The 118,369-nt window shown below is 42.7% G+C and overlaps 2 protein-coding genes across 7 annotated transcripts; one reads left to right on the forward strand and one right to left on the reverse strand.

Moving 5' to 3' along the window:
• Nucleotides 1–300: 300 nt before the first annotated feature.
• myo9aa (myosin IXAa) lies at nucleotides 301–112,219 on the reverse strand. Of its 3 annotated transcripts, none has more exons than XM_041966814.1 (43): nucleotides 111,917–112,219; nucleotides 85,413–86,384; nucleotides 51,761–51,855; nucleotides 51,605–51,667; nucleotides 49,967–50,066; nucleotides 47,803–47,853; nucleotides 45,022–45,119; nucleotides 44,570–44,696; nucleotides 43,522–43,611; nucleotides 39,393–39,509; nucleotides 38,484–38,618; nucleotides 32,322–32,443; nucleotides 30,810–30,951; nucleotides 29,798–29,993; nucleotides 28,346–28,465; nucleotides 26,818–26,893; nucleotides 21,751–21,891; nucleotides 21,252–21,291; nucleotides 21,026–21,148; nucleotides 19,136–19,216; nucleotides 18,829–18,939; nucleotides 14,864–14,986; nucleotides 13,714–13,863; nucleotides 12,863–13,170; nucleotides 10,659–12,419; nucleotides 9,792–9,891; nucleotides 9,358–9,573; nucleotides 8,356–8,453; nucleotides 8,089–8,219; nucleotides 7,429–7,649; nucleotides 7,118–7,234; nucleotides 6,818–7,006; nucleotides 5,651–5,701; nucleotides 5,367–5,478; nucleotides 4,932–4,993; nucleotides 4,491–4,683; nucleotides 4,256–4,384; nucleotides 4,022–4,127; nucleotides 3,786–3,917; nucleotides 3,406–3,529; nucleotides 2,306–2,514; nucleotides 2,013–2,155; nucleotides 301–1,910 (listed from the first exon to the last, which is right to left on the reverse strand). In XM_041966814.1, exons 2-43 carry the CDS (start codon nucleotides 86,295–86,297, stop codon nucleotides 1,420–1,422), a joined length of 8,079 nt encoding a protein of 2,692 aa, XP_041822748.1. In that variant the 5' UTR covers nucleotides 86,298–86,384; nucleotides 111,917–112,219; the 3' UTR covers nucleotides 301–1,419. The 3 variants fall into 3 exon arrangements, with proteins under 3 accessions (XP_041822748.1, XP_041822739.1, XP_041822755.1); XM_041966805.1 differs by having other exon boundaries at nucleotides 7,429–7,652; XM_041966821.1 differs by lacking the exon at nucleotides 47,803–47,853 and having other exon boundaries at nucleotides 7,429–7,652.
• Nucleotides 112,220–112,445: 226 nt separating this feature from the next.
• Nucleotides 112,446–116,134, forward strand: senp8 (SUMO peptidase family member, NEDD8 specific). 4 transcript variants are annotated; one of them, XM_041939032.1, is made up of 2 exons: nucleotides 112,446–112,720; nucleotides 113,911–116,134. In XM_041939032.1, the coding sequence occupies exon 2, from the start codon at nucleotides 113,936–113,938 to the stop codon at nucleotides 114,599–114,601; it is 666 nt and encodes a 221-aa protein (XP_041794966.1). In that variant the 5' UTR covers nucleotides 112,446–112,720; nucleotides 113,911–113,935; the 3' UTR covers nucleotides 114,602–116,134. The 4 variants fall into 4 exon arrangements, with proteins under 4 accessions (XP_041794966.1, XP_041794981.1, XP_041794974.1 ...); XM_041939047.1 differs by having other exon boundaries at nucleotides 112,446–112,677; XM_041939040.1 differs by having other exon boundaries at nucleotides 112,688–112,735.
• Nucleotides 116,135–118,369: the final 2,235 nt, after the last annotated feature.

The raw sequence follows: 118,369 nt of genomic DNA on the forward strand, positions 1-118,369 counted from the left end.
ATGTCACAGTGGGTAAAGCACAGGTGTAAATAGTAAAATGAACAATATTTTCATTCCGTTTATCTGCGTCAGTCTCAGGGTTTCCTGCTTTTGTGCATGCTGGCCTACTGGGACACGTGAATGAAAGTGAGCCATTGTTCATGTTATTTGTAACATCTGTGCTTTCATCATCACCTGCTGTATAAAAGGCCTTTCAAATGTGTCACCTACAGTATTTCAACACGGGCCCGAATAATCGACAATGTGGAGAAACACACATTCTCAAGAATAAAGACAAAAGACCGACTTTATGTTCTTGCTTGGTTGCTATTGAGCAAACACTTTGGAGACAGGAGGCGGGGATGGGTTTGAGACTCTGGGGGGTGGGGGGGGGAACAATAGATTTCAAGAATAGAATTGCATTTGTCCACTATACTGTACATATGAACTGTACTGTACATTACAATTGTTGTATGGCTGTTAAGCAGTGAATGCAGGGATTTTATACACATCCGACATTCGTTACAGAGCTGGGATCCCACTTGGCTGGAATACACTCCGGCTGAACTTGGTCCCTTTGATGGCGGTATTTCCCTTGTGAGGGGGAAAAAAAAAGCAGCACAAACTTAAAACACATGAAGTGGTTTTCTCTTTCTCACACATGCAGTCATGTATGAGCGCTCGGCACGTGCCCACACACACACACACACACACACAACACACACACATACATAAATCATTCACTGCCAAAATCCATACATCTCTGTCCAAGATACTCAAAAAAAAGAAAAGAAACAAAAAAAGATAAATATTTGACTTCAACTACCCAGCAGAGGCTGGTGTTCCGGCTTTGTACAGTATTTATACCTGTATATTATACGCTATAAAGAATTTCTGTGACATTAAAATTTATTAAATAAGGGAAAAATAAATTTGTAATAACAGAGCAACAACTGCTTACACTGATTGTTATGAACTGTAAACTCATAAAGCAGCTAATAATTGTGAGCTTGAAGTTCACTGTAACATCCGTGACGCCTGACGTTGCCTGATTCCTCTTATTTACTGTAGTACGCTGCTTCAGCTTTCCAGCTCTGTAACATTCCCTGATACTAAGTGGTCTTCCAACGTTCCCTTTTCTCTGTCCTCCTGCTCAGTGCGTCTTCTCTTGGCGCCGAGTGCTGCCGAGGCACTGTGAGAGCATGGGTGGCAGTTTAGTCCACAGAGGGGGAGTCCTTCCACTGATTTCTGTCCCTCTGCCAAAGCTTCCCCTCTTCTGGGGGTAGAAACACTGTACACGGCACTTGGGGACACTTCTTTGCAGACTTCAACAAAGAAAGGCTAAGCAAGAGTGCTTCGAGAAGTTGAGATCAGTCGCCATTGCGTTACCTCCCGTTGGGAAGGTAAATGCCTGCCAGGGAGCTGGAGGCCCGCTGTCCTTCATACCATGAATTCATTACTGCCATACAATACCAGCTGCTGCGGTATTTCTGGAGGGTCCCTGCTGTGGCCGTCGCTTTCTCTGGAGTGCCTCACGGTTGAATGCTTGGCCCCCTTCAGTTTGTGTTTGCCCCTCTCTGGATTGAAGGTGCCTCGGCTTGTAAACTGGGGCCTTTCGTCAAACCCTTCCTGATCTCCGGTGGGGCCACTGTCGATGCTGTCGGATCGGGAGGCTTGAGGCGCATTCACAGCCTGGGCCTGGGCCGGACCTGAGCCAGCAGTGGGAGACCTGGCGTGGAAACGAAAGCGACGGGTGGTGGCAGAGGAGGAGGACGTCGATGGGTGGAAGTGTGATGAGGAGGAGTAGCAGGAAACACTGGTGCAAGAGTCCACAGAGTCCAGAGACTCGGGCTGCCGGCGGAGAGCGCGGCGTCGGGGGCTTTTCCCGTCAGATCTCCGAGGCCAGGGGGAAGTCAACACTGGACCTCTTTCTGCAAGGGAAGGACAGAACATGTCAACCTCTCTTTTTTCATCATTTCTACACAAATACGTATAAAATTTTGTACATGAAAAGGTGAGTTAGAGTGAAATACCTGAGAAGTCAGAAATGGTTCCCTCAGAGTCCACATTGAGGTTTTCAGTGCTGTCAGCGGTACCGATAGAGGCCTCTGACTCCAGGGTCTCATCATCTGATGCCCGTGGCTCCAGAGTTAGCATCTCAAAAGTCAACTCCTCCCTGCAGAGGCAAACGTGACCCCGATTAACAAACACAGCCAGCACCAGTAACACATACAAACCGCTCATTTCTGTAAATTCAGTTCTTTTCGAGTCATTTACACATCGTGTAACATTCTCAGAACACTTTAAGCTCGTTGACGGTGTTTACTTCTCTTTCTGCAGGCTCTCGATTTGCTCTGTCAGCACCCTCTCTTCCTGCTGCATGGCCGCCTGCTGGTGCTCTGAGATTTCGCCGAGCGAGTCCGCCCCCTCGTCATCGCCGCTTTCTTCGATCACGGCGTCAGCCACTGATGCCAGCCGCGGACTGACTGGAGGCGAAGGCGTGTGGTAGCTCACTCGCTGTACGTGGCCTTTTCCCTAGAAGACAAATCGATGGCAGACGTTGTCTTCTCGCTAATGTGAATATGACGTTCGTGCTCCATAAAAAAGGCAGCATTTCACCACTTTTAGCAAGCAGCTACGCGCACAATGACACACAGACTTTACCTTTTTAGCTGCATTTGGCTGCTTAGAGCAAAAGTGAGAAGTGAAAAGAAGAGGAATCAGTAATGGCAGATTCATTAAGGTCAGTTTTAATGCACAGCATCACGCGTCTGTCAATTCTAGTTAGTCAAGGTAATCATGAGCTCTGCCCACAATTTATCCAGAGAAACATTTTACAGCTTCTAATTCTGGATGCTTTTATGAGCGCGAGTCTGAAAAATGTATGCCACATTACATGCTGAAAAATGTTCACTTTGTGTGTTCCATCCTTCACCTAACATAATGTAAATCTAATTAGAAGCAGTTGTATAATGTCCCTACTTTCAGCCACAAGACACGGTCGTAAAATAAAAGAAAAAACAGAAGCAGAGACTAAGTGGAGCGATGACTCATGCTTTGCGGGATGGAGAAGACGGATGTTAATATTTGAAGAGATGAGACTATGCAGTGATAGTGTTGGTACCACAACAACGTCACCACTGGATGATGGTTTGGGGATGCAGTCCATGGTGTGTGTATACATACCATCGTGCGCGCTATGCTCATAAATCTAACAGCTATTAGTACGGGTTTCTGGGTAAAGGAAAGGACAGGTTAGGGAGGATCCGGGGAGGAGAAAAACAGCTTAAAAAAGCAGGAAACCAGGGAAGGTGTAGCACTTTTAGGATGGCTCGGTCAGGCGGATTTAGCTGTGAGTCACTGTAACATCCTGATTCAACTGATAACAGCAGGATTTGTCACATTAGTCACATTATTTGAACTCACCATTGACCGTCGAATGAGGGTCAGTCTGCATTTGGCCTTATTCTCAGCAAACTCCAGGCTACTGATGTCCTTTAGTCGTACTTTGTACTTATTCATCTGTTCACAAATGATAAGCTCTACACACCTGCAGAGGGACGGCAAGAAAGAAGCACTTCAGAAGGACTGAAAACACTTAATGTCAGAGCCAAATAATCAGTTCAGATGGATGAGTAAAACATTTTTGACACAAGTTTCTTTGTACAGTTAATTAATGTCTAATTTCTCCTCCTGGTCATGCGTGCCCCTCATTTAAATGTCTTGTATGAGGGGCCTGCACCACACTTTGTGAACCACTGACGGAGGCAAAGGCGCTGAATTAAAGCGACAGACGCGATTCTTACGCTGTCGTCTTGCCGATGTCCTGGACACTCTGCAGCGGATCAATGGTGTCAGGACAGCGCAGGATACAGGGAGCAAAAACTATAGCCAAGGCGTTAGCTGACATGCGGTTTGTCTCCTCCTGCAAGGCGATCCTGGAAGCAAGAATTCAGCATTAGAACAGGTCTAGAACCAGGAAGGAGATAAAGCAGCTTCAAGCATTAATCCTAGTCTAAGATTACCATGAGAATTTTATTACCTGACAAGATGAAATATGAGGCGTTCCAGAGTGTTTAGGTGAGTTCTGCTTAGCTGGTCAATAACTGAATACGCCCCTCTGATCATTTCCTTTTTATCCTGCAAACCTGAGGAGGCATTTCCACATGACAAACCACCATTTACCGTTTATTTCACAGTCATAAATTGTTAAAGTGCGAATCTCCAGACTGAAGCACCTGAAAGCGGAGCAGGATATCTGACGTCGACCACTTACCCATGGCACGTATAAACTCCTCATACAGCTCAAATGTCATCAGAGGATTAGGCAGGTCTCTCAGCCACTGCTTGAAAACACTCGCGATAACATGGATGTTGTAGTCATCCAGATTCATGCTGTCCACATCTGTGTGGTCACAAGGAGAACGCGGACACTTACTAATCACTTCTAATCACTTCAAAAGCCAGCTAGCATCATTAACCTGCCAGCTAGAATATATAGCAAAAGCCACCTGTGTCGAGTCCCTGCTTGAGTTCTTTAATTTTGTTGGCGGAGCCTGATTTCCTGTAGATTCCTTCAGTGTAGAGGCCGTGCATCTCGATGTAGTTGATAAGCTTCTCCGCTACCAGGGGCACCGTCCTCTCGTCATGAGTCAGACGAGAAACCTCCACTCCGAACTGTCTGGAGGAAAGCTCCGGATCAAACTGTTCAAAGACACAAACGTAATGTATAAACACACAGACACGTCGTGCTTAAGCATGCAGACACATGCACGCAGCAATAAAGTGCAATATTTTAAAATTCTTGCAAAGCTTTTGATTGTTCCAAGAAGATATATTATCAGTAAGTACAGTCCATCACTGCTATGACACAAGCTACTGTACGCGAAACCACAGTAACACAATTAATGTCATGGGACATTATGGTGCGGTGCACAATATGGCCGACTCACCTTCTTACTGCATTTGGTGGTCGTCTTCTGGCAGCACTTTCTGTGGCAGGCGTAGCGGCACACTGGATAAACACAGCCGGAGAAATCAAACAGGTCATTTCCATGATCCACAGAAAGGCAGTGCCTCCTCATTATTATCAAAATTTGGGACAAAAAGACAAAAAATGTTAGCGCTTGAGAGACTGACGCGGCATTGGCTGGCATGCAGAAAACATCCTGCGCGAATAAAGGACAAACTGTGCGGAGAAATCTCTGCAGAGACGGAGCCGCAGAACCCATGAGTCCAGTTGAAGGCTGATCTGATTAGGGCTGAGGGAGGGTGGGGCTGAACACCAGACTGTGTGTGTGTACAATTAGATTTCCTTAGATCTGTGAGATTCAGGGCTTTTCTTGGTGTGCACAATCCCTGTTGTGACGCTCCGCATGCACACTCACGTTTGCACACGCAGGCTCGGTCCATCATCCAGATGAGCGACGAGCAGAATTCACAGTATGTGGGGATGCTGTACTGGGTGGACTTGAAGATGTGGCCGTTATGCTCCTCCACCTGCAGAGAGCAGCAGAGCAAAGGATCACTTCCAGTTCAGCCTTTCACATTTCTATGTATATTTTATATTCTTTTCTATTCTGCTCTCAGGTGTGTTTATATGTTGTTATTCCAGGGAGCAAAGGAAGGTGCAAAGGATTGTTATCAATGGTGAGACTGAGGAGAGACTTACAATGTCAGTGTCCTTTTTCCTCCGTTTCTTGCGTTCAGGTTTTGGAACCTGCTGCAATAAAATAAGATAAAACAGAACAACTGATATGTTTTTTGTGTTTCTTAGATATGTCACTGTATATGTAAGCATTATTAATACATATTAACATGAAGTGTAAACATAGATAAAACATCTAAACTCTCAGAAGCTAACAACTCAGGCGGCTGATGAACACCACAGTAAATGACATCTGAAGCTTGGGAAGACACTTCAGAAAAATCATTACACATGTCACTTTGTTATCTGATCCACAACAAGCAGTGCTGGAAGAAGCATTCAGGTCATTTACTCAAGTAAAAGTACTAATACCACAGTGTGAAAATACTCCACTGCAAGTCCTGCATTCAAAACCTTACTTCAGTAAAAGTTTTATGCAGCATTATAAGCAAAATGTACTTTAAGTGTGAGAAAGAAATACTCATTATGCAGTATAATGCTCCTTCTTCTTGTTTTACTATTAAATCTGAAGTTTCTGGATCCACATCACTGCTGCATTAATGTGCATGTTGCATTTTACTGATGCAGCTGTTTAAGGTTTAGCTCATTTTAACTACTTTATTAACAAGTTGGGCAATTTAATCCACAGGGATGCACCATGTTCTATAAAATCATCATATGTTTGTGGTGTCATTGTCATGTGAGAACCACAAATCTCATAAAGCTCAGAATGATGATATATTTAGGTAATCTAAGAGGCTTTTTCAATTGTTTATTTATCTTAAGAAGTAGAAGAATTTCTCAACCCATAAAGGAAAACTTCATCCTCAGTTTAACAGAAAAAATCTAGTTCAAAATAAGTAAATCGGGAGATTCCGGGTTTAAACTGAAGAAGAAGGAATAAAAAAATGAAAAATAGTTATCTGCAAAGTAACTAGTAACTAAAGCTGTCAGACCAATGTAGTGGAGTAAAATGTGCAATATTTCCCAATGAGGTGTCGTGGAGTAGAAGCTCCAAAAGTTGCATAAAATGAATAAAAAGTTAAGTACAAGTACCTTGAATTTGTAGTTAAGTACAGCGCTTGAGTAAATGTACTTTACGTTAATGCATTGAATTCACTCAGAGGAGCATTAAAATGTCTTTTAATGGTTCAGACATCAAACATCCATAACTGTGTCCCGTGTCCTCACCTTGCTGACTGTGCTGTCCAGAGGTTTGTACTCTGTCATGAACTCATCCAGGAAGACTTTAAAGGTGTTGACCCACACTGTGACGGGAGACTCCCTCCAGCCCCGCTGCTCCTGCCGCATGGTCTTCTCCAGGATGTGCTCAAACAGAGCGTACAGGTCTTTGTAGCGGATACTCTTACCGTCGTCCATCTGAGGAGGAAGACAGGGGGGTCACAGGAGGAGCGCGGCATCCATCGGTTCAAACTGCGACTTTATTTGCTGTTTTTCGATTTTGAATGATCATGTGTTGGGAGCACTTACCGCCAGCGCTGTGGAGTACGAGTTGAAGATGTTTAGACGGAATTCCTTCAAAGCCTTTTTAAAGACGACGTCCACCATGGTGTCCTTCTTACTGTCCTCTGTGTCCAAGTCGCTGATCTAAAATGTGACATATGTCATCACAGCATGAATATGGACGACCTGTAGCTCTAAAAAGATGACTCAACACTGCATTGTATTCATCTGTTTCTCTCCTTGTGAGGGATTTTAGATGTTAAAGTGCACCTGCAGGCCACCTAAGCAGCTTTACCCACATGCATCTACAGAATATGACAGCGAACGTTTGGCTGCACCTTCTTCATGAGGAAGTCGTTCATGCTCCTGTAGTCGTTGGTGCAGGTGAGGATCTGCAGCGCGTCGTTCTGCCACTGAGCGGGCTCCAGAGCCACGCTGCTGATCTTAACACTGCGCCTTCGCTTCACCTTGGGAGACGGCTCCTTGTTCTCCTTCAAGTCCCTGAACCCGCGATCCAACGTCAGATCAGGACTGCAGGGGGGCGACATGTTTTCCTGACCTGCTGTGAGGAAGAAAGCTCCAGTCAGCACCCAATGTCTCCCACAGCGCAATCACTGAACAGCAGCTAATATTTTCACATCTTTTTTTCCAAAAACTCTCAAACAACTGAATATTTCAGCTAATCTCCACAAACAGATATCTGCATGTGAATGAAGATAAACAAACCTAATAAAAACCTAAATCTGTGTTAGACAGTAGCTTTTGGGGTTCCACCTCTTGTGCTTTCCACATGCACTGTTTACCTGCATGACATCCAAAGGCTGCTCAAATGTGATTGGTCAGTACTGGTCTGACTACAAACAGAAACCAGAATGCTTCCAATCCCTAACTCTCTCTGCATTCACATATGGATATCTGTTTAAAGAGATCACCCAGTGTAATTTTTGGTTATATGAAAGTCCTTGAAATGGATGTATTTTGTGTTTTGGGTAACGCACCCTCTCCCAGCAACGGCCCAGTGTCTCCATAGTCTCCATCCATGGAATCAGCCCCACAGATCAGCTTTTCTCTGGATGTCTTCTTATCTCCATACTTGGTCTTGCCCCAGAAACGCATCTTCCCACGAACCCTTTTCCAAAGTGAAACAAAACTTCTTTGATTACTGATGAAAATGTGATCAAAATCTAAAGAGATTTCATTTCTAAGCGACAAATCTGTCATTGACAAAAAGACACAAAGAAAAAAAAAGTTCAGGTAAAACAAACCTTCCGTCTTGCGAGTTCTTGCGCAGTGAGTCCACTTTGCCCAAATCTCCTGACGACATGGCTTTGTGTATCTTCTTTTGCTCCTCAGAGCTCGCAGGCTGCAACAACATCAAGTTGGACTGCGTGTTAAAGACACGGCAAAAGCGAACGAGGCTTCTCTGTGATGCACAGTTCAAGTTCGCGCCAGCAGATGGCAGCATCACATCACTGGAGCTGCTACAGCCACAGTTTACATTTAGCAGAATAAATGCTATTTCTAGTGAGCATGACATTACAAAAGCAATAACACAACAAATGACACTACATTCTAAAACAAGGACCAAATCAGTTTTCTCAGGAAAGACCCGTAAAAGACAGCCAGAGTTTGTGAAGTGATGAAGAGTGACGTTCCTCATCCTTTCTCAAGGACTCCCTCCCTTCAAAGACCAGTGCTGCATGCTAAGAGCGGGAAAACAACCGGTGACATGCAAATGTTGTTAATTGACGAAAGAAAAGATAAAAGAGAGAAGACGCTTTCAAAGCTGTGAGAGAAAGAAAAGTAAAATTATGTTAGAAAAGCGACTACGTTAACTGCTTCAACATTTCAAAACTCGTCTTGCATACATCACGATGCACGTATGATTTTAGAGGGGCTGTCAAAGCAATAAAGTTTTGGATGAAAGGTTGTCCGACAGCCAACAGAACAGACATGAATATTTACCTCATGCATAAAATCACTTAATAAATGTTCTTCTATTGGAAGGAGAGTGTTTATGTTTTATTACAGAACACCATGTGAGAGCAGGTATTTCAAAATGGTTTTAAAATACCTGCCCTGAAGTACTTTTGAAATGTTTTCCACTCTTATAGAAAGTTTCTAGAAGTTTGTTGAAGCTCAGTTTGAGTCAGAGGTGGGTGAAACAGATCTCTGCTCTCTCTGCTCAGAGGGTTAGAGAGGTCAAAGAGAAGCCACGCTTTAAGAACGCAGAGAGGGCCACTGCTGGCTTGGATGGCGCCCGTTACCATGTCTGAGTCACTGAAACAGGACTCTCCTAAGCCCGCCTCTGTGGAGCTCTGTTTGGAGAGGGGTAGAGTGAAATGGCGGGGGCTGACGGGGCTGCCGCCATCATAGTCATCCTCGTCTGAATCGCCCCCAACGGAGGGGATGGGGGCGCGGGTGAGGAAGTTGGAGCGGGTCCGTGCCATTCTGGCTTTCTTTTTTTGGCCCGCTCTGCCAACCTGGAGTTTACCAGAAGTGATAACAGCATGTTTAAAAGGAGCCTTTGATAACATGTAGACGAGCTTCAGTGCATTTTGTTCTTCATGTAGGTGAGATGTGTGGTTTTTTTAGTGTAAGACTGCAAGATTCATTAATTCATCCACAACACAAAAAGGCACTCCTGCAAACACATGCTACGTGTCTATTTCCTACAGAGAAAAGGGGAGAGGTGACTTACATCCCGCCCTTTTGCTCCTTTAGAAGGTTTGGAGGCCGGTGAGGGTCCCTCTCTGGGAAGGGCTACAGGTGTTTCCTTAGGAACAGCCTCACTGTCAAACCTGATGGACAAAAAGAGGAAAAAATTAACACCTTATTAATAAATCCAAATAAATAATTCATTAAGAGGCAACCAAGAACCAGTGTGTGAAAATGCCATTAAATACACATTTAAAGCTGCTATGTGAAGAATGTATGTGGTTGTAGCATCTTTCTGATGAGGTTAATCTGATGGTCAAATCGGAGCTGTCTGCGTGTTACTTTAAGATCATGCATCTCTGCGTCCCAGCGTTGGATTCATATTGTGGGGTAGCATCTGTAGTGCCTTTGTGATACTGCCACCAGGGGGCACCAACGTCAGAAATGTGCAAATTCTTCACTTGTTACCAGGACTCGTTTTAGTTATTTATTTAATCTAAAGTGGAAAACTGATTTATTGACTCATTGACCGTAAATGTATTTTTATTATTCTTATTTATCCATTCATTTATTTGCTTGTTTACAGTTAAGATAATATAAAACTTGATTGATCTGAGGCTGGGAAAATTCAACTTGTTACAGTGGATAAAAAGGAGAGATAGAAAAAGAACAAATAGAATAAAAAGATAAAGAAGAGTATAAAAAATAATATTGCCTTATGAAGAATGGATCAGTTTCATAATGGAAAATGTTTTGAATAGCATGTGAGAGAGATAAGTAGAATAAAATACAGTGTTTTTGCACACGTTGCACAGATGTAATAGATATCACAGTCTTGCTGTGGGATTTGTATCGCATGTCAAAAAATAGAGCAAGCAAAAAAAGAGTGATGCATTAATTAAATACTCACTTTGCAAATGTCACTTTGTCCTTTGGAGAGAAGAAGATGTTGCCTGGCTTGTCCGTCATACTAACTGTGGTGACTTGGCTGCTTGGTGGCTTCTTGGCAGTCGTTCTCACTCTGGTTCCTCCTCCATCTTTGGACTCCAGTGTGAGTTTGGGTGCCCAGCCATCAGCAACAGGCCTGCGTCTTTCTCTGGGAGCAGAGGCGGGTGGAGGAGGCAGCTGGGGGTGTGGGGCGCGGCCGTGGAGGTCTACACGTGGGGACGAGTGCACCGATGGGGCAGTGGAGTCTGACCGCGTCCTGGCCTGAGGAGCTAGCCCTGCGGTTCTCTCGATCAGCAGGGAGCTGGGTCTGAGGGGCTTGCCGGCGGTTGGAGCTCCACCAACATCTTGTCCTCCCTGTCGACTCTGCTGTATCCTGTGCAGGGCTTCTCCTCTTTGCTTCTCGAACATGTCTCTCTCGTACTGAGCGAAGAAAAGTCGCTGCCGCTCCAGCACTTCTTTCTGTTGCCTGATCTGCTCCATCATCTCCTTTTCATTCTGCTGCTGCTGATTGCGCCGCCTCTCCTCTTTCTCCTCGTTCAGTCGCACCAGTTTCTCTATGATGGCCTGGTCAGCCTGAGGGACAGAGGTAGAAGCAGGGACGGGACCCGGAGGGACGGGAGCTGGGTCTGGTTTCTGTGGCGATGGTGTCAACTCCCCTGTCTGGGCTGCAGAATCTCGAACCTCCACAGGGGGACGGACGATATCGCTCAGCTCTTCGCTTAGCGGTGTTTCTTTCTGCATACTGATGACCACCACCACTGGTCGGCGTGCTGACTCTCGCCTTTCTTTGAGGGGCTTGGTAACGGCGGTGGCGGTTGTAGAGATGGCTGCCTCTGTGTTTTGCTGAGGCTCTTCTGCAGGACGATGCGAGATGACTGTGCTGCCCTCACTAGTAGGGACGTAAAAAGTCGGGAGGTAGTTCTCGATTTTGGGCGGATGTGCGGGGGCAGAGGGTGTTGCCGGATCCAGTTTGGCCTGGCTCTGGTCCCCTGGGTGGGCATCAAAAACCCCTGTCCTATGTGGTTCAACTGGCTTTGGGCTTGTTGAAACAGCCTCCACATTCGGCTCAGGTACTGGAGTTACTGGAGGAAGGGGGGAGCAGGGGGCCTCACTGTCTGCCTCCTCTTCTGCAGCCTTGGGTGGCTCCTCATCCATAGTGAGAAGCTCAAAGCTGCCTTTGGAGCTCTGGCTGTCAGGCGTCCCCTGGGGTGAGCGAAGAGGTGGGGTAGAAGGGGGCACCAGCTCCACAGACCAGCGCCGCTCCTCAGACGGGGACGAGGCCCCGCCGCTGGTCGCCCGGACCTTCAGGAGCTCCAGGCTGAACTTGGCCTGCTCCAGCTCTCTCATCCGCCGGCTCTCTCGCTTGGCCCGAGTGGTCTTCTGGCTGGGCTCATCTACAGTTCTGGACCTCTCTCGCACCACCACAGTGGATGTCTGGCTTGCTTCAGTTTGGGCTTTCGAGGGACTTTCTCTCGTCCTAGCATGATCTCTTCCGTCTCCTTCCTCCTTAACTGCACCCTCGTGGCCACTGAGGATTTGGAGGCTCCTTTCTCGTTGCTCGTAGGAACGATCCTCCCATGTGCTGAGGTCCAAGCCCATAATTCTCTCAGGCGGCTCCTCCTCTTCTTCCGGCGAGGGACTCACCTGGCCATTCTGCAGCTGAAGCAGCTTCTCCTGCTGCTCCTTCGTCTCCCTCAGTCTCTGTTCTCTCAGTATTTTGAAGCTGTCAATCAAGAAGGCATGTTACAGGTTAAACCGAACTACTTCCTCCTCAACTCAGACAATCAAGATACCTTTTAAACAGCTAAAGTTAACAAATTTTATCCACCTCAAGTATTCACCAAACTTCTAGTCTGATTTAGTTCTTGCTCTCTGCGGCTCAGCTGATTGTAGAGCCGCTTTGGGCTGGATTGCTTGCGTAATGGCATGCTCGGACCAAGCCTGGCCTATAAGCACACTGAACAATGGCCAAATACAGCAGGAGCAGTGTGCAAAGATTAATCTGGTTGTTCACCAGCTTTAGCAAAAACCATGCAGTCACCTACCCTCAGAAGCTATTTTCATACTTATTGCTCATATGTTTGCTTTTGTTAGAATAAACACATCTAGCAATAAAAAGAACAGAACCGGTGCAGCTGCTAACAGGTGTTTTACAGTATGGCTCACCTCTGCCTGGCGAGGTAGCCTCTGCTAAAAGCCTGTAGTTGCACCACGGCGGCAAACAGATGCAAGTAAGCTTCTCTGGCTCGATGACAGCGCCAGGCCGTCTGAATAACCAGAGCCGCCGTGCAGCGCCGGTAGAGCCATAACCTCCACGCCCTCTGCAGCACCAGAGCAGCCTCCCTCCACAGCCTGAACCTCTGACGCTCTCTGTAACCTCGCCAGTGCGTCTGCAGACACAGAGCTGCCCCCTCCTGGACAGTGGGGTCGTAATCCCCCTCTTCTTCGACGGATCGGTACGAACGCCACCATTTCTGTGAGGAGATGATTATTTTAATGACACTGTGATGGTTTGATTTTTTTCATATCCACTGAGTACAACAACTCCATTATAAGTATGAGCATCTTTACTCAAAGGCTAATTTAAATGTTCTGTTACAGGACTGAAAAATAAATCAAATTGTTGATCTGAACAGTATTTGAGGTGAATTTTATATCATTTCCACTTCAGGCACTTAAGATAAAATAAAACATTGAATAAATTTCGATCCTTTCATTTTAAATTTAACACTGGGCAGTATGCATGAAGTCAGTATCACTGTGTTATTAACAGTATCTTTCAGACACTGATTATATTGTAAATGTAAGCGAAGTCATAACATATGATGACTGATACGATGAACTGTTTTTCATTGTTATGCTTTACATCATAAACTTAAAAGAGAAACTAATTCACTAAGCCAATATGAAATAATGCTAAATGAACGCTCTCAGGAGCATCAAAACAAACTCTACAGAAAGTGATTTCAGTCACACAGCAGGAAAAGATGGAGATGAAGAAAAGCTCCGTGCCGTACCTGGATGCAGACCGCTGCGTCTCTCATCCTGACAAACTGCTTCCTCTCCAGCTGGGCTCTGAATCGCCGCTGCAGCGTGACGATGCGTCGGAGGACTTCCCCGTGGAGTAAGGCCTGCAGCCGCTGACGCTCGGCCTCCCGCAAGAACACCTGCGGGGGAGGGACCACGACGGAGTCAGCGCACTCGCTTAATGAAGAGCGGGGCTGTGTGGCCATGCACAACGAGATAAATCCCAGGCCGGATACACGGTCACAAGTATGTCAGGTATGATCCTCTAATTATATAGACAGCGTCCCACAGGCATGCAGCCCATCATGCCTCATTCATGCCGTGGACCAAATATGGGGCACTGTCTTCATTACATCCTCCTTTTTAGAGGGAGGGTGCTTTCAGGTAATAGGAGGTTATCCCCAAAGTGCTCCTTTCCCGTTGTCCATGACTCTATTTATAGTTTGTGTAATTCAACAGTTTAATAAACTAACCTGAGCAATTTAAAAACCCCAACTTATTTTCAGTAAACAAATGTAGAGTCTTGGATTGTCATTTTCCAGCAGATAATATAACATAAAGCACATAATAACACACAGAGTAATGAGCCTGAACCTTTTCTTTTCGCCAGTGTCACCAAACAGTGGCAAAACAGAAGAAAATCACTAAAGCACTGCTTTGCTTTCAATTTAACATCTGGAATATATGCTGTGACTTTATTTAACTTATCGAACCCTGATGTTCTCCTTAAATTGCGGCTGAAGGAGCTGTAAAAATATTCCTTTTAAACCACATATCTCATATTTTCAGCTTGTGCAACTTTCCTGAGGCTGCATCAAGCTCAGACTGCGCCAAATATTCAAAAAGATCAGTCTAAATATTCTAAAGATGATGTTAATCGATTTTTACACAATGAACCGTCACTCTGCATCGCAGTTTCGGTATTGATGGAAACTTTGGGACCATTAATAACATCTAAACAGAACTCAAAGCTCAACTGCGTAACATTCAAATGACCACATTGTTTTGTACAGTAGAGGCTCATTCAGATGGGGATAACGGGCCACATTGAAAACAGATGTCCCCCCACGTTTTACTGTATTTGTTTATCGGCTGATTTAAAGGAACTGCAGGGATGAAGACGGAGCGCGGGGTAAATACCATCGTCTTTCCAACTTGGTACCCGTCTGGTTGTAGATCTAGCTCGTCCAGACACTGCTGGATGCCCTCTCTGGTGGCGCTGGTGCATTCTGGGAGCAGCACGGAGAAGTGATGCACAAAATCCTGTGGACAGAACAAGAAAAGGTGCTAATGAGAAATAAGTTCATCTGTTCTGGATTTTATATTCATGTGCAAGTAGAGTTCAGTCCAGCTTTAGTTCCTGCTAAAGCCATCAGCTGTTCTAACACTGATTCCAGGACAGGATTAATTGAGGATGTATCCGCCGCGGCCTTGAATTTGCCTCCTGTATCATCTATTTAGCAGAGACAAGCCTTCAAGGCACATGTGGTTTCAGGTAAAAGTCCATGCTGTCCATATTTGCAGAGGTTCAAACATCACGGCATAAATATGCTGAACTCCCACTCTTCAAACTGAGGCCCATTGTCTGAATTCAATACACTGTGCACCCTGAGCTGTAGGGGGTGGATAGGGAAACAGATGCTGTGTTTATACAATTACAAGCATGGGGAGTGTTTCAGAGACCCGAGGACAATGGAGAGGCTCTGTTCTAAAGAGTCGGGAAACAGCAGAGTCCTCCAAAGTGACACCATGCCCAAGATATTTCTCATTAGTGCTGACCGCAGCACTAAATATGTTTGGAGGAATTTATGGTGAACGAGGACGTCTGATGCTAAAAACATCTGAGTGAGCTCATCGAAACAGCTACAGTCTTCTGACTCAGCTATCAGTTGTTAGTGGGAACTATTTTCCAGAGGTGGAAGAAGTAAAAGTAGGAATACAACAGTGTTAAAATAATCCATGACAAGTAAAAGGCCTGCATTCAGAAATACTCTGGTCTGTACATTATTGAACTGTTTCAGAATCGTGTTTTTCGAGGTGCAGCTAGTTTTAACTTCCTAGTTTTAGTCCAGTGGTTCCCATCCTAAAGGTCGGGCCCCTCCAAAGGGTCAAGAGAGAGATAAATCTGATGGATGGATGGATGGATGGATGGATGGATGGAGCAGCAGCAGCAGCAGTGAAATAAGTGAAAAAATGTGAAATAAGACTATAAGAAGAAAAAGCTCTGCTTGACAAATTCATATTCATTAGACACTAATTTCTGCATTTTGTGAAATAGTGAATAATTTGACCTTTCAGGGATGAAATGAAGCCAGCTTTAAGTTTATATGGCAAATATCTCTTTGGTGGAACTGCGAATAGTCATAGACGTCTGAAAAGTGACAGAAAGTCCCAACTGGACACTTGGTTTTTCTAAGATATCACAAACTGAAAAGGTTGGAAACCACTGGGGTAATTTTTAATAATCCTTTGTATTTTATAAGATTATCAGATGCTGTTTTATCTTAATCTTAAAATTAACTATTAACGAATAACCTGATGGTTTGTTACACAGAACCATCCGGGAGCTCGTCCATGGAAACTAATTGGAAAAGAGCAGCGGCTCTCAAAAAACACCACGCAGGTGATTGGATGAACCATGTGTTTATCACAAGCTGATTTAAACCAATCAGATCAATGAACCATATGATGTGCATTAGCAGGACTCTTGCTGAAACCGGTCGAGAGATGAGTGAAATGTCTTTCTTCTATAAAGAAAAGCCTTCAGTGTCGTTCTTTGCTCTTCTCATACTGAAGAAATACTCTCCGGTTCTGATATAACTGAAGCAGCATCCACACTAACCTCTTCAGGAGCCGCCATTGTTGCTTTCAAAAGAAAGACTGTACAAAAGTGCAGTACATGAGTAAAGTCGAGTTGAAGCATAGTGAAACCGTCCACGGCGACGTCTGTGGATTTATCCTGAGCAGCTGGGATTGCCACCGCTGTTAAACTGACTCATTTTTAAAGCTTTGAGTGCCAGAAATGATTGATTGACTGTATTTGCGAGGCAGCGGGAGTCTTAGCAGTGAAGATCTCAGACGCACAGTAAATACAGCTTAAACTACAAGCGCGGCTGCAGGAGACACACTGTGGTTTCATGGGAAAATAAGTCGTGATTTGGCGAAGTGACTTAATCTTTGGCTCAAACCCCGAAAAGACACGCCTGGCACCGACGAACATTCAAAACCACAGCCTGGAAACTAAAGTAAGACGAATCCAGAGTGGGAGTGAGCCACTCCCGAGCACTTTCTGCCCGAAGACTCACTTCCAATCAGCATAAAATATGATCTGCTTCATTAGTCACACAGCGTTTCTCACAGGGTTGACATCACCCCTATGAGAGCCAGTGAGACTCAGATGGCCGCCACCTCGCGGCCCACATGATTCCCTCCGGACACGACACGCACCGGATCCCGACTCAAACAACATCAGCCATCACTGGCACATTAAATCATGGAAACCTGGGTGGCGTTTGAGCTCTGGGATGCGAGCCGCGAGGCTGATCGTGCTTCGGTGTTCTGGCCTGCACATGTCTGCGTGGAGGGATGTTAACGTCATCTGCTGTCGAGCGCTTGTTTCCTGGATGACACGATACTTAGCATTTCGGGAAAAAACATCCAAATACATGGAGGATGAAGTGGGTCAATCGTAACTCTCAGGAGACCATCGTACTGTAGTTTAAAGGGGGTCTCCACCAATTTTACACATAAAGGCCAGTTCACACGTCATGTTAGTGCTGCTCTGTGAAGACTTGTGTGATGTGTTCTGCAGCTCTGGAGCAGCTTCGTCATGTCTGATCAATTATTGGCAGGCTGGGCTCAGTGAATGTTGTAAGATGAAAGCTGCGTTGCAAACTGAGGTTGTGGAGCCTAAAATGTGAGCGTTTACCAGACGTGGAGGAAGTCTAACAAAAAGGTGGTGTTGAGAGGTGGAGATTCCAGTGTTTCTGGAGCTCGATGCAGATGTCACTTCATCTTTCCTCCTGTGATTTTGCACCATTCTTTTAATAATTTTACATGATTCCTAAACTATGAGTCCAAAAAAGTTGAGACACGGTGTAAAACGTACATAAAAACAGAATCATCTGCAAAAAAACTGTTTTACAAAGTGTTCCTGAGTCCATGCAGTAACATCCTTTATCCAATCATGTGTTCTCAAAGTGTTGAACTCCCTCCATCCTCGCTTGTGAACAACTGATCCTTTCCAGGATGCTCCTTTCATACCCAATCATGATACTATCACCTGTTACCAATCAACCTGTTTACCTGTGGAATGATCCAAACAGGTGTTTTTTGGATCATTCCGAATCTTTCCCAGTCTTTTGTTGCTCCTGTCCCAACTTGTTTGAAACATGTTGCTGCATCACATTCAGAATAAGCAGATATTTACAAAAATCAATGACGTCACTGAGGTCAAACAGTAAGTACTTGTATTGTTTTCAATTGAGCAGATGTCAAAAAGGATTAGCGGGTTATCACATTCTGTTTTATTTCTGTTTTAAACAGCGTCCTGACTTTTTTTGGAATCTGGATTTTATAGTCAAAACACCAGTGGTGGAAAAAAGTAGTAAAAGTAGAAATAATACAATTTAAAAATCATAATTGTAATCAACAAGTTAAAGTCCTGCAGTTTCAATCTTACACAAGCACAGACGAATGATAGTAACATGTCAGCAGCATTGTAATGCTGAACCTGGTTAACAGGGAGCTGATGTTAATAATTTTACATCATTTTATGCATATCTTGAGCATCATTTTTACAAAGAGATCACATGTTTTGGATGTAATATCTTAATCTTAAAATCTATCTAATAACTACAGCTTTTAAATAAATGCAACGGAGTAAAAAGTTCCATATTTTGAAGTTTGCACTCAAGTAAAGTAATGTATCACAAAATTGTACTTAAGTGCAGTGCTTGAATAAATTAACATTCTGCAACTGACTAAGTGGCGAAAAGGCCAAAATTCTTGCGAAATAAACTTTACATGTGGGCTGTTTTTGTCCTATTCTATAAATAACAGTTAACAAGGTGTTTAAAGAGTGTGTAAGTGTGTGTGTGTGTTACCTTGAAACTGTACTTGATGTTGTAGCCCGACTGCCGGATGCGCACAGTCTCCAGCATGCCTGTGTAGCGCAGCTGCCTCAGCACCAGGTTATCATTAAACCTTAAGGGCAGCTGAGAGGAAGAACCAGGGGGGGAGAAAGGAGTCGAGGAGAATGACAGAAAAGGGAGAAGCGACAGGCGGCAGAGGGAAGAGGGGGAAATGATAAACAGCTTCAGAAAAGTTCAAACTTTAAAGGAAATGAAAAATGCTTTGAAAGCTAAACCGAACCAGCCAAAGTGGCCGCAGTCTGGAGGGAGCACACTGTACCTTCTCAGCGTTGGAACGGATGCACTTGACAAAATAAGGCTCAGACTGTCCCAGAGTCTCCATTAGCTTATTGAGAGAGGCCTGCAGAGGACAAAATTAACACAAAGCATGAATATAAAGGCACGTGTGGAGGCGCAGGCCGTCGTCAAAGTCAGGTGGTTCTGTCAGATGTGAGTAAAAGTCTTCAAGATTAAAGTCGCTGCCAGGGATCACAAATACTAACAATGTGTCTACGAAAACACGAAGAAGAGACCATGTGTGCAGAATTCCCATGTGTGATTACCGTGTGTGTGTGTAAACATACAGTATGCACATGTGTGTCAGCATGTGTGTGTGATAATTCAGCGGCGGGAGGAATTCAGTCTCCTCCTCCTCTATGGGAGATTAAAGCAATCACTGCAGCACAGGATGTGGGAAGTGAAGTCATCCACACACACTGGGGCCAGGGCTGCCCGCCAGAGGGGCCTCAGCACTCATCTCACAGTTCACTTTCAGAGAAATCAGGGCGAAAATATCACTTTCTGGTTGGCTTTCTTTCGTTTCAGCTGCGATTGAGAGATTGAGAGATTCTTCTGAGCGTGAATGGAAGCTGCCTCGTTTAGCTTGCATCTTTTAAAAGGAGAAGAAGCTACAACAAAGAGCAGCTCATCATTTCTCATTTCCTCTGTTTTCAATAGTTTTCTTGTTCCTACAGTTGAATGTTCAAGCTTCACTGTGCAGGATGATGCATGTGCAGAGTCTGACATTAAACGTCTGTTTTCACATTCATCTGCTGGAAGTTTCTTTGTGCTCGATGAAATCCAGTTTCAGAGAGGCGGGTCTAAGGCCTGCTGGCCCAAATCTGTTTTCTGGCATATCCAGATTGATTTTAGAAAGTCTGGACGGCAAAAAAGCGATGTGTCTCAGTCTTGGACGCGTATCAGATTTCAAAGTGTCTTCTGCAGAGTGATAGAAATGCATCAGTTTTTCATGCGTCAGCGTTGGGAAAGCCGCGCTATCAGCGTCCATAGTTACCGACACCAATGCTGTTAGCACAGCAACCCATGCAGATAGGTTGGTCATGTCTGAACACACCAATCCAATCTGATCTCTTGCAGAAAACAGTGTGGACAGACTGTCTTAAAGATCTGATTTGAGATACAATCTGATAAACCTGCAGTCTGAACAAAATCTAACCGTTTGGAAGCGAATCCTGGTTCAGTTTTCATCTTACTGGTGTGACGTGGAAACCCGAAGCCTCCAGTGCGAAAAAAAAATGAGAATGAACTTTTTTATTTGCTATTATCTGAATAATCGTAGATTCAGGACTTTTTTAATGAGGGAGAAGGAGTCGAAGTAATTTTAAGGATTTTAACAACATAATAGAGCTTTATTTTAACACACTGTTAGTCACAGCAGTGTTTTACATACATCTTAAAACATGTCTGGATGGGATCTATAAATGGTTGGAATAAGCTCATTTTTGGTTCTGGGAGAATTTCCTTTTCTGCAGGAATCACTCAGGTCACCTGTTTTCACGGTCTCATCCCCTCATGAGTGAACATCAGCGAGGAGAAGACAAACTTTCTACTTTCTCACCAAATCAAAAGTATTTTTTATGAGACATTTATTCAGCTTTTTCCTTAAATTCCCAGACACGACGTCATATGTTTTAAGACCTTTGGGTGGGTGTGTGAGCTACGTAATAGACTTCACACAGACGCTATGGGCAAATACAGGGAGAGACCGTGGACAGTAAAGGCCACGAGCAGGCAGAGGCACAGAGGGATGTTTCCACCCACAGACCCACCTTGTTTTTATCATATTCACAGCTGGAGGGAGATTCCTCTTTCCAGCTCGGGCTGATCGTGTTATTTTTAGGGTGGGAGTGAGTGTGTGTGTGTGTCTGACCTGGAACTGTGCGCTGATACTGGGTGGTTTCTTCTTCTTGTGGAGGTGAAGCAGCGACTTGGTGATGCGGTCGTGAAGCGCCAGGTTGCTGAGGTACTTCATTGACTTGACATTCAGTAAATGCTGCAGGGATGAAGTCAGAGTCAGGTGATAATGCTGATGATATAACACCCCATTAGAACCGACGCCTTCTGTTACGATCAACTAAAGGTGAACTGTGCTGTACCTTTGGAAGAACTGGCTTGGATTTGTAGTTTTTGTTCCTCCTGGTAACAAAAAAAAAAAATTTAAAATTAAAAGTTAGTCTATTTTGAGCATCATTGTCTGCTTTAACTCAACAAGTTAAATCAGTGTCAAGAAAAAAAAGGTCAACGAAGTGTTAAATTAATTCCAGAAATTCTTCCCGAGTGGGTCGTATCCCCGTCAGTAACTTTATTCATCCCTGTGGGGGAATGCTCTTTCACTTGTTGCCCTCCATGGGGAGGTCAGAGGTCAGGGTCGGCTGCAGAACAGCCCCCTCGGAGCTGGTGGGAATGCAGCGCTCACTGGAGGACGCTTCAGCAGGGCAGATGTTTGCTGACCCTGAGTTTGAACTCCAGTTTCTAGACCGCACCGTGGAATAAAATGATGCTGACAACAGTTTTATATCTAGCAATCGGAAAGAAAACCATTAAAAAGACACAGCAGTGTATCATCGCTCAGCGTGGATGCGCCTTGTTACTGACATGAGGATGTCGTGGGCTCTCTCCAGGAGTTTGCTGCTGGCAGAGTTGACAAAGATGCCGTCTTCTTCTGTGGTGGAGCTGCCGGAGGACAAGCGGCTCTGTCGACCCACGCGGCCGTTCCAGCCGAGGCCCGGAGAACCCCTTCAACAACACACACCCACACAAATAACACTCATTAATGAATGGAAATTAAACTTCATACAAAATGCTTACTGAACGTCATTGTTATAGATATATAGATTGATCTTTATATTATTATGATAGTAGTCCGGTACACATTTAGAAATGGAAAGCAATAAAAGGATAATATATTTTTTGTGAATGCATTTTAAAAGCTATGCAGAATTCAGAATTCAATTCAGTGAGAAATCTACTAATTCATTAAATTTAGTGCTCAAGATTCATTTATACGCAACCTGCAATCGGAGCATGATTACAAGAAACCCACAAACAGCATAGACATTAACAGGCCGAGTTAGTGAACATGACAACATCTTTAACACACAGACAAAGAGCCCAGAGGGTAATTAGTCTAAATTTAAAGCGCTAACATATGTTCACTTGTGATCGGTTTTATTGTTTTACGTTGAGCTTGAGGCTGCAACTACATGACAGTTTTTTGGTTTTTTTTTGGATGCAGTGATGAGATAACACTTAACAAAGATCTCTTGGGATTGTGAGAGTCCCTCAAATGACTGTTTGACAGTCTGGTCTCATCTGGGGATGCACCGGTCCCCTTTTTTTCAGTTCTAAACCTGAATTTGCACATCTGTTGATACTGAGTACCAATCTGATACCATAACTAATAAGATGTGAGCATCACTGTGTGGAAGAGACTGGGATTATTCTTTCACTACTTAACTTACTATTCAGTGTTTTGAGTTTTTTTTCCTTGCGAGTACATTGAATGCAATGTACTTGCAAAAAAAAGCAAATTCTGATTCTGATTCTTCAATAAATAATCGTGCACCAGCAACTTGGAAATTTTTTTTTAAATAAACCTTTTAAATGCAGCCACAAATTGGCCGGTAGTTTAAATCCCAGACTAAAGCAATACAACTGCATTAAATGACAAAAACATGCAAACAATAAATCACAATTAAGACACAAACTTGATAAATTAAATCACAATTTACACAAAGAGGATGAACAAGTAACTTATTAAAAACAAAACATTCGAAATAAGCAGGGATAAAGATTCTTTGTAAGCGTTTAGTGCAAAAAGTGTCACAGACATAATCATAATATTGAATTAAATAGATCGGCCCCACTGTCACAACACCAAAACCAGCTATTTAAGTCAATATCGTACAGATATCTGATATTAGCATCGGATCAGTGTTCAGTGTTGGCTAGATCTGCTGAAGCTTAGCTTTGGACAAGTGTAACCGACTGCATGTGTCATTTTAAATTTAAACACGGTGCCTTGGGTCATTTTCCCCTGACGGAATGTCACCAGCAGGGGCAGCAGTATCCATGTTTTCTCCTAGCAGCAGGCAGCGGACTTCGCCTCACACAGAATTTGACACAGTTTACTGAAGCCTCAAAGGGTTTAAACCTCAGGCCTGAAGGTGAAACCTCACCACCTGCCCAGAACACAAACAAAAACACGGGCGGTCAGGTCATGGTTAAAACCATTAACCATTCTGAACTATTTTAGCCTCAAGGAGAAGACAAGAGAGGAGGAAAAGCAAGAGTCAACTCTGAGTTTTTCTGTGGCAGCAATGTATCACTGATTCAGCTCTTCAGATCCACTGGAGCCCTTTATTTTGTTCCTGGTATCATCATCTGCAGGTTTACAAGAAGTTCTATCAGTTAACAAGCCACACTCTGTGACACACAGACTACAGTAGCAGTGCAGATGTTTCTGGCATCTCACACTGTGTTATTAGCAGGGGCTGAATCATTCCTAGAGAGAAAACGAGGTGGGACACGAGCCTGTGGAGAGATTTTTAATGGCTAATGAAAGTGAGAGTCAACACAGATACAGAACAACAGCTGAGAGGGCTGAGCTTTCTGTGCTGCAGATTTATGGGCCAGTCGTTTTAGTAGGCAGAGAAGTAAACAGAGCTTCAGTGTTGGCATTAAAATAAACCACATCCCTTCTCTGTGCTCCTTGGGTTCATCTTCTTCTCTGCATAAGAAGCAACAAGAACTTTTTTTTCACATTTAAAAGCGCTCTTGGAACAGTTTTCAGCCGTGTCAGCAGCAGGTCTCTGGCATGGTAATGTTAGTGCTCTACCACTTTGAACCAACTGAAATATCTTAATAACTACCGGATGGATTAACATGAAATCTGCACAGATGTTCATGGTCCCCAGAGGATCCATCCACTGACTTTTCATCTCGCTCCATCATCAGGTAAAATGTGTTTTATGGCCAAATACCTGCAGAATAAATTACACTCTCAACAGCCTCAGCTGTACTTTGTGTTTTTGTGCTAATTAGCAAACGTTAGCATGCTAACATCAGAGCTTTAAGTGTGTGTATGTGTGTACATTTTACAACCACGAGCCTTCACTTTAAAACAATGCTAGCATGATGCTGATGATGTCTGTCTGTATCAGTTCCACCCCGACATGCTCTACATGAATGTGAATTTGTGCATCCTCGTTAGACAGGCTGGTTCGGAAAACACCAGCTGCAGGGGCGTAGCACAAAATCCTGGACCCTGTACATGGGTCATCTTTATGGGACCCTCCGCAAATCCACAGCTATTCATTGTAGTATTCCTCATATCAGTGCGCCCTGTATACTCAGCCCCCTCACCCCCTTGTCAAACACCCCTGCCCCTAATGGTTGTTCAGTAATGTTCAGAAAGTCCACTGAAAGCGCTGCATTTTCAGTCTATTATGTGCTTAATGAACAAATGAATGAATTATCTTCATTAATATTGTGCTCTATACAGCAGAGCCATCTCTAAGACGCATTGCAACCACACACTGAAACAGGCAATGTTGTCAAAGTAACATGCCCAGGTGTCAATAAATAATAAATGAGGTCTAATGATTCTTAATTACAAAAGTTCTGATCAGTCAGGAATAGGCATGGTTTTAATTATCAATGGCTATATCCAGACCACGTGGGCTAAAACGTACAACAAGCCTATTTCTTCTCCATAATAATTCACTCTATGTTTGCAATCAGTAGGAAAAACTCATTAAAAGATGCATAATTAAGATTTATATAATGGAACAGCAGCATTGGAATGTGCCACCAGGCTTTTCTCTGGGGTGCATGCTTTAGCACACTTATGTTAGCATTTAGCTCAAAGCACATTGAAACCAAATGTCAAATTCCTTGTCTGAACATACTTGGCCAGTAAAGCTGATTCCGACTTGAAAGTAGTATTTTCTTTTAGGTCAAACCTCAAAATACTGTGAGGTGAAATTTAAAACACAAGGAAGCTGAAAATAGAAACCAGGTGCAAAAAACAGCAACAGCAGAGGTGTTGCTGGCCTCTCCACAAGTTTTTTCTGCATTAGAAACCACAGAGGATGCCTCTCTAACAAAGGCAGTCCACTATCCTTATCACAGTCTGGGGAACACAGTCCCAGAGGAGTAATACAGACTCATATGATTTGTACTACCAGCCTGCATTACATTACAATATTACAAATTACAGCGGAAGCCCCACAAAGCTCCGGTATGGAAGTGTAAATCAAAGTCTCTGGATTTACAGTTATTTCTGGGTTTATGGTCCCCCCTGTTGATTATCAGTCTCAATAAAAGGTGATAGTACAATATGCCTCTTGTCGTGTTCATCTCCACAGTCTCTCCATAAAGCACCGCACTGTCCGCTGCTCTGTCCGGCCGACAAGCACCCTGCAGGGGCTGAATATTTATCACTCCCCGGGCGCTCCTCTCCAATGCATAGCTCCGACTTTACATCACAGAGGAAGCAGCTGCACGGGGCTTAGTGCTCTCCTAGCATGCCGAAGACGAGTGTGCACGAGTGTGTGAGTGAGAGGAAGAGACAGAGAGGGAGGGCAGAGGTTGCAAATCACATTAAGGGGGAATTTTAACAGCCCCAGACTGAGCTCCTGTGTAACAAAAGCCGTCTTGTACGAGCCGCTCTGTGCTACCAGTCGTGGTCTTGAGCTGCTAATCTCACGGCCGGCAGCTAATTAGAGGGGGTGGTGGACCGGGGTCTCAGCGGGGTGGTGTGAGAGCAGCGCTCGGGGTCACATCACAGTCTTCACTCTTTATTTTAAAATCTGTCTCAATGCCAGCACGATGATCAAAATAAAAATATGACTGCCACATATATGTGTGTATATATACATACACACACACATACATGTAGCAGTCAATATTTCTTCATACTTCTTTAGTAGATTTGTACCCATGATTTGATTTTACACATTTGTTGTCCTATTATATCTTCATTGTTGTTTTTTGCAGTTCTGTACATATGCTTCAATTGACAATAAAGTTGACTTTGACTAAAATGCTGGAAAATAAGCAAGCAAACAAACAAAAGCTTTAGAGGAAGGTCTAACCATTACTGTTCAACTATTTAATATAAAGAAATATCATTAAAAAAACTAGTATGCTGTATTTTTGTCTCATATCATCTTGTTATAATCTAAAGAAGCCAAAAAATATATATAAACAAATATTAAGTCGAAAAATATATCAGTAAACAATCTATAATATAATGTTTATGAATATCAACATATTGTACTCAGCTTGGATCTGGAATTATCTGCATGTGAAGAAGTGGTGGAAAAAGATAATTTTCCTTCACTGTGCCACTACATAAATACGTTTATACATAAACAGGATGGAAAAAAAAAATTAAAGCACTACTACAGCAATAAATACTGCCTTTACGAAGCTTATAATGTTTAATTTCTCTTGGTGGTAATGGCTGAACTGTGTGTGATGTCTGAGCCTGCAGTTTGTGGAGTTTGTGTTTGTGTGGGACACGAGTACAAGTGCAAGTAATGATGTAACATTATTTTCCTAAAAAGTCCCCCAGCTTGACCTGATGAGTGATTGGAAGCAAAGACAAAGCTTAACACACACACACACACACACACGCACACACGCACACACTCTTACCGTGGTGACTTCTCATTGATGGTGTTGCTTCCCTGAAGGTCTGACAGCGGCGTTCGTGGACTCTTTCTGGTCACACCTGATCACGGACAGACAGGTTGGCGTCATGTGAGAGAACACAAAAACACACTCTCTCTCACACACACGCGCACACGCACACACTCACACAAAACAGACATAAAGACAAACAAATCCTTCAAACCCTTCCCAAGCAAAAAACACACTTCTGACCCCATGTGACACTCCGGTGTTATTGCAGTGAGTGATATGTGCCCTTTTATTAGAAATATTATCTACTGCAGATGATTTAATAATGAAACAAAGATCTGTGAGGTTAAAAGTGAGTTTTCCTTGTTAGTCTCGAATTCAGGAAGATAAGGCTCAAGAGCTATTCAGGATTTATTTAAAATACCAATATCTAAAAGACATTTTGTCTCATAATTAATTACCTAATGGAGTGAGACAGCAGCCATTTGAGTCAAACTAAAGAGTGTTTAAACTCTGAGCAGAAGGGGTTTAATTAAGCCAACTTTGTTACACTACTACAGTGTGACGGCTGGGTTTTTGGTAGTGATGAGCCTCCAGACTCTTCACACTGAAGCCGAACCTACGGCCAATCACGGTGACGAGAAATCAGCGGACTCTACAGTGCGTGTTAGCCGACTTAGAAAGCAAACTGAGAGAGCATTTTCTCAGGTGGCTTAACAGTGTACCGTTTTCAGTTTCATCACTCTGTACAACATTTTCACTCTCATCTGGAGCTGCAGGGTGGCACAAAACAAAAAGACACAAACACATCAGAGCGTCATGAAATGTGACCTTTGAGTGGAGTGCGTGAGGTCGGCTGTGTGTCCTCCACCACGTGTGAAGCTGCCTGTGAGCAAGTTAGTGGAAATTTGTGTCATATACCCCCTCGGTACCTTCTACCACCATCACCTGCCTATGTGGTGTTAGCGACATTGATTACAGATGTGTGCTGTGCTCGACAAGCAAATACACCCACTGCCCAACAGACAGGACTGGACACGAAAACGGAGCTGTGTGATATTGCTGACAAAAAAAAAAAAGAGAGAAAGTGATGGACACCTGCAGGTGTTACTGTGTTGTTTCCCCAGACCAAAGTTAGCTGATAGAGCAATACAACCATGCATTCCCCTGCTAGCCTGTTGCTAGCAAAGTGTTAGCGACAGGATGGCTGAAGCATACAACGTGCAAGACGAGACGAAGAACAAATGCATGCAGGTGCGTAAGAGAGGGTGAAGAGGGAGGCAGAGGGAGCGGAGACCAACAAGCATCTAGTCTAATGATAGAGAATGAGCTGTAAATCAAATCACAAAGCAGAAAATAAAAACTTTGTGACTCTACGTCTCGAAGTTTAGACATTCTTATGATTTTTGATCTCTTTTTGGCTTGACTTTGGCTGCAGTGCAGTGCAGTAAAGTTGGTGATGTTGGTCAGCCTCGTCCCTACAGCTTCCCCAAGTCAACATCAAAGTAGGAGTAGTTGTTAATTGTTGTATTGGCAGCCTTACTGTACTTCTCCTCCTTGCATCTCTGCAGGATCTCTAAGCTTCTCTGATGCACAGGGTGCTGCAGAAAGCTAAAACTATCCACACTTTTCAAAACTGCACAGGGAGCAGCGTCATCATGCCCTTGGAGAAGCAAAACAAAAGAAAAAAAAATACAGAGAAGAGAGAAAAAAAATACACAAGGAAAGAGAAGGGGGGGAAAGAGAGAGAAAGAAATGACAGATTAGACAGCGAAGAAGAGGAGATCAAGAGATGCAGTCGTCTACTGGAGAGATACCTGTGCAAGACTTCTGGACAGAAGATGACTGACATTCAAAACTGCAGTTGGTGGCAGCAGTAGGATGTTTGTCATTGTTGTTCTGTGTGTAGGTGTTCGATCCCCCAAAGGCACTTCCATGCAATGTCTTCCACAAGCTTTTCTGCAACCTGATTCTACAGACTTTGTCCTCTCAGACACGGTGAGGGTGTTTAAAGGTAAATTAACTTACATCGAGCCCATAATCATGTGCAAAACAATAAAAAACGTCACTATATGTTAGAAACAGAACTGCCAATTTGCAGAAATGTTTTAGAAGGCATGTAAAAAGTTCCCTTGGGTGATGCTGATATCTTTAGAGTTCAGTCGGAAGGATTTCTAAAAGATATCTAAGGATAAGCAAAGGACACAAAATCTATTTTCACATAACACCGTCTAATGTAAAACCTAATGTGTCAGAAGGATGGAGAGGGTGCAGAGCCAGAGTCTGATTCATACGATGGCAGTGCTGGAGGAGCATCTGATGGCAACATCTACTGCATATCAAGTAGAGCTAGAGTAAGATCTAAAGGAGAAGAAGGCATTCGTAGAAAGCCACAGCTGAGAGAGACAATGAGCAGAAGCTACTGTGAATACATGGCAGCACTACTCGCACTACGCACACATACTACAGAACAGTGACTGCTGAGACGCAATATAAAGCCAACTGTAATGAACGTAGAGGACACAATCAGAACTGCGTGGCATGTGAGCATACAGTACTGTGCATGGCAGGAACACTGCAGCCAATAGACTCAAGCTTCAAAAGCACAACAAGAGCAGACGACTAATCAAATAAACTTTATTCTCTTCTCTACATGTAGTAGTTTGCAAGTTTCTAGCTGTGCTAAAAAGTACCTAATGCTCACATGGCAGTCAGTAAAGTAATTTCCCTCTTTGAGGATTGTTTTGGTGCCGTTTTGACACATCCTGAGCTTCAAATAAACTACAGACGGCACAGACTTTCATCATTTATTCAACATAATCGATCCCTAAACATCGTGCAGCTGCAAAACGCCGTAAATTCGTAATATAGGTGCAAATTAAACATCAGTAGCTGCCTTGATTTAAATGAGCATAGATATTTGTTGATATAAAAGCTCAGGTAAGATTTCCCTGTCATAGAGATTCATAGAGTTTCCATTAGTGTGAGCGCTCACCGGTCTTCTTCTGCGTGTGTCTCTTCCCAGCCTCTCTGAAGGCCACCAGGGCCCTGAAGTAGGCTCGGAGGACCGCCCAGCGGAACGTGGCCGACGGGTCGATGCCCATCAGCCCGCAGATGAAGGCGTTCTTGCTGCTCTTCAGCAAAGCCACGATGTCCGGGCGCATGTGGTCGGTGTTCTTCTCCCTGAAGTCCTGCATGTGCGACACAAGGTGGTCTTATTTTCTTATTTTGTTGGCTTCTGCCGCAGCAGTTACTATTCTTCCTGGGGGATGTTCACATAAAACATTAATGCATTCGTGAGAGCAAGGCAAGACAATTAAAGCAAACATGAACAAACAAGCGACTGCTAATAAAAAATACAGCTACACGTAAGCACACAACGATCTGTAAAATTCATGAAACTGAATTTTGGTTTAGTCTAAGTTTAGTGGCAAGTTATTGTCATTTCACACACTGAGTGGGATAGATACGTGTACACCTAAAAATATAAACTCTATCTCAATTTTGCTTCCTAGTTTGCCAAAGCTTCTTCCAATCCAAGCAGGATTTTTCCTGGTTATGTTTTCCTCAAAGTCTCCTGGTGGCTTTGAACAGAGCCGTTTCTGGCTAAACAAAGAAAAAGGTCCATCTCTGCAGGGATCTTTTCCATAATGCCATCAGACACAAAATAACAATCTGAGCCTGTCAGTGGCAAAAACACTTGTAGTGGACACGCTCCGACAGGCGCATGTGCACACAGGGATTACGTTGCAGACATTGCAGCTGTTTCGCGGCTGCTGGCTGATGGAATATAATGAACCAGTTTCAAAACTTTTTTGTACCTATTAGTCATTTCAACTCCAAAATATATAAAAATAGGGTCTGGGGTTTAAAAAAATGGAATTACCCTTTACTTTACAGTTGAGAAAAGTGTGAGAAAAACTTGTTCTCTTCCACAACAAAAGCTCAAAGTTGAGCTTGGCTGCACTCTCTCTTCCCTTTCTGTCTAATCAATGACTCGCGCTGACCTTGACGCCGTACTTGACCTTCCCAGCATAGTGTCGGATAATGAAGGCGGGCTCCATGACAGCAGGGAACTCGATGTAGCTGTTCCCCTCATGCTGCCGCTTGAACTTATCCAACAAAGTCTGGTTGGTGGCTTGGGGGAAACTGAAATTAAAGGACAGAAGAGTTTGATTTGAAGAACAATAAAAACACACTATTGGTGCGCTTGTTTAACGCTGTCTTCTCGAACACTGCAGCATAAATCAAACTGAAAATGTTGACAGATTCCTGATCGAATGATCCACGAAGAACATAACGACTTTGAGACTTTTTCCATCACGACATCAGTTACTACAACAGTGCTGGAAACGTGGCACGTTAACACGATCCGATCTGTAACCAGTTCTGACATTTTATTCTCTGACGTCACAGGCTGAGGATTATCATTTAAAGCTGATCTCGGCTCTGATATCCCCTTAGTCCTTTAATACGAAGAGCCAGCAATTCTGCAGAAAATCAACAGCTTACAGGAAGAGAAGAGGGGAAGAATGAGACACCAGGGGCTTTGGAACGGGGTGAAACCTGAGCTATGAAAACAACACAGCCAAAGACTCTGTACTTTCCAGCTCTTCCATGTGGGAGGAATTTGATTCAGAGTCCAAATTGAGAAGAGGGGGAAATAAAGGAGGAAATATACTGTTAGGAAAAGATAGTCACAGTATAGTCATGAATGTGAAAGGATTAAATTTACTCTGCAGTTAAGAGGGGAACTTCTTCTTACACTGAATTTGATCACATTTTAAAGACTTTATTAGCAGAAGTACATGAACATTTGCACGCTTTCCCATGTAGCTGTGCAGTTGTTAATATGTTATTAAAGCATTTCTTCAGGTAGGATGGAGACCACATGTGCCTTCTAAAAGGAGTGCTGGATAAAAGCATGAAAGATGAGTTTCTGTGAAGCCCCATGCCAAGCGGATCTGTGGTGGGAGTTCTCCTTTGACTGAAAGTTCATGAAATGTTCACGTTGTTCGTTCCAGCAGCTTTATTACTGCAAAAAAAGAGCAGTGACAAACAATGATTTATTCGCTTGTAGAAATTAAGTTTAAAGCTCTGGTTTCGCCTCCTGTTGGTAGAATGTGTGCATAATTCCCTGTAAATTCCAATAATCACTCAAATGCAGTTTGTTGTAACAGACCGCGAAAGCCTCTTTCATTGATTTTTGGCCACTAGGGGGCATAAGAAGTCCAAAACAAGCTGACAGACATTCTGAGATTCTGTCATTTCAGGAAGTTAGGGCCATATTAGCACTGATTTCGAGAGGTGTTTCAGGCCACCTGAGAAATGACAGTCACATATGCATTGGCCGTCTATCTCTGCCTTTAGATGCTGGATATTCACCCTTCTTTACCAGCTTTTGAAACAAAGAGCTGAAAGGGGCTAAAAGGTCAAAGGTCCCCTGCTGGAGTCAAACCAGGGAAATCACAGTTATGTGTCTTAACCGTCAGGACGCCTTCCGGTTTTAAAAGACTCACTTGCACTCTTCGTCCAGTAGGTGGAACAGCGCTGTGGGCTTCTTGCTGATCAGGTTAATGCAGCCTGTGTTGTCGATGTAGTCGATGTTGTGCCAGCTGATGCCCTCTGCTCTGTATTCCTCCTGCGGGGACACAAACAGGGAGGTCAGTGCCACCTTCAGACACTCAGCTTCCAAGCATTGTAATCTGACGTAGGAACTGTAGACTTCTTCTTTGGCTGCATCTCAGCTGTTGCAATGAAGCAAGTATGCCAGCTCTTTCTGTAATCTCTCTGTACGCCAGAAGACGTACACAGCACGAGGTATCAAAGACAAAATGAATGAATACAAATATGAATACTCAAAGCGTCATGACAACAGGTGTGTGTGGCTGCGGCTGCTGTTTTAAATACTTCAATCAAAGCGCCATAAAACACTCTTCAGATCCTGCCCGGCCTCTCGGCGGTTTAATAATGAGAGAAGCATTCAGAGCATCCATCTGTGTTCCTCCTCACACATGTTATTTTCCTGTGTTGCTGGGAAAGAGATTTAACCAATAAAGGCCTTAATCCAGTGGAGGTTTAATTAAAAAAAAAAAACACTTGAAAGTCAGACAAAAAGTTTTGCTGTCTTGTGTGTTTTTTCCTGTTTGGAAAAACAGGTTGACGAAAGAAATAACAGGTGACTTATTCTTTGATTTGATATGCAGGTTAAGTGTCGTCTGTGTGATCCTGTGAAGTTTTTGTTTAATGTCTGGCTGCAAAACCAAATTTCCTCCAGGATAATAACAAAGTTAAAGCTACAGAACACATCTGTCATTTCATCCTTTCACAATGTAAACCTCTCGACACACGATCGTTATCTTTGACTGAGTAAAAGCTTTTCGCTGGTGGCTTTTAATAAGACTTGAGTCACACTGTAGCTGGAAACTAGAAAACAGACACCTGTGCAATATAATCCAACACAACAGCACTGGAATAAACATTATTATATTCAATTTGTGTGTCAGAAGGGTGCTGACTCAGCTCTTTGGTAATCACTAAGCTGCGGTTTGTGGGTTGTGTTGTGTTGTATTGGGCTGTAGTACACTGCACAGGATACTGTGTCCACCCCCTCTACATGCCTTTAAATTATCCTCCAATAACTGCTGTGACTCACTCTTATTTTGACTCGACCAACAAGGAAAGAAACAATATCGTGTCTCCAAAATGTGCAGAATCAGCTTCTACACAACTTCTCCACAGACTGTTTTCATATTACTTTACAGTTTGTGTTTATGGTGTTTTGTAATTTAAGAAGAACCCAGATTTCTAACTGAAGGAAAAACAGAACTATTACTGTAAAACATTCTGTTTCCTGTTTCAAGTAAAAGTCCATTTAAATCTTTTGTAAGTAAAAGTATGCAAGTATAAGCTTCAAAATATCCTTAGAGAGGCCACGTTTGGGGTATTTTGTGTATGTCAAACATCTGCAGTGCTGCAAGGCCCAAAGTCTACACCAAAGAGACAGAAAACTGCTCCTCAACTGCCTGAAACGCCTTGTCAGAAGTCTGTATCACTATATAACACAGCACCAGCTCCAGCTCGGTGACCATCCTCCGCCCAGGTGACCGTCCCACCCACCTCGCTCTCTGCTGTTGTTATATGAAAACGTGAAAGGTAACTTTAGGAGTACAGCGACCAGTTGCTCTGTTGTCGGCTGCAGGAACACAAGTCTTCCTCTGCTCCCACCATCTGAGCGTGGATTAACTTTATTTTTGATGGAAATGTGACAGAAATCTCCCACGAGGGAGGGAGGCTTTAAGGAGGACTGGAGCTAAAACGGGCAGAGAGAAAAGCAGTGGAGCAGTGGCCAGTATGAGAAAAATAATAATAATGATGTGAACCTACTCCAGTAGAGAAGTAAAGGTAGTCATTATGCAGAATGGACAATTTCAGCATAATTTATAATATCTCTGGATTATGATTAGTGATGCATTAATGTGTAAGCTTCATCGATGTTGCAGCTGTTAAAAGTGGAGCCAGTTTTAATTGCCTTATATACTGCCGGGTAGTTTAATGCATAACAATACGCCATAATTTATTATCTGATTAACATTTTAATGCATAATCTACGTCTGCAAAGTAACTAGCAACTAATGTTGACAAATAAATTGCAGTGAAGTAAAAAGTACAATACTGGCTTCCAGAATGTAGCGAAGTAGAAGCATAAAATGGAAAAAATCAAGTATTGGTGGAACTAAGTACAATTACTCAAGCGCTGTATAAGTCTAATTTTGTGGTACTTTAACACTTGAGTTTTTCCATTTTACGCTACATTATATTTTTACTCCACTACATCGCAGAGCTCCGGCTCTACTTCAACCAGCTGTAACATTAAAGTACTTTTTACATGTTTGTGCATCAATAATAATGGTAACCTTGACAAGTGAATGCTTTTACTTCTGATACTTCGAATGCATTTTGCTTACAGTACATAACGCTGTTGTAATTTCACTTTTTAAATTACAATCCTGCAGTTTTTACCTGGAATTGAGAATTTCTAGAGTAGTTCTGCTCTTTTTACTTGATTTGAATACTTCACGAGACCAACATGTCGAATTAGTGTCGTATTAATATAAAGGGTGCACGTCTGAAAGGGGCTGTATTCACATGAGCATCATAAATTATTCAGTGAAACAGAGAACTGAGGTCTAATAAGTGACTAACGTGTGCGTTGTGCCTGTTTGTCATGTAGAGAGGGATTTATATTCTGTGTAGCTGGTATCGACGAGCAAAGACGTGGTTAAATTTACCATCACTTGTTAGTTACCACTAGCGTCCTCCTTCCTTACATTTTCTAACATGGAAAACTTCCTTCTCACCGTCACGCTGACAGATTTTAAAGTTGGATAATAGCTGTTTAACCATCTCAGATGAGCCAAATTCAGTCTGAAGTCAAACTGACATTTACTCTATCGTCATTACACTGCAGCATCATAATATAAATATCCTTTACAGTGTTACAGCAGCAAAAGGGAAAGTGTAATGTAAAAAAAGATGATAAATAATAAAACAACAAATCATACTGACATTCTCTTTTTCCATCTCATATCTTTCAACACTGTGATTACTGGCAGGGAGGTTGTTTGAAAAGGTTGGAAAATAGAGTAAAAGAAGAAAATAAGTACTATTCCCCCTTTTAAATGACCATCAATGTGCTGCTAACCGCTCCAACAGAGTGACTCACTGGTCGACAGATGAATGGAAATATACTGTAACTGTAGACGAGGGTGTGAAGCTGGCTTCAGCGGAAATATGAAGCATGCCAGCACTTGGTCAAACTATCCTGGTTGAATCATTTTCAGAGGCTTTCAGGCTGCCTCAGCGGTGAACATCGATTTTTCCACACACAACCGATGCTTTACTGCACCTCGGCCATTATGAACCCTAACCGCTCCAGTTTCCTCTGATCGAGTCCATGGTGCAGCTTTAATCATCTGTTATCATATCAAAGCTGAGTTTCAAGAACAAGCTGAGAACTCAACAAAAAAAAGACTGGTTAAAAAAAAAAAAAAAACATGGTTTAAAAACTGTAGTGGCAGTTTGATCCATGGAAAACATTAGCGATCAATGCATAACACATTTACTGATCATTTCACAGCCTGTTGACATGCAGAGGAAGCGGATGTTGTGGAAGTCAATACATTTTGAACCAAAGTGTCAGGGCTGGATAGAGATGTGGCTGCAAAGCTGACAACGCCGATGACAAAATGTATAAACGGGTACAGCGTGAGGACTGAGGTACAGTCAAGCCAAAGGTTCAGCTGACTGTCACGAGTGCGACTTTTGCCCTTTGCAGCTTGCAGTGACTTTAGCTTGATCGGACAGCTGAATGTGTATATGATGTGCGTCCTGCATGCAAGCAGCGGTTTACCCATCAGGAAGTGGATGGACATCAGCTCTGCACTTATCTGATCGAATGGTTCTTTGCTGCAGGGTTTCAACCTTCTGACAAAGCAATCAATTACAAAACATCTGCACTCACACACACGCTGTGTATGGGTGCAGAATTTAAAATAAGACTTACAAAGCAATTAAATGCTATAGAAGACAAATACATGTTAGTGCCATCAATTGTCAAATTTCAAAGAAACTTAATTAGAAATGTGCATGTGCAGCCACTTTGTCACACCATCAGTTTTTCCTGATCTCATTCTACAGCGTTCATAACAGTTATTTTCTTTTCCAGAGAAAATCCAGTAATTCTGTCCTCTAGACCCCCTAAAGACCTGTGAAAACTCTTGACGTCCCCCCTTCCTCCTCTGGGTTTGAATACATCTTTCAATTTTGTGAAGGCAGCACAACTAGGGTGTGAAATTGCTTGTTAATAAAAGGAAGAAACGGGTAATGGATGACATCAAGACAAAATCTGGAGGTCCATGGAAATCCAATAGGACCTCCAGGAAAATGGTGACGCATGAAATTAAAAAACATACGAGCAATCTCATCACAAAATACTACAAGTACAACACAACACAGAGAAAAAACAGGCTGCCTTTAAAGAAAAGAACACTTTGGCAGCTGTTTTGCTCGAGGCTGCATCTATTATGACCTGGATTAGTGCAGCGACCAGTAGCACAGGAAGTACTGTAAAAAGTAAATACTGGAAGCTGAAGTCTCCAAGTGAGTGAGAAAACTGCAAAGAAGTAAGATATCACTTTATTATAATACTCAGCATACCTAAAAATCAACCATGAAGCACTTCAACGCGCAGTATGTCGTTTCTGCCACTAGGGGTCTCCTATTCAAAATAATAACAAAAGATGTAGTTTGAGTTGTGAAGTAGTGTGGGATCATGGGAGTTGTTGTCTTCATTGTAAACCGACCTCCAGTGAAGATGAAAATCCATCTGATGTGACTCCGATAGAAATGTTCGCAGGCACGGTGATGCTTTAAAGTTTTATTTACGTTCCGTTTAGTCACATTCGCCAGCGAATCACTGATGTATCATCTGGTGTTTTATGTGTTTCTCTGGAAGTTGTAGCAAACAAATGGGGTAAAGTGGGTATGACGCCAAATGCAACCCGCCATTACTTTGAATAAAGTATAACACAGATCTATAAAAAGGTGTTTTTAGACATTTTAATGCTGAAATTCTACCTTTAAAGATATTGAAAATTTAAGTTTTTGAATGGTCTGATCCCAAACATGTATTTAAGTATAACTGCTTACAAGCAAGAAAGAAAGGGAAAAGATTTATCAGTTTGGAGGTAAAGGAAGTGCTGACTGACTGCATGCTTAAAGCTTTGAACATTCTACATTCATAGATATTTTTTAAACTATACAGAAGCATCTGTGGACAAAGATTGTGTAAATGGCATGTTCACGTTTGTTCCACGGCAGAGGTTGCATTAAAACATGCAAGCTTGACATCTTGTTTGCTTTATGCAGCTTTAAGACTGTAATTCTGGGGCCATTACTTAAACCCATCAGATCAACTGAAGAACAAATGTGACAAGTCGTTAATCTACAGCACAATAATTCTGTATTTTACTTACCTTTACCTGCAAAACAAAGAACTCTTTGAAGACTCCCCTCATGACATAAACCTACAATATACAGTAAGTCTTGACATATTTACGACACAGGGATAAGACCGGATTTGTGAACAAATGCCTTTGCACAAAACAGGAGCGAGCGAGGCCGCGGCCCTTCATGTCTCGGTGTAATTCAAGAACTGAATGAAAGCCCCTCAAACATGTCGAGGCAGGCGGCTGATTCAGTCGATCCCAAAGTAAACACAATGTTTAACTTACAGGCAGATCATGACTTTCAAAAGCCCTTTGAAGTTAATCAGCTCACTTAAGAGAACATGCATCCTCAGCCGGGGTGGCCACAGGCGTTGAGTCATACAGCGGTCAGCTTCACCACTAACCCCGTGGCTTAATGTGACGGAGAACTGCTCCATTGTTTCAGTGTCATTGCAATGTATGTGCACTGCGTGGCGTGATAAGAATGAGGCGTTTCCTTGGAAATGGTCACAGCCAAAGAACTTAAGTGGGTAAATCTACAATGTGTTAAACAGCAGCTGCAGTGTTACAGTAGCTCAGAAGTTCAGCTCCTGGTGAAAAACCTTTAACAGGAGGCCACTTCCTCAGAGCTGTCAACCTTCTGACAAAAAAACTATTAAAGAGACGTCTTACCTGTTCGAGCTTGAAGATGTGCTGGTTGAAGTAGTGCTGGAGACGTTCGTTGGCGAAGTTGATGCAGAACTGTTCGAAGCTGTTGTTCTCGTAATCCTCAAAACCAAAAATGTCGAGCACTCCAATGGACAAGATCTGACAAACGAACACAACATGCAGAATATGTAGCTTTCATTCTAAAATGTTGCTTATCAATCATGGTTTTGGTTCCTGAAACTGAACATCTTTACTTAAAAACCTCAGAAACTGAACCACCTGAAGGTTGACTGCAGGTGTTTTTGGACTGTACAACATTTTTCATCTAAGAACAGTTTTATTGTGTCTGCACTCCAACAACTGAGTTGAGTTCTTATAACAGCGTTTTGAGGGACTTCTTTCGCTCTTACCTAGCAACAGAGCATCCTTAGGTTGCCTAAGTGGGTGGTGATTGGCCCAGATTAAAGTGTATGTTGATTGGTTGCACACATGAACCAATGCAGCAACGGCTCCTAATAATTTTAAAGTCATGCGCATCATTAGTCGTATAAGCAGCAGCTCCTAGCAATAGGCTTAAAAAATGGAACGAACCATGGACAAATGTCCATCAAATTGCTGTTGTCATATGTGGCACAGGAGTGACGTTGCTATGCCGACCACCGGCAGGCTTACGTCACTTCAGGGTTCCTATTGATGGTGTGAAAGCAAACAGAAAAAAGCCTTTGAAGGTGTGTATCCTCCAGTGGTCAGTTCCTCAAAGGGAGTAAAGGTGATGGTGCAGCCAGGACTAAAGTGACAGTTAATATTTTGAGTTTTTCTCTGCTTGAATCTCTCAGACTGCAACTCATCTCTTGAGCTTACGTCTAATTTATGCAGTTTAAGTCTAGGGTAGCACACACGATTGTAACAGTCGATGTGTGTGTGTCGTCCTACCTTAGTGGTCTCAACCAGGTCCTTGACGTTGAGCAGAGCGTGGTTGATCCTGAAGACAATCCAGTCAAACAGAGCACTGTACAGGGACTTGGCCATGGAGTCTCGCACCGTACCAGCCTGGAGGGGGACACATTCAGGGTCTCTTCAGTGCTACTCCCACTGGTAATATCTCAGTTCACAACAAATGATTGATTAAGAAGAGAAGTACGAGGGATATAACATTTTCCAAGCACAGTATTACAGGAGAGACACTAAATTTTCATAAAATGTCATTTTACTATATATGTTTTATTTATTTGTATCTAATTTCTATTTGAATTTGTCTCCTTATCATCTAACTGTATTTTTGTAGAGTTTTTGTAAGTTTTTGTAAAGTGATACCATAAAAGAATAGTTGGACATTTCTAGAAAGACACTTATTTGCTTTCTTGCAGAGACTTAGATGAGAAGATTGATACCACTCTCATATCTGTATGCGAAATATAAAGCCACAGCCAGCAGCCAATTAGCTTAGCTTAGCACAAAAACTGGAAGCAGGTAGAGATAGCTAGCATGGGTCTATCTGAGGGTAACAAAATCTGCCTAGCTGAGGCTCACTAATTAACATATCACGTTTCATTTGTTTAATCCATAAAAAAACTGACGTGTAACAGGTCGTTTTATGGAGGGTTATGTAACTAAGAAATAATGTGACACATAACCCTCCATAAACAAATGAGATACAACGTGTTAGTGAGCTTTACAGCTGCTGGAGGGTGTGACTTTTGCAGAGAGCCAGGCTAGCTGCTTCCCCTTGCTTCCAGTCTTTATCCAAAGCTAAGCTAACTGGCTCTATATTTACTGTACAGATGTGAGAGTGGTGTGGCTCTTCTCATCTATCTCTCAGCAAGAAAGCAACTAAGCATAAATCCCCAGAAGTCCAAATATTCCATGAAGTTTCTGATGCTTATTTGTGCAGAGCCAGAGGTTTGAGTCCAGCAGTTTAGGTGCCAGCTGTTGTTTGATACAACTCCAGACATCATTCCTTCATCCCCCGCTGAAGCTCATCGTTCCGCACATCTGTATTAAACATTAGAGCCTGGCCTTGTAACACTGCACTTTTGTATAAACCCAGCATTAAAAAAAACAGACAACACTCGCCCAGTTTGAGAAAAGTTACTTCAAAAGGTCTCAAGTTGTGCAGACAGTTATTTTTCTCCTTTATAACCAAACAGTTCTAGTTCGGCCTGAGTGTAAATCATGTCATCCCTGTACTGTCAGGAGCAACCGCACTCAGAGCTCTTAAAGGAAAATGCATTATGTGTTATCTTAAAAGGTAAAAATCAGATAAACAGGACAAACTAGGCGACGCTCGAGCACTGACATTCTTCACTGAAGCCTTGGCACAGAAAGTAACATTACAGACACGCTGGCAAACTGCACTGAGTCACAGCAGGACGTCCCTGAGCCGCTATTAAAGTCATTAACCACCCTAACACTCATCAGGTTGACTCATGAGATCTGGCAGTCCGATCCCAGTATGGCACACACTGCATCATCTACCAGGTCGTGATGTATTTTAGGCATGAGAGATGATATTCAGATGAAGTTATCTTCTTATGCCGCGTTAGTCAGAATCAGATCCATGAACTGCCCTTTGTGCTGGATCCACATTGGGCGTTTTTTCATAAACACAGAGATTATCTGACAAATCTTCCTTGTCAAATTATTGAGGAATACTTTCTAATTCCTGTATCCGCTGGAAAGATTTGACCTTGCTGCAGCAAAGGTGAACCTTGGTCTTCAGAAACAAAATAAACCATAAAGTGACCACTCAAACTTAAAATTCCTTAGTTTCTAAATAATTAACCAGGATATTTTTAGCAGCCTCAGACCAAATATGCCTTCCTTGAATCAGGACAGATATTATTTTGCACTCCATACATAGTGCGGCCTAATGACCCATAAGCTTTTCATTATTTAGAGGAAGTCGGACTTAAAACATTCGGAGCCTCATTACTTTGACCAAATGGGGAAAACTCATTACCCAAACGCTCAGATTTCTTTGAGGTTTTCACGTGTATGATTTCAGTTAACAGGCGATGAGATTGTTGTGACTGTTAGAGCAATATTTACACAGAGACCACCCAGTGCACTACCAAAACAATCACTGTTTGTTCATATGAAAATGCCTCCTTAATATCTAACGGGCCATTATGAGGGCTGTTTAAGGGAATGTGTGCAACAAGCCACCATCTTCTGAGAGAGTTTGTGGTAAAACGCTGCAGATACAGATTCCCTGAGTGAATATTGTGAGCAATTTGTATTGGAAAAACAAGAACATCATTGAACGCAGCTCACTGTATGTGTGCAAGCAAATGTTTAACACTTGACATCACTAAAATATGAAATAATAGTGCACCTCGGCAAGTTTAGAAGTTAACAGAGTCTGTGTGCAAGACAGCATGATTCAAACTGACGAGCATGTTACATCCGTGTTGTTCCCTCTTCTCTTTTCAGATGGCTCTCATCTACAGACCGAGACACGTGTTTGTTTTCAGAGGAGGGGTCCCAATGAAAACCGTGGAGGGACTTGAAATGCCTTCCGTTCCCTCCGAACACACTGAAGGACTCCACGCATGTGTGTTTCTAAGAGTGTGTTCATGTGTGTCCACAGACTGAAAGCTGCAGGGACACAGAGAGCGGGAGGGAGATCTGGAGCCGGTGCAGCCTGTCCTGAAAACATGGTTGGGTCAGACTGAAGAGACGAGCTGGAAAAATGCCTTTAGTAGCACGACTGAGTATGATAATTAATCTAAGCTTTAAAAAAGTCAATCATACAAACTACAGTATGCTGTATGCACCAAAACCATTTAACGTTTAACCCTCAGCATCATTCAGCGTAGCACTGTTTGCATCCCTGCTTCTGTGGCTACTGTTCTGTGTGTTTGTGCAGGGCAGAAAACTGTGACGTTCAAATGCCACTGCGAATTCTGAGCTCTGCTTGGAGCTGCTTCACAATTAGTTCATTTCGGTTGTACAGCAACAAATTGGTTGAACACAATACAGCATTTATTTGCCCTCTGGATGCGATGGCGCGTGAACATAAAATAGGGAACGATCACTTTGGAAAGCTGGAAACGCAGCAGCACTACTGACAGCGGTAGGATTTAGGAGCAAATCCATAAGAGCGCAGACAGCAAATACAGAATTCTGTGATCTCCTGTTTCTAAAGCATCGACCGAGACATGTTAGAATATGGATGGCGAGGAGGGAAAGTTGTGGAGAAGATTTTCAACAAGGTCTCACAACCAATTATACGGCATAACGCTGTATGTTGGCCCACTTACAGAAAGGTTGCGGCCTTGAGAAGTGAGTAAATTTAGTTTGGCCAACAAACTTGTGCAGGAGACCGGAGCAGGACATTGATTTTTACGCACAACTTCTTTAACTATTTCTATGACCGTGGACTTAAAGCATAATGCAGTATTGCCTGGTCTACTTCTACCTGAGAGCAGACTTGTTTTTCACCTGTAAGGACTTTAACAAACGGGCACTTTTCTGTATTTACCGTAGATTGTATGAAAGATGGACTCTCTGATGCTACCCACAGGTTTCTGAAGAGCCACTGTGAAGCTGAGTGACAGTGGCTCTGGCTGCCAGCATCTTGGCAGTGGCTGACTTCACTAAACTTCCGATCAATTAAAAAATGGGCAAAGAGGAGCAGCGTGGGTGGAGCTGAGGATGAAATGAAGCCTGTTCGATGAAAACCTAGCAGCTAGCTGTCACTCCAAGCGGGCATGTCCATAATGATGCATAACTTTGGAGAGCTCTATGGAGAGCAAAACAGTTCTATGTACCAGGCTGTAAACATGTGTATATCTGCAGTAAAGGTGGCTATTCCAACATGGAGGTCTATGGGGATGGACTTGCTTTTGGAGCCTCAAGTGGCCATTTGAGAAACTGCGGTTTTTGTCACTTCAGCATTGGCTTCATTTCTCAGCCCCGGAGGATGCTGCTTGGTATTCACACACACACACACACACACACACACACACACACACACACACACACACACACACACACACACACATATATATATAAATACACACATATATATATAAACAGCACAACAGGAGCACAGTCTCACCTCGGCAAGTTTGTAAGGAACAATCAGCTTCTCTCCAACAGTCACCGTCTTCCGTGTCGTCAGAGCTTCAAACAGCATCTCTTCTTTGACCTGGTCATGGCAGTGAGAGAGAAAGTGTTGTGAGTGAAGCCTCCACTGAAAAGATGACAAACACATCTTTCAATGATGTGTACTGTGACTGGAGAGTTTTGTTCAAAAGAAATCTGACACTTTCCACTCCAGTCATCTCTGACAGAGTTTTAGTGCTTTAGAGTGACAGCCTGGAATTAGCGCTTTTAAAAATCTACAGATCTACAGTTTTCTCCTTATCAGTGTCACTGAGCCACAAACATCCTGGCAGGGGCGAAAACTATGAGAGTCCAGTACCTAACTGGCCAATGATCTAGAAACAATAATTAGGTTATACACTACTGAAACCACATTACTAAGATAATATCCAACTGTCACTTAAAATGTAAATATTAGGCCCCATTTGTATTCATTAACTACTTCAGGCTCCTTTGGCTGGAGAGTAGCATCCATTGTATGTCCCCAACCTTTCCAGCCTCACTCAACAAAGATAACACAGTATGTGATGTTAATGGTAGACACTGAAATGACGCAGAAGCAGCCTGTTGAAGAACACATGAAAATGACTGACTGGGTGACTAACTGGAAGACAGACAGATAGATCCCAGTGTAAAAATAAGTGCTGGAGTTCGTTTATGCAACAAATGGAAAAGTGTCTGTGTGCATAGTTTCGAGTGGATAACTGAAAATCTAAATAGAGGAGAAGCATTTTATCCAAACCAAACCTTTACATAAAGTGCTAATATTGAAAAGATTGGGGACTATACCTTTTTTTAGGCAATGCTATTTACACCCAAACCAGGATTGTTTCTTAAATGGATCAGCTTCGTTGCTGAAACTGACCAAAAACTACAACTAAAAACTCATCCAATTCTGTGTTTGACCCATTCATCGACCACGACCTCCAATCTGTGTGGACTTGTGAGAGCAGGTGCATCGTGTCACACTTTTTAATCTGAACAAACAGTAGCTGCAGTACCTCCAGCAGTTCTGAGACGACAGGCAGCACCTCCGGGTTACAGATGTCGATCGAGTCGTCCCTGTAGGTTTTCCTCTTGTAGCGGATGTTGCCCAGGTGAAGGATGGCCGACAGCAGGGAGAAGATCCTTGACAGCAATTCAGGAAACGTTTAAGAGACGTCAAACTGGAAAATACTGTGGAACTGTAGCCGCAGTTACTCTCCGTCTGTGGAAACCTTTTATTTTTGATTTTATGAGTACAGACTGAATGAAATAATGATAAAATTGAAATTCACATTATGGTTCTCGTGGCGATGATGACTTGAACATGTGGTGACCGGCAAGGCTGAGGTGAAGGAGACTTTTATTGGTACTGTGTCTTGTGACCCCAAATCTGTCACCGGGGGACCATTTCAGTTAAAGCCATCATATCTTATCACACGCTCACTGCGGTCGTGTGCGCGTCACTCACTGTTTGCGCGTGGCAGGAAGAAAGCCCACCATCTCCATGGCCAGCTGAAGTCTCTCAAAGTCATGCTTCAGGTCTTCTCCTTCCACTGTGAAGCAGTCCTGCAAAAAAAAATAAAAGCAGCAACCGGATGTTATCAGGCCAGCAGCAGCTGTTACGACACACCGGCCTGGAAGCCAAAAGAGCAACTGACGAGCCACTATGTCAAGTCTCTACGAAGGTTTTAGATGGACATACTAAAGACTGTTGACATACAGAGCTCCCAAATGTTTTTAGTGTTTACAGAGTGTCCAGCAAAGATGCCTAAAATAGTTTTTGAGTTTACTTTGCAGCTGAAACAAAGAACAGCCGAGTGGCCCGAAAGCAGACGAAATGAGTGACTCATACTAAAATAAGCTATCATTAAGAAGCTTGGCGGCCAAGCGGAACAGCAACACTCGAGTCTGATGTGCAGAGCGTATCGTGAACAGCAGCATGTGCAGCTTCTGCTCATGTAGTGGAAAAACCGGCCTGGCTTCCCCCTTTGAACCGATCCACAGAAATTTGGCAAGGTGGTTAAAAAGGGCCGAGAAGAGCGGCAATTCATAGGTTTTCCTGTGTTTGAGTGATGGACGACAAGCTAAACTAGCAGAGAGGAGGCACAGGAGGAGCTTGTTTCGATGCAATAACACTGATGTGTGCAGACAGGCGCTTAAATGCACAAATTCACATGAGCAAGTGCACATTTTTTTACACAGTACATAAAATACATGTGCAGTTCATACTGACAACACAAAGAGACTAGGATCATTACAAAAAAAACAACACAAATCATTAAAATCCTGTATTAAATAACAGAAATATTATTCAGCAACCGCATGCACATTAGAAAGAGCACACTTGTGGATAAATCTGGATCTGGATTAGTTGTTTATGACAAGTGGAAGAGCCTTTCCCAGACTGTGAGCACATACTTTGATGTAACTACATAACTGCACAGTCTTTTTCACTACATGCACCCTCCGTAATGTGAGGTCTGCTTTCTGCTTTATGGGCTCATTCCACTATGGCTGCCATAATTATCACATACCAAGGCCTCAGAAAGACAAACACTCAAAACATGAGACTCACACTTATACCAGCGTGCCTCCTTCTTGCCTCCCTTCGCTCTCTGCTCTCATGGCAGAAACTCACGCTGACCTATTAGTGACTCTGGTGTTGCATTTCCATGGCAGGGAAATATACATTTATTCTTAAAAAAAAGTTGCTCTAGCTTTCAATTTCTTTCCAGAGAAAACAATCTGTCAGCACAGTAAAAAGGTGTTTGAAGAGTCCAGATGTTGTAAATGAAACATAAAAACATTTAAAAAATCATCATAATTATTAAAATACATCAGTTTGGAATAATATTTCCTTTGCCTACATGTAATAACATAGTTGTTTTTCTTGCTGTGCTTAGAAAAAACGAAAAACTGTCAAATCTATTCTTCCGAATATAGCCCATTGCTGCAGGGCGAATAAGTCACTGCATATTTACAGCATTTTCTATTCACTAACATTAACATAAACTACACTGAGCATCTCAAAGTATTATCAGCATTCAAAATACAGTTAACTTACTAAGACAGAAAGAGTGGAAGAAGTATAACTCAAGCTGTTACATACACGTGTTAACAAACAGAAACCTTAAAGCCCACCACAAAAAAATACACAAATCACAGAGAGGAGAAGACTTTTTTGATCACTGACTATGAACAGTACCTCCCACACACCTGTCTACAAGACACTGAAGGTGTGCATGAGCTTTTCCAATCAATCATTCAATCACAGCATTTCTGCTGCAGACAGACGAGCACGATCTGAATGAGATGCAGTGATTGAGCAGCGAGGGTGTGTCTTTTGGCAAATAGCTTGTGGCAACCCAGAAGTATAAGCATGTAAATATACTGCAGCTCAGCCACTAAGTAGTGAGTGAACAATGGGGCACTCACACGTCTTGTGGCTGCGATCCATTATGTACTATTCAGGAGTGGTGATTCCAGAAAGAAGCCTAGCTCGCTCCTTAGCTTATGGTTGTAACGAGTCAGTTATCCTACTCTGTGTTGTGTCCCTAATCTACGCACTAACACTTGCGTCTGCACATTCGCACATGTTGCACCTCCTGAAGTTATTCAGTCGTTTGATTGCTGCCAAGTGTCTATCTTAATTTGATCTTAATGTGTAGTCTTTAGTCTGCAGCATTGTCAGCGTCTTTGCCAAACGTCATTCAGTAAATTTAATATAAATTATACAGAAAGTCTGGCAACAAATTCCTATATTTACTGATGGCTTTCCAGGTCTTTGAGACATACTAAGCTACCGTAATAGAGTGCAGGAGTCACGCCTTCTACTGTGGTTTGTCTGGAACTTAGTGAGGACCTCGTCTTCTGCATGGAGGATTTAAAGAAAACTGCGCTGTCAATGATCAAAAAAGTCACACAGGTTACAGCAACACAGGCAGCTACAGTGGCCAGGATATGACTAGACATACCAACATAACTCAGAGAAGCAGCACACAACAGGGAAAAGCAAAAACAAACAAAGCTAAAATAAACACCCGACCCAAACCGAACCAGGAAATATCCAAAAGCAACGAAATGAGTAGAGGAGGAGGAGGAGGAGGGCAGGGAGGAGGTGGGCAACAGTACAGGGAAGGCTTGGCTTGAGCTGCAAGTGCTCAGGTGACTGAAAATCTACTTGTTGACGTTTCTCCAACACGTACAGACACACGGACAGTACAGACACAGCTGCGGCACAGATACTGACCGGTTCACTCTCACAGTAACTGTCCCAGTGCAGTTGGTGGGTTGACTTCATCTGGAAATGTTAAGGCAGAGTTCACAGGGGGGCGAGGTTACGGTTAGACAGCGGCATTCCAATGACAACACATACTGTACACTCAAACATGTACGCAGATTTATGTGCAGCTAACAGCGACGGAAGGACGTGCTGTTAAGACGCAAGCAGGGGCTGAACTCTGCAGCTCTGTTCATCACATACAACACATTTAAAGGCAAATACGCTGACGACAGAGATGCATGCATACAAAAAGCATTCACGGGCTCGAAACAATAACCACGCGTCATGATGGGACACATCAAGTCCGTAAAGCAGCGTCAGAGGGCGGAACGAGAGCTGCACATTTGTAACACACATGCACATTAAAGATTCAGAATGAATGATGGGCTTAACATTACAGCTGACCATTTTTAAAGCATACCAGGAGTTTTTATGATGGATTTCCTACATTCCAGGAAGTCACGGATGTCCGTTCGTGAACGTGTGAAGCCAACTTGCAGACTCTTTAAAGTTGAGATATGAAATCTATCACAGTCTGCATCGTCTGTTTTCTGTTAAAGTAACAACTGCATTGCACGGTGTTCCAGTTTGTGAGCTGGAACTGTTTTAAAAATCTTCTGCTGCTCTGAAAATCTGAAAACTTTGCAATAAATGACGAGATTCACGTGATCCTTTTTATCCCAGCAAGACTCAGTCAGGATGTCCTTAAATGCAACACCACTTATAAGACTCTTGTTTACAAGAGATGATACTGATGTAACTATGGTGGTTTAATTTATTAAGGAAACTATAATTGATAGATTTCAAATTTCAAGCATCTGAAGAAGGTATCAAGTCTCTGCAAAATCATTTTAAGTCAGAATTTAGATGAACTAATCAGGAAATCAACATAAAAACTTCTGGCTTGCTTTGGACACTGGCCAGTTAAATGCACATTTGTGGTTAATGGGTCAATCAAAAGATGCAAAAGCACAGGTGTGGTCCTCAAAGCAAAATGCGGACTAAGTCGTGGCTAAAGACCAAGGCATGAAAGTGAAAGTCTGTAAAAAAAAAAAAAAAAAAAAGACAAAAAAACATCCACAACTGCAACATGTTTACGTAGCTTGTAAACAATATAGTGTGATGTGAAATAGCGTGGTTGTGAAATCCATGCAAGAGCTCAAGCTGGTGCAAGAATGTGAATTTTCTATGTCGATCCCACAGAATAGGCCGAAAGAGAACGAGGAAGAGACAGAGTGCAGGGTGAAAGAGCGTGTATATGTATTTATGCATGCATGTGTGTTTGTGTGTTTGCATGTGCACATCAGTGGCTGAGAGGAATGGAAGGAATTCCCTGCTCGCTTCTGCGTGGGCGTAAAGATTTTGGAGGAGGCGAGCGTGTCCCTGGTCTTGGCGTGACTGTCAAAGCTCACAGGAAGAGACCCCACATGTTTTACACAACATCCACATTCCATACGTGTAATGAGTGCATGTTTGTGTTTAATGTGGCTTTCCTTCGTGGCTACGAGGGACCTGTTTTCATTGTGGGCAACACAAGCAACACAGACAAGTGACAAACGCCGTTTTTGTCTTTAACTGCGTCTCTGCGTGTGTTTGTCGTCGGTGGTGTGAGGATGTGTGAGTGCATGTGTCGAAGGTAAATGAAGACCAAAGTGTACGTGAAACCCACACACATGCAGCTACACCCACAAAACACACGTGAAAACACAATCAAATGAACATAAACACACACAGATGTTTGAAATAAAACCGTCTCAGAGAGAGATCAGACAGTGACAGGTCATACGTGTGTGTGTCTGTGTGTGTGTGTCTGTGACAGAGACAGACTACACAGCAGGTGTTGAAAGCCACCCACAGTGGAATGTGCTTCCTTTGTGTCCTGATTTCTCTCTCTTCACTGTTTAGAGAGACAGAAACAACTGTACGTGGTTGGCTGGCAGATCACCACAACACAGACACACACAAACATACACAAATACAAACAGGCCTATATGAAACTATAGCAAACAGGTCAGAACGCATAACATAAAACTCAACAATTACATAAAAACACATGCAGAAAACCAGGGTGGGACAAAACCTGGCAAATAAACTACTTAAAATGAACAGTGTCTGACTGCAAAGGTCCCACCTGACTGAGGTAATGGTACTCTTCAGGCTTCTTGAGGTGAAAGGCTTTCCTCTCTTCTTCACTCGCTCCTGCCAGCAGGTAGTAAAACACATGGTAGTTCCTAAAAAAGGAGAAGAAGAACAAAAAAAAACACGCTTATGGTTAGTTAAATTCAAACTGATAACAAATGCTAGTTTTATTGCTGACTTTTTTGTGTGTTTTATATGAGAATAACATGCAATTATAGAACTAAAGTATTTCCTGGTTGATATCGTTAGGTCATGGCTAGCAAAAGTATGAAGAAATTATAAAAGTGTTAAAAAAAGGCCTAAAAGTTTTTATCCACATAACACAAAACAAAATTACAAAAGGAGAAAACCTTACTATTTTAACTAACTATAATGATGAGGTTAGCTAAATAAAAAGAGTTTACCCACTGTACAAAGGTAATTTTTTAGCATGCCTTCTGTAAACAGCATGTTAGCTTACTAATGTTAGCAGGAAGCTCACAGCTAGTGAACCAACATGCTAAAATAGTAGTTACACAGTAGTTAATGTTAGAATAAAATATTTAGGCTACCTTACTTTACCAAGCTAAATATTAAAATGTTAGTTAGCAACAGCTCAACATTAATATGTGTACAGTTAGCTTGGCGGCCTGCTAACATTGATAATACAATATTTAGCATGTCATCGTGTAAACAGTAAGCTTAGTAATATGCTGTTGCTAAATATGTCATTTAACAACAGCAGGATGTTAATACCGTTATTGTTAGCTTTGCAGCCTGCTAACATTTAGCATAATGTTCAGCATGTTATCGTGTAAACAGTTAGCTTAGTGATATGCTTACAATGATCATATTCAGGTAACAAACAAATGTTTAGTAAGTTAGAATGACAGCAGTGTACTGTTAGCATGTTAATTTCAACTAGAAAACACAAAATGGAAATTTAGTCATTTGTAGCCCCTCAAAAGTTGATGCTTAATGAAACATCAGATTAGTGTGAATGTCTCGTCGACCACCGACAGTCCAATACTCATTAGACCAATATGCTGTACTGAGTCCGTAGAGCCACAGACACTTACTCAAGAGGCTAAAACAAAAGCAAAAACTTGAAAAGAAAAACCCATGACAGCTCATGTATCTCACTTTGTGTGTCCATGTGTTTGTATGCACGCATGCACTCTTCTCTGACAGCACTGAGCTGCAGCTGAGAGGTTAGAGGTCAAAGTGTGCAGCAGCTGTACGACCAAGGTCCTCTTGGACCTCTTTTATGGGCCTGGAGTCAGCAATTCATCTCAATAAGAGGTGGCTGACGCAGGGGGCCCACGGTCGGCCCCCGTGGTGAGGTTAACCCTCGTCACCCCATACAGCCAGTCCAGCACATTACTGTCAGCACCACTTTAGAGCTCAGCTCATTTCATGAACCACACTTCGGGCACTCAAACATGCTTTCTGAGCAGCAGTGTGATAATCTTAATAAGAAGTTTTTGAGCATGGTGCATGTCAGAAATCTGGAGGGCAGCATCTGACAATTTTTTAGTATACATTAACCATTACTCATAAATGCAGTGGTCACTTCCTGCTTAACAAAGAGACATACTTTTATTTTGCATTTCTAAGACGATGATTATGATCTGCTTTTCTGAAAGCTCACCGCTCATTGTGCTCCTGATAGACCAGCCTGGACTTCTCCAGGAGGTATTTCTCCACATATGCTCTGAAAAAAAGCACAATAAAATAGTTAGCTTCAAATCATTAACTTTTTAGGACAATAAAAAAAAAAAAAAACATTTGTCTCTGGTTACTTTACCCTCTCACAGTGCCACTCTCCTGGTAATTCACTTGTATGAATTTGCCAAAGCGACTCGAGTTGTTATTGTGGGCTGTCTTCGCGTTCCCAAATGCCTGAAGGGGAAAGAGAGGAAGATGTGGTAAGATGAAAACAAATACACACTGGGAAAAACAAACAGTCCACATATTACATATCGTTCACACAGGTTAAGGCCAGACGTTTGGGGTCAAGTTCTGAGTCAATTTAAGGTGTGGATTATTTGTTTGTGGGTCAAGCACACAGAGACTTTGGCCTAGTGCCAAACATTGTCTTGAAACACTGTCAGCCTGGATGGCGCGGAGCAAGCTTTTCCTCTTACATAGTTTCGAACAGCGTCAGTCCGAGACAGATTAATAACATGGTTTTAAGATCTATTTAAGTCAGAGGCAGACAAATTGCCAGAATGAGGATGAAGGGTTTGGGGCCAGCAGGCCCGATGGAAAAAAGCTCCTCAGTGAGTAATGGGATCCATGTGGCCGTGTGGAACATGTGTAGTGGTTAGGCTTTAATAAGACGGTCCAGTACTTCCCCTCACAGCTCTGTTTATGTTGTATGGCTGCCTGGAGGGGAAGTCGTTTTTTGCCCTATATAAACCCTGCAGTTATTTGTAGCTCTGCCACAAGTAAACAAATTCCTCACTGAATCACTTAGAGCTGCCCCAAGCCCTACGTCTGTGGAATGGGAGTACACCCCTCCCTGACCCCACCCTTCACCAACGCCACTTACCAACATGCGAGCGTGCTAGGAGAGAGCTAATGCCAAGCTAATAGCAAAATTATAGGGCTTTGTACTAAAACTAATGCACAAATTTGCAGATAAACCTGCAAAGAGTGAAGGAGTTTATCCATCGATGAAATTTTACTTGAATTTCCGGGTGGGCCATGATTGGTTAGTAACGTTGCTGCAATGCAACACAGAATTAAAAATAAGGTTGTCTTTTCCAGCCACAAACAACAAGTCAAAGCTTTGCAAGGCAAAGCGGTAAGCCAGAAGTGTTTTCAAATGAGTCAATGGCAGCTGAGTCAGGGTCTATAATTCGCTTCAGTTGCAAATACATGTAGGGTAACGTGCAAGGCACATAGGCTAAGTTCTCTGCAAAAGTTAGAAGAACTATAGGTTTATGACGCAGCCCTACAGGCAAATAAATCAGGACAAATGTTCAGTAAAAATCAACTGCATGTAAACCGAAACTCTGTCAATCAAACCAGCACTCCGTTCCTCAAAAGCACAGAAAGGCTTCGATGATCTCTGCCTGATTGTGAGTCTATTGACAAACATCATCCAGGACCAGGGGAACCCAGGACACTTCAGCCTGTCTACTACTGGCAGGGCCTGGCTCAAACAACTGGATCACAGCAATAAACCCTTCATTTATGACTCACCAGGCTGAACAAATCATTAAAATGGGCAGAGGCTGTGGAAAAACATATTCAACTGTGCAGTCTGGACAAAGAAAGAGCACACAAGGTCAAACTGAGGAACAGCAATGATATCACTTCACATCCAGAAATGTGGGGTTTAAAATGTGATGCCTGATGCATTCGATATTCCCAGAGGAGCTGGTATTCTGCTCAGCACTCCATCTGTTTCTGAACTGGCTAACCTGCCTGGTTGAGGAGCTACAGGTCAGACGAGGACAGACTACCATCAGTCAGCGTCCATAAGTGGCAAGAACTTCCTGAGCGGACAGCCAGTAAAAACCAAGCACTAAAGCGCTCATAACAACGGCCTGCTCGCAGACAGGGTGAGGAACTCGGGTCAGACAAGTCAGATACTGGACCTTCCAGTGTTTTGTTATTGAATGGCTTGACATTCAACATTTAGTGTTGGGCCAGCAGGAAGCAGGATGTGGAACAACTAAAATACTGAGAGCTGATTTATGTTCAGGAGTTGTGCATTCGTCCACCTGGTCTGTGTAAAAAAGATGCATAGTTAAAAGAAGACGTTTTTACAGCCAGCAGTTTGTGTTCTTTCTAAACTTGGCTGGTTCCGTATCAGTGAGGCCAGAAGAAACACAAATCTCACCACAGCAGGGACGATATGTTATAACTGACGCCTGAGGGTGTGGAGTTTCTTACATGTAAGATAAAATAAAATAAAAAATAAAGTAAAACAATACACAGATTTTCACCCAAAGTGACCCCAAATAGACCTCAAAGTGAAAAGTTATGATTTCAAACTTGTAAAAATTATTTTACTGCACTCCTGCTCTTCTCGCCTCCACAAACAACCCACAACAATGCAAATTTGTTCTTGCCGCTTCTCCTATGGGAGTTGTCGAATGTTATTCTGGGAAATCTCTGTCACTAACTTAAGCTCAAGCAGAGAGGGCAGGTCGAGGTAAAGTGAGGAGACGGAAACACTAAATTCTAACAGATCTCTAGCAGAGTGGAGTATCTGAGGGCGGAACTTTTCCCCTTCCAGTGGTCGCAAAGACTCAAAGGGACACCAGGGCCAAAACTGTTTGTACAGACATGATTCACACCACTTCAGTTACTCTAGCAGGTCAACAACATTTTTCTTGGCTTCAGACTGCAGACTGAGCCAAAGGCAGACCACTGGCAGACTTGAGACGGTGCCAGTGGGCTCTGGGTGTAATGTGTCTGTCCACAGGCTCGGTCAAAGCCGTCCAGAGGAGCTCAGACAGAGAGGATGCCCCAAGGCCGATGCAATGTTTTCATGAGTAAAGCGCTCTGTCCATTCCTGTATCAACAACTTTTCAGTTGCGTTGAATAATGTGGTCACTTTGAGAAAACCTTTTAATTGGATGTCTTTCAGTTGTGGCTTTCAAGATGAATCACATTCGTTTTGTGGGATATTTTCTTTTTTATGGCTAAAGATGCACTGATTCCATTTCTGCTCTCCTGGTCCTCACTCTGATACCTTCACTCACGTTATTGACCAATCCCAATTAGGATCAGGCACTTTCTTTCCAATTTAGAATATGTTACTCTGGTGGCTCCCACTGGTTTTTACCTGGTGTACCCCAACTGTCCTGCCAGGTGAGCTCCAGTAAAACTTGATCAACACCACCCGTTATGTCCAAAGTAGGTGCAGCTGCTGGTGTTTTTCACCATTCTTTATTACCATTAATAAATAATATTCTAAATCATATCCTCAGCGTTACTTAACATAAAAACACAAGACTTGCAGAGATAATGTAACATCGCATAGGTTTATATGCTATGGCCACCAGTTTTAATATTATTATTATTATTATTATTATTATTATTATTATTATTATTAATAATAATAATAATAATAATAATAATAATAATAATAATAATACACTTTATTAATATAGCACATAATATCCATAACGTGTTTAATAAAGAAAGAAAAATAAAATAAAATATTTGAATTTTTTGTAACTGAAATTGAATATTTTAACTTTGTTCCTAAGGAATCATGCTTGTCTCAGCAGTTTTGCATGCCGGCCGACTCAAAATACTGCAGTATCCATGAGCCTCGGCTGCCACTGCCACTGACGCATTGAATATAAAACACTCTGTCAATGCAGCTGGGAACAAAACATGACATAGTCTCTGCAAAACTGACCCTAGAACTGAAAGCAGAGTTGATTTAAAACTGCAGATTCTGTCATGTGTAGCTTCCACCTGTTGGTGGCGCTGGTGGAACCTGAAGCTTGTGGATTGCTTCCCCCCTGAAGTTTTTATGTACACGGGCTTTCACCTTTTCACCAAAGAGCCGGATTTCTTCTAACACACTCATTCATCTTTTGCACTGATGATTCAACCAGGAGGGTTTCATGAGTTTCAGGTTGGGCTGAACAATTCATTGTATATCCAGCTCGCTGGAGCTGCAATGTTTTGTCTCTGGGATTATCTAAAAGTGGATGTTGTTAAATACTGTTTTTCATTGCAGTCATCCTGGAATTGTTGGTTTGGTCTCTTTTTTTTCACGGTTTGGTCAAGTTTGCATTTGTACCACAAACCATTCAACCATTCAGCCATTACTTTTAACTTTGCCTACTTTGACGTCTCTGTTCACTGACTTACTTATTTTCACACATTATCAAACGCAGAACTTGATGCTCAGGTGTTACAAGTGACTCCGTTTGGCAGGAGGTGGTTTCCTGTGCAGCTGACCTATTACAGTATACCCTTGTTCTTCGCGGGGGTTACGTTCCAAAAAGAACCCGTGATAGGCAAAGTGAAGTAGAAACCTTTATTATTTTTTTTTTACAATTATTGTACAATTAAATACTCTATTATACATTGAAAAGAAAGAACAAACCATTTTACTGGCTCAAGCATTTGTTTCACAAATAAAAGTACTTTAGAAAAGTTTTTTTTTAAACAAATAACTTCTGTACTGTGCTGTCAAATAATAATTTTAATCATCGATGTGAACAGAAGGCTTCAAATTGCGGAGATTAGCACCGCCCACCGCGACCCGACTAATTGGATTAAACGGGAGAAAATTAAAAATGATTATGAAAAAATACAAAGTACAGTCGGACAAATAGTGACTCAGGTGTATTTCACTGCTCTTCAGACTGAGCCGCTGCATCCTGACTCCGCTCTGCAGTGTTTTCTTCTTTTGAAGCCCGCGGTGCAGGTGTGATGGTTCGGGAGAAGAACATAGTGATAGGCAAAACTCGAAATTACAAGAGAATTTGCACGTACGTAAAAAAAACGTAAATTTTGGCAAGCTGTTTTACGTACGTGTACATATTAAACTGCAACGTTATTGACGCACAGGTAGAGAAGAAGCGGAGTGACTTTTTAGCCAATCAGAATGCAGAACACAATGCACGATGCAAATCCGTGAAGTAGCGAAACCGTAAAAAGTAAACCGCGTTATAGCGAAGGATCACTGTATAGCGTATTGCGTAATTGTGATAATATACCAAAATCAGCCCCCCACCTATTTTTAATACTATTTAATGTGTTTTCAAACTGCTCCACAATCTTTAGACTAACAATTGTAGAAAGCTGATAAATGTGTGAAAACATAGAATAAGAAGATGTAGTTCATTGGGAGCTGATCCATTGAACAGGGCTAACTACATCTAACTCTTAATATAGAAGATCAGTAAATCCACCACCAGTTTGCCATTATATAAATGTTTGCATTGGGGTGTAATATGATGTGCAGAGATCTCTAACTTCTTCTAGGAAATCAATTAGACTTCCAGCGCTGCTTTACACAAAGGCAATCAGCTCAGATTCTATTAATGCTCCTGTCTGTAGTGAGGTAATTAGGTCTCTGTCTGCCTCTGCATGATCTGACTCATGCAGTGTGGAGCAGAGACACATGGCCGTTAATCAGAGGAGGATGACTTCATCAGTAGTATCTTGGGGGAGAGGAGAGGAGAGTGAAAACAGGAAAACAGGCTGTTGTCCTGTTGTCGAGTCTGCAGAGAGTTGGGAGTGTTTCGTACGGGGGGGTCACACTCAGAAAGTGCAAACAAAAGCCTGCTTGATTTGACTCACAAAGGGATTATCTTTAAGTGAGTCATTAATAGCTTCGAGGTTGCAAATGAATTTCCATGCTGGCTTGTGTTTGGAGGTCATGTGACACCACGGTCCCAAACTCCACAGAGAAACGCTTTGTCTGAATTTCAAAGTTACTTAAGGGAAATGAGCCATGAGATAAAAACAGCATTCTTCTAGCTCACTGACTGCAAACCGATTTAGGAAAGTGTCACCAAATTTTTAGCATTCCTCCTCTGACAGTAGCTCCGAAGCATCTGAGTGACCACCGACAGAGGCATTGCTCATTTAACCTTTGTAGATTCATATCCTTTCCCGAGCGCGTTACCAGACCCACTCATCCACCACGGCATGCGGACAGGATGTCAACAGCAGAGTGAAAGGGCGGGTGACTCGGCCCGACGTGCATCATGGTTATATGTCACAGCGTGTGTGGGCAGATAGCAGTCTCCAGAGGCTGATTCGTAACCATGATCCTTGTAATCTCACACCTAAGGTCATGCTGGCCAGAATGGACTGTGGTCAGTGTGGTTGTTTAATCGGGGGGGGGGCTTCTGCTGTCATGGCTCCCAGCTAAGTGAAAGCACAGTGGGATCTGGGCTCTGGCAGTGGCTGCTTCTGTCAAAACAATGCCTAAAAAATGTGTTTGATGTAGGAAGTGGACAGGTGTAACTGTCAGCGGACAACATTTACTTTTCTCCTCCATTCAATAGCAGCAACAAACATATGGACGCTTTTTTTTTTTTCAGCCCTCTGAGACTGCACTTCAGCACAGTCTGGACCAAAGTGGCGGACTAATCAAATGATGTTACTACCCACAGAGACAAGTTTCTAGCAAGGCTAAAACTACATTAAACAACTACTTCTATCTTGATGATAACAAATCTAGTGATCAATATTTTTACTTACTCGATGCAGAATATTTCCTTTCCCATACTAGATCACGTCTAATATGTTTGTTCTGATTAGCTGCAGTGAGACCCGTTAAGGTTTTTGGACCTCTGGAGTGAACTGAAGTGAACTGTTTTGCTAAACTTCTGCTGGTCATCACTGGCTTTTACAGCCATTCTTTGTTTAATGATGGTGATTCAGATCATGTATGTATTGACAATTGTTGATTAATCAATTTGTGAGGTAAAGTTGATGTCCAGCTCCAAAACAAAATGTCCAAGTATTAATTTACAGTAATTTAACAGACTTTAAGAGACAAAGCAGCACTATGCATTGACAAGCTGTGGCATAAACGTTCTCCACATTAGAAATGTCTTCATCTTAATAATAAGGATTTAAATCGTTCCAAATCTGCAAACTTATTAAATTAAAATGGGTAAAAATAGCACAGTGTCCGTGCAACACACTGTGAACCATCAAGCAACAGGAAAATGTGATTCACACTGCACTAGATGCTACTGTCAGAAAACCTGTCTATCTCAGTAGCTCAACATCACTCTGCCTCAAACACCCCCGGGAGCAGATCTGATGGTCCACTGAAATGAGCAATATAGACGTCAAACAGCCTCAGGCACGAAGCATCAGGCTCGAATGCACTGCCATAAACCTCAGTGTTTGTTTGTTTGGGGATTTTGACAACTGTTGTGTCCAAGAGACTTGTGGTCACGTGCATTTACACTCCATCTTTCTGTGTCTGTAAGAACAAGCAGCTGCTGTATTTGAATCAAACGTGATATATCTCACACTGCAGCCTGAAGGGAAAAACACCAACACGCTAAAACGTATGGAATCAGTGTAACCTGATATCTGTGCATCGTCTCACTGAGACGGACTGGTTGCATCTTTGCTTTTTACTTTATGGATAAAACAGTTTGAACGCATCACTTTTAGAATAAGATTACAGTCGTTACTTGATGTAAACCACGCAGTGAGGAGAAAATGTCACTGACCTGCCGTATTCCACAAAACTGCTTCGACTGGATCATTTCACATTTTAACAATTTATTGAAGAAAACATCAAGTCATAACATTATTTCATTAAAACTTTAATGCAGTGATCATGAACTGGCAGCCTGTGGGCTTCACTCAGTCCGCCAAAGCTTCCCATCTCGCTCGCAGAATATGAATGATTTCGGAAAATGTGCTAATGTTGCTCACTGAGGAAAGAGGACCAGTACATCCTGAGAGTAATCGCTGATTAGCTTGCCAACCCCTGGCAATGAGCCAAAAAGTCCAGAATTCATAGTTCACCTGTTCTACAGAATCAGATTACTCTCTAACTCCATCCTCTTTACTCCGTGGACCCACCATCAGGCTCCCAGGCTGGTCAATCCCTGGAGCCGACAGCAGCACACTGGTCGGACTGCAGAGGAAACTGAGTCGTTGAAGAATCACAAAGTTTGTCTATTAGACACAAGAGGTGTCACTTGGGTTTATTTTTCTTGGCCAACTGTTGTAGTGAGTCACAAACTGAGTATTTCTGTTTGCTTCCTGGGAGTTTTTAGCTGAGATCAGGATTCATTCATTGGTGGTTGAACTGTGGGTTTTGTACTGAGCACTGACTGCCTCCTTGGCTGAGCATTTTAGACTGTAGGTATCATCATGAATTTGTCCATGTTTTTTTGGAGTCTGATTGCACTGACAAAAAAAACAAAAACAAAAAAACATTGATTTTGTAAGACAACATTTAAGAACAATAAGCTAATTGAGTGACCACTGAAGAGGCATTGCTCATTTATCCTTTGTAGATTCATTACCAGACCTACTCATCCACCACAGCATGCAGACAGGATGTCAACAGCAGAGTGAAAGGCAAAACAACAATGAGCTAATTAGACCTAATTTTTGCTTTTATTTGAAAGCCTGGCCCCCACAGTGTCTACTCAGAAAGTTCTGGCCCTTGGACAAACAGTTGAAGGCCCCTACTTGAATAAATAAATTGTAATTACAAAATAATATATAATGATAATTTTGTTCTAACCAGAAATGCTTCTTGTACTAATTAATGATTTGGATTATTTGGAATTTAATTATTTTGTTAAGTATAATAATGAGAAAACATGTCATAATAACATGTAAAATATCTTGCTATAACATGAAAGGACATCATTAAATCAAGGCAGATTTTGATTCCTTATAGTGTTCCTGCTAAGCTAAGCTAACCGGCTGCTGGCTGAAGCCGTTTATTTAACACATAAATAACATGACATATAGGAGTGGTACCAATCTTCTCATCCAACTGTCAAAAGCAAGCAGCTTTCCCTTAAAAAAGTCTGGGAATCACCAGACGGTGGCTGACGAATGTGTGACAGAGAGAAAGAAAATAAAAGGAGAACAATGAGAAAGCAGTGGCCTTGTGATCAGTGCTACAACCGGCTGAAGTATTCGGCTCATTCAGAAAGCCCTCCTGAGTTAGTCAGAAGGAAGTGAACATTAGTCACAGGGATGGAGATGAAAGCCCGGCGTAATAGAAAAATAATCAGGGATCTCCAGGACTCCTCAGCTATCAGAGACATCTCTCATACAACCATAAACCTCTCTGAATTACAGAAGATGAGTGGGAAAAAGCCACATTCCTGACTTACAAAGCCCCCTCAGACAGGAGCAAATCACAAACTTTCAAAAACCTTGAAATTAGTGAATTCATTTCCTATGCTATTCCATGAATTGTGCATGAATCCTGGAAGAAGAGAGTTCTCTTATCCTGAGGCTGTGCAAGAAGTTCTCCGTCACTGGACTGTGTTTGAAAAGTGAGATAGCCAGGAAATTGTCAGGATCGAGCAATGACAACAAACCATCTACTGTAGGATATGCATATCTGAACGAACCTGCTTCCCATGCTTACTGACAATGATCTGACAGGTACAGACAGTCTTAAAACAAGATAATCTCATCCTAAATTAAAGAGTTGACATTCTGAAACTGTGGGCAGCGGCGTAACGTTGAGGAGCAGAGACAGTTCTGTGTTTTCAAAATGTCAGGAACACAGAAGAAAGCACTTTGCAGGAACACAGACAGAAGCTTTGTTTGTTGTAAGAGTTAAGCGATGGGTTTAGCAAAGAATTCACAAGCCCAGGGGTAGGAAAACGTTCTCAACCCAGACTGAAACACAGTGACTCTGGAACTGACCCGAACACGAGAGTTAAACTGGCCCCATCACAGTGAAACACATTAAAGTTAGACGACTATCCCATCGTCACTGTGCTTTACACAAACTGGGCCAAATGGCACACGAAGGTCTGGACTGAAGGACTGGACTGAAGGACTGGAGTCAGACCTGATCCTGGGGAAAGCTTGAAAAAATGCTTCTGAACTGCCAAAATGACTGAAGTAATGGCAGAACTTTACTTGTTTTCTTCAGTAGTGAGTCAGCACAGTAAGATGCCCAGTCATTCTTTATGTGCAATAAAGGTGTGTGTGTGTGTGTGTGTGTGTGTGTGTGTGTGTGTGTGTGTGTGTCCACCTTCCTCTGGCTGCCCCCTCTTGCTTTATTTGCTTTGTATCTGATTTCACTCTCACACATCACGGACAGCAGCAGACGAACAAACACGAACGCCAGCAAACGTTAGCAGTAATGGCATCGTTATATTGGCAGCCACAACTTGCAACAGCTAAACATAATAAGACAACCCAAATAATTTGACTCCTTTTTCAAACATATTGATGCATCCACACATCGATTAATGCAAATTTAATCTAGCTAAAGGTGATAATTATTTTTTAAACTGCCCTGATTGGTTTTAGCACTCATTAATACTGATATGACATCATGTTGAAACTAAGCATGTTTCTACTGCTCCTTCACTGTCAGATATGTTAACACTACAAGCTGAGGCATATTTATATGTATAACAGATTTCATAAACAAGGTTTCACACATACAGACTGTATTAAGAGTCAGGAACAAACCCAACATTAAGCAACAGGGTTTTAAACACGCTTTTGAGAGTACAGATAATTTAATACATTTTTATACAAGACTAGGTGGCTAATCATTGCTGAACTGAATCATAGTTTCCAAAATCTAATTGAAAAAGACCAAATGTCCTTGAAGGCAGTGATTCACACTCACTGTTGCTGTAGAAGTTTCATTTCTTTAACTTTCAGTTTTGCATTCTCGCAAAGCATTATGGGTGCATTTTACTGTAAACAATAAGGCAACACCATGTCAGCACGCTGTTTGAGACTGTCATGATATGATAGCAGATGAAATCGTATCAATAATGACCCTTAAACGAATGATAACAGAAGGTTTCTGTGGCTGAACAAACATAATTTCACAAAATATTATGTCGTACTTTTTAATTAATAACGCTAATATGGTAGAATTAGATTTTTAAATAACAATAATATGATATAATTCAATATTTTCTCTTATTGTCACTAATACCGTAGATTAGAAAATGCACGTGTATGTTAACCGTCAATGCTCAAACCACAGTACACAGCTGCAGCACTCAACAGGAGCCAATAAGAGCAACTAGCTCTGGTGAAGAAGTCACAATAACAGTGATTCATTAAAGAGAAATTAACATATTCAAGACTCCTATTGCTGCTTCTCGCTTGAACTCAGTGGATTATTCATCTGCAGCTGGTGTGCAGAGATATGAGGCTCAACTGAAGGTTAGTCCTTTGTTTTTAAGTTCCCAGCGGCACTGAATTCCCCCTCTGCCAGCACACACACACACACACACACACACACACACACACACACACACACACACACACACACCTACTCATGTACAATGGATATGTGTGAGAAAATCAAAAGTCGTGTATGCTCTGTAAAACTGAGCTAAAATTAGAGATGTTGATGACGAGGCTCAGCAGTACGTGTGGCCACAAGCAGGGAGGTGACACCTCAATACTAGTGGAAACTGAAATGGGAAATTAAGACTCCCACTGGGCCTCTCTCCCAGTCCCAGGAGCTCTGGATCCCAAGGAACCACACTCAGGAAATAAACATTAATACATACAAGTTTGTGTTTCCGCCCAGTGCAGATTAATTAAAAGAGATGGATTAAAAAGCTGCTGCTTCACTGTACTGTCAGGAGTTTCTATTATTTTGTCCAACCAATTTATATCACTGAGGGTAGACAAAATAACAGAGACACTGTGTGATGTAATGTATTACAGTTCAACAGCTCCAAAATGACCATATCAGCACTTCTCTATGACAGTTTCCTTCATGGAGGGAGGATTTACTGTTTATCTCTGTGTGCCTAATAAACTGGCAGCTGTATATCGCCTGTACAAGCAGTGCCCATAGGCCCATAAATAACCCTGTTCCAACTGGAGCTTTGCTGCGATCTTGTCCATAAACCAACCACCTCAAGTCAAATCAATACCCAAAATCAAATCAATTAAAAATGTTGCTAATCGAGTTTTATCCCAAATTACATGACAATCACCAAACTACAACCCCTCCACCCCAACAGAATTCACTCCACTGAATTTAAAAAGACGAGGAGTTTTAGCTCACTTTGACTCGCTTTCATCCGAACTCCCTCCACGATGGGCTTTTTGCTAGTTTGTCTGCTTTCAAATGCTTCCTCCCACATTTCAATTGAAGTTCTAACATTCATTTCCATTTTATTCTGACATCCAAACTGCTGTTTTCTATTGATTTTTGATGTAAAACAGCTGATTTGTGTGGAAAGAGGAAAGTGGAAGTGGAAAAAGATAAGAGTCAGTTCAGGTGCAGGTGAGACGGCTTTTACCTGCACCTTGTCTGGGAAACATCATCCAGCTGAAGCGCAGATCACAAAGGATCGACTATTTTGGGCCATTAGAGTGAAAAAAATGTAAAATCATAACATTATGAAGGCAGGTTTTTCTTTCTGCATTCCTCCACAGAGAAGTTAAACCACATTCTTCCGCAGTGTGACTAGAAGACTGAGCTTACTGTCCTTTGCAGCGTGGGGTGACTATTTGTAGCAGAGGCCCCTTTTCCTTTTTCGTGAAGCACAGCTGCCTTTCAGGATTTATTTCAAACATTGTCAAGATGCCTTTGACGCAATGTCATTTCTCACACTGGCACACAGTGTCTGCTCTGTTCTTCAGTCGTTCGCCTCATTATTCCTGCTCTTTCTGCCATGTGAGAGCTTCAAAGCGAAAACCTTTCCTCAGCTGAACTTCTGACCCAGCGTTGCATAAGAGAGCTCGGTTTATAAAGTGCGACAAAGGGGTTAATGTGGTCCAAGGACGCAAGAGCCGCAGGAAACGGTCGTCTCGGACCTGGAAGAAGCACAAAGTGCGGGCGGGACAAACGGGACTGGGGAGCTTCTTGTCTCTGCACCAACTTCACGGGGACATTCGGGGGGGTAAACAATAGAGCAGTGTTTCCTCTGGGTAATGAGAGGAGATAAATGAGGGGCACAGAGGGGGATGAAAAATGACAGAGGGAGAAATCAAGGTATAATATGTGTGTGCATTGTGATATGTGCTTAGTTAACATGAAACATCATTTTAAAGTGAAGAAACAGTTTCAAAAGAAAATCAATGAGGAAGCATATTGAGCACTGATTTTATCTTTAAAAATAAATAAAATATTAGTAACAGCAGGAGCTTGTGCAGCTTTTTTGACTCCACACATCACCTGTACTTTGATTATATGAGTAGGCTCCAGCTGTGGAGCCAGACAGGAAGTCAGACACAGGAACGGTGTAGAGAATACAGTAAATTTTCAAAATAAAACACCCTGCACAGACTCACGATCGTACATCAACAATAAACGCAACTAAACAGAAGAAACCATTAACTACGAAGCCGACTCACCCAAAAGGAGCACAAATATGAAGGAAAAATGCCCAAATCACCTAAATCTGAGCACGCCTATATGTCATACATGCATATATTTCCATAATAACGGATCAACTCTGGTTGGCAGCATAATTTAACTTCTTCTTCTGTGTGTTAATGTTTCACCATCATTCACAGCATGTTAAGTCCTCCAGTATCAGTAAACGGTTTGATGCAGTTCTTCAGCATCAATAAAACATGACCACAAAGCTCATCTCCATCGGTTTGTTTCCATACAAACTCACAGTGAGATTAAAAATAACTCCTCCTCATATTCAGTGATAACCACAGTAAATGTCCAGTCTTTTCAGGACCTGAAGGGTTAATAAGACTCAGACTGACGGCTCAGTGTTGACCAGATATGTGACTGAGTGCGGACAAAATGTCCTCACAGTGAGTCCTCATTAGACCAGCTCTCAGCAGTTTTTGGGTTTGACTGAAACAGTAGGAGGAGCTGCTGTCCGATAGTCATTCCTTCCACTCGGCCCACAGGCTCCGCTCAGAGCCGTGAGTCACCCCACCAACATATCGATGAACAAGACCCGATTGTTGAGCCGAAGATCAGGCCGAGCTCTGCACCCACGACAATCATGAGCCGTGTAAACAGCCTCGGGGGCGCTGAGACACCGGCAGAAGGAAGTGTTGGAATGGTACGCTAAATTTGTGCGTTTCACACGTATCATGTCAACGTTACTACAGTTAGTAAGTAGTTTGTCATCAGGAGGAGGGGGTGGTGGTCCGCTGACGTGATCGTGTTTGTGGAAACAAAATCGGGTATCTGTAAGGACACGCTGGGACATTTTCCTTCAGTGTTTGTGTCGACAAAACTGGGTATTTTAAGCCAAAACAAACTGCAACATGAAAATAAAACATAAAGACACTTAAAGGTAAAGAAATGTGAAGTTTCAACCGATCTGTGGTTTGCAGAAATGTTCGATACCAACATTTATTCTTGTTCTTTATTCAATCATCAATCAAAAGTTTACTGGTTGCAGCTCCTTTCGTCTTTTACAACAGCAAACTGAATATTTTGTGTTTTCCACCTGACAAGACATTTGATGATGTCATGCTGTCGACTATTTCAATGCTTGGACTGTTGGTTACCTGAAGATTTTATAGACAGCACAATATTACATTATATATAACCTGAGAAAAATAGTCATTAGGATTGCATTTGCATTTCAAAAGACGTTAAGTAGACTAGTAACTTAACTTGCAGACCTTGGGAGATAATATGATAAGACAACACATGAATCACAGCATACCCGCAACTGAACCTGATCCTGAAAACGTTTTTCTGACAAATGCTTTCAGTGTTTTCACCAACTGCACGAGTCAGCTGTCAGTAGTTAGCTGAGGTTTCTGCACCCGGACCCTCTCCAGCTGGCATCAATGAAACCCACGCAAACACTAAACCAGAAGCTAACCTGAGCTGCCACATGGGGACTGAGAGACTGAGACCGGGCCGACTGGGCCACCAGGACAGCTTCACTCATATTGATCTGACCACACACACACACACACACACACACACACACACAGAGACACACACACACACACACAGAGAGAGTCTGAGCCCTCAGGTTGGGTGTCTGCCAGGACAATGCAGCACTGCAGACATGGGTGTGGCCTCACCCTCACCAAAAGGCCTCTTCATCAAATCCTCGAAATGTGATGCTGATGTAAAGAAACTGAAGAATTAGCGCACGTTACCTGGTAATATTCACATATTTAGTCATATTACCTGCTTCATAACAAGGTCCAGCTACTTCATAAATCCAGTTAGAAACACAAGTGTTAAAACTGTCCTGCCAGTGGTCATAGAGGCATCTGAAGGAAGCAGCTGTCTTCAACACAACACACACGGCTCGTATGAGAAGAGCATGTTTGAGAAGCTTAAACTGAATAATTCTTCGCATTTATGCTCCAAAAATAACAAAAGCAATAATCAAAATTATTGCAGCTTTAATTTTCTGTCAGCCAATTGGTTCAGTTCTGCAGAATGCAGCCATTTGCAAACAAACTGTGTTAACAGTTTTACAAAGTGTTCCTGAGTCCAAAGTGTTGAACTTCGCTCCATCCTCGCTTGTGAACGACTGAGCCTTTCCAGGATGCTCCTTTCATACCCAATCATGATACTATCACCTGTTATCAACCTGTTTACCTGTGGAATGATCCAAACAGGTGTTTTTGGAGCGTTCAGTCTTTAGTTGCTCCTGTACCAACATGCTTGAAACATGTTGCTGCATTAAATTCAGAATAAGCAGATATTTACAAAAATCAATGAAGCTGAGGAGGTCAAACATTAAATATACTGTCCTTGTACTGTTTTTAATTGAGTAGATGTCAAAAAGAATTAGTACATTCTGATTTATTTATGTTTTACACAGCGTTTAAACTTTCTTGGAGTCAGTGTTAAAAACAAGGGAGGGGAGCTTTTTCTTGTCAGTTTTGAGCAACATTGTGACTGTCTGGTATTAAAAGAGATTTTACTGGCTAGCGCCGACATTTACAGGCCTCCGCGCTCTGATGATGTAATAGCTTCCACAGCAAAATCCCTTCACATGCCACCCTCTCACACCCATGGCCTCATCACTTAAAATGTTTATTTTAATGGCTGGATGGGGATCATGTCAGGTTCAGGTCTGGCTTTGGACTTAAAGTACATCAGAGAGAGTCAGTCACACTCTAGTGCTTTTCATTGGTCACCATGTTTGATTTCTGGATGAAATGCAAACATTTAGATCCTAATGTACACAAAAGAGGCATTTTTCACTGACTCCAGCTCTGCTGTTCAGCTACAGGACCAGGAGTTTCATCTCTCGTCAACGTAGCCACAATATAATGCTTTTTAATGCAATAACACCACTAATTACAGCCTCCAAAAGAGCACTAGCTGTTAAATCAACAACTCTCTGACAGCAACAACTAAAAAAAAAAAAGAAGAAAAAAGTCAACATGTGCAACAACTTTCTAACCTCACGAACCATTCAAGTGAATTATTAACGAAAAAAGTGAAATGTTTTACAGTTTCCAGCTTCTCAAATGAGAGTTATTGCTGCTTTTATCTGTTTCGTATGACTGTAAATTGAACATCTTTGGACTTTGGACCAAACAAGCAATTTAAACACATCAGCTTAGGGCACTTTTTACTATCTTCTGACATTTAACAGAGGCAACAAACAGTGAACAAATTCCAATAAAAGGTAAAATAACTTAAACTTAAAGTACTGAAGCAAAGTTGTCGGAGTAGTGTAGGAAAATATACTTAAATATCAAAAGAAGGACTTGTTCTGCCTTTCAAAATGTGATTATTATTGATCTTTTGTAAACTCATTTCCAGAGTAACTATTACCTACAGCTGGGGAGTAACTGGTGCTTGATTCTTAAGCGCTAATGCTTCAGAGCTGCACCGAACTACACTTCACTACATGCACACAGGAAATTGTCAGCATCGGCACAGATGTGGTGGCATTCCAGTCAGCGCCGAGCTTTGATGATGACGGAGGAGTGAGTGACTGGAGTCAATTTGCCTCCCTGTATAGGATGTGTTTGACAAGCGCTAAGTAAATGTGCTCAGCCATTAGGAAAACAGGCCTATCTTTGAGAGCAAACACTAATCCCACTCACTCCAGAAGCCTGTGTCAATATGCAATTTCTCAGTGCCAGCAAGTTGCTTGGATAACCTGCAGCAGCTTCAGATGTCCCTCCTCTTCCCTTCAGACAGCTGGGAGCTTTTCAACACTAAAACACAGTGCTCCTTTACTTCAATAAATGTATGAGACTACTACTCCATACTCCACTATACTCCATTGCAAGTCCTTCATTAAAAGTACTGAAGTATCATCAGCTAGAAGTGGAGTTTTATATATTCATACATAGTTAGAAGTTTGCTCCAGTGGTCAGGCCCCTCCAAATAAGGGTCATAAAATAAATCAGAAGGGTTGTGAGATGATTAATGGGGGCTGAAAGGAGAAAAAAATAAATACTGGTACACTAATTCATATTCATTGATGGACTGTTTTCTAATGTTTGCCTTTTTTCTGAAATAGCGGACGACTATTAACTGTAACTCCAGCTGTCAGATTCATGCAGTCGATTAAAAACACTGTTTTCCACTAAAATATGGTGGAGCGGAAGTATAAAGGAGCAAGAAATGGAAATATTCAAGTAAAGTGCAAGTACCTCAAAACTGTACATGTAAAAGACTAAAAAGAGTCAACATACTTAGTTACTTTGCACCACAGCACAGCTGAATGTAAAAATATAGAGATGAACATAGGCTAAAGTTGACAACCAAAGAAGTTCATTATCCTGTTTCCAAAACAGGAAGTGAAATGCACAGCTGCACGCAGACACAGCGCTGACTGCAGGGATGACAGGTTGAACAAAGATAACTCAGGAATTGTAGGTTAAAAAGCAAAATCATCTGCATATGAAACTTCCTACACTTTGGACCGCACACTCACATACTGCTGTGCTTCGTGCTCTCGTCTGGAGTCCATAGATCCACCCTGTAATCCCTCATGGGTGGATCCATAGAGTGGTGACAGATTTCTGGGCTAGCAGACAAACATTAGTCCAATTCTTTGCATTCTGACTGTGTGCATGTGAATATGTGCATGAGTGCATTTACAGCAGCTCAATACGGCACAAAGGCTGAGTGTAAGGTACCGTAAGCCAGAACGCCTGAGTTGAGACCAAGAAGCCATAAACAAATCACTCAGTATATTGATAGATTTAATCACTTCCTACATGCAACATTGCTGCTTTAGCTGTAATTCCATCCACAGAGAAAATGTGTTAAAGTTCCTCTCGGCGCTGAAAAAAAACAGCCCAGACATCAGCAGAAAGAGAGGAAATGCAGGAGGCGCAGAAAGAAGCTTCCCAAATCTGGCACCATGCAGTCAGAAGGAATGTTATAGTGAGGGGGAGCGAGGGGAGGGCGGACGATGTCCCGGAAAACATGGAGTCGCGTCAAAATTCACAGCGTTCGTAAACCAAATTGAATAGAATTTTTCCCACTGTTTCTGCTACTTGTGATAAATGTAAGATGGCTGATGGGACTCTAGGACATCTTTTTTGGTCTTGTCCAAGTCTCAGGACTTTCTTGGATAACATCTTTTACTTGTACAGTGACATATACAATAGACAATTACTTCCTGAAAGCCTGCTTGGGATACTAGGTCACTCCAATCACTCTATAAAATGACATGGTCTCCTGTTTATACCTTGAGGAGCTCAGATACACTCTCTCTGATATGCACTTTAAGTTTCTCAAGATCTGGAGACCATTTATTGAACACATCAAGAAGGAAAAATGTCTTCAGTGTAATTGATTGTAATAAATTGCAATTTGCCCTGCTGTTTCCCTATTTTCCTCTGTTTTTTAATTTTAATCCTGTTGTCTTTCTTTGCCCGGTCTTATGACCTTTGGCTGGTGTTGTGGACCTTACAGTTTGCTCTACTGTGTTACATGGACTCTGTTTGGTTATATTAATATGCTTTGCCCTGCCCTGGCATATGGACTATCTCTGGCCTTCAATCTATCCACGGACAGTTTTTCTTTCGTTATGGACTGACATGAGCACATATTCTTTCTCTGTTTGGCAGTATGTTTTCTCACACCAACAGGTGTCTTGTTGTTTTTGTTGTTGTTGTTTTTGTTGTGTTCTGTATGTTTTTTTGTCATCTAAATGTAAAATCCTAAATAAAATTCTTAAAAAAAAAAAAAATTCACAGCGTTCGGACTGAGGGAAAGTCAGGAAAGAGCGAGAACTGGAAAAGTGTTGTGACCGACAACAACGGAGACATCTGTGGCAATCATTCTTCCTCTCAGAGCGCAGGAGCTGCAGCAACAAGCCAATTAATCAATTAGCTCAAATTCAAGCATGTTTCTTGTTTGGCTGCGATCTCCACTGACACACTGATGCACTGTGTTTGGAAACAGGAAAGTGATTATTCTGGCGTGCTTCATCAACACCCCACCAGACTACAAACCGTCAGTCGCTCTCAAACACTACTTACAGTTTGTGATCACTTTGATTAATGTTTATTAATTAGAGGCATCACAACTGTGACATCACGTCCATTTTCGGGGGGTGCACATGGGGCACTGTTGCAGGACAGAAGTGCGAGATTATTTATTCTCCGTTGATCTGCTGATTATTTTCTCCATTAATCGATTAATCATTTGGTTCATGTCAGAAAATAATGAAAAATGCCCATGAAACTTTCCCCAAGTCTAAAGTTGAAGACTTTTGTACAAGCAACCCAAACATATTCAACTTACTGCCACATTATAGAAAGAGAAGCAGCAAATCGTCACAACTAACAGTTTTTTGGGTCAGTGATTGTCTTTTTTAAGCAAAAATACCATTCAATTATAGAAGTAGGTGCAGATTAATTTTGACTAATTGATCACTCAACTAATTGTTTCAGCTCTTTAAAGCAAGTGAGGCAGTGACATGCCCTCTGTTTTCTGACATTTTACAAACTAAATGATGAAGATTAAAAAGAACTTAATTATAGCTCGAATCAGAGACGAAACACAGAAAGCTACGAGGTAAAAAGACAGAAATCACAGCTGCTCGCATGAACTCTGTCAGAGAAATGGCTGCAGGCATTGCACTGCGGGACAGAGAGGATTACTCAGCCACACAAATATAAACCTCACTCTCTTCAAGAGTTTAAAAGCTCCACAGTCTCCTCACACTAGCATTGCAAAGCTGTTGCTAATTGCTATCACAGATCAGTCACTGCTGGGCCGGACCTCAGCTCGCCCCTGTCTCATGTTAACACAGAGCTGAATGCACACACGACTGCAGCACAAGAGGAAAAAGACGAACAGTTTCTGCAGGAGGAAACTCTTGAACAGACTTGGCACATGTAAATGCATATTTATGATCATGCTGCCCAAGCAGAAGATATCTTGAGGATAATCTACTCTCTGAAAGGTTACAGCAGGTTATCAAGTCAAAAATCGCGAGCACACTCGACAGGCGACAGAATGAGGTCCTGCAGCATTCCTAATCTGGAATCTTCTATATGATTCTACTGCAGATTAAAACACATCCATGCCAGTTCTAAACTGAGTTTCTTTGAGGTTGCCTGCTACCATTAACTTATCCTGATAGGTGTGTGATTAACTTGATGTCAAGTATCACACCATCTGCTAACTTTGTGTCATTAAATCTGAGCCATTTACTCGAGCTGTTGGCACTGTTTGGAGTTTGGCTGCTTTGAAATCATTCATTTATTTATCTGCTCATCAAAGAATACCAGAGAAGACAAAACTCCCCCTGAGAGGCTAAAGGAGGACACACATCTTGGATGATTAAAGCTGCAGTCGCCTCGCTCGGGGTTGTGTTTCATTGAATCACAACTTCGACCTGCTATCACTGATTTTTAACCGAGCACAACAACGACATATCACCACCTTTTGAGCTGAAATTGTAAACAGTTGCCACAGAGTTACACGTCCAGCAGCTACACATTATCATTATTACTTGAAGTCGTGTTTCGGCCCATGAAGCAAATCTTCACTCTCTTTTAGCTCTGTTTTGGTCTCTACCATCTTCTGACGGGAATATCTGGCTTTTTAGCCTTTAAATGCTCCACTATGTTCACCAGCTGATCTCGAACTGTGTCTGTCTGCAGAGCGATGAACCGAAACGGCACATTTACCAACCGGACAGCTAAAACATGAGATAATGCAATTAGCTCCAAATCCAAGTGTTTTATTGGCCTTTATTGACATTTAGTTATTAAAAATAGCCAAAAAATATCACCAAACCTGAAAGTGCATCGTTAATTTTTTATTGCTACTTTCTTTAATTTCATTTTCCATCCTATTTTGTTGTTAAATGGGTCATTTTGTCCTTCTGTGCTGCATAAACATCCCCACATATTTGCATAATAAACACCTTTAAAGAACTGCACTTGCATTGCCACTCATCATACTGTTTCCAGTGTAAAGGCTTATAGCTTTGGCAAAAATAGCACAGAAGGCTCTCTTTTGTTATAACCCATACTGTGCGTGCACCCAGTGAGGTATATAAGCTCCAGTTAACCTTTAACTTCAGCTGACGGATGCATCTCTATGTGTGTGTGTGTGTGTGTGTGTGTGTGTGTGTGTGTGTGTGTGTGTGTGTGTGTTGCACACAGCAGAATGTGTACGGTGACCTCTCTGTCATTAGCCAACACCCAGGTCATTTTAGCAAAGCTCTGTCCCGAACCCATGTCGGAGCAAAGTCGGAACAGGTGGTCCTATCAGCAACACGCCCATATGTAGGCCACATGTCAAGCATTAGCTGGCCGGCGCTAGGCTAACGCTGCTACGCTGAGGCGAGACAATGCAGGCAGGTGAGAGGGGAGTGACTTAGCACAATCAATACACTAAAGCTGAGCCACGTGGTCGGGGCAGAAACGAGGTCAATCCAATTAGTTAGATCTGAGAGACACAAACATCAGGACCCTGTCCAATCCCGTGCTGATCCTGGAATAGCCGTCCTCCTCAGGTCCTCTGTCTTACATGACACACAGATGTGTTAAACTGAAATCAGACACATACATGCATTTTTACCAGCTGAGTTTTCTAATTATTTTCTCAGCATTATTTAGACGGTGACAGGTGGAGAGAGCGAGGGGATGACACGCAGCAAAGGGCCCGGGCTGGAATCAAACCCAGGTCCTCGCTCCACCAGGTGAGCCACCGGAGCTCTTTAAAAGGTCAAAAAACATAAATTGTAAATGTTATATTGCATGTTATATACTGGCTGGAATTAAGTGGTTGATTATCTAATCCAAAAAGCTGGGCTTGACTGAGTTCATTGTTTGACCCCAGTTACTTCAACGTTGAGCTAAGTAAGCCGTTAGCTAACGACCTCGCTGCACCCGTCACAGACTCGGACCCTGTGGTGTTTTCTTGTACACAAACAGCCACGTTTACATTCTGTCCGTGTATCCTTGAGGATTAACAAACATGCAGAACGCACTTCCTTCCTAATAAAACAGCAGCAAAACACATTTTTGGAATACTTTGAAACCTGCTGCCATTACAGCAGCTGGAAGTCTTCTTCTGTGTCGTGCTTCACCGCCTGCAACTTACAATCAGTGAAAAGGTGTGAAGCCAAGTGACTTTCATGCAACTGCCATACAATACATACATGCTGCAGTCTGCAGGGACGTGTGTCGCCTCACCTAATGCTTGTGCACGTATACTCGTGTACATGCTAGAGGAGCACCAGATGGGGACCCAGTCAACTAAATGTTGATCCTAAATGCATGCATGGTGAATACACAACGTACCTTTAAGGAAAACCACGTTAATGCAAAGAGTTAATGCGTCATGACTGATCTGCCTGGCTGCATGTGGAGGTAGTAAAATTATTTTAATACATTACATTTGCCAAATTTATAAAAAGGGGACCAATCATTAAGAATTTGTCGCAGACAGCATTTCATGAAGTTTATAGAGGGCCCCTCACTCAACAACGCAAAAAAGTCAGATTTTTTTAAGGAAGTCTGGAGTTGATTTGCCGTCACCTCAAATTACTCAGGCACAGGTTTTGCGCTTGAGGACAGAGAGCTGATCTCAATGAGGACAACAAGGACGCATTAAAATCAGGGGTGAACAGAAAGACAAGTCAGATCATTTATTATCTGGATAATGTTTCTGGATACAGATCCCATTGATGTTGTGCAGGCACTGCACTGGACTTCTGGCCAAATGTAAATATCAGACCTGGACCGATATGTTTGCGTATCATAACCTTAAAATGTGCTCTGCTTGGTGTCAAACCTGCCACGTCATTCATGTCTCCATGTCCTATAAATGCAAGACCTCCAAGAAAATAACAAGGTTATTAAGCAAGTTAAGCAAGCAAGTTAATTTCCCAAAAGAGCCTGAAAAAGTGTGGCATTATTTTGGATTATTAAAAGAAAAAAAAGTGTGAAACATCAAAGGGAAATGCCGCTGTATGCAGAACATAATCCCGTCATGCTCCTTTAACAGTTTAAGCCCGAGGTCAGTGTTTATTTGGCAGAAGCAGTGATGTCTGCAGGGCGGCGGCCGTGAAGAGCTGTATGACAGAGGAGAACCACATCTCCACATTTACTGAACGCACCGCAACGCCTCTTCAGAGCCATTGTTCTGAACAGTTAATGAGTCATTCACTACCACAGGCAACTTTCACCGAGCACAACGGTTTATTCTTAGCGTGACACTGTGACACTTATCTTCTTGCTGGGATGGGCCAGCGCAGATACACAAACCACTGCTGCAGTTATGGGCCAGCGGAGGAAGAGAGGGATAAAGGAAGATGATAAAGGCTCCTGATTGTTCATTTCCTGCACTGATAACGTATCAGAGAACAAAAGTCAAATCTTATCTTTGCTGAAACTTCCAAGTCCATTCCGACATGAGCCAGAGGAGAAGACCACCTGCCGTTCAGAGAAAACTTGATCTGACTACAAATCCAAGACGAACGACAGACAAAACACACAGAGCGGGATGCACGAGGGATGATCTTTCCCTCGTGCTTTCTGCTCCCTTCCAGATGTGCAAGCTCTTCGCACTAAGTTTTATTACGCCACATCTGGCCAATACGGGCTGCACGGGATGACCACAAACCACACACACACACACACACACACACACACACCACATGAGAACCTCGCAGCACAGAGGTCACCTTATACAAGTCAAGTGAGGAGTGGAGGGCGTGCTGTCAGCGTTTATGTAACAGACTTTATTGATACTCAAACTCATCAGGGTGGAAAATGTGCTGGGGAACAAGGCTGTGAGATCTGAACGAGGGCAGGAGGAGACTGAGCGTCCACAAAGGCCTGAACATCCGCTCCTACACAAAACCAGAGGAGAGTTTCTAAGGAAGGAGGAGAGGGCAGAGGTAACATCTGGCCAGCTGCAGGTGGACACAGCAACAGAAGGGAGGACAGAGCCTGTTTATATCTGTGTGTGTGTGTTTGTCCTCTAAAGCTGGGCATACACTGTACGAGTTCCTCCTGTACGAGTGAATCTTCTGCGATGGAAAGCCAAGGTTCACGATTTATGCGCTCACACTGGACGGTCCGATCGTCAAGCCACGACCTGAGTGCTCACACTGCGCGGCCCGTCAGACCCTGTTCCCATTCTAGCTATCAATTGTCAACAAAGATTTGTTAAAAAGCCCCTTGTTTGAGTCAGAGGCGATTGAGTCTGAAGTTTGTTTGGTGGCATGCTATCAAGGCACAAACAGGCTGCCTTGATAATCAGTGCGATTCTGTGTATCAAACAGGCACGTATGCTGCTGCCACAGCTCGACCAGCCTGGGCTCCAGATTTTGTGACCACACGACGCGTCGGGCTGCATGCATAGACTGTACTAACACTGGGCAGAGCTTTCATTCAGCAGGAGCGACTCCTGAAGTTTCAAATCCTCACCAGTCCATTATGATGTTCATTTTATAAATCATGGTCCCATTAACAGACAATAAAGGAAGGGACGCTTTAGGGCGTGGCTACCTTGTGATTGACAGGTCACTGCCACTGCGTGTCCTCGGATTCTCACTGAAATCCTCCCCGGCTCCACCCTCTCGTCACTTCTGGCGACAAAAAACCAAGATGGTGACAAACTCAAGGCTTGAGTTTACAGTACAGTAGCTGACAAACCAATGGATGGCATCACGGTGGGTTTGCACTTGGCTGCAACTAACGATTATTTTCATAATCAATAAATCAGCCAGTTATTATTTCAATTAAAACAAAACTGCCATATTTTAATTTCTTGCTTTGTGCAAACATGAGTCCAAATCCATAATTCACTTTATTGTCACAGATGACAAAGAAAATCAACGCTGGAAATTTGGCATTTTTGCTTAACTTAAACAATCCATTATATAAATGGTTTAATATTTGTTTCCTGTTTCAGCTCGACATGACTGATTCTAAACTCGTGACACTTTTCCACTGTGGACCTCGGCTTTAACGTCACACTGAATAAAGCCTTTTCTGTCCACCTCGCCTCCATCTGACACTCTGGTGCAGGTGTGGTCAGGGCAGTAGGGCAGCTGGTGGAGTCTGACAGCAAGTGCTGACTGTGTGTGTGTGTGTGTGTGTGTGTGTGTTGCTGACGAGGCACCTGCAAACTCCGGCGTACCCCAGCACAAATAAGAAGCCTGTGCAGAGACACAAACCGGCACATTGTCGGGCTGCCGCTGATTATCCGCTGCTGACGACTGACCGGCCGGCTCAGACGCGTGAGGCTGCGGATGCTGTCAGAAATGTTGCTTTATTGGTCACGAAAATCCGCTGATACATGCATCTGCTCGGATGCCGGGCCGCAAAAGATTATTATTCTCATTATCGGTTATTTTGTTCAATTATCATTTAGTGTCTTAACGTCTGACAAAAGAGTCCACACACAAAATATTCAGTTTACAGATGAAAACAGCACATCCTCTCACGTGAGAAGCTGGAAGCAGAGAATGTCTGATATTCTTTCACCAAACAAAATGAGCGATTAATCAGTTATCAAAGTATTTTTTTTATTTCTGCTAATCGACTAATCAATTTCCTCTCTACACAGATGCAGCGTGGCCGTGACAGTTTAGCTCCCCTTTCCTTTTCCTCAACTAAATTCTGGCAGCGTCTAAAATACAGTGCACAAGTTATGACTGTAGTCTGCAAGTTAAAATAACTTCTATCACCACTTTAACTGCAGGGTAGGAAAGAACCGACTGGAGGAAAGTTTAATTAAAGTCCCACACAACGCAAACTACACTCGGCTCGGAGGTCAAACGCCACCAAATCTCTCTGTGACCTCTGACCTCAAGCTGTGGCAGCCAGAGCGAGAAGCTGTATCAACACCACCCTCTGCTTGATAGTTGACAAAGCCTGAACAGTATGTACTCCTCTTTCCCAGCCAGTGGTACCAGCCTTCGTGTATACAGTTTCGCAGAAAAAATAGGAGCCTGGCACCCGGTCGGAGAGATAAACAAACAGTGAAAAGCAACAGCTGGAGTCTTCATCCTTCAGCTCAGCGAAATGCTGAGGAAGAAGCGCTGTAAAGAGCACAAGTCGCTGCTCGGATTTGACAGTAATCCACTGAAGCTGTGGGAATTTATATGAATTCTGAAATTATTTATCAGGTTTTATCAATTCAATTTCATTCAAACCTCAGAAGAAAACTGGTCAGCATCTGTTTTGATCATTTATGGTTTATTTATTCCTTTTTCAAGCAAAAATATCAAAAAATATTTGATGCTTTTAGGTTCTAAAAAATGCTTTTTTTTGGTCTTTTCTTCCAGTAAATTGAATATCTTTGGGTTTTAGACTGTCGGTCGAACAAATGATAAACATAAGAGCACCTTGAGCTCCAGGAAATCATCCCTTTTCACAGTTTTCAACAGCAGATTTATGCTTGTTTTATGAGCAGTGGGGCCACCGGCTTCCACTTTGCTACTAAAACCACTTTTACTATATTCTGAAGAAGCTAAACAAATATTCCCACATTCACTTTAATATCTATAATATTGACAAATAACAATAAATTGAAGACTGAAGACATTATGCAGGCGACAGAGAGCAGTGGAAGGACATCCAGATGAGGTGAGGGGCATAAATCATCAAGCAGTTCAGGTCATCTATTGCTCTTTATTATGTCTTAACCTAGAGCACACGACCATAAACATATGGCTTGTTATTATGTATTATGCAATTAATCCTCAGGCCATGATGAGGAGGGTAGTACCTCAAAAACTAGTGTAACTCTGCTCTTCAGCTACACCACGAACCACAAGTTGCAACACAAATAATTCTGTGGTTAACTGCTTGAGTTTGAGGCTTACACGTTACTCAACCGGGGAATGCAGCCTATAGGCCGAGCCCATTGTGTAAGCATTCACACTGGCCGGTATCACACTCTTTACCCTGGTTTCACCTCAATAAAACACACAGCACTGTAACTTTACACCCAGCTGAAAGGACGCTGCACATGAACGGCGCTCAATCATTCCCCGTCTCTCTCATCTCGACTTTTTTCCGCCGCAGCCTGAGGAAAACAACACTTTCAGGGCACAGTAAATCTCACTCGACCCCGCCCAGTTGGGGGAGATCCCGTAATACACACTAATCCCACTCAGTATTAGTGGGGGCTCCGGGGAGACGTATTAAATGTGCAAGGGTGTGCGTGTGTGCGTGCGTTTCTGCGTGTATTGAGGTAGCAGTGGATGAGATGCGGAGAGGTGAAACTGCTGACCTGGGTTGACTCACACTGTTTCTGTTGGCCGGGAACACGCAGGAGCACAACAGGAGCTCCGGCGCTCAGCGGGCCAACGAGCTCTGCGGGTCCTTTACATGCACAAAACATGAAACTGAACAAAATTAACCCAACTAGCAGCTGAGACTGAGCGTGAAGGGACAGAATAACAACTGTTTTAGAGATCATGTGTGAAAAAGACAATGGTCTCTAGTAAAGAGCTGCTTTGCTCAGAGCTTGTGATGTCCGACTTTGTGTAAAGAATGCTGCAAAAAAAATCTTTAGTGTGTTAAGGGGGGGTTCATAGTGAATTATAAAGCACTCATACATACTCACACAAGATGCTTTGAGATGCACTATATCAAGTCATGAAACATTATGAAGAATTAGAGATGTGCTTTAAAATGAATCAAAACTTCAAGTGTCTCATGGGTGGGCTTGACAAACTAGAAAGTGACTGATACCTTATGTCTACCTGTACTCACCTGTGTACACCTCAGCAATCAACGGCAGTAAGAGCATACTCAGTATGCTATAACAGTCCATGCATAAGTTAACATTACATCTCTCTGTATTTCCCAGTAGACTGGAGGCTTTAAAACTGGTGTCTGCTGCAACTTTTCTCTCGCACAGTAACCCGTAAGCGCGTCAACTGTGATTGTGCAGTTACTCTCACTGCCAGTAGGGGGAGACAAACAGCAGCAGGTTTAAGCTCCATTTTGGTCTCCACCAACTGGTGAGAAACTATCTGGGTGTTTAGCAGCTGGATGTTTTTCTTTCTTCACCCAGCTCTGCCCGTCTGCTGTTTGATGCTGGGCAGTTGGCGTACAGATGGGCTTCATCAGAGCTTTTTAATTAGAAACAGATGCCTAAAGGGGGATGATGAGAACTTCTGACAGTAAAGTATACAGTAAATCTGAAAGTTACACAAGCAAAATAATGAGCTAAAAGATGCCAAAAAGTTCCACAGAGCTGAAGAGTTGTGTGTAAATTTAGTTGATTCTTGATAAATTAATTGTTTGGATTAAAAAAAATGTGATTTCCCAGAGCCCACAGTGAAGTCTTCAGATGTCTGACCACCCGTCGAAAACTCAAAAAATATTCAGTTTACTCAGGTATGACAAGAGGAAGAGCAAATCTAAATACAGCAGCAATTAAGTGGTTAAAATGAATGAAATTTGGTATTGATTAACTTAATTCACTGACTAATCAACTACTCTGTTCAGCTTTCATTTTATGTGATTTCAGTATTATGAGTGATTTTGCATTAAGTGGAGAGGTTTTTTTCGATGCGTGCGATGATTGAGGGCATTGAAGTCTGTGTTTACATGTCTCTGTGCAGGACTGTTAATTTATGTGTGTGCATATGAAAGCTGGTGTTTGCACATCGTTTGATGGCAGCAGCAGCACTTAGCAGCTCAGTGCCCCGAAACACCCCACGAACACACACCCCCCATTAGCTGTGCTCCTGCGCTAATGCCCTGTGACACCACTCCCTGCTCATGGAAAGCAGATCCCGATGATGTGCTGTCAGAGTGAGCAGGGTGAGGTAACCCCATACTCTCCCTCTTGACCCAGGGGACAACAGAAGACAGCTGAGCTCATATTAAACTGTCACTTTGCTCGCAAGTAAAAACAAATGCCCGTGTTTCCTGTGAGCGCTCTTTATTTTCATCAGCGTCTAAAACAACTTCGAACCAGAACCAGTTTCTTCTTTGAATAGCGATGCATTACTGCCATGTATTGGTACCATAAAATGACATGAACCCAAGTTTGTTTATTCCATAAAGACATCCATATTAAATTATTTTCTATATACATTTATGGTCAATTTTGGCTTTTTTTGACCGTGGCAAGGTTGAAGTATGTGGAGAGAGTAAGAGACACAACACAACACAAGGTCATGTTAACCATTAGGCTACCAGCACGCCCCATCCTGTTGTCTTTTAAGCACATCTTGCAATACCATACCTACTGAGGACATTCATTCCCCGACTGCGCTTTCAATCATTCCTAAATGTCAGGTGGACATCTGCAAACCCAAAGTCTCGACAGGCGGACATCTGGATTCAAAGCCTGGGTGGAGGTTAGCGCTACATGATGACTGGCCAGTGCAAGAAAAGTGCAAATAAGTAAATAGAGCACACCAAGGATCTCCAAACTATCCAGGATACATTTTTCATCTATTAGTCTTTAATCATACAGTTTTTCTTTGTAGATATGCCACGAAGAGCCCAAAAAAAACAGAGAAATTACGTGGGCGATCTTGCAAAGATAAGACACAAACCTATCATTACTGCTGAGCGCTGCTGAACAAACGGAGACCAAGCAGAGAAACATACAGCAAATGGGCTTTAATAACAATCCAGCACTAACAGCAATCCTTCATAGCTGTCTGTCATCTATTGCAGTGCAGGTAACGTCTACTGCTGCCGTGTTTTCCTTGTCAGTGCGCATGTTGATGCAGCAGGTTGCTTTAAAATGAAAAGCAGAGACGTGAAGTAGTAAAGTTTCGGTCACATACTGTCCTTGCATTCATGCGACTGCGTCAAACTTCCTACATACCAGATTCCATGTTCGACCGAGGACAAAAGAAAATAAAGTCTCCCGAAACTATTTCAAAAAGTAAATACCAGTGTGTGAACACGAAGTGGCAGGAATTGATGGCGCAATGTCATTTTCAGTCATATCTGCCACAAGAAGGTGAAGAAGTCAGGAATGACAGACAGCTGATAAGAGCTAAACCAACACCAGCTGAAGCATTTGTCATATTTCATGTATGCTTGTATTCATCTTCATTCAGGGTCAACTGAAGTCCAAAGGTGTTGAAGGTAAGATAAGTGCATTCTCCTTCAAACCCCAAAACTGAATAACATCTCATTAAATTTAGAATAATGACCATGTTCAACCAAAACGCTGTAACTTCCTACGTTAATCTAACAACATGCTGTTATGGTTTATGCTTTCATCACCTTAAAGCTGAGTTTTATTAATTGAAGCACTTGAGCGACGGGGCTTATCAGGATCTTAATGCAAAGCTGCAGCTGCTGGCTGGTGTCCAAAGAGTCCAAAACCTCTTGTAAGCGATATCCTCTATCAAGAGTTTAAAAAAACTCCCTCTCTCCACACGCTTCAGGCCTCGGGTGAGTTCGCCCTGCGACCGGCAGTCAGCAGATCTGCCTGCTTTGCTTTGCTATTGTTTAACGTGAGGATGTGAATCTGTCCTGGAAGTGAATTAAAAACCCAAGTCGCTAAAGATGCCAGCAGTAAAATATATTACACTGTTGAAAATACGCTCCTAAAACCTTTGACAGATGTTTATTTTTGTGTTATAGTTAAGCAGAATGTTGTATTATCCCAGTGTTTTTTTATGCTTACATAATAATTCAATAAAATAACAAACCTGTCAAACCAAAACTAAGTGCTGAATTATATCAAGTCTAATATTAGCTTTCTGGCTATTTGGTTTTTAGAATAAGCCCTCTTTAATGTTTTTTTAAGAAGCAGGCAATTTGGGGCCCACTGTCATGATGGGATACTGGATCATGTTTGATTGTCACTGTGTGTGTGAAAATAAAACTTGATTCCACGGCGCACAACACAAAGAAAACAGCATTTACGAACACTGTATGTATAGTTGATGTAGGATGATCCTTCAGGTCTTATTTGTATCTTCACTCTTTTCTTTGAAGTGTTACTCCACTGTTTTAGCACTGCACTCCTACGCTTACATGGTGCCACAATTACCCACAATGCAACACCACTGCTGACAGTTTGGATTCCAGTCTGTTATGCTAGTAGCGGCTAATGTAGCCTCAAGCAGACATGACGTCTGGTAAGATCTCTTCTTTGATACTCACACCCAACCAACATCGACTCAAGTGACATCAATTGAGGCAAATTATCAGACTCTGCCCAGCGCCCTCTACAGACTGTAAAAAAGAAGTGCTGCCCGAGACCTGTAAACACATTCTAATGTATAAAATTCTCATTTAAGCCAACTGAAGCACAGCTCTTGAAACCAACACTGTTAGAGGTCAAGGTTAAATTCAAATCTCTTTTCATTAAGATGGGAGAACATTAACTCCTGCACAGGTCAATGCTTTTGACTGTCACCATGACATTGAACTTGCTCCTTGCTCCTGTGATGAGATATAACTACACACAAACGAAGAAGGAGATGAATAAACATAAAAGAAATCCAAAGAATATGTCGTAAAATGAAATATCGTTCCTGCGGTGCTGCTTCGTCTACTTTCCTGAATGACGGGCTATGAGGAAATGAAGATGAAGTATTCCTGTGAGATAATGCTGGCTGCTGTTCCTCCCCTCCTCTCATCTATCTCTCTCTGCAGTAGCTCCACTCTTGGCATCAATCACCAGCGGGCAGATACGCAATCTTACTGTGCAAACAATTAAAGGCTGCTCCTCTGCACTCAAAACTACTCACTCGTGTTGCTGCGTTGAGGATTAACCCAATATGCTTACTCATTAACCCCGGAGACACACGGATGAATGGGATTCCTGAGAACTGTGTCCGCTAAACCGAAGGCAATAAACCGGCGTGTAGAGCTTCTTGCCGGCTACCTTTTGAACTTTGCTTCTGAGCTGCCATTTTCAACTTGACATTGGTGCTAAGAACACTGGCAGAGTCAACATTTGTTACGTGGGGAGGAATCGAAATAAGCGAATTAGCATTTGGATGGTAATGAATAATTTAGAGGGCAGAGTGGCCATCAGCTTAAGGTACCATCAATTACTTGGCTGGTGGATAATGAACACATTTGTACAGTCACGGCGGAGGAACGCAGATGAAGAAATACCAGAAAAATGTATGCATTTCTGAGAGCTCTGCCCTGTTCTTTGTAAGTGAATAAAGTGTAAACAGCTAGTGACGTGACAGCGAGCGATACAACCCCTTATAAAACACAACAACCCTCTTGACAATAAGCGACCAGTATTGCCTTCCTGACTGGCAGCATTGTGCACACTGTAACAGGGTGTTATGCACCCTTCAGGAATCCAGTTGATGTTGAGGACAAATGAGAAAACAATGTGCGGTTGTGAACTTGAAGACTCTCGACTGGTGTGCATTAAACTGACAGGTCCCTGAAGAAGAAAAAGAATATGAGTGGAATGTCTTGAGTGATATGAAAACAACCAGTTTCCTTCACAACCTCTGGCTGGGCCTCTGCAAGGCCTACCTTGAGACAATCTTTCCATTGTGCGGGAAAAAAATGGCCGTCATCACAAAAACAAGAATCTACAACCACTGATAGGCCGCTGACTGCGTGCAGATAGAGAGCTTCTCTGTGTGCTGCATAATCCCCACACAGCTGGACTGAAAGTGCAGTAAACCTCTGTATGGGGGCAGACACAACTCAGGGCCAACCATAGAGCAGTTGTGACTAAGCACTGTTGTGTAACTACATTAAAAGCTGAGCAGAAGCTCATTCACAGCAAGTTGTCTTTAGTATTGTAGCAGGAATCAACACATACAGAACACTGCAGAAAACATGAATCCAGGATGAAAAACAGCACATCGAACACACCAGCATTGGTGTAACCCGAACATCTACCAGTGTCATATGTTTTTTCTTCTGTGGCCAATTCAACTAACAAACAACGGAAACCAGGCAGCATTATTAGCAAGAGCTGTCAGTTTTCTGGGGCAAATCCAAGTCACGTCTCGATTCAAGAATGAGGGAACCTCTGTGTCACAGCCAACTTGAAACTCAAAGCCTGAACAGACAACTGAGATGGGATCTGGACTGACGAGATCTGGAGCAGACTGGTTTTATATAATGAGAGCTTTTAAATAAGGTTTTCATGCAAGTTTTGACACAAAGTTTGTCATCTGATGAAGTCAAGCCCCAAGTCCTTTAGGACAAAGTCGCAACTCTGAATATGCAAAGTGCTTTCAAGCAATGTAGACATAAAAGACCTGTCTGACGCCATCTTATATCTTTTTTATTGTTCCAGGATCCGACTGAGTCAGAACTTGAGACCCATGTTTTTTTATTTAAAGTCTCAAGTCAACTAACTCTCACAGCAGTCAAGTCTCAAGTCGTCATTTTTGTAACTCAAGGCCAAGTCTCTGCGGCACAGCTTCACTATCAGCAGAGCATTTGTACTGAAACCCAGAATGCCAACGTTTGCTTACCTCTAGTACTGGCCCTGCCCCCAAGATGATCTGCTCCACTCCGCTGGCAAAGCCCTTCTGGCTGAGAGCCGTCAGGTGGTGAATGAGAAAGTTTGTGCTTTGCGTCTTCCCAGAGCCGCTCTCCCCAGATATAACAATGCACTGATTACTCTCTCTCTGCAGCATGGCGTGGTAAGCCACATCCGCTACGGCGTAAATATGTGGCTCCAAATCTCCCAGTGTATGATTATCATACATCTTCACATACTTGGGGTTGTAGATGGGCAGGAACTTGAAGGGGTTAATGACGATGAGGATGCTCCCAACGTAAGTGTAGATCTTTTCCTGGCGGAAGCGCGAGCGCAGATTGTCCAGCAGCGAGCGCTCGTTGAGCTCCGGCAGGTGGCATAGATCTGCATGGTCGCCCTGAGAATCGGGCTGTGGTAGCAGTCCACGTTCCACCATGCGCCTGCGCTCCTCTGTGACCTGCAGCCACATCTGGAGGCTGCCGCCATAGTGGATCGAGCCATCCAGGTTCTTCTGCCTTAGGAGGAAGCGGTAATCCTCGCCGCCAGACAGCGGGCGATGCTCCAGCGCCACACGGGGCCACAGCATCATCCTCTGCACGGGACAGTCGCAGGGGTTCAGAATCCATTCTTCCCCGCCAAACTCCTTCACCTCAGCCAGAACATAACACTTGGTGCGGTCCAGCTGCAGACGTTCAATGACACGTTCGATGGCCTCAGCGGCTGTGGTGGTCTTGCGGGCACTGATCGGGCAGTAGATGGTGCCCTCGGCCAGGGCGCCTGGGTAGATGCGCACGGTGAACTCTGAGTTCTCGAAGCGCTGCCGGCGGCCCAGGGTGCCCACGCCACCGATGCCACCAACGCCATCACGAGCACTCATGGCGGAGCAGGAGTTCCCATTAGCAGCAGCCCGGCACTGGCACGTCCTTCACTGGGCTGGAGAGGCCACCGATTCAAGACATTACCACTGCAGAACAGGAAGACACAGAATGATCAATACCCTGCAGACTTAAAAGTGGTCAAACATTAAAAATATCACTTGTTTCAGTAACATCCCACACAAAATAGATTACATATCAAATAAGATGAGGAGCAGAGCAGTAGCAAGAATGACACTGTATATCTAAGATCTGAAGCTGCAATAAAAGCAGACTTACTACCAACTATTCAATTAATCTGAAAGCAGGCCACAGCCCTCTGCAATCTGTCAGATTACGAAATTTGTCAGATTATGACACAAAGACTTCATGTGCTATTATGCAATCGACTCAAGCGCCAAACTATTTTGCTGGAGCCCGACATGCATACTCATAAAGGATAAAGGGTAAGTCATCAGGATCTACAGGATTACCATTAACACACATACACACTCCCGAGCACACACACAAACTCTCGCCAACACCAAGGCCGGCAGCTGCCATCCTCTGTGGCTGAATACACAATCAAGTCCATTCACAAGTTCCTCTTTAATACACAACAGAGGGACATCATGGGGTGAGCAGAGGCCAAAGAGGAAGAAAGAGGGGTTTGATGACTGAGCTGTGCTCTCTTTTCTATCATCAGGATTTAAACAGTTCTGCAGCACAAACACTTGATCTGGAGCCCATAGATGAAGTCTGCGTTGCGATAGCTGATGTGTTTGCCCCTTTTCTGTCTAACCCAGATTACATTACAGTCTCGTGTATCATCAGCCTGAAAGGTTCAGCGCATTCCAGGAGTCATTACGTGACGTGCTGTAATTTGTCTTTATGTTGTACCAACTTTCCTTCAGCAGCTTCAAGATGCTGATTTTCAAAGCAGAGGAATGGGCTTCAACTTGTTGCTATCGGCTGTGGCTTTTTCATGCAGGTAGAGAAAGGAATGGCGTCCCGTGTCTCTAAGTTGCACCTATTAAATCAAAGAGTAACATGTGGCTGCATTGTATTCTGGTCTATAAAGAACTAAAACTTGTGCAGAAATTAGTAGTTCTGGCTCTACTAAAACTGATTTTTTCCACTTATGACTGCTGAGCAGCTGTACCACACTGTGAGTATCTACAGAAGCATTAGATCACTGACTCTGCGGTTATCAATAACTGGAGGACATCCTGTAATCAATATTAAGGCTGCAACTAATGATTATGTCCATTGTTGATTAATCTGGCAATTATGTTCTAGATTTATCAATTTTGTCCATAAAATGTCAGAAAACAGTGAAAATTGCTTGTTATAATTTCCCACAGCCAAAGCTAGTGTCTTCTTATGTTTTGTTTACTATCATGTATGACAAAGAATAGCAAACAGGACAAGAACAGCCTGCGATGGGACTGCTGAGACAATCATTGGTGCCAACCTGCCCTCCAGTCAGGACTGACACCCCTTCAGACTGAGGAGACGGGCAGGAAGCATCACTGCAGACCCCTCACATCCTGGACACAACCTGTTCCAACGTCTCCCCTCTGGTAGGCGCTACAGATCACTGAACGCCAAAACAACCAGACACGAAACTAGTTTCTTCCCACAAACCTTCACCCTGATGAACAGTTAGCAGTCATACACTGTCGCTAACTCTCTGACACCAAAGCATCCACTGACTGGACATTATAATCCATTAATGCACAGATTTTAACATGTACAGTCATCACTTACTGCTACTGCCAACATAAATACCTGCACATTGTAAATTTCATTGTATATATTGTTTATGGCCTCATCATTCTTTGTGTATTATTTTAGATTTTTGCACAACTTAACTTATTGTACGGTCTTTTGTTTTTTTGTCATTGAGTGCAATGTTTAAACCAGAGTCAAGTTCCTTGTATGTGCACACACACATGGCCAACAAAGCCGATTCTGATTCTGATCCAATTCTGATTCTTTATAGGATGAAATGCTCACATTAGAGGAGCTGGAACCAGCAAATGTTGATCGGATGAACCACCTGTCAATCGCCGGCTAATATCAATCAATCAGATCAACGAACCACATAATGTAGCAGAGGGTGAAACTATTGCCGAGGTCAGTCGAGAGAAGAGCGGAAACATCTTTTCCGTCTTCTTTCAATGAAGAAATACTCTCCAGTTCGGATATAACTGATTAGTTCACTCCTAAGGATTTTCATTTTTGTTTTCAAACAAACAGTAGCTCCTCTCGCTGCTGACACACAGAAATCACGGCAGTAGCTGCCAGTAGTTCATAATAGGATGCCAATTGGTCTGAATAACTGTGTTTGGTAACAAATAACAGCTACCTTGCAAGGTAACATCTGGACAGGTGTAAATGAAAGGAAACACAAAAACCCAAATCCAAATGACATCATAAATAGGTGATGTTGCTACATGATTTGTGAAGTGTTTTAGGTAGACTTCACCTGTCTTATCTGTCCTAGCTACATCCTTTTTCTGTTAATGAAACACAGGCTGCTAAATCTAAAGTCCTTTACTGTCTAGATTTGACTAGAAGTTTGATGTGCAATGCAGCGTAACTCAAATGCATCCCTTTGTCTTTACAGACATCACTCTAATTTAAACTTACCTTCAATATCAGAGAGCGCAAAGCGAACCTACTTTCAAACCTCATGAGCAGCAGCAGGGGAAAAAAGTGAAAACAGGAAATGGATCAGGGACACATTAGGTTGGTGCGCTGCATGGATCACAAAGGACTCCAGCAGGGAAATGATACAATGCTGCACTCCTGGTCACTTCCTGTCGCCCCATATCCAAGCTCTCATGCCATGTGTCGCCTCAGCAACTTATGAGCCACACTAACACATGCACACAGGACCTTTCCCCTCTCCAAACACAACACACCCACATGAGACAGAAACACAAGCGCACACACGCACACACATCACCTTTTAAACTGCACACAAAGAATCCAATCTAGCTGCATCAGGATACACACATCAGCAATGGCAGATATTAACTGCCTGTGATGAATGTTTGATGAATGTTTGTGTTTCTCTGCTTGAGTGACTGCACTCTGTGTCTGTGTGTGTGTGTGTGTGTTGAGCACTGAGTTAGGGCCCGGCGCCTGGAACAGATGGTCAGCTCGCTGCTTAAAGGATAGGGAGGGGGGGATTTAGGGTTGTGGCAGTGCAGGACAGCACAGGCTGCTTCCCTGTTTACCATCACATGAGAACAACCAACTCATGGACATGTTCTCCAGGAAAACCTTACCAATCACAGAATATCTCAGAGAACAAGCATCTCCAATGCTGCTTTGCCCCTGAGGGATTTACAGACAACTGCATTAACACACTGGGACGAAGGTGACAGGAGGGGAACGTAGACGGAGATGGACTGGATCAAATGTTAACAATCAATTATCACTTTAATGAATTTATCATCAAAACAAAAATCAACATGAAGCATTTGAAAGACAAACTAACACAGGAAATCTCTTGAACAATGAAGTAAATTGAAGAAATGATACTGTAATTAACTGCTGTTATGATTGACAGACAAAAGCTAAAAGATTAAACATAATTACACACAAATTACAGGCTTTTTTTTTGAAACACATAAAAGCATCCAGGGCACTAAAGCAACAAGTGCTGTGACCCACAAATTACAAAGAGACCCGATTATCTGGTCTATCTCAGGTCTTCAGAGAGAAAAACAAACCAGCCTGACTGCCTTTTAATTTATACTTAATGATAAAGGTTTGGCGAGCTTTGCAAGGGGCGATATAACAAGGAAGAAACGGTAGAAGAAGCAGCAGCCAGAGTGAACTGGTTAGACGAGCTGTTTCTTGTTAATTTCAAATCAGGAAATACATGAGAAATTCAGATAAATACACGATGCATGCATAATAATGCACAGGTGATGGTCTTTGTGCTAGAAACTGCATTGCAAGCTCAACATCTCATCAAGCAATACCCTTAGAAAACCCCTAACAAGCTCTAATCAGGGGTCTGGATCATGCAGTTACCCCAACAGCCGACATGAGTCCGTCCACTGAAACCACGCCCACGAATTGAGCTGTCGTCCAAGGGCAGCACAAGAAATGTTTCAGTGACTGCGATGCTCGTGTCCAAGGATAAAATATCTTTTCAGATAAATCACAAACCAAGAATCCTGACCATAGTCAATGTTGGAGAAAATGCGGTAACATTTTCATATTTTCTGGGAATGTCCTGTGATAAGCTCTGTTCTGGGCAGATGTGGTGACAGAAATCAATATATCAATAACTGGCCTAAAGATTACCTTTAGTTTTAGCACCATATACCTAGGTAACATGCCAGCAGGCCTGGAAAAACATGACCAATATTTGCTGCAAATATTACTGGTGAGTTGTAAAAAATCTATAACCAGGAAATGGCTGAGTATAGAGCCCCCAACAGTAGCTGAATGGATTGAAATAGTTAAAGAAATTCACACTATGGAAAAAATTACCCTCTCTCTAAGATGTGCTGTTCGAAAATATGAGAAATGTTGGAAGAAATGGAAGCAGTATGGAAGTTTTATAGACTCTGTTCCACTTATAATGAACCTTGTTTAATATCACTTTTATTATATTGTGGTTGTAACTTGAGTTGGTAACCTGAAACCATTTATCTTATTTTTGTTTATTTTTTTTTTACCTTTTACAATTTATCACATGTGGTGCCTGAATGTCAAATTTATTCATCCTACTCCTGATGACCCTGTCTGTTGTCTGTTGTGCTATAGGAAGGGACAATGATCATAACGGCATCCCTCACATGGTGCAGCGGAGACTTGCTCGAATTAGCAAACGTACAGCCGCCGTCCTCAGAGCGAAAACACTTGAAAACGAAAAGACAGAAAGCCAGAGAAGAGAAGAAGAAAACGTGTTGATGGAGATAAGCTCGAGGTTTGTGCAGCAGGAGCTGACAAAGCAGGCCGAGCACAGCCGGAGGAAACCTGCAGCGGCCTCTTCTCGTCTCCTCGAACAACTGAACCAGAAAAAGATCCGGTTACATCACCTGAATGGCCAGAGATTAGGAATCTCAGTCAAGTAATCTGACCTGGAATCTGTTTGAGGGGACTTTTCCCAAGCTGTGACAGATCGGGACAGACCGATCAGAATATGTAAAAGAAACAATGTATGCGTTCTTGCGTTGAGCGAGTTAAACGTGGGTCAGATGCTATCGGAGTTCATCAAAGTCAAGAGTAATGTTGGAATTTACCTGTACTTGGATCAGTGGCTTGAAACAACCTGGAGCACGAGCAGAAACAATGGTTTGCTGTATTCAGGAAGAATAAAAGTGTCCCCCTTTCTACTCAAATGCAGTGAATTTAATAAAGCAAAACAGGTGGACACATGTACAACTATTACATCCAAACATCTGGATGGAGCTGCTTTTTAACCGAAAACAACTGCACATGTATTGATTCGGCACATCTGAAAGTGTGTACCCAAGATGCGTTCAAATGCATGTTTTATTTGCACATACTGAATAAGTAGCAGGAAGCTACGCTCTCTGATATGTAACCTGAACAGTGTCTGCGAGATGCCTGTGTGAAGGTTCCCTCTGACAGCAAACCAAGGCGAGGTTCAACCATGTGAGTCAGACTCTTCAGTGGCTGCCTTTGTTGCAGAGGAGTGAAGGATCAAGTTTGGTCAGCTTTCTCCGGTGTGAAGTCATCTTTCTGAAAGGCTGTGTGTGTGTGTGTGTCACTGTCATCAGGGCTGAGCTCGTGTATTCTCAGCTCATAACGCTGCGGCGGCCTTTTATTTCGTCTTTAGCCACTGAGGAGCTGTGCACGTTACACTAAGGTGTGTGAGCCAGCACTGGGTCGCCAACTCTCACATGCAGCCTTCACGTTTTTGTGGGTTCATTTGTGAATGTGACAGCTCCCCGGTGCCAAATTTAGCTGCTATGTTTATTAGCTACATTAGTCACAGGATCACACTGCTTGTTTCTGACTTTTGAGCAACTGGTTTCCATCACTTCTAGAAAGGAGTTTGCAATCAGACTGAAAGCTATAGTTCAGATGTTTGACCTTACTGAGATCAGGCTAAAGGCTGATGATAATCACTCATAATGCAGCATTTACATCCTTTTTCATTTACAGCTCAACATTCATGTTGAATTCACAACTGACTGCTCAACCCTGTCTGAAATAGCTTTTATTATAACTGGAAAACAGAAACGGTCAGTCGATATGGCAGCGACAGCAGCAGATATACTGACAATAACTCTGTATGTTATAAACCAGGAATGTTATTGGATTCTCCGCTTATCAATCTTTACATGAAGGTGAAAAAATCAACCTATCATCTGCTGGTCTGCAGCTCTGGGTGCGTTCATAATTAGAAAGAAGTGACATGTGCTAAGCCCGTCAGGTTCACATGTCAGTGAACATAAAGACAGGCGTGTCTTGTTTATTCTAGTTTTATTACCTTTCTGAGGAATGTTTGGCCAGGTCAGTTCTACTAGTTTATAATTGTTGTTATTTGTCCAAAAAGCTGGAATTTTTTTTTTATTTGAATTTGATGAACATTTTGAGCCAAAATAATAATTTGTTCGATTCCACCATTAGAATCCCATAAAAGCAGGATTTAAAAGCCTACAGGTGTTTGCAGTCATGAAATCGATCTGATGTGCTCTCATTCACATGATGGGGATGATTTATGTGTAACAGGTTTGAAGTTTCTATTGCTGTCTGAGAATGCGCTCAGTTTATTGGTAAAGAAGGTGGTAATTACGGCCGTGCATTAGAGGACAAAGACACGGATGAGGCACGCAGAGCCAGACTATGCTTTGCAGTACACATACCACACAAAGACTAATGTCCCTGCGTTTAATAGGCTTCAGTACCTTCAGAAACAGGCCCAGCGCCCTCACTGTCACATGCAGAGGAAATTACACGTCAGACATAAAACACATCCAAGACAAGCAGTCATAAAACCACCTGTAAAGAAAAGGGATGGGCACGAGCGGCTCATGAACGTGATCTCTCTGAGGAATGTGCTTTGATTTGTCACATGGTAGACATACTGAAAGTGTTACAAAGAAAATCAACAAGGCCTGAGGCATTTCAAGGACGGATTCTGCTGCAGAGTAAGCGGAGCCTATGAAGACAGAAGAGAGCAGGCGTTAAAAGTGTGCAGTCTGAGGGGGGTCGCAGCGGCTGATTCATTGCCTGAACAATCAACAATCTGGCACTCTGATTGGTTGGTTTCTGGCATGTTTGAAATTTCGGCCTGCAGTCTGAGCAGTTCCACAGGCTAATTTCCCTGCTGGCTGCTGTCAGAAGATCCCTAACAAACTGCAGTGAGCATGTTCGGATGGATGCATGTGAAAACAACGGCCTCCTGTTGCACTGTGACCGAGGATAAAAAGTTGTTCAACGATGACGCAGCCTTCGCAAACTCGAAGCAGCGAAGGCTCTGTAATCAATCATTTTGAATATCAATCCATTAAATTCCACGACACACGTGTGGACATTGATCTGACCTGGTCGACATGCAGCATTTATGTGCCGCAATCAAAATGACCGTTTTCTACTTTGCTTTCAACAGAAAAAGAAAAATATGTCAATGAGAACAACTACGGTGTTTTCTCTACAACCATGATTCCTAAAAAGTTGGGATGTGGGATCAAACACAAAGAGGTGAACCTCGCAGAACCTTCCAGGATGCTCCTTTCATACCCAATCATGACACTATCACCTGTAACTAATCAACCTGTTCACCTGTGGAATGATCCAAACAGGTGTTTTTTGGAGCGTTCCACATCTTTTCCAGTCTTTTGTTGCTCCTGTCCCAACTGGTTTGAAACGTGTTGCTGCATCAAATTCAGAATAAGCAGATATTTACAAAAAATAATGAAGCTGATGAGGTCAAACATTAAATACATTGGCTTTGTGCTGTTTTCAGTTGAGTAGATGTCAAAAAGGATTAACAACTTCTGATGTTTTTATGTTTTGCACAGCATCCCGACAGTTTTGGAACCAGGGTTGAATTATATTGAAGCATGATACAAGTGGACTAAAAGGTCCATCTTTCCCACTCCTGACTAAATGTTGAATAAAATGCATAATTTCTTTGGGTTATAGCCATTCTCTCATTGTTTTGGCAGCTTAGTGTACACAGAAAGCTTCTCAAAAACTACCAGAAAATCGATGCAGGTTGCTTCCACATGCTCATCTACCGACCATGACCTCAGCCTGCAGAAGACGTAGCCCCAGCTGCAGAGTGAGAGGAACGGAGGGGTCAGCTGATTGATGCGGCAGTGAACGTGCGAGCACCAACATGCTCGCCGAACACACATACATACATAATTACAGGTCACCCTTCATGGCCCCGAATGCATCAATGTGTAACACAACTCCTCCTCTGCACCGTCCAACAGAAATAGTTCACCTTCAGCCTGGAGGCGACTCTGCAGCTCGCAGAGAGCAGCCTTGACCTCCACAAGCAAAGAGGTACGAGTCTCCGGCTTCTCTGGACTCCAGGAGACAACGAGGGGTAACGTAATAGCTGCTAATTGGTTCACTGGTTGATTGACAGAAAACTAATCATCGACAATCATCAATCAGCTTTTCACATGCGAGGGTTTGAAGCTCTGTCTGGTCATATCAACATTTCACAGCAAAATCTTGTGACGAAATCAGCGGAATCAAAGCGACAAGCGGAATCAAGCTTGCTAACTTTCAGCTAGCAAGCTTGTTAGCTCAAACAGCTTTCCTCCCTTCGTCATTAAAGGCTTTCATTGAATGAATGAAAGGATGTGCAATCTGGAAAACAAAATGCCAGGGGTGGAAGACGTCACATTGCAGAGAGAATAGAAAGAAGCTTGGGGGGCTATTGAAACTGACTAGCGCCAGCATGTTCGAGTGGTTAGCTTGTTAGCGGTTAGCAAGCAACACGTCCGGAAAAGAGACTTTCTGGTGTGACGAGGCCTCGTCTATCTCTGTTTTATATCACTGTATTCTGAATATCTTTACATTTGGACGGTTAGTTGGCACTTTGTTGACATCACCTTGGACTTTTTGTCCAATTTGATCATCTGACATTTTATACATTACAAAAAGTTAAAAAAATAATCATCATATTAATGAATAATGAAATAAACTGCTAGTTGTAGCCACACAGGAACCACTACCTGTACAAAAAGTAGATTGTGGAGCTTTATTCTGACTTACTTATCGTCTATGTGACAATTTTACACCATTTCCGTACAAAGCATTTTTGGGTCATACCGCTGAGGCTGTCCACAAGCGGATGGTTGACAGAGGTTAACTTTCTTTCTAGACGGTGTGGTAAATTGACTGTAACATGAGGGTATGGCACAGCAGCCGACTGTAACTTCTCCCTGTATTTAACTCACTGCTGAATGACCATGTTTGACGCTAATTTGGGTCAACGGAAAACGAGGAGCGCAGGATGCCAACACTGCAGTCAGCGTCTTTAACATGTCGGTTTTGGGGTTTACATGTGTAGACTTTGCTCACTGCTCCAGAACCTAAACTTAATCTTTGGGACAGCACCGGTAGATCTGCTGACGCGGGACCTTTTTTTTTTTTTCAGAGCAGCTTATTAGTGCTTTGAGTGTCTGAAAGCAGCTTCAGATGATTATTTAAAGTGATGATGATAACTTCTTCTTCCTGTGGTGAATGGAAGAAATTCTTTTTCATTAACTTTCCTTGATATTTAACACCAAAACTAGAGCGAATTCTAAGGGCAAATCTGAGCATATTTTCATGGATCGATATCAGCTAAAATCAACCCGGAGCATTTCACTGTGTGACTCTGAGTTCTGACACCTGGGACTGCGTCACATCATTAACTGCAACTGTAAGACGTCCAGCTCAGTGTGCATCTTGACCACAATAAAATAAAAATCTAAGGGAACCAAATCAAGATTGTTTGGACTGGAGGCAAAAGTTATAATTATTAGATTTTTTAACCTCCTAAATCCTGACATCTGTAAAAAAAAAAAAAGGATCTGCTGCCCTGTGATATCACTCGGACTCGGTAGCAGCAGACACCCAGTATTGAAGGACTCGGATCCTGATCTGGGCCACTTGATTGGGACAACCCAAAACAAAACTCAAAGAGGCTCTCAGCCAGCAGGTCAGGAGCCACCAAGGGGGCCCCAAGAAAAATGTGAGGGGGGGGGGGGGTCACAACTTTGCATTTTTCTTGCAAAATACTGAATACATTCAACTCTTCAACTCCACATCTCAAGGGGGTCTCAAGTGTTTGATGCCTGCAGATGTTTCACATTGGCCCTATTGAGGCGCCTGGAAAAAATGAATGAAACACAAGCAGCTTCTTACATATAAACAAGACAAGCTGAAAACAATTAGAGCAGAGTATTACCTGACAATAAATACATCAATTAACCTTTAATATCTAGTTGGGCTAGATCTACCACTCAGATGAAACATTAGATAGGAATGAGTCCAGGTGAGTGGAAGGAGTGGAGGTGAACGGTAATCCAGTGAACAGTGAACTTGCCACAAGGAAGACCTGTTTTTCTTTCTCATGCACTGGCAATAATATGTTTCAGGTCCCGCAGTGAAACACAGACTTACATACACTTTATTGCCTCTAAAGCATGCTGTGCACTCGCTCACACGACTCTCGAGTCTCTGTGTCTGCCTCTGTTACTGCTAATGACTAGGAAGTGGCGGCTGGGGTGTGGAACACGAGCTTTGACCGAAATGTTCGGAGAGCCGGCGAGGGTGAGAAAACAGAGTGAAGGGAGAGGTAACAGAGAGGGGGAGAGAAAACGAAGGAGATACAGAGGCGGAGAGGATGTTGGTTTCCTGAAATCTGAGCTGTGGGAAAGTGAGAGCGCCAGAGAGGAAGGAGAGGGGCAAATGAAAGAGAGGAGTGCTAGCAGCCGCCCGGCCCGTTTCTGTGCTGGAACTCAATAATTTGTCCAACTGCCAGTTTATTCAACCAAACCACAATTTGTACTTCAAAGCTGAGAGTCTGCAAGCAGCGGAGTCCAGGAAACACACCGCAGATGCTACCTGACGTCTCCCATGATGTAACCAGCCTCTTCAATCTTTAATCCAGGAACACATCTCACGTTGATTCCCATTATAAAAGCATGACAAATCCTTGATTTGGGTTTCAGCACCAGCTTTAAAGGACCACACTCGTGATTCTGCAAGCTTTAGCCCATTAGTAAATGGGCTAAAGTGCCCATTTAGTCACACGAAGGGTTGAAATGATGACTCAGTTAAGTGTTTGGTCAATGGCTTAAGAGTTGCCATTTCCAGCCTCTCAAAATATAAGTATGTGCTTATTTTTTTGCTTTTTCTATGGGATTTGGACTGTTGGTTGGACGTAAAAAGGAATATGAAGACAACTGAGGCTGTTTGGACTTTCTGAAGTTGACTAATTGGGCAATAATGAAAAAAAGAATTGGCTGCAGCCCTAATAACACGAGCTTTACGTCACTGTTAACTGTTTGCAGACCATGTTTCAAGGTGTCCAAATAGCCGTTGGTTTCCATTTATTTCTTTACACCATGAAAATCTATTCTGGGTTCATCAAAGACAGTATAAAGGCTGCATCTTTTGCCAATTCACATTACTGATGCCTACAAATGCAGTTTAAGTGCATTGATTTGACACAGTCTGCATTACGTTGTCTCATAATAGTGAAGCATGTTTCAAGAGTCTATGGATTGATTTTCACACCACGCAGAAATGGATGGAAATCAATGGATGGCTCTAAAATTGTGCAGCATGCATGCAAAAATATTACGCGAACAGGAGCTGAATCTTTCAAAAACACAAAAATTCCTATTAGTGTGCTTTATTTTGCTTCGGGTTAAATTTGTTAAGGCTACTGCGGCATTTTAGACAAGCAAGTCAAACAGAGGGCAAAACAATAGTGTGGATAGCTTCAGGAAATTCTGGTTCGCAGCTCCTTAAACAAACAAACTGCGACTCACCAATCCAGGAAATCATTAAGGTGAAAGACAAATGAAATCAAGAACAGGGAACAGAAACAACTCATCAACTGCTAAACAACAACGTGTTCGAGCCTCCAAGCTGCCGGGACTTCAGGTTACAAGAAGTTAGTGTTAGCAGACACCTGAGCCAGCGAGGCCGGAGCCGGGCTGGAACGAGTCCACGCCGGAGTCACTGTCCACACCGTAATTAAAAATGACTGAAGGCCTCTTCGGCCCGTCTGTGCACACAGCAGAGGATAACTGTGGCTGGTCATTCTGAATGAAGCGCTCGGCCTACACCAACTCCCTCCACATTCCACCGGCTGAACGCCAACAGGTGACACAACTGACACGAAGGAATGACACTGGAGGAAGAGCCTGTGAGTGTGTGTGTGTGCTAAATTAACCATCTCGGCCGTGCATGGCCAGTTATTGTGATTGCCTAAAGTGGATTGCACAGAGTGGAGGGAGAGAGCAGAGGAAGGAAATTAATACAGCAGAGGTTCCAAGGACAACACTGTAGAAGAAAATACATTGCATGCTACTGTGTGCTCTGACAGCTACAGTCTCTGCGCCCGTAACCTGCGTCTTCCTGAGCTCTTTTCACTGACTCAGTACTTTAACGTTACGAGCCTTCGTGGAAAAAGAACATTTGTAGCAAATGTTGTTAATCCGATCAGTTTCGGTCGAAGCTTCAACGGAACAAAAACCAGCAATTCCAAAGTACAAGGTTAAGTGAAAAAGCTTGTAAATGACTGGAGGATTAATTCTAATGGACCCTCATAAAAAGGGAACAAGGCTGGAAGGAATGGGAACATGTTTTCCCTCTCTCTCTCTCTCTCACACACACACACAGGTTAAAATGTACTTTCACATATGTCAAGTTTTATATTTACTTTGCTGGTGGGACAGTCCTCTGATGATTCTATGTGCTAAATCCCCTTAAGTTAGAGATGACAATGATCAAACAGATTCTTTGCCAGTAAACTGAACTCTGCTGCAGGCCGCTGTGAATAACGGCCATGAAAAGAAATGCAGCTGGGGGCGTCTATAAAAGCGCACTAGAAACAGTGGGAGTAAGCAGCACCCCTCCTCTGTTGTCGCCATGGAGAATTCCACTTCCTGTGTCCACTCCCAGGACAATGACAGCAGCTTTGGGTGAGACAGGAAGTGTAGCTCAGGGGGCTTCAACATAACAACAGCATAACAACACCATCACAGCATTGTTAATATATTTCTGTTTCTATATATAAATACAAAAAGATGCTTCTGTTGATTTTTACGGTTTTAAGTTTTGCTTTTAAGTGGTTAAGCTGTTTTTCTTTTTTGAATTATTGATGAAAACAAATATATTAGCTGTATGATTCATAAACTCTCTGAAACCATGACAAAGGAGTTTTGGAGAAAAGTGGCATTCGGGCCAAATTCGAAGGCAAACAATGAAGTCAACACACAGCTGAATATGGCGCCACATGCAAATTTGTGAGTATTCCATTGCGGCATCGTTTATAACATGAATGAAGGGGACTGAACATCCAAAACCCAAATAACAAAAACAGTCAGGGCTGTGGTGGAAGAGAGACGAAGCCAGTGTTACAGCATGCAGTGCAGAAAAAAAAAGCATTAAAATAGAGGGTTTCCAGCAATGCAACACAACCCGTCATGTGACATTTTAGACAATCTCAGACGGTCAGGCAGCGAGGACTGATGTGGCGAGGGCGCGGGCTCATCAGCGTGCACGGCGCCCCGTTTTCTACCACTAATGCTCCTGCAGTTGTTGCCCTAAAAAAAAAAAAAAAAATCCAACATTCAACAAATACAGTCATGTAGCTGTGAAAGCATTGATGAGATGATCAATTTGAGCTCCTCCTGCTTGCAGTGTCCAGACGCAGCAGGTGAGACGGCTGCATCGGCTGATCCTGAAACACCTGCTTCCAAACCTGTTGCCCGTCTCCAGCTCGCAACTGCTGGTCTCTGTCCAACACTTGTGTCTTTGTCTTAGCTCTTTAACCAGCCCACTAACAAGCCAACTCCGTGAACACACACACTGCCCTGTGCCCTGTAGTCATAAAACTGATCGGGCGTGAGCTAATGCTTTAATGGTTAACTAGTGCTGTGGAGCGTTCTTCAAGGAGGCGGCTTGGCCTCAGTACATAATGAAACTACAACATGCTAACATGTAATAATTAGAGATCTGAGCAGCATGAAAGGAAAATACTCCACACATTTATTTGAAGTGCATTTCATGAAGCATGGTGCGTGCAACTTTCTCAACATGCTGAGGACCTTCCTGTGCGCCCCCTCACTCAGCACTCTATAACGGCCTGAACTGTGGTCTAATTAAAGGATAACTTTCATTTTTTACAACCTGGACCTTTTTGTAGCATTAAATACGACCATTTACTCACCCAGACAACTTTGGTGGCATTTGGAGTCGTTTTGAAGAAATGAGCCCCAGAGCCGTATCCTCTGTATATCCGTATAATGCGAGTACTCGGGGCATCCATGCGCAGCCTCTATAAACGCATAATCTGCGGCGAAACTCGTTCATATTCCAATATTTTGTTATGATATGCTGGTGCTATTCCCCTCTGAGCCAGCGGTCGGCTAGTTTAGCTGTAGTTTGGCACAGCTATGGTTCGTGATTGCGTATTTGTCGCAGAGTTAGCCGTGTTGTGGCTGGCTGCTCGCAGCGCGCAGCGTTCGGTAATGACATCATCCACGTCAGAAGTAGTTGTCTAGAGACACTGGATGTTGATAACATGCCACCACGGGCTCAGAGGGGAATAGCACCAGCATATCATAACAAAATATTGGAATATGAACGAATTTCGCTGCAGATTATGCGTTTATAGATGCTGCGCATGGATGCCCCGAGTACTCGCATTATACAGATTTACGCGCCGCTCCTCTGGGGCTAATTTCTTCAAAACGACTCCAAATGCCACCAAAGTTGTCTGGGTGAGTAAATGGGCGCATTTAATGCTACAAATAAGGTCCAGGTTGTAGAAAACGAAAGTTATCCTTTAAGCTACTGTAGGTGGAGGAATTGGTGCATCATGTCGTGCATGACTACTGAACATTGGTGTAAAATGTTGGGTCAAAAACAAGGCCCTGTGCTCTGGGACTGACCTCACATTTACATTTTATTGTTTTAGAGAGTGGAAAAATGTTTTTCCTCTCAGACTCCAGTCTAGCTCTGGAAATATCAATATGACGCTGCACGGTCTGCATTTGGCCGGTGGAATAGGAAAAGTACACCACCCCGTAAAAAAGAGAGGCCTGCAAATGGAAGGCACGTCATCAAATGCTGTTGTTTGAAAGGCACAATAAAGCGTTTAGGTTTAATGGCTCCCTGTGAAATCATATCCACAAATGTGTATGTTGACTTCTATTTTCGGAAATATAGCAAAAAAAAAAGTTAATTGAATCACTACGAGTGCTTCTTTGCAGCAGTTTTCATTGTGAGAAGAAGAACAAGTTTTGTGCTTTGCCTCACGCTTATGCACAGCTGCACGTCTTTTAGAATGTTAATGTTTTTCTTGATTTTATTCTATTTTATTCTGTGGTTTTGTGCATTGTCTTTATATTTATTTTCATCCTTATTACCATGATCGAGTCTGTTTTGTTGTCCATCTTATTCTTCAGTCATTTTTTATCTGTTTTCGCGTCCATTCTGTCTTATCTATGTAAAGCACTCACTTGGTGCACATGATTTCTTTCTTGCAAAGCACTTTGAGCTGTGACTCCTGTATGAAAGGTGCTATACAAATAAAGTTTATGATGATTATATTATAATCATCATAAACTTATATATAATCAAACAGTAGAGCGGCCTTTGAACTTAATTTTATCAACACCCAAAGCTGCAGATAAAAAAGGATCATGCTTTAATGCTGATAGAAACAACTGTATGTACAGTATGTAAATGTGTATAACTTATTAAAGATCAAAGAATCAGCAGATTTATCATAAAATGAGGGGAGGTGAAAGAAGAGGAGGGAGGAGAAGAAGGGGAAGATGGTGAGGGACTAGGAGGTATCATTGAGCCAGATTATGCACACTCCATTTCCCCCTCAGAAAGGGATTCTGTCAAACGGACCCATTCAGTCGCCCCCGGCCTCAGGGAAGACAGCGCCGAGGAGCAGCCAGCTTCCTCCAGAAACATTCAACATGTAAAAGACGACGTGCCAACCAGCTGGGAGGCCACGAGTACGCACATGTAAGACCTAAACACAAATAGGCACAACATGCGTACACACAATGGGAGGGATAACAGGGATTGTCTACAAACACACACTCAGTGTAAGAGAGGACGCAGGTGCCAAGAGGACTCATCTCGTCTTTCATAGCTGAGAGGAGACGAGCAGTAATGACTGTAGCTGCTCACACAGCTCAGAGCCAAGATGCCTCCAACCTCACAGCGACGAACACAGACGTCCTCTAACGCGCACCAAGAGACCGACTGTTTCCTGTTTTGGATACCTGCGACGAGGTCAAAAGGCATTAAAACATAAAAACAGTTGTTGACCTCAGGGTGCTTCGTACCTGGACTCGTCATCTTCATGGTCAATTAGCTGCAGTCAAATTGATCAAATTTGCTGCCAGAGGATTCTTTTGTGAGGCATTGCATAACGACACAGAGGGAAGATTCCTTCCTCGAGGCCATTCGACACCTACATTGAGAGCTATTTCAAAGTCACTATGAATCATAGAACACATGAGTGGGCACCAGTGATCAAAGGAAAATGCCATATTTCAATACATGATGTATATGCAAAGCTACAAGTCAGCATGTATTGTGTTGTCCCACTCAACTCACATCGAACATCCGTGTGTGGTGCAGCGCGAACAGTCTAATCCTGGAGAGCAGTTCATTTCAAAGGCCGCTTTTTAAATGTGAATCATGACAAACAGAAATTTTGGTGCACATATTCACCATTAACAAGGTGCGTATTAGCATGCATTTTAGTAGCACATTGGCTTTTCATTAGTCATATAAAGAAGTTTTTAATGCCTTCTTCTGCATGACCATATTCCACAACTACTAGGCCGTTTCCCTCAATAACCTCCTAATCACTTCTCACTGATAGTATGTAAGTAAGTGCATGAATTATGATCTTAATGACCCAACCCTCAACCTCAGAATGAGACATTGATTAGTGCTTTATGATGACTAATAAGAGCTAGTGTGCAAATAATATGCATGCTAATAACCAAAAAGCTAAAGGTGTTAAATGTGTACTTTAATACAAAGTGTTACTGAGTTTTTTCGAATTTAAAGAAAAAGTCCTCACAACTGAAACAAATACAGATTACTTTTAGAAAGTCTTTGAGTTCTGTGAGCAGTTTTGTTTATGTTCAGTTAAGGTGAGTTATTTCCATGCAACGGTACCATAAAGTTACAGATATATAACTACCATATAACTACTAAATATATTCAATTTCTAACACTTTAAAGCGCTTTATCTTCTTTTCCCTGAAAATGTGGCTTTTTCTGTCCATCCAATCCGCTGATGCTGCGACTCTTTTGTCACTGAGAGAATAAAAGCAACACGTTTGTAAGTTGAGAATCCTGAATCCGACTCATTTAGGCACCAGAAACTGTGAATGCCTCCACCAGCTGATAGTAATGACAGGTCATCATGTTTAACTCCGGGTCTGAATGCTCAGCATAATTTTAAGCACATCTGTTTAGCGTATTAGGAAAAAACATGACCTGTAATTACAGGGCAGCATTACAGTGGCTCTCGCTGTCTTCTCTGAGAAAGGGTGGTGGTGGGGGGGGGGGGGCTTCGGCAGACCACAGGCTTTTTGAAATCTGAGCCTGGTGGTGCAGTCAGAGTCGCAGTCGACAGAGAGACAGAAAGAGCTGCAGCGTGATGATAACGCAAGTTTGGTTGCAGGCTTCAAGGAGTTGATGGAGGATGTTGGCGAGAACCTCTGGAGGGGCTGCATTTAATTTTATTATGACCTCGTGATTTATCGCACACCCAAAGCTTGTGGAGAGATGATGCGGAGCGACGTTTGGTAAACTGTGGTCAAAACAAGAAAGAAACATTCGTTCTGGGCTACAGGAAAATTCCACCCTCGGACACCCATTCGCTTTGTGTCACTAATATTTGATCTTCTGTCGGAGTCATTCTGAGAGCTGACGCTGGACTTTTGTTGCATCCACTTCCCGTCACATGTCTCACTTATTTCTACCATCAATCTGAGACACGCTTCTTTTCCCAGAATGCCTTCTGACGGCTCCAGACAACATGCAGGGTCTTGTTTTATCCAGTCAGGTTTCATGTGTTTGTGCAGATGGCAATGACAATAGCAACAGAGAACAAGGACCAAGAGTTTGGTGGACAGAACTTTTCCTAAAAAATGCAACATGTTCGGTGTTTGCATTGCATTCTGGTCTACCGAGGACAAGTCTCTTCGCATTTCAGTGGGTTTTTTCCTAATGATGAATCCTGCAAGAAGCCGTAACACTTTGAGAGTTTGATTTGTTTTAGGTTGCTTGGAACGTTCTGCTGTCAAACTCAGTCTCAACATGATGTCGTGCTGGTGACATTTCACTAATTATCTACAAGAATGAGGAAAATGATGACATTAAAATAAAGTATGGGCCCATGAATTCAAGGGTAGACTCACAGGCTGCACTAATGAACTGATCAATTGTTCAAAAATATCGTCCTCAAGTGCAAGGTAGCATTTTCAAATTTTATGCTTTGTCAACATAACACTCAAAACCCCAAAGATATTCAACCTACAATGACACAAAACGAAGAAAACCAGCAAATTTCCAATTTCCTGTCAACTGATGGATCGATTAACTGTTTGGTTACTCAGTTCGTAGATTTCTCTCAAAGACCCAAGACTCTCAAATGCTTTAAGTGAGCTGACAACATGCACATCGAGACACTTATTTCAGCCAAAGAGACCATGAATCCTCAGGGAATTAGCATCAAGAGCAAAACTACTTAGCCCGCTCTCTCAGAACAATACTTCATTCTCTCAGCTGAGAAGGTCAGAACAGTCCAACCCTCCATCTGAACCCGTGCTAAGCTCACACCGGCTTGGACTTTCCATCCCCAAAACTAGGACTTGGGAAAAACTCATTACAGTTGACGTTTGGAGTTCCCTCTCATAGCTCACCTGCTCTGTAGTGCAGATCAGCCGGCTTGACATGTAGAGCATAAACACTTGCTGAGCTGAGACAGCTTCGCCGTTAAGTGGGCTCTTTCAGGGCGAGCGGAGGACTCGGACTTTGTGGAGACAATACGGACCCTCTAATCGTCTCCAGGGTGCCTGACCATAATCGTTCAAGCAGACTACTAAGTCACTGCAGTGAATGGCCGCTCTGAAATGCATCAGTGGGTAATCAGGATGAATGCAGGTGGGCGCCAAAGTGAAAGGACAGGGACGTTAAACCGAACAACGAGGCTCAGCAGAGTTCAGAGGAGGGTGCACAGATCATTCTTTCATGATGTTTTAATGATCAAACACTGATTCCTCTAAGTCTGTATAAGACTCCATTTGTTGAGACTGAGAGAGAATTACTATATTTTCACACCTTCAAAGCACTGAAATACTTTTATCATCACACAATCCAGTTTTCTCATCTCATTGGTGGCTGCCCTGTCTGCTAGATGGTGGAATTGCACTCAAAAAATGTAAGAAAAACCTCTACTCCTTCTAATAAACCATGCATCTATTATTAACTGTTGTCTCTAATGACAAAAAGAGAGCACTCAGAGCATAAGCCTCCACAAAGGCTGCACAAAACCCTCTAAATAGTAATCGGTAAGGTAACTGCAATACACAAAATGTTCATACTGACAGTTTTGAGGTGCGTGAGTTCAAAAGTTCTTTTTAATCCAAGTAAATTGTGTAGTAGCTCATGAAAAAAAGTGCAAAAAAAATGTTCATCTGGATCCAGATCGTCACAAACATATCACTTGTTCTTGGCCCAAAGGTAAACTTACCACCAAATTGCATCGAACTCTGGCACCAACTTTTTGAGATATTCTAACAGACAACACGACGACCAAAAACCTCAACAGCAAAATCTGATGCATGAGTCACAAAAACTCTACATGACGTAAAAGTCATCGGGAGAGCTGCCTTGGCTGTTAGATATTTGACTGATTTAACCTCTAAACTAATATAAAGTCACTCGCAGATGTTTGACTCAAGGTTACAGCGGCAGCCGACAAGTTACAGACACGCTTAATGGCTACGACTTCAAAATAATCTTAAAAGCAGCCTATATCATCTGCTCATTTGCTACACTGATAAGTACAGTGTCGATTAGACATGAGAGGCATCCCAGCTATGAGTGAGCACGTCTCTGTTGGCTGTATGTGAAATCCACCTTATCACAGCCTGTTTGTTGTCAGTTACCCACCGCTATCTGCGCTCTTCCTCCCCTCTTGCCTCATTCTGACAGTGCACAGACTACTGTAAACCGACAGAATTCCTCACAGATAACCGAAGAGACCAAACTTTCTGTCCTCCTGGATGCAGGAGAATGTCTGCTCTTTGATGCACATTTCAGATGACAGTGGAGATGTTCGCTCTTTTGAGAAATATACATTTCAATGCCATAAAAAAGACGATTTGTTGTTTGTTTTTAAAGCAGTTCCCACAGCAATGATGCTGCTGAGGAATCTTTTTGCAGGCGCGTCCCATCCTCTCTGTGCACCAACGGTCTAAACTTCAAGGAAAGAAAAAATCTAAATAAAGTTATTTACGGCTACATCAGATTTATTTCCTGGCCTTTCCAATAAAAATTATCCATCATTAAAAAGTTGTGTACCAACTATGTTCAACACTGTTTCACCAAAACTGCATCATTTAATTTCTTCCTATTAAATGTAATTTTGATTTAACATTTCCACTTTTTGCAGAAGTGGTATAGAAATAATTTGTTCTTCTTCTGTATGTACACTGAAACTTGGGGGATGATTCATCTTCCAAAGAGAGCTGTTTCCATCTGTTGCTGCTTTATGGGAATGAAAAAGACCCTCTCGGCTGGCCAGTGACCTTGAACTTGCAGAAGACCTCCAATACCATATTTCAAGACACATTTGCCTTTTTGAACTTCCTTCCTGTCCTCTTGACGAGCCTGTATCCTACATATAAAAATCAATACACCACATAATTTCCCTTTATATTTCGCACTGGATGGGTGAACTTGCTGATTAAACATCCAAATGAATATTGAAATATTTCCTGATTCTTTGACATTCATGGGGTCTAATGCTGCTTTGTGAAGGCTTCGACGAGAAAATCACACCTTTCGCTGGTAGTTGGAGTGGTTTCATGACAGCACTGCTCTGCACATGGACAGTATTGTGTACCATTACACAACAGCACATACCTGGGGATTAACCAGCGGCCGTGTCTGTCTGTAGCATAAGGCTGCAGGGGGCCAGGAGCTATTGTCACAGCTGTGTCACAACACAAACACAAAAATTCAGCAAAACACTACTTTAGTTTCCAGCTTGCTGCTGCCCAAACCCCGCAGTAATGAGGCCGCTGGCATCTGGAGGCCTCGGTCGTTCAACCTGTATGCGTCATCATGCAGAGATTTACTGATCATACCTCTGCACCTTGACTTTTTGAAATCAGGACTTTGACACTGTGGTTTTGACACAGGAAGATAAAAATCATTCCTCCTCCACTAATTATCTGTTTCCACATGACCATCCAAGCCACTAACCATCCACGTCCTTAAAGGACCAGTCTGCAGGATTTAGGGGGATTTACTGGCAGAAATCTAATATAGTATTCATAAGTGTGATTCCATTAGTGTATAATCACCTGAACATAAGAATTGTTGTGTTTTTGTAACCTCAGAATGAGCTCTTTATATCGAGAAAGGCAGCAGGTCTTCTTCATGGAGTTGGCCATGTTTCACTGCCATGTTCCTACAGTAATCCAGAGAGGTTTCTGAAGTTCTGCTGCCGCTGTAGGTTCTCCTACATGCTTGGAAAGGGAGGTGTGAGACAAAGAGCATTCAGCTGGTTGCAATCTGCAGCCTCACTGCTAGATGCCACTAAATCCTACACAGTGGTTGTTAAAACTGAAGGACAAATTAGGACGTAAGACAGCATCCACATCCAACTTCATTCAAATAACACAGTCCTTTCAAATCATGGAATCACATCAGAGCTGATTTGTTAAAAACTATACAGGAAATAGAAACTATGCTCAGAGAACTGTTTTCTTTGCATGACATCAAGCTTTGACTAAACCATGGGGGTTTCTCAACAAAAACGATGTTGAACACTTGACGCTCTGTCCAAAACAAAACTTCCAGTCAGGTCAGTATTGTCCCATTTTACAGGATTAATCAAAAACAACAAGTTAATCATAGTTCAGGTAAACAAAATTGCAAAGAACAACACAATGCACTTTCTTCTCTCCATCTCACTCCAGCTACTGTTAGCGCCAGTGAGTTAATGAGGGGAAATGCAAAACGCGGGGAAGCTGAGCCTTTGAGGCCAAAGCCTCGCTCATATAATGGCCTACTAAAGAAAGGGGAGCTTTGTTCGGTGCAACACAAGCAGGTTCCTCTTTAATGACTTCATGCGCATGCCAATCACTTACGCCATACAATCCCATCATGCGGCCACAACACTTTTCAGGACGTCCCGATCATGTGAGCCTGCGGCACGTGACTCGTCGTTCTGCCCCGAACACAAGCTACGATCCAGTTTAGCAGGTAACACCTTGGGGGCCGGCGATGGGGTCGTTCATTTTTAGATCATGCAAGAGACCGTAGGAACATAGGAGCCGTTGGGGATGTGCACAGAGCTAGTCACAACACACAGGGTTGTTATTAATATTAACAATAAAGCACCTTTCCAAAACAAGGCTTACAATTTGCTTTACGGGCTAAAAACAAGCACAATTAAATGATTTCTGGCATACCTGCCTTCTTCCCAAGGCTGCATTTCAAGAGAAACTGCAACTCTGAAAAAGTGGCAATATTTTGTACGTAGGCTGCACATCGCAGTTACAGTCCCTTGGCATGAGGGTCACAGTGTGGTGAACTTTAAGCAGGGAACGAAGCAAAATGTAAATCTGCTTTGACTTTGCTTCATTCTCCTGTGCAGCTGCCTTTGTTTCCAATAGTTTCTGGACAGTTAGAAGAGTAGAAAAGGCAGCTGACAGCAGCATTACGTTCAACCTTGAAAACACCTGGATGATACATTTGAAAAAAATGCAAAATGCAAAATGCAAGTTGAAGCCAATGTTCTGCTTTGATTGTTTCGAATGAAAATGTACTGCTGTACAGCAGCATCGTCCTTACAACATTTTTCACCATCAAAACAACGTTAAGGTTATATATGAAGACAGTTACTTTACTGTTGATGTTTATTTTATGACAGGAGGGTTCAAAGCTGCAGAGTGGTGGTTGTTCTTTCAGCCATCATGATGCCTCAGCTGGTTCACATCTACTATGCGCTACAGTATGTACGACACACTCAAATACAGACTCTGAAGTCAAGGACTGCGCTCAGTGAACTTTCCGAGATGCACAGGAACGCATAACTGAAACATTTTATGAAAGGTAACAGTACGCAATCTCAGTCATATTTGCATCATGGCCGCCACCTTTAATGGTGACTGATAAGAGGAGGTTAATGGCCACAGTTTCAATATGGCAGGCATGTGCATTTGTATGAGCTCCAGTTGGACACACAGAACAACGCTGGCCAAACCTGAGGAAACACCTCTGGTCTAACTGACTGACAGGAGGTGACACACAAGGTGACAAAACCTGAAGTCAGGCGCTGTGAAGATGAACTGTTGAACCTTTCCATGCACAAGGCTGTGATGTCATGTTGTGCGCCTTCATTGATTCACAGGAGACTCACAAAGGCAGATTGTCTTAATCTGAAGCAAAACGTTCATAAAACCACAAAATCTCCCTGCAGCCACACAGATTAGCTCCTGCAACGATCCCAAACTGAGCCTCCAACCAGCTTCAGTCTTTCAGGTGGTGTCGGTGATATCGCTGAGCACAGGCGCAGCTCCGCCGCGATGCACACTGAGGCCCGTCTTTTAGAAATAGCAGACAGTGGGGGCCTGCGGGGTGTCAGATGTCGACAGGGACCAGTTGCTGGAGTCCCAGCCTGGGCCGCCTCTCACGCTACAGCAGCTGTGTCTTCTCAGACCTCGCATTCCTGCAGGACAGGCCCACTTTACTCTCATCACCTGTGCTGATCGGAGGCGGCACGAGCTCCCGGGGGAACCTCACAGCCACTTCAATTAAAGACGCTTTCTTTTAAGTTTGTGCAGATATGAGAGGATACAGGGACACTGATCCATGAGGACAATTACAAACGTTTCTATGAAGCGAAAAGACGAAAACCTGGGCAAAGAAAGGAACCATGATGTGAAGATTTGTAGTGCTAATAATCACAGAAATCCTGTTCTAAATCTAACAGGGGTGTTACATAACTGTCACACAAATACAGTCATGGGATCATGAACCACAACGTCTCCAGTTTGAGTCCAGCTGGGGACCTTTGTTCCCCATCTCTCATTTTCCTGTTATCACTCTGCTGACAACTCTGCAATATTAAAAGCATAAAAGCCCAAAAAGGACAGACGAATAATCAAGTACAGCAATGTGCTGTAACTATAACTCATCACTCAGCAACGCAGACACAATGTAGGACAAAGCCTCTAAAAAAACACGAAAGTGACAAAACAGAAACCATCTTGCAGCACATTAAAGGCACAGAGTGATATCTGGTGCTGTGTCTTAAGTCGACTCCCGGCCAACTGACAGACTGCACCTATGATTCAGCAGCTTCTTCACCCCATCAGACCTCCCTGTGCCATTACAGCTGCTTTGCACTCTTTACTGCCTTGGCTGCATTATGAGCTGCGCTGTCTGACCTTCACTAAATAATACATGTAAACATTCACCCCACCCTACTGCAGCCAGACGCTCCAACCGGCAGCCACCTCTTCCTCGTCCTCAGTGAATATGAGTGCGAAATGCCAGATTTATGTGTGCTGGCAAATTCATTATGGTTGTGCTTGTGTCTGTTCTGCAATGCTTCCCTGTCGTTTATGCTGTATCATCCTATCTTTGCATTGATATAGTTTTGTTTGTTGCTTTTAATGTATGACATCATCATCTTGCCCAGGGATCACAGGTGAAAATAAGTAAATCTGACACACTTGACATCATATTGATGCTGCAATTGTTGTTTTCCTTGACAGATAAAGTCAGTGTTTCTACTGGACCTCTACAGGGTCACATTTCAGAAGGATAACACTGGATGTGGCGCAAACAGCCTGTAGCTGCAGTGTGAAATGACATTTGACTGAGCACCAAACTTTTCACAAGCTTACACACACACACACACACACACACACACACACACACACACACACACACACACACCTCTGATTGTGATCATTCAACAGAAGCACCGACTGAGCCCACACGCGCACCTTACAAGCATCGCAACTGAAAACTATGTTGCAAGCGAGAGGAGATTAAAGGAACGAGTTTCACGACTCATCGGCTGCTTCCAGACCGGAGCCCCTCTTCCCAGTGCGGGGCAGCCCACCACAGCTCAGGGTCTCACTATCAAACATCACTCTCTTACCTCCAGACGTGAACGCTGAAGTCAACTGCTCAGTGCCACTCAAGTTTTCCGCCTCTTCTCGGGATGGGGTGCACAGCCACACACGCACACTTGTAGCCAGACGAAATGCCTAAGTCTCTATTTAATTCCCTGCATTCCCACTGGTTTAATTTCTTTCCTCCGCTCTCCGGCCGCTCGCCTTCGGACAACTCCTCGACACTCAAGTCCGCGCTGAATACTTGCGCATTTTGTTATCCGTGCGTGTTCGCCGTTTGAGAGTAATTAGAAACGCAGTCCTCCGCAGCTCGGTGACGGTCGCTGAAAACTCTGCCTTGCTAATCAGTGCGGCCGCTCTCGGACGCGCAGCGGTGCGCGTTCACGCTGCTCCTGGGCGGGGAGAAAACATAGAGGGCGGACGGAGCCAAACCCCCAGGACCGGAGCTGGATTCTTGTGACTCTGAGGCGACTTTGGCGTAGTGGCCACAGAGGGTATTGCGACTTCCGCGATCATCACGTCCACAAATCCCGTTTCCTCGACTGGAAAAGGAGCAGCAGCCGTTATAAAAAATGAATACGTTTTTAGGAGCTCCCAACCGGCTTGGTTGGAAAAGACTCTAGTGCGCATGCTCCAAGGGCCCCAAAACGCGGAAACACGAGGATGCGCGCGGAGTGTTCTTTTTGCCGTAGTGAGCGATTTTCATTGGAATGAGTGGGGCGCCATCTTTGTCGCCGTATCCAGATGTATAATACATCCATGGACGGAGCGACATAACAGGAAGCAAGTAGGAAATATCACGGCAGCGATGTACACACCTCACACCACATGTCAGTAGCTGATGGGTAAATCAATTCTGAGCGCCTATTCTGAGTTTATATAAGATTGTCATGACAGGTGTTGTTTGGTTTTTATATACACATGGCTGCATTTCATCCTATATAACTGTAAAATGTAAAATATCGGTAACTTTTTAGTCCTTGTAGGTAAAGAAACAGACTGGTAACCTCTCAGTAAATGTACTGCGCAGGTAAACTGTCGCAAAATGTTTACGTTCGGTCTTCCCGCAACGGTTTACGTTAGTGATTGCAATGAGGGGGAAGACTACAGTTTTCGTGGTACTTTTTATTTGAGTGTGTCTTTTACAGGTATGAATATTGAGTTGATCGCGCGTATTTTAATTCGACAGTACGCAGTTTATGTCCTACAGGCTAAAATGACTCTTTAGCTGAGTGGTTTAGCTTCGTGTGATGGTGAAAGTGGCGGTTAGCTCGCTCATGCTAAAGCTAAAAATCGTTTTAGCAGTGAGCTGCCTGCTGGCAAAAACGATGAACTAAACGCATTGCAGCAGTGTGACACTCCGCAGTGACATTACCACGCCGTCGTCCTGCAGTTTGTCAGCTATGGCCGATCGTTTAAGAACATAATCCAGGTCCAAGTAATGTGTTTCAGTCAACATGGAACCAGAACTGCATCCTTCCACATTAGTTCTGAAGTCTAACGGTTTCTGTTTGTTTTTAAGGTTGAGTCTACATGGTGTAGCTTTACCACGGTTTAATCTGTGTGCATTGTGGTCGCTGTAAAAAGAAATCATCAACGATCAATTACGTGGATTCTTTTTCCAACTGATAGTTTGGTTCCAGGTTATAAACTGACCTACAGTCCAGTTTGAATACGTTTCTGATGATCTATTGACCTACAACTAATTGCAGCTGCATGTTACAGCTATGTTCCTTATGAGTTAATCTGCTGGTTACTGTCCTGATTAATGGATTAATTGGTTTGTCTACAAAACTTCAGGAAATCGTGAAAATTTCACATCACAATCACAGTTTGAAGCTCAAGCTGACATCTGCAGTTGGCTTGTTTTGTACTTCCAACAGTCCAAAACCCAAAGAGATTTAGTTTACAATGGCATGAGTTAAAGAAAGCAGCCATGTCTCTTAAGAATGTGGAATTAATTGATGATTGACTTATTGAGTAAAAACTTGGCATTAAACTCTTCCTGTGTATTTTTCAGACTGACTCTTTGACTGTGTTGGAGGATGGACCCTGTAGTGCTGAGCTACCAGGACAGCCTGCTACGGCGATCTGATGTGTCCTTGCTGGAAGGACCGCACTGGCTCAATGACCAAGTCATTGGTTTTGCCTTTGAGTACTTTGCTGCTGAGCGCTTCAGAGCCTTGGGGGAGACCATCATCTTCATCAGTCCAGAGGTCACCCAGTTCATCAAGTGTGCCTCTTGCCCTGATGAATTAGCCCTATTTTTGGAGCCGCTGGATCTTGCCTCTCGTCACTGGGTCTTCCTAGCCGTTAACGACAACTCCAACCAAACTGCTGGAGGATCCCACTGGAGCCTGTTGGTCTATCATCTAAACTCCAACCACTTTGCCCACTATGACTCTCAAAACGGCAGCAACTCGCTGCATGCACGGCGCATCGCCAGCAAGCTCGAGCCTTTCTTGGGTGCAGGGAGAATAGCGCTGTTTGTGGAGGAGCCCTGCCCACCACAGCAGAACAGCTATGACTGCGGCATGTATGTTATCTGTATCGCCGAGGCCTTATGTGAGAAGGCCAGGGTGGAGGGCTCGGCACGCCTTCCCGTGCAAATCATCACCCCAGCCTACATCACCCAGAAGAGGGCTGAATGGTGCAGACTGATCCAGAGTCTTGCTCAGAGTGATCTCTGCTGCTCTCTGTCTTTTCCTTAGCACGCTGATTGCCCCTCAGTATATGCAGAACAGCTGTCAGCCTCTACATATCTACTGCTGGAGCATCTGAAGGCACTCCTTGAATACAGTATACAACTATATATGAAATATATTTCTATTGCATACTCCAGAATAGCAACAAGTTTAAGAAGATAAAGCAATGTTCCAAGTCTGTAATGATTCATTGAATTCTTGGTGTTATGTTTATCCCTTGTATATGCACTGCAAAATACAATACGTAAACAAGAACACCAGCATGCCTGTAACAGGAAAGTACATATTTAGTAAGAGTGGAGAATGTAATGTGGAAGAGGGGGCGCAGACTTTTCTTCTCTTCATTGTATTAGTTTGGAGCGAATGTTGAAGTGTTTACACAGATTATTGCTCAGGGTCATTTTAAATGAACTAGAATTGACAATAAGAATGTGCATCTTAATTTTGGCTCCTACTTTACGTCACATCTGTTCTGGTCACATATTCATTCTATTTCTCAGTTTGAACAGGTGTTAGGTGTACAAGTACAAACTTTTAGTTTTGAAATATTTTATTGCACTGTGTGCGGCAAGTGTTTATGACCGTGTTGATTCAGGGTTCCCACACATCCTGGAAACCAGCTGACCAGTTTTCCAGTTAAGGAAAACAAGTGGAAAATGGGAGGAAAAGTAAAATGTCCTGGAGAGGCTTGTTTTGTCCAGCAAAATTATTTCAACATTTTCCAATAGCTGAGAAAGAACTACAAGACTTTCTATCAGAGATCCCCAAAATGGATTACATTGCATCAGAAAGGCTAAGTTATTTTCAGGATCATATTAATTTGCTAGCATTGTCTCTTCAGATGCAATGCTGCATTATTAAAGTAAGATGGAACATGGCATGAAATGTTTATCTGTTGTAGCAGCTGCTCACAGTGTGGGCAATTAGCCTTCCTAAAGACTCCACTTAGTAGTAAAGGGGCTACAGTAAGGTGCAATAAACTGCTAAGTCCGTGGCAGTTAATAATCCTAGCAAACTTGGCTAACCTTGAATTGTACATTTAGAAATGTAAAGTCCAGTCTAGATTTATCACTAGGCAAAAGTATAGGCTACTATGTGTGTTATTGGTGTTCAGGCAGCAGTGGTTTATACGATTGACTGATTTAGCTTATGAATAAAAAGTAATAAGAATTAATTTTATTTACATGGTCCTTGCCAAGCATAGAGCACAAAGGATGGAACAGTATAAAAATGAAAATATTAAAACAAGGCAAGAATCTAAAAAGTAAGGAGATAGTAGTAAAAGTAGTTCCATTAAAACATCTGAAGATTATGCCCACATACTCTTTTAAATGAGACTTCCACTGAGGAACTCTGATATATCACTTGGATCATCATCAAGTCATGGAAAATGATCTCCAGTGAAGAGTGGGAACCCTGGGAGTGGTGGAATGTAAGCTCTCACAAAAAGCAAGAATCAAACTCGATCTAATAAATTCTACTTTTGTCACGTTTTAGTTGACAAAACGGTAAACTGCTTTGTGGTTTTTATTTGATGTTCCAGCTGTCTTCTTTGATCGTGTCCTTCTTCACGTAAATATGTTGACATTTTTACATTTTCCAAAGTAAATTTTATGTTATTTTGAATTCAGCTCACTAAAGAAGCTGATGTGTTGGTATTTACAGGTTGTGAAACAACAGAAGACAAAAAAATCTGTCCACCACTAAATTAAACCTCCATTTTTAGTTTGCAAAATAAACACATCGGCATCGTGGCATCTTTCAATTTCATGGGTATTTTGATGTCCTATAGACATGTTTAAAATGTTGACACTCCCAAAATCAAAGTTTGATATCCAGGCCTGCTTTGCAATAGCTGAGAACTGAAACATGCTGCTTGTTGTGGTTTGAAAGAAAAGGCATGATGGGCCACAGAAAAATAAAGCTGAAACAGTAGCACAGTATAAACTTCATTGTGTTCTAATTGCAAGAAATCTGTATCCAGACGACTGAAACAGGGCCTTAGTTTTAAAAATAATTTCATGTTCATCTATAAAAGGCAACAGCTTCTATTTTTAGAAAAAGCATTGAAAGTATCCGCTGACATCAAGGCCCAACAGTACAAACTGTCATCCAGCATTGTTCTTTAAAGAAAGAAAGCACACAGGAAGGCCAAACTGCTCTTTATTTACAACTTAACTATTCAGGGTCAGACTGTGGCCTTTGACATATTTATGAGCGAGCGTTACTGTATCAGTTGGAACAGGGTTCAGGGTTTCAACACGGACCACATTTAGACCTGGACTGGGATGAACAAAGATGTTTCACAGAGATTTTCTGTGATTTCAGGAGGAGGGAGTGTGAATGAGTAAAACCTCACTTTCCTGTCTTGAATTATGTAACCGCTTACAAAGCAAAAGCCAAAACTCAAGACTAATTCCAACTTATATATTCATGTCATAGTTTTCTTTTACTGGCTTTCTGAAAGCAACCTGAAGGGGAATTTTAAAAAAGAAGTGTTTTTTAAAATCTAACAACACAAAACTGAACTCAAAAAGTTCATTGACCACAATCAGGAGTACTCATCAGTAACTGTGTTGGATAAAAAGAGGCGCAGCCTCCTGATCTGGCTCTCGGCCCTGTGCTGCTCTTAAATTCACACTGCTTGGACTGTTTCCACCCTCTGCTCTCCTTCCTCTGGCAGCCTGTACACATCTACATCCCACAGGCATATTTCACCCGGAGTAACCAGTCAGACGAGCCTTCAGGGTTTACTATTGTCCTAATAAAATGCCACAAAGCCGGGGCATGCAGCACTCAGGCAGCACACTGCATCAGTGAGACAGAGAGCCCGGGGAGAGGCACATTCATTTAGACAGATTTGCTTCTAAATGGCCAATTTACCAAGTCCTCTCCATGAGTGCTTACAAGGAAACCGACCTTGACTCTCTGTCTGCTGTCGTCTCAGGTGCAGTTACTCTAAACCTACAGCAGTGCGCCGAGCTTTTCGAGTCAGAATATGAAGGAATATCACACAGGGGCACCTTGTTATGTGCTGGATAAGCCAAACTGAGATGGATCAACTGAAATCCTACAAAATCCCGTACCCTGCTCTTTGCTCTTTTGGCAAACGATAGACAGGTTTTGGTGGCATAAAACAAAGCTCCTCAGTATTTGTGGTTTTGTTCTGCTGTGAATCAACAGTAGGCTTACTCATAATCGCTGTCGTAATTAGAAAGAAGGCCATTCTTCACCTTAGGGACCCAGATTTCAGTCTCCATGTTTCTCCTGCCCCTCATGTAGGTGCACAGTTATGCAGTGGCCTAAACACACATTCATGAAAGGTTGAAGACCCAGTAAGTGTGTATACAAATCTCAGAAATAGCACTGGATAACAAATATGATGACAGTCATAGCTATTCTGTCAACGATAGTTGGACCAAAGGTACTTTAAAATGACCAGATGTTAGATTATTACATTTTCCCTCATGCCAGGAAGTAACATCTATGAAAGAACATTAAATTCACCCAGGAAATGAATAGTAATTAATCTAGTGAACATAACAACATATATAATGTATGTAACAGTTAGCCCATTAGTAAATTAACAGTAAGTGGTACTAGAATGTTGTCTTAGAAACATATTAGCCTCATACAGCAGGTATATGGTTTGTTTACAGTAAACTGGTCACAGAAAAACTACAATCATAAAAAAATGAGGCACCACAAAACAGCTAAATCATGAAAAATAATATGCAATAATAAAACAGTGGGATAGCAGTTGTTTAGACACAG

This window comes from Chelmon rostratus, chromosome 1, assembly GCF_017976325.1.
Source record: "Chelmon rostratus isolate fCheRos1 chromosome 1, fCheRos1.pri, whole genome shotgun sequence".
NCBI classification, from domain to species: domain Eukaryota; kingdom Metazoa; phylum Chordata; class Actinopteri; order Chaetodontiformes; family Chaetodontidae; genus Chelmon; species Chelmon rostratus.

Coding starts and splice junctions, on each gene's coding strand:
- myo9aa (XM_041966805.1), bottom strand. CDS start 86,297: ATGAGTGCTCGTGATGGCGTTGGTGGCATCGGTGGCGTGGGCACCCTG. Junction 12,420..12,862: donor GGCTACCTCGCCAGGCAGAG/GTGAGCCATACT, acceptor CTTGATTGACAG/CTTCAAAATACTGAGAGAAC. Junction 9,892..10,658: donor GACAAAGTGACATTTGCAAA/GTGAGTATTTAA, acceptor TTTGTCCATCAG/GTTTGACAGTGAGGCTGTTC.
- senp8 (XM_041939032.1), top strand. CDS start 113,936: ATGGACCCTGTAGTGCTGAGCTACCAGGACAGCCTGCTACGGCGATCT.